Consider the following 144,179-nt stretch of genomic DNA (forward strand, 5'->3'; position numbering starts at 1 on the left):
TCATTACAAATAATTCAATTTCGTTTCTTTTTAAGGCTGAGTAATATTCCATTGTATATATGTGCCACATCTTCTTTATCCATTCATCTGATGATGGGCACTTAGGTTGTTTCCATCTCCGGGCTATTGTAAATAGAGCTGCAATGAACATTTTGGTACATGACTCTTTTTGAATTTTGGTTTTCTCAGGGTATATGCCCAGTAGTGGGATTGCTGGGTCATATGGTAATTCTATTTGTAGTTTTTTAAGGAACCTCCATACTGTTCTCCATAGTGGCTGAACCAATTCACATTCCCACCAGCAGTGCAAGAGTGTTCCCTTTTCTCCACACCCTCTCCAGCATTTATTGTTTCTAGATTTTTTGGTGATGGCCATTCTGACTGGTGTGAGATGATATCTCATTGTAGTTTTGATTTGCATTTCTCTAATGATTAATGATGTTGAGCATTCTTTCATGTGTTTGTTGGCATTCTGTATATCTTCTTTGGAGAAATGTCTATTTAGGTCTTCTGCCCATTTTTGGATTGGGTTGTTTGTTTTTTTGTTATTGAGCTGCATGAGCTGCTTGTAAATTTTGGAGATTAATCCTTTGTCAGTTGCTTCATTTGCAAATATTTTCTCCCATTCTGAGTGTTGTCTTTTGGTCTTGTTTATGGTTTCCTTTGCTGTGCAAAAGCTTTGAAGTTTCATTACGTCCCATTTGTTTATTTTTGTTTTTATTTCCATTACTCTAGGAGGTGGGTCAGAAAGGATCTTGCTGTGATTTATGTCATAGAATGTTCTGCCTATGTTTTCCTCTAAGAGTTTGATAGTTTCTGGCCTTACATTTAGGTCTTTAATCCATTTTGAGCTTATTTTTGTGTATGGTGTTAGGGAGTGATCTAATCTCATACTTTTACATGTACCTGTCCAGTTTTCCCAACACCATTTATTGAAGAGGCTGTCCTTTCTCCACTGTACATTCCTGCCACCTAGATGTAACCTTTAATGTTCACTGGATTTTAATCTTATCACCAGAGAAAGTAAGTTGAAAAAAAAAAATGGACTCATCGAATCTCTTAAGGGAAGTAAATTCTAATTAGAATGTTCTTGCTTGGACTTACCTGGTGGCTCAGTGGTTAAGAATCCACCTGCCAATGCAGGGGACACGGGTTCAAGCCCTAGTCCAGGAAGATCCTGCATGCCGCGGAGCAACTAATCCCGTGTGCCACAACTACTGAACCTGCGCTCTAGAGCCCGGGAGCCACAACTAATGAGTCGGCGTGCCACAGCTAGTGAAGCCCGTGCACCTAAAGCCCGTGCTCCACAACAAAGGGAAGCCACCGCAATGAGAAGCCCGCGCATCGCAAGGAAGAGTAGCCCCCCGCTCGCCACAACTAGAGAAAGCCCACGCTCAGCAATGAAGACCCAACGCAGCCAAAAATAAATAAATTAATTTACTAAAAAAAAAAAAAGAATGTTCTTGCCTGTGACAGGCCTCACATTGGTATTAACTTTCCAACTTAGTTCTGTGTGTTCTGTTTTCCATTTGACAGGAGGCAATGGCAAGAATGAGCAAAGTTGGGAAAGTTGTGTTTCCTAGACGTGAGGATAAAAGGTAAGTTTATATGTTTTCTATGCACAGTGCTGAGGAGTGAGGACAACAGACACATGCAACTTTAGAGCCGGAATAAACCACAGGGGTCAGCAAGCCAGGCCTTTCATTTAATAGTTGATAAAACTAAGTCTCAGAGATGTAAAGTCACTTTCAGTTCCCCAAGATCACGGAGCTAGATAGGGCCAGACCTGGAGCTCAAATACAAACCTTTGAACTCTCAAACCAATGTTTTTTTCCCTAGCTCATTAGCAGTAAATCTGGTCTCCTCTGTTCTCAAATGGGGATCTCTTATGTCTTCCACACGGTAGCATCTGTCTGTTCCTCCGCCCTTTGCATCATGTGACTTTGAGGGCTACAACATGACTTTTATTTTAAATTGAAGTATAGTTAATTTACAATATCCTGTTAGTTTCAGGTATACAGCACAGTGATTTTATATATATATATATATATATATATATATATATATAGAGAGAGAGAGAGAGAGAGAGAGAGAGAGAGATATTCTTCTTCAGATTCTCTTCCTTTATAGGTTATTATAAAATATTGAGTATAGTTCCCTATACTGTACAGTACGTCAGCATAACTTTGATTAACGTTTTAACCCCAATTCACAAACACTAATTTATTGAGTGCCTGCTATCTTCAAGGCATTATGCTCTTTGGCATCTAGGCAGGATTTAGAAGGGAATGAGACAATCTTATTTATGCAGTAGATCATTTCGAGCCAAAGGGATATGTTATGTAATAGAAGTATTACCAGGTGACAAAGTAACCCAAAACAGAAAAGAATTTGACCCTGTAGGAGTAAGGCGAAGCTTTTGAGAGGACGTTAAGTCTAGCTGACTTTAAATGCTTAAAAGAAGTTGTCAGGCCAAAACCGAAAAGCACTTTGTCAGTAGAGGAATAACACAGGCAAAGTTATAAAGGTGGCAACAGCATCGTATATTCAGGAAACTATCAACAACTCATAATTCTGAAATGCAAAGTATGAGATGGGAGATGGCAGGGAGTGAAATTGGGTGTTGGGGGGAACAGAGTGGGTCCTCTCATAATGAGCTTTGAGGCTGTGCTAAGGACCTCAGACTTCATCCTACTGGTGAAATGGAGATACTGAACTTTAGGCAGTGGTGGGACCTGGTCAGATGCAGATATTAGAAAAATCCTCTTAGAGGATGCGTTAGAGGGCCTAAGTGTAGGAGAGACCAGATGAAAAGTTTTTCAACAATCCAGCTGAGAGAGGAAAAGGACCTATATTGAGTCACTGGTAGTGAGTTTAGAGATGAAGGAACAATTGTGCAAGTGGCTTTTATCATTTTAGGAAAGTATTTGAGGTTAAGACATAAAAGCAAATTCCACCTTATACAATGGACAGGCAAAGGTGCTGATCCCACCAAAGCATAATTGACATTTAACAGAGTGGAAATGTCCATGGAAAAAGCCATCCAGTATCTTTTTATTTTCTTAAAGCAAGTCTCCAAATGGAGTTGGGCTGTTAATCCTCTGAATATAAACCCCTCTCTAAATACCAGGATGAGTGGAGCAGGCCCTTACATGGGGGAGCTCAATGCAGGAACATGGAGAGAACTGAGTTCCCCATGGCAGTGGGAGCCCTGGGCTAGCAGCATCTCTCTTTTGTTGAAGTTAGAAACAGATTATTCTTCTCCATCTCTTCACTGACCCTCTGAAGACTCTTGAGGGAAGTCTGTTTTTAAGTTCTTTGAGTAGATTCCACATGTTATTATTTTTTTTACATCTTTATTGGAGTATAATTGCTTTACAGTGGTGTGTTAGTTTCTGCTTTATAACAAAGTGAATCAGTTATACATATACATATGTTCCCATATCTCTTCCCTCTTGCGTCTCCCTCCCTCCCACCCTTCCTATCCCACCCCTCTAGGTGGTCACAGAGCACCGAGCTGATCTCCCCGTGCTATGCGGCTGCTTCCCACCAGCTATCTATTTTACTTCTGGTAGTGTATATATGTCCATGCCACTCTCTCGCTTTGTCACAGCTTACGTTCTTTTGAAAAGAATCCTTGGCGGCTTGCTGTCAGCCGCTGTGAGAGAGGCACACACGATGCTCTAGCACCATCTGCAGGCGGCCTGAAGATTTGAAAGTGGAAAGAGCCAGTTTCCTTCTGAGCGACACTCAACATCTCCTTGACTCAAATCACGTTCTTGTCTGTATAGAACACTTACTTAGGTCTGTGCCACACAGACCTAAGAATGGAAGGAAACATTTATATATCATATATCTGATAAAGTATTAATATCCATATACAGAGAACTCCTAAAGCTCAATAACCAAAAAGCCAACGACCTAAATCAAAAATGGGCAAAGGACTTGAATAGACATTTCTCCAAAAATGATATACAGATGGTCAATAAGCACATGAAAAGATGCTCAACACCATGAATCATTAGGGCAATACAAATCAAGACTACAGTGAGATACCAATTTATACCCATTAGTGTGGCTACTGTCCAAAAACCAGAAAATAACAAGTGTTGACAAGGATGTGGAAAAATTGGATCCCTTGCACACTGTTGGTAGGATGTAAAATGGTGCAGCCACTGTGGAAAATAGTATGGTGGTGCCTCAAAAGTGTAAGATAGAATTACCATGTAACCCAGAAATTCCACTTCTGGGTATGTGCCCAGAAGAACTGAAATCATGGTCTCAAAGAGATATTTATGCACCCATGTTCATAGCAGCATTATTCACAGTAGCTAAAACATGGAAGCAACCCAAGTGTCCACTGACAGATGAATGGATAAAGAAAAAGTGCTATATGCATACAATAGAATATTCTTCAACCTTAAAAAGGAAGGCAATTCTGAAATATGCTACAACACGGATGAACCTTGAGGATATTATGTTAGTGAAAAGAGCCAGTCACAAAATGACAAACATTGTATTATTCCCCTTATATGAGGTACCTGGCATAATCAAATTCATGGAGACAGAAAATAGAGTGTTGGTTGCCAGGGGCTAGGGAGAAGGGGAGAATGGAGGGTTATTATTTAATGGGTGGAGTTTTAGTTCTGCAAGGTGAAAAGAGTTCTACGGACGGATGGTGGCGACAGCTGCACAATAATAGGAAGGTACTTAATGCCACTGAACTGTGCGCTTAAAAGTGGCTAAAATGGTTAACTTTCATGTTATGCATATTTTACCACAATTTAAAAAATTGGAAAATAAAAAGCACAGGGAAAGAAGCACCTTGGACCTCAGCTTCCCATGTATAAAAAAGGAAAAATATAGTCTCTCCATCTTTTGACATTTCAGGATAATAGAAGGATGTAAGAACAACATTAGCTCACATCGTGTAAGCCCTTGACAGTCCACATCATGTTTCCTGTTCATGTTTAAAATTCAGTCACTCTGTGACGTAGGTACTGTTATCATCCCTCTTACAGCAGGGAAACTGAGGCTCAGATCATTTAAAGGAGTTGCCCCAAATCACCTAGGCTTCTCTGCCTGGAAAGCCGATGCTTTTCCCACTGTACGAAGAATAAGGCCAATGAACAAAGTTGCTGCAAAGTTGTCAGTATTAAAGTTAGAAATCTTCAAGTGTATGAGAAAGAGTACTGACCGAAGCTTCCTTCTAGAAGTTTCCCAAAGTCAGAAAATCCATCTCATATAGTGAGAAAATTGCTTGACGTTAGATTGTCAGAGGGTAGCGTTTGAAGAAGAAAATTGCTGTCCCCCAAATCATTCTATGATTAATAAATTTGGAGGCTCATAGAGTGGGTTTTAGTATAATCTACATATAGCGAGATTGATGGTAATATTGGAATGTTAATTTTTTAAGTGGTAACCATAAATAGCATTGATATCACTTGCTGTGAGTCAGGCACTGTTCTAAGTTCTTCTCAAATACTACCTCATTTAGTTCACATAACAGTTCCCATTACCTCTATTGAGGTAGGTCTTGTAATTTTTCTCATTTACAAATAGAGACATTTAGGAACAAAGAGATTAAGTAAAATATCCATGGTCACACAGCTAGTAATGGGGCCAAGCTGAGATTCAAACCCAGGCCTCAGAGTCCACCTCTTAACCCTGTGTGTGGCCCCATCACGGCTCTTAATTTACCAGAATTCTTAAGGTAGAAATGCCGGGCAGGGGTGTTCCTATTAATCTGTTTAGCTCTGCATGTTACAGGTAGAAGTCCCTGTGTGCATTCAGGGTTACTCTTACACTCTCTCTCTCCCCCAATTCCCAAGCTTGCACCAATGCTCCTTCACGAGGACTTCTTTTCAGAGCACCCCAGAACCTCCCAAGACATGCTAGACAGGGTTCATCAACCCTTTACCTCACGTCAGCTCCTCCCAGCCAAGAGGAATAAGGGCCAAGCTGCCGTCTCCAAGTATAATTTGTCTTAGGTACTATTGTCCTTTTCAAGATTGTGATGCCAAGGTAGCTTCAGCTGCTCTGCCTTCTAACTCATGGCCAACACCAGTTCTAACAGGTCTTATCTGAAGACTCAGCTGGATAGTACAGGAGAAAAGGGTCCTCTGTGGGATGCCTGGAAGGCAGGGCACAGCTCCAGGAAAGGTGTTAGTCACATTCTCATGGGGTTTTACTCCCAGATAAAGGAGTCTGCAAGGGAAATGTAGGTGTGGAATGTGCAAAGGGTGATTAAAATGTTCAGTCGCATCCCTGGTCAGGCTGTGACGTTAAACCAGTCACTAAACTGGTGGTGGTGGGGGGGCGGTGTCGGGTAATCAAATATGAAATACTTATTGAAGCTGAGAATGTGAAAGGCCCTGTGTCAAGCCTGGCACTTCCACTGTGTTATAGTGGAGGCTTTGAAGTCAGATAGCCCTGAGTTTGAATTCCAGCTCTGCCGAGTTTTAGCAATACTATTTTAGATTTGCCTCTTTGAGCAAATCTCAGCTCTAAAACCTTTACCTCTAAAATGGAGATGTAGGTTCACCCATGGAGGTTAAAGATAGTGAGTGTGAGACATGTGACTCAGGATGCTGTCAGCATCCAAAAAATGGGAAGTGTCTGCAAAACTGTAACAGATAACACTTCTGTTCTTCTAAATGTCAGGGGAAGCAGCATAACAGTCTTGCTTGAGATCATACAACATATTTATTTTTCTCCTGCAGATATTATGACAAGAAATATCAAGTATTCCTAAAGCTGGTTGAACACCAGAAGGAGTATGCATCCATCATGAAAGGGGACTGAACCGAGCTTGCACGGGTGGATGCCAGGTTTCATGTCATTGCATCAGGGGCCTCTGTCATTTCACCTTATATTTAAGGCCCTTAGGTATCATTTCATCATTTCTGTATTTTCTTTTTAATAAAGAAAACTGAGACGTGTGCAACCAGAACTAGAGTCTTCCATTTCACAATACCACCATTATTTACTTGGTAGTTTCCACAGGCACCATCATGGAGACAGAAACTTCACCAAGAGTCATAGGATCTCCTATGGGACTAGAACTTGGGGATCATTCAATCCAGGAGAAACTGTCCTTGGTAACTGATTCAATGTCAGCCACTAAAGACTTAACTTCAGGTAGGACATCTAATGTTTATTCTATAGGTGGCTAAAAACTTACTTTTTATTTGGAAACAATTTCAAACTTACAGAAAAACTGCAAGAATAGGAATAATACAGGGAACACCCATGTACCTAACTTTTACCTTTGAATGGTTATCCTATCTGCTTTCTCATTTATATGTTCTCTCTCTCTATGCGTGTGTGTGTGTGTGTGTATATATATATATATATATATATATATATATATATATATATATATATATATATGTATACATATGAATACACATATACACACCAATTTTTATGAATCACTTGAGAGTAAATTTCAGTAGACTTAATGTTTATATAGCACTTTTATTTAATCTATTCATATTCCAGTTTCTTAGGTTGCTTCCATGTCCTGGCTGTTGTAAATAGAGCTGCAATGAACATTGTGGTACATGAGTCTTTTTGAATTATGGTTTTCTCAGGGTATATGCCCAGTAATGGGATTGCTGGGCCATATGATAGTTCTATTTTTAATTTTTAAAGGAACCTCCATACTGTTCTCCAGGAGAAAATTTTGATGAGTAACAGGATATATGCATGGTCTTAAAATGTCTCCTCACAGATTGTTTATCAGTTACAAGAAGAAAAAGAAATTTAACCATACAGGGAAGAAATAGTACAGCATCTTGATTGGGTGATCAAAATTAACTTCAGATGGGTAAATAGACATCATGGGCCTCCAGATGTGATAGCCTGAAAAGGACATAACATCATTCTGGCTGGGAGTGCATAGCCTCGATCTAATCATAAGGAAACATAAGACAAAACCCAAATTGGGCAGCATTCTGTTTTTTAATGGACTATACTCTTTAAAAATATCTGTCATAAAGACAAAAGTGTATGGAAAAGAAACATGGTGGCTAAAAGCTTTTGATGCAGACAAGTATTTGAAAACACAACTACAGTTACCTTAGTTGATACCATAGCACACACATACAAACACAAACATACACACATGTACATACACACACACACATACCATTTTGGACCCAAGAGTAACTGCTAGTTTTGATTCTAGAGCTGTCATCATTCAGATGAGTTTGAATAGAGAACATATGGAACTTCAGCAACATAAGTCAGCAGGTAGAGAAGAAAAAGCCACTACAGCTCAGTCTTCAAACCTCTTTGAAGAGGTTTGAAGACTTATTCTGTGCCAGCTATTGTGCTATGCGCTGGAGTACGGGGATAAAGAAAACATGGTCCCTGCCTTCAGGGAGCTCCCAGTCTAAAGAGAAACAGAGACAAGTAAATTGATCACAGTACACTGGAAGAGGTGCCACATTAAAAGACGGCACCTGCTGCCATAGAGCACATCCAACAGCAAGAAAAGGGGGAAGCAGTGGAAGGTTAACAGATTGGATGGAAAGCATTATGATGTAATGGCTGTGAGCCCTGGCTTGGGATTCTAGGCCTGGCTCCACCTCTGACTTGATGTGTGACTTGGAGAAAGGCCCTCAATCTTCCTAAACTTCAGATTTTGAATGAGGATATTCACAGTACCCACTTTACCAGATCACAATGAGGATTAAGTGAAATAATACCTGTAACGCACCTAGCTCAATTGTCTGGATCATGCCTGGCTTTTTGCAGGACCTGGCATGTAGGAGATGCTCAGAACACCAACAATAAAACTTTTGAGTAGAATGACCACACCCAGTTGCAAAGGCCAGCTCTGTAATAACATTCTGCAGTATCCAAAGGATATAGCGATCTTGGGCAGGGACTAGAGTGTGAAGGTAGGTGTGGCTGTCCAATCCAGCAGGCTCTGGCAGCAGGAAGAAGCCCAGTTCATTCACCTAGACCCCAGCCAGAACTTGAGCTATGGCTGAGAAGGATTGAGGCGTCAGACTCAGCACCTCAGAGGAGAAGTCAGGTATAGCAGGACCTAAGGCAAGATGTCAGGACCACAGTCAGACAGACAGGCTTAGGCTGCTAATACTGATCAGCTCTGACTTAGAAACCAGGTCAGGCCTGGGCCCACTCAAGCAAAGCAGCGGTGAATGCAGAAGTTGTGCCTGGCCAGGAACACAGAGGTGGAAGAGTGAATAATTAGCAACTATTTGCCAAGTTCTTCCTGTATGTTCTCTGCAATTCTTACCATAGCATAACTTAACGGTAACATTAACTTCATGTTCCAGTTAAGAAAGCTTAAGACTCAGAAAACATAAACAACTCACCCAGAATCCCTCAGGTGGCAGTAGAGACAGGATTCGAATCCAGATCTGTCGCTTTGGGTGTTACCATCTTGTAACAGCTGCAGAGGAATCCAGCCCCACAGCCTGCTCTTTAGTTAAGACTACTCGTGTCGTGGGTGAACAGCGGGGCTGCTGGTCCTTCTCTCAGGCAACTCCTATCCAAACCAACCCTGGCTTCCCACTGCTTTATAGAGAAAGGAAAACACACACAGGTGAGGCAAGGAACATGGGAACCCTAGAAATCATTTGGCATCTTAACAGTGAGAAGCACTGTTAGAAGGGCTGAAAAACCTTGGGCAAGATGCTCAACCTCTAGGCCTCAGTCTCCCCCCTCTGTCAATGGTATAATCCTGCTACCTACCGCCTAATGTTGGTCATAAGGGTTCAGTGAAGAAACTCTTTAAAGGCCCAAGCACAGTGCTATGTGGATGATAGGCACTCTACAAATACTGTTTCCACAGTGTCCTCCGGTGCCACCTGGCCAGATGGTTAATCCCTAAGACAATAATTCTGGTTCCTACTATAAAGCCAGTGTTTTAGGAAAATGTAAATGTCTATATGGATTTCTTTAACCATGTGTAGCTGGAAAATAAAAACTTTAATGACTCCAATACTCACCTTCTTGCACTGGGAAGGGGGGCTTTATTTAACGCACACATGTAAAGTATAAGTGTATTTAGCTTTTATGAATACGAATTACAGTGTGGCCAGAGTGGTTTGTGGGACTTTGGTTTGGTTTGGTTGCCTACTGAAAGCTTTTCTCTCAAGTTGAAGCCAGCCTTGTTTCGCAAATCATTTTGCTAAGGAACACATTTTGGGTTTTTCATTTTGACCAAAAATACTTCCCATATGTGAAGAACATACATGTGGCTTTCCAAAGATCCTGAGAGAACAAAAGCTGGGAGAGGGAAGTGGAGAGGAAAAGACAAGGACAGCGGAATGGGTGACATGGTGCAGAGCGGCAGTAAATGACAGGACCCAATGCCAGAGTTTGCTGGAGTCCAAATGCAACAGCTAGAAGGGATACCCTCTCTCAGGGAGACCCCGACTGGGTGGTTGGTCTTTATATTCACACCACAGTCTATGTTGCTGCCAGTTGCACTGGAGAGCAGAGGGATAGAGAGTATATGTTCCAAGGGGAGTGGTGAAAATACTGTAGGGCATTCCTGGAAACACCCAGCTCTGAGGAGGCACCAGATCAGCAGGTAAGGGTAACAAGCTGAGCATTAGAGTCTTAATGTTAAGGTGACCCTCTGTTTCTCACAGGCCAGAGGATAATCAGGTTATTCAGGTTTAAGTTTGTTGCCCTGTCACTGACCTGGTTGCTCTTGTCGGAAACTAAGACTCTTAGGGCCCGTGTTCTCAGCACCTAAATTGTTCCAAACACATATGGGTGCTCAGTATATAAATAAATACACAAAGAGGAGACATTTTTCTGCACAAAGAAGGCAGGTAGAACTAAAAATATCTCAAAAATGTCTCACTTGCAGATCAAACAATCTAAGATATGTGTTAGCGAACCTTAATTTAAGCAACATTGAAAACTTTAAAATGTGACATGGTCATTAAGGGTTAAGAAAATCATGCCTTATACCTAACAACTTGCTTTTAGTTTTTTATTGTGCATGTGTGTATGAACACACACACAACACCACACACCTCATTTTGGGTTGTACTTCAAGCTCAGAAACGTTTTGCAAATTTTCAGTATCGGGCTTCCCTGGTGGCACAGTGGTTGAGAGTCCTCCTGCCGATGCAGGGGACACAGGTTCGTGCCCCAGTCCGGGAGGATCCCACATGCGGCGGAGCTGCTGGGCCTGTGAGCCATGGCCGCTGAGCCTGCGTGTCCGGAGCCTGTGCTCCGCAACGGGAGAGGCCACAACAGTGAGAGGCCCGCGTACCGCAAAAAAAAAAAAATTTTCAGTGTTGTTACAGACCATTCCCTGTATGATCTTTTATGGGAAACCAATTGCATCGTAGTCCAGAAATACCCATTGTTCACCAGGGCTGCAGTACACATGCTTTCAGAATTCAAGGGTGTAGTTACAAATAATTACCATCAAAGGGTTTAAAATGAAGGACATTGTCACTAAACAAAAACTAATGACCAAGCAGAGCTGTGTAATGTAATTATACTTAAGATGGGCCTTCTGATGAATTACAGAAGAATCTTTGTGCTGTCTCGTGTCTCCATAAATGCACTTAACTGTTATTGACAGTAATAGGAGGAAGTCTTGAACATAAAAATCTTTTTCTTCCTTTTCTAGTTTCCACAGAGAGAACTTAAAAAGCAGTACATTTTTAAAAAGGATGTTTCTCCCAGTACTTCTAAATATTTGACAATTATATAAAATTTATAAAACAAAAGTAACTTAAATAAAAACAAAGACCACTGCTAATAAATTAAGGTTTTCCAATTTATTACTAGCTCACCCATTAATCTTATGGTCAATTTCTATTTTGCACAGAAAATCATTTAAAATTACATATTAGAATAAATGCTTCTAAAGGCCTAATTTTATTTGCTTAAGTCATACCTGAAGTCTTGATTAGAAGTGTTTCCTTATTAAAATCTAGGGTGAGCCTGGCTCCCTATTCTACAATTTTAATACACTGGAGGTGGAAAATATTTTACTTATTATTGTCTGGTATTTAGGCAAAGTCAATAATGATGCCTTCCATTTGAATATTTCTTTGCAGTATCCACGTTGACTGCATGCATGTAATCTCAGCTGCTCCTCATAATAGATTGGTGAGGGGAGGCCTGACAAAGGGAGGGATCTCATTTTATAAAAACCGCGGCTCCAAGAGCTTAAGTTACTTGCCCAAGATTGGGTAGCTGGATCACAGAGGCAGGATCACTCCAATGCTTCTTCCTAAGTAAATTCAATTAGCTTATTTGTGCAACAGAGGATGATTCATTAGTTAGCTAATTGCTCTGTCCTCTGTGGTCCCCCTCTTTAGAAGATGTATGAATATCTAGGAGGCCCCTTCTGATGCTCATTGGTTGATCAAAGTACTGCGTTATTTCTATTGGCAGCAGAGTGGTGAAGTGATAAAGGCTTGAGCCACGGCGTCACTGAGTCCTGCCTTCGGATCACAGCTTCACTGCTTACTCACCCACACAGTGTATGAACTCATGCAAGCTAGTTAACCTGTGAGTCTCCGTTCCTTATCTATAAGGTAAAAGAAATGAAAATCTACCTCACGGCTGTTGTGATAAGTAAATGGGATGATGTTTTGAAGTCCTGGCCCAGTGCCTGACATAAAATAGAACTGCAACAAACACCAGTTTTTCTCCTCAACCCATCCATTTTTACATTATAAAGTAAATGCGTTGTTTCTAGAAGCATCTAGAAGCGTTGTTTCCAGTAACGTTGGATGACTTTATATTCATTTTCTATAGGTGAAAGTTCTGTGTTCTATCCATAACAACCAACCAGTACTGGGCCCTTACTATGTCAAGAGTGCTGGAATAGTTCCCGTCAGTGCATAAAGGGGCCAGCTGCAGGTTGCAGAGAAAGGGGACACACATAGAAAGAGATTTAACAAGCCCAGAAATGTCATACTAGATGCCCAATGCACACCACGGTTGATAGGTTCTACAAGAGGTCTAAGGATGTCAGTAATGCAGGCCTGTCTGGAAAGGCTCATCTGTAAGTGATGAAACATCCAGCCCTGCCTTTCTCAGCTCTGCTAAGCTCAGGTACTGAAGGTCTTTCACCCAAAGATTCAGCTCTGCTCCATCCCGAAGATAAGCCAGGCTGAGGCAGGCTGTGTACACCCAATTCAGACCAGCTGCAGCTCTTCCCCAGCCAGTGAGTCTGGAATTCGTCTTTCTGCCATTAGGCCCTAGGCACTGGGAACCTCACTAAATCATAGGCTTCTCCCCAAGGGACAAACATGTTTATCCAGTCTGGCATGACCCCTTGAAATTGCTCAATTCTTCTTATGCTAGGCACAAAGAAAGAAATGTTGAGTCCACTCACATGGTTCACTGCGTTATTCCTAAGCCATTTGTCAAAGTCCATGCCTCACATTTTACTGCATTCCGCATGTAATCCTCCTGAGCTTTGTTTACTTATTCTCTTATTTCTGGCCTCACTAATCCCTTCAAATTTGACCTTTGGAACTGTCTCCCTGGGTAGAACCTTGGCTCTCCTTCAACCATAAGTTAAATTCACCTTCCTGCTACTCTGACTTATAAATGGTCTCTCCCATCCCACCTGGCCCCAGAAATCCCTCTCAAATTAAACCATATGGAAGGCTTATCTACCTGAACTCAGCAAACAGAAACTAGAGGTAAGCATCTGGCCCTCCAGTTTCTCTCCTGGGGCCAGAGTCCTGCTTGGATTTTAAGCAGTTTGATAGAACCCTGATACATTATCTAGCACTTATGAGCTCTCTGCCCCAGGGCCAAATGCAGTTCCCTGTAATTCTCCAGCCACCAACCCAGGTCTTGCTTTTGCCCATACAGACCTCCCAGAGAGAATCCAAAGGCCTCAAGCATGCTTTCTGGCAAGAAACTTCTATTGCGATGCCAGCTCCGCTGACATGAGTGATAGCCAGTGAAGATGTTCTCCGAGGGCTTGCCATTCCTGATCTCTTATGGTTGAGTGGAATCTTGTAACCAGTTCTGTTTAATGATCTGTGAGAAATGATGGGTGTGATTTATGGACCACGTCTTTGTCAAGTGAGAATCCCCAGAACTTTCTTTTCTCCCGTACGACAGCCAGCACTGTTCCAGAAAAGGGTTCTCCCTCCTCCTGGGCTCCAGAGTAAAGATGAGTCAGAGCAGAGCCCCCAACCAACCCACAATGAACATGCAGCTTGAGTGAGACATAAGTTTAAGGTTGTTTCTTCCCTCAGCATAATCTTTTCTACCCTTACTGATGTACCTCACAATTGATATACCTCAAACTATTAGCACCACCCTGACCCATATGAAGCCAAGTTTGCCATGATCTGAACATCAGGCTCAGTCTTGTTAAATTAGTGCCCTTGGTCCCAGCCCTGAACAACGCTTCTTGCTTCCTTTTCCCACTAGTGTGTGTTGAGTGCTCAATCTCCCAGGAAATCATCAGGACACCCTCTTATTCTACTCCAGGGTTTCCCGAGAGAATGTTTGTCACTTGGGATGGTGCTGAGCTGCAAGTAATAATAACCCGAGAGTAGCTTATGTAAGATTTTTTTTTCCTTATTAAGAAATATGGAGACAGGCAGTCATCAAGTTGGCGTGTGGATTCAACAATTCCATCAAAGATCCAAGCCCATTTTATCCTTCTGTTCCTCCCACCTCAGCCAGCTGGCTTTTGACCTTAGGTTTGTTACTTCCTGATTGCCGAGATGCTGTCACTTTTAGAGGCATCTCATTTTTCACATAACAGCATCCAGGACCTTCTCGCAATGCCACCGTTTTTGATCAAGGAAGAGCCTCCCAGCAGACTTCTCCTTAGGTCTCGTTGGCCAGGTTCTGCATCACAGATCTGCCCCTAGGGATTCTTAAGACTGGCTTAGAGAACTCAAGATGCACTGGGACTGGGCATATTGCCGTTCCAATGAAATCATTGTTCTGTTAGAAAAGGGGAGGAAGGAAGAGCTGTTGTGTAGGCAGCCAACAGGGTTTGATCTACAGGGTTTGCCAGAATAATAGGTTTTCCTTGGAAAAGTGAGCCAGGGCCAACTAAGTTTGGGAAACGCTGAGTTAAACAGGCTTTTGTTATTATAGGATATCTTAGAATAGTCTAAATATGGTATGTGCATTGTGAATCTCCTAGAGAGAGATAAGTTGTGAGACATCTTCCAGACTTATTCCATTTTTGTATCGAGCATTTTATTGCACTCATGTGGAACCACTATAGTAATTTGAACCCAATGGACCAAGAATCCATAATGTTTTGACCTGAGTCATATGAATGTTTCTTTCATGTTATCTGTGAATAAGGTTTATTCAGCAAATTAATGGTTACTAAGTGCAATTTGGTTGTTTCACCTAATTATAGAAGCAAAATGCTATTTACTACATTACTGTATCAATTTACTATATTCACTACTTTACTATATCAAATATTGTCTTACAAATGAATATTCTTAATTATCAAGGTCTAAACTAGTCATTAAAAATAGGCTTAAAGAAGATTTTTATTTAGAAACACATTATAATAATTCTTTCAATTCAATTAAATTGCCCTTTCAGTTAAATTAAATTGTAGCTCTTGAAGCACCGTAGATCAAGCCATTGGGATAGCTAGTGTCAAATACTAGCTGAAAATTCAATCCTGCATTTCTTGGTGATCTTTTAAAATTTAGTATTTCTATTTATTCTAACTTTAAGCCTTCCTCCCCTCTATTATATATTCCAGGTAGGAACCTCTCTAGTCACACACAGCAGCCTGAGGACTTCTCACTCTTATCTCCCCTTCCTGTGCACACCCTAACCCTAAACACACATACATACCTACAACACGGACAACCTTAACATAGTGTTAGATCTTCGGCTAAAAAGGGCAGAAAGCTCTTTCCTTGAGACCAAGAAAATACCAATGGGAAATATATCTAACATTAGCTATTTTGTGACACATGGAGTTTCTAATACTAAATTTCATGAGTTGCATTAAAATTGAGCTGTTTACATTCCAATATTGTATAGAAATTTTAATATCATCCTTTTGACAATAGGTTTCTAAGACTTTTGGTTTATTATATGTTAATGATTTTAGAAGAAGTTTTGGCATATCCTAGAAGATTTTAAAAGTACTTGTCACAGTTAAGAAAGATTTGAAGAAACCATACAGTTGAGTTATGTTAATAACAAACTTTTTTTTTTACAAATGTGCATTTTCCTTTTTGACATCTACATAGTAACTTTTAAAGTATAATTTCTGAAACATATGGCTTAGCTGTTCTACACAGGTGTTATATTACGCTGGAGAATGTATTGTACTTCTGTATATTCAAGCATATGTTTCAAACCTACTTTTCTTAAAACAAACACTTTATAGACTTCCTGCTATTTATATCAGAAACATATACTTGACCTTGATATCACCTGCTCCTTTTAATACAGGGTCTTGCCAGGAAACTTCTGGGAGCTTATGAAATCTACAGGAAGTAAGTACAATGTTGACTTTATTCTAAAGGTGATTGAGTTGGTGAGGAAGTGGTTAAAAAAAAAACATCTTTATGACTGTAAATGTAGAATGAGATAATAATGTGTTACCCTTTTAAACCTTTCCTTATCATTTTCCTCTCCTCACAAACTTTTGCATTTGTACTTAATTCAGTGTTCTAAAAATTATTGTTTCTCATACTACACTTTAATCACAGCTCTCACTTTCAAATATATTATAGTTTATGTACCAATAAAAATAGCTAATAATGATAGTATCTTACACTGGATAAACTCGAAGAGTTTCCACTGGCCAAAACAGGGCAATTGTTGCATCAAAAAAAGAAACAACTGTAATGGATTAATAGGTATATACCAATATATAAGCATCCATGAGTGGTCCCTAAATATGAACATGACTTAATTTATATTTATCCACTGGATAACTCTGCAACATACTGCTCATCAAATCATACTTTTGCAAGTAGATTGAGTCAAATCCTTCCACCCTGGACCTGAAATACAGGGTGATATTAAACTGAAATTGTCTCTTTTAGGAAAATGAAGGTCCATGTTCCTCATAAGAGAGGAAGAATAACAGGTAGTCTTCTCAAATCTGGAGAGCACAAAGGATCATAAGAGTGTCATCTGTATTAGACTTCTCCAGAGAAACAGAACCAACAGTGTGTATATATGTATACACACACACACACACACACAGATATATATATATATATATATATATATATATATCTGTGTGTGTGTGTGTGTTTGTGTGTGTAGATAGATAGATAGATACTTGTTATAAGGAACTGTCTCACAAAATTATGGAGGCTAATATATCCCACAATCTGCTGTCTGTAAGCTGGAGACCCAGGAAATCCATTGGTATATAAGTTCCGAGTCCAAAAGCTCAGGAAGAGCCGATGATATAAATCCCAGTCCAAGGGCAGAAGACAATGTCCCACCTTAAGCAGTTAGGCAGAGAGAATTCTCCCTCCACCTTTTGGTTCTATTCAGGCCCTCAGAAGATTGGATGATGCGCCCCCACATTAGGGAGGGCAATCTGCCCTACTTAGTCTACAGATTCAACTGCTAATCTCATCCAGAAACACCCTCACAGACACACACAGAAATAATGTTTAACCAAATATTGGGATACCCCATGGCCCTGTCAAGTTGACACGAAATTAACCATCACACCATCCAACTTCAGATCTATGGTTCCTCTAACCTAGTGATTCTCACTCCCAGTTGCATATTAGAAGAACCTGTTTGGGTTCCACCTCCAGAGATTCTGACTGAATTGTTCTGAGATGTGGCCTGGCATTGGTGTATTTGAAAATCTCTGCCAAGTAATTCTAAAATGCAGCTGGCATTAAGAACCATTGCAATCTAACTATAGCGGTAACTTCACTTTTTCTCTGGGAGAGAATAAGAGAGACTATCCTTCAGGAAATACACTTAAAAACACCATCACCAGCAATAACAAGCCACTAAATGCCAGGCATGCCAGATCAGATAGTAATACTCATTTAATCCTTTAAATAGCACTATAAGGGGCATATTACTATCCTGATTTTTGTGATAGGAAAATAATAAATGCTAAGTGAACTGAAGCACAGGGAAGTTAAATAAATTACCAATAGTCACAGAGCCAGTAAATCGTGAAACCAAGGACTCAAACTAACTCTGAATGCATACAAAACCCATACTCTTCACAGTATCACACTTCAGATACATTTTCTCCCTGGATTCTTAGCTAAAAATAGGCTGCTGTCTGGGCTGAGTAGGTAACTCCTCAGTATCAGCCTGTGGTGACAAACACTTTCATTATTTTTCATCAAAGAGCCACCTCTGGGGAAGTGAACACTGCCGGGCTCACCTTTACAGGAGAGGGAAAGAAGGCATGCAGGAGCCTGGTTTGAATGAGAGTGCACGTGGTTGTTTAGAATCACTGCCTAATGGTATTGTTTTAAAATAAAGTATAGATTTTAAGTGCTGTGATCAATCTTTGATAGCAATAAACTACCTCTTTCTGTAGAGAACTGAGAATTTCTATATAGGAATTGCTCTGGGTACTCAATTTGGTGGAAAGTAGGAGCTACCAGACTTCACAAAACTGCTTTTGCAAAGCCCTTTCCATAAGAATGAGAAAACGTCAGCTGTCCAAGATCAAGGAATTAAAGGGGAAAACCAGTGGAAATTGTGGAGAAGCAAAAGCCCACTCACCCTAACAACCCTACTTGTCACTGCTGCTGTCTCTCAGACAGGCAAGGATGTTTATGGAACCATCTGACTGAGGCTAAAAGGAAGAGATTAGATACTCTGTGTCTTTATAATTAAATATTATTACTATTATTATCTTCCTTTAAAGAAATCTCTTGGATTTCCCATACATCTTCACCTCTTCCACTCTGAGAGTCTAGGTTCTAACTACATCTAAAAGCTTCCTAGCTAACTTCTTGCCTCTATCTCTCTTCCCTTTATTCTAGCCTGACTTGTTGCTGCCAATCTCAGCATCAACTCTCGCATGCTGTCTTTCATTTGGTTTCCTATTTTTAAGGATAAACTGAAATAAAAGGAAGACCCTGGTAAGGTCCTAAGTGGGGGTGTGGAAGGAGAATCTTCCATCACTGTGGTGGGGCTGTGAGGAGCTGGGAGACAAATGCCAGAATGACCTTCTGGAAGGGATACCAAGGTCAAGGTAGGGCAGCCGGCCAAGCCAGGTTGTTATTCCCAAGGGTGAGGTGAGGAATAAGTGTGAGAAATGGAGCCCAAATGAGGAAGAAGAGAGCAAGAACTCACGTGACAGGCAGTCTAAATGAATGCTGGAGACACAGTGCTGGTGATAGTAGCATCTTTTTGTTTGAAGTCCCAGCATGACTAAACCAGGTTTATTTAAAGGACCTGGAATGGTATGGATGCCCCTGCTCTGGCTCCAATACTCTGGCATACTTCTTTTTAAAAAAAGTATTATTTTTTAAATTAATTAATTTATTTTTGGCTGCGTTGGGTCTTCGCTGCTGCGAGCGGGCTTTCCCTAGTCGCGGCAAGAAGGGGCTACCCTTTGTTAAGGTGCGCGGGCTTCTCATTGCAGTGGCTTCTCCTGTTGTGGACCACGGGCTCTGGGTGTGCAGGCTCAGTACTTGTGGCTCACAGGCTCTAGAGCGCAGGCTCAGTAGTTGTGGCTCACAGGCTTAGTTGTTCCACAGCATGTGGGATCTTCCCGGACCAGGGCTCGTACCCATGTCTCCTGCATTGGCAGGTGGATTCTTAACCACTGCGCCACCAGGGAAGTCCCACTGTGGCATACTTCTGAGCAGGGGAGCTCTTTGGCCCGTATAACCCCTGATGGATCTATCATTGGGGCTGGCTGTTGTGTCACTGTGATTCTGAAACTTCCTCCTCCCATCAGATGTTTCCTATCTGTCTGGGACTGTCTGGAAAGCAGTGGTGCTTCAGTAATCCTAAACAGGCTCTCCGCAACACCTCCTTCTAAACGTCACGATAGCTGAAGCCCAGGATGGTTCACAGCACATTGACTATAATAGATACTTAGGAAAACAACCAGTGTAGCAATGGGAAACCTTGCCCCAGAGTTTCAGTCGGTCTGGAAAACAGGGAATTTCATCATGACCTTTGTTTTTGTCAGAATCTAATCAGGAAGTAGAAACCACCTGAGCATTCATAGTAGCGATTCCAAAACTGGTAAAGTTACACGGGTAACGGAGGAACTGAGAGCCAAAATGAGGACAGGGAGGCAACCCAAGAGTAGTTGACAGAAGGAGGCCATTAAGACCCTAGGTTACAGGGACAGAGGAAGAGGTGGTACCACTGGCCTCTGGGCAAAAGCTGAGACCATGGCAGGACTGTTCGTGGAGATGTAGCTGCTGCTGGAGTCATTGCCCCAGCCAGGGACTCCAATCTCCCACCCTCCAGTGTCTCACCGTTGCCTCCCATTTGGCCATATTCAGCTGGAAACCATCAGAAGTGAGAGGCTGAGAAATGTATGCTTCAGGGGTCAGCCCTCTGCAAATACAGAGCAGAGTGCGGTTCCAGTGAAGAACCTACCTAAGGCAGCATGCCCCAGAGAGGCTAATCGCTCTTCACTATTAATCAAAATATCGATACAAGGCCCTCAGACATACTTCCATACCAGTACTGCTCCTTGCTTCACTCTCCACAATTTATACTTCTGTCACCTCTACTGCCAACCTACCCACTGTGCCTCATGGAACCCCCATTTCATTCATACCACTCTGTGCCCCGAACCTTTTCTCCACTCTCTCTTTATGACTTTCATAGAATTGTGACTCTTTCTTAGCAAAAACCTTGTGTCATTCTTTCTGTCATTCAACAATGATACACTGAATGAGAGTTATGTCAGTGATAACTAACCTTGCACTGCTGTTTGTGTTTTATACATAGTAAGCCCTGCCGTTCTCTCAACCACCTTATCTTCCTCTTTATAGATGAGAACACTGAGACATGGAACACTTAAGAAACTTGCTCATAACGCAGCTCGTAAGTGGCCAAGACAGGAATTAAATGTACAGCCAGACTCTAGAACCAAAGTCTTATCCAGCATACAGCCCTGTTCTAGGAATGGACATATAGTAGTGATCACTACAGGATGATTCCTGCTAACAGAGTTCAGTGGGAGAAGATAGTTTTAACTTCTAGTTTTGAAATAATTTTAGTTTTACAGAACAATCGCAAACAGTATAGAGAGTTCCTATATGTGCTTCCTGCGTCTCCCCTAGTGTTAATGTGTAACACAACCAAAGCATATTTATCACTAAGCGTTAATGTTGGTACGATACTCCTAACTGAACTGCAGACTTTACCAGCTTTTCCACTCATGTTTTTGTCCCAGGATTCCATGCAGGACACCACGTTGCATTTAGTCAGCGGGTATCGCTACTCTCCTCCAAACTGTGCCAGCTTCTCAGACTTCCTTTGTTTTTTATGACCCTGACACTCTTGAAAATTACCAGTTAGGTAATTTGGGTTTGTCTGATGTTTTCTCACAATCAACTGGAGTTATGGATTTTTTGGATGAATAATCTAAAGGTGGAGTGTGCTTCTCATCATTGTGTCAAGGATACATGCTATAAACGTGACTTATCACTGGTGATGTTAACCTTAATCATTTAGTGAAGGTGGTGTTTGTCATATTTCTTTACTGTAGAATTACTACTTTTACAGTAACTGCTTTCATATTCTGTTAGTTAGAAGGGAGTTGACTCAGCCTAGCCTACACTCCAGGGGAGAGGAATTAAGCTCTACCTTCTGGAAGGGGGAGCAACTGCTCTTATTATTTGTAATTCTTCTGTAAGAAACATTTGTCTCTTCTCCTCCAATTATTTATTTATTTATTCTATCATGTATATCATTATGGATTCATAGATGTTTGTTTTATTCTTTAGGTTATAATCCAATACTATCATTATTTATTTTTTTGCTCAAACTGTCCCAGCTTTGGCCATTGGGGGCTCTTTCAGGTTGACTGCCGTGTGCTTTTCACATACCACCATTTTTTTTTTTTCGGCACGCGGGCCTCTCACTGTTGTGGCCTCTCCTGTTAAGGAGCACAGGCCCCGGACGCTCGGGCCCAGCTGCTCCGTGGCACGTGGGATCCTGCCGGACCGGGACACGAACCCGCGTCCCCTGCATCGGCAGGTGGACTCCCAACCACTGCGCCACCAGGGAAGCCCCATATCACCATTTTTTAAAGCACTTCCTTGTTTTCTGTCACTGCGAGATGCTCTAGGCTCATCTTGCATTCTCTCTGCCCCTAGAATCAGTCATTTCTCCAGGGAGCCCTAGCTCCTTTTATTGGAGAATGATGTTAGAAACCAAGATCTGGGTGCTAGATGTGCTTCTAGGCTGTCTCGGTGCTAGAAAATATCCGTATGTATGTATCCTACCCCATGTGTATACATATAAGAAGAATTTAAGTAAATAAAAGTCCAAATAGGTTGTTAAATAAATTAGCTATGAAGAAAACTGCCACATTCTGTGTAAAAGGATTATAGATGTGATTTCATACAAATGGGACGAGGCAGTGGTCAGTGTGGTCTTCTTTGTAGCAGGAATACTTATGCCAAAATCTTTTAAATAAGCAGGAATTAGCCAGGCTAAAGGGCAAGGAGAGAGCATTTCCGGCAGAAGGAGCAGCCTCTGAAGAAGCACTTAGTAGGACGAGCTCAATGCATTTGAAGAATTGGAAGGGATCCATCATGGTGAGAGCAGAGTTATCCAAGGGAAATGTGACTGCAAATGGGCAGAGGCGGGATCATGTAGGGCCTTGAAGGCCATGGTAAGAATCTCCTTTTATCATGAAAGCAATGGGTTGCCACTGAAAGGTGTTAAATAGGGGAGGGGGTACATCCTACTTCACATAGAAATGTGTTATGTGAAGGGTTATGTGAAGTGGGAACCTCCCCAACTGCCTCAGCTCTCCTTTCCCACCTATTAGCTTTTCTCCGCTGGTGCCCATCCCCAGGAAGCCATATCACTCTGGTCCACACCACAGTCTTATCTTTCCAGTTTGTTTTGGATTTCACCAAGGCCATATCTATAAAATGTACTCATGTGAGGGATACGTGTATACTTTTGTTGTAAAGTGTGCTTTCATTTACATTATTTATGTAAAGCCTTTTCTAAGAACAGATTCGAATCCAAAGCCTCACAGAACTCCAGGCTCTGCTAAATAGTAAGAATAATGTTTCCTTCTTTTCCTCAGTTGCTAAGAAGTTCATGACTACATATGATACACACTCAGTTGTATTTTCCTGTGAATTCCTGATAAAATTTTTCTCCTTTCCTCTTTTACTGATTGGTTGTTTTTAGTGACTGTTCGGATTGTTTATTTTATTATACCTGTACTTTTGTTGTAAATAAATTGAAGACCTTTGTTGAAATGAGGACAGTTACAATTTATTTTAAAAATTAACAAAGAAATAAGAAGCCCATCCTATAACTGGATGCTGGAATTTTCTCTTTGGTACCCCTACCAGCCTCAGCCTGAGGATTTCAGTAAAATGTGGAGCTCCTGAGTTGCTCTGTCTCTCTGAGCAGCTCTAATTACTGCAGAGTTATTGATGTTTATTCATTGTTGGGCCAAATGAATTAACAATGGTCTGTTGTTTTTGTTAAATAATGAGGCACTGGTTGTTTAAAAATGTTCATAGTGCCTTACATACAAACTAAAGCGTTACTAAACTTAAAATACCTTAAGAAAACATTTATTAAAATCATAGATTTAAAAATGCATGGATCAAATGTAACTATTAAAATGAAAATAGTAGGTTCTATATCATCTATAGAGTAGTGTTGCTGGAATGCAAAAAAGACAAACAATTATCCCCAGAGGAACACTATTACAATCATTGCTTAATTACGGTTTATTTTTCCTTTCCTCTTGTGATAATTACTCACTCCTTCAGACTAAGAGATACTGACGTTTCACTAACAGCATGATTGTTTTTCTTCCACATACCCCGTGGTTTCCTCTCGTTTTAGTCTTAAGACAATGTGTTCAATTATTTGCAGGTTCTAAATTTGTTTTAATGGTGTCTGTGTTTATTTAGATTAATGACTCTCTAATTTAAAAAATTAGAAAAATTTTATTTTGATATTTTATAACTATATTGAGTGCCACTTGACTTGTTAAGGAATTCTCAGTCCTCATACCATATATAAACTTAAGTTTGAAAGTCAAGCCAGAAAAGCGTCGGGACTTGGAGTTGCAAGACTTGGATTTGAATGACAACTCTATCACATACTAGCTGTATGTGAACTTAGATGAATCAATTAATCCCTCTGAGTTGTTCTTTTCTTATTTTTAAGATAGAGTTGGTAGTCATCCCTCTATCCAACCCACTAGGCTGTTATGAGTTTCCAATGGAATAATGTCTGGACAACTGTTCACTTTGTACACCATAAAGTTCTTGTCAAGGATCAGTCGTAGTAAGTGTATTCATTCAATTCAAAAACATTTGCTAAGTACACACTATGCTCCAGCCCCGGTGCTCGTGCCAGAAATGCAGAGATGTTTGAATAGATGATGATGATGATGATGACAAAGTTTCATAGAGTTAAATATGTACACAATATTTCTTATGTCTGTGAAACAACATCGGAACATTATAATGGAGTTAGGATGTTTCCTCCTGTTAAATCTTTTAAATTTATGTTCTACTCACTCTGGAAGCAATAATTTTATTGTAACTTTGTCATAGATATTATACACTGAGTGTTAACAATTAATATAGCTGAGAATCTGGATTTGCAAAGAATATAATTTATGATTCTATTTCTAGTACAAAAGTCAGAAACTGATTAATTTTTTATTAAACTGGTGAATTTTAACAGGCTTTATGCTTAGTTCTCAGTGTTGTCCCTGATCAACTCTTTCTATTTTGGACTGACAGTGGGCCCAGGTCAAGTTTCGAGACAAATTATCACAGAAAAAAGACTTTTGAGACCATCTGTATCACCTATTTTTCAGGAGTTTATTTCAGAGTGCAGAAATGGCATTAGGACTCCAAGAGCAAGAGAAATGTGAGCTGTAGTTACAACGGGGCAACAAGGAACTGAAATTCCTGCAGGGACAGCAAGAGACAAATTGATATGCCGAGTTCAAAAATCAGTCATCAAATACCGATGGACCATTTACCATGTACAGAGCACTAGTGACAGGGATACAGCAGTGAATACAGACCTGCTACCCTGCTCATGAAGTTTAGAGAAATGAGGAAGAGTCAAGAAGAGTTAGGCGGAAAAAACAGTACTTGGAAAGACTTGGAGGAAGAAAGAAGTATGACACCTGTAAGTTACTCTTGGGGCTTGGAGGGCATGTTCCTATTTGTTCTGTATATCTGTGTATCACTCCCAATGTCTGGTATTGTGTTGTACACACAAAAATGAACAGCAGATATTTTAAAATCAGCAATAAATGATGAACACTAATGACTATGGCATCACTGGATCAGCTGACCCTCCCAGAGCTAGTGTAGCTCTGAATGCCAGAGCATTAGTATCTCCACTGGTAAAGTATGAACCATGATGATATGGAATGATATGGATTGATACAGGATGATATGGAAAAATAATGAGGTGATATATGAGACAGTAATTTTTTAAATGTGAAAACATCATCAATGTGTTCATTGTTCATCTTTGAAACAAATAGAGGAGTAGTAAGAACATGCAAAAGAAGAACCTCCAGGAAGATTCTACATTGGAAGGGGTCAGAATCCTGAATACTTTCTTAGTTTTAGTTTCAAATATATCAAAGAACAGACTGTATCTGAATCAGAAATAGCCACATCTGTGTCAATCTGTGGACTTGGGGGAGAAAGAGAAAGTGCTCAGGCTGTCAGTGGAGTAAAAGAATAATCATTCCTTATGATCAAAGCTCACAGGCCAGTGAACCTGAGTTTCACACAGCAGAATAGAAGGTGAACAGTTTGATTAAAGAACATATTAATGATGGCAATCAGCAAGTTTGGGTAGATCCTCCACAGACTCAAACTCATTGTGTTTATATATTTATATACCTACAGACAAATATGTGCATTACTATGAAACTTGTTAAAGCTTTGTTTGGAGGTTATGAAATGATATACCTGAAAACACATTATAATATACCAATCCATATAGAACTCTAAGAAACTGCTATTATTGTAATTTGATTCCAGTGCCATTACGAACTTATGGGCAAGTCTTCTTAGTAATGGTCCTTTGGGAGCCACTAAATGGTCTTGAATGAAATCCAAGTCTCAAATTGCTTAAACAAATTCCACTGTCTTCTGAATGGTGCAGTCGTGCTGCTTCAGGATGTGAGATAATGTTATTGTGACCCGGCAGCTTTAGCAGAGCTAACTCTATTAATAAGGCCAAATAGGCCTTTATCTAGAATGATAAAAACCAATAGCAAGCAACTTTAAAAAATACCCATTGAGATATCTTGGAATAATGCCACACATTTGAGTCTGAAGAAGAAAAGTTAATTATCTGTAGAGGGAGTGCACTCCCATATCGCTCATCTTGCCTTTTACTAAAGTTTGGGAAGCAGTCAGACTATAATGACGCGCATCACATACAATGAGCTTAAGTAAAAGGCTCTCGGGATGTCTGCGATTAAGCATAAAAGCTCCTCTCTCCATGCTGTATAAATAAATTAATTAAATTAAATTTTTTAAAAAAGAAGCTACTCTCTCCATAGGGCATTTCCATATTATAGACCCTGTAGATTTATCGGTCAATTTACTGGTCGTATTATACCAGGCATAGCAAATAGGTTTCAACTCCCCTGCCAATATTAATTGATGGGTAGTGGCTGCTGGGGGTAGTTTGTTGAAAAAGACTGTGATGATAAAACCAACTCTGAAGCAGAGGTCATGGATGTGTGTGTGTTTGAGGGTGGAGGTGAGGGTTAGGGGTCCCTATACAGTGGTAGTCTGTATTAGGAGAAAGGCTGATCAAGCACAGGCCCAAGGTTACACAGATACTAGCTACTCATTTATTCATTTGCTTATCCTTCACCTCTTCAAAAAAGACATGGAAGAGAATATCTGTGATATAAAAAGATTTTAAAAATCAGGGCAAAAGGAAAGTAAGATCAAAACAGTAAGTTAAGGCCACTGAGAAATGCAAGCCCCCAAATCCTGCACACTTAGCAATGGGGGCTTAACATTTGACTCTGAATTTCCTAACAGCCAAATTAAATGTGGAAGTCATAATCATTTACAAGATTCACATTGTCAGAAATACAAGGTTGGTCATGTAATGTAAACTGTAAGACAGACATTCTGGTATAAAAGAATAGGTGTGGAACTAGAAGACGTGAATTTAAATCCAAAGGCTGCCACCTAGTAGCCACGTGACCTTCAGCAAGTTATTTAAACTTGACTGCCTCAGTGTCATCATTTGTAAAATTTGGATAATAATGCTGCTTCATGAATTGCTCTGAAGTTAAATTATGAAGTGAGCGTGCTCTTTATTTTCCATTTGGTCACCTAGATCCAGGCCCTTCACTTCTCTGCCCTGCAGACTGCATCAGCCAGGCTCCCTTTGCCCTCTGGCTTCCTGTTCAGTTCAGCCAACAAGGAATAACCTCTCCCCACCTCTTCAATGCCGAGAGTCTAATGGTAGCTGGTTCCTTTATGACTGTAGCCCTTATGGGCAGCAGCCTTTCTCAGAGCACCAGCTCTCACCAAGCTCCATGATACTGTGGCCTCCCCTTGCTTCTTTAGGCCTAAAGAGTAACAGCTACTTGACGTTGCTATCTCTGGGTGCCTCAGGATCACTTTTTGGTCTCCCCAACTCCATTCATACTTCTGTAAACTGTCTCTGCATTTAATGCTCATTAGAATCCAATGTGAACATGTTTTCTGTTTCTGGCCACGGCCCTGACTAAGACAATGAATATTTATAACAAATGGGAGGGAGATGGGAATAGAGTCGATTTTTGAGCCCCTACTACAGCCAAGCAGAGAACCAGTCACTATTTATAACAGATATTCAATAAATGCTGATAAATCTGAAGTAAGGGGTCTGAGACAGGATAAGGGAGAACAGATTTCACCAGAATTTGAGACACAGGACTCAGATCCTTTCCATCAGATGACCTCCCTTCTCCAATATGGAATGTCAACAGAAGAAAGAGAAAGAATCAGGAGTAATCGGCCCGTTTAGCCCGAGCAACAGCAACAAAGTGCTAGTATTTATGAAGGTGTAAAATCTGTTCTAGGTTTCAAAAAAATTCAGAGGGACATGGTGCATCAGAGAGGGAGAATGTGAATTTTCTTTGTGCCATTTTAGGTACCTGGGGGAAGAGTGGAGGTGAGTGGGCATAATATAATTAATGGAATGCCCACTGTGCTCTTGTGCCATTCCATTTTGGAACGATTTACGATTTTCCAAGGATGTGCTATCAGAAAGGAAGTATTTTGCCTCCTTTTCACACACAAAAAAGATACTTTAAGAATCACAAACAAAAGAGAAAGTAACAAGAACACATGAACTATGTTCCGGCCAGGGACAACCAAAGGTTTGTGGGCACCCAGCAAATTCTGCTGTTGTCCCTAGAAACCACTAAAGGCAGGTAATTTCAAGTGCTTCCCTGCTGAAGCATCCTACATGTTACTGCCGTCAGGAGAGGCTCACATCCTCAGATCCTCTTTATTGAGGGAAATCTATTTTTTTCTCTGTTGACACACATTTTTACAGGAAGGCAGAGATGTCTTAGATCTTATGTGCACAAGTTGTCCCCATAACCAAAAGGACAGACCTGGTACAAAATAACCACAGCACAGGGGAGAACTCACAAACAAAGAAAAAGAAGCATAAAGTGAAATGTTTTGCTTTTCTTTTCGCCATTTCATCCTGTTTTGATTTCCAACATGTGCAAGCCGTTCTGTTGCTATAAAACTTATTAAATGAAGTAAAAGAGCAAAGACCAAAAATGTAATAATGAAATGAAGTTTTAATCCCTTACAGTTTTTTGGCATCATCAGCTTGATTATATTTGATATACACTGAAGGGTTTTGAGTTTTAGATGGAACTTTTCTTAAGACTGTTCATGCGTCCCAGATGTGACCTAGTTTCTTTCTGGGAAATGGATGCTGAGTGTTGCACAGGCAAGTCAAGCAGGCATGGCTATTTTAGGAGCCATTAATGTAGTATATTTACAGGAACCAAATATGTGACTCCAGCTGGCCCATGAAAAACCTTCATTGAGCATGTACTATGTGCTGAGCACAGAACTGTAAACACAAAGAACCCGTCCTGATCTCGAGGAGCTCGGAAACCAGGTAACAAACATGTTATATGGTAAAAGAAAACACATGTAAAAATAAAGCCAAGGCATAACGTGTGCAAATGTCAGAAGCTGGAAGAAGGTAGAGAAGCGTTCCGTAATATGTAGGCAATTTTTTTTGTCTTAGGAGAGTTAAGGGAATGCTTCACAGAGGAGGTGGAAAAAGAACAAATTCTAAAGTTTTAATTCCAGCTGGGAAATTCTCTTCATTTAGGTCATGACTTACTTATGGACAAATGAATTTATGGTCCACTTGTATTGACAAGAAAACAGATGGAAACAGCCTAAGATAAGGCTGGGCATAAAATAAGAATCATTAAGTGCTTTCTCTCTTCTCCAGTATTGTTTCAACTGAGGTAAAATTCACATAACATAAAATTCATCCTTTTCATCATTTTAAACTGTCCAGTTCAGTGGTGTTTATAAATTCACAATGTTTTACAAGCATTACCGCTATCTAATCCTACAGTATCTTCATTAACCTACAAAGAAAGGCTGTGCCCAGTGAGCAGTCACTGGGCCTTCCCCTTCCCCTCCAGCACCTAGCAACCACTAATCTTTCTGTTCCCATGGATTTGTCTGTTCTGGACATTTCATATAAATACAGTCGTAGAATATGTGGCCTTTGTGTCTGGCTTCTTTCACTTAGCAAAGTATTTTCAAGGTTCATCTAAATAGTAACATGAATCAGTACTTCATTCCTTTTTATGGCTGAATAACATTCATGGTACACAAATACCACGTTTTGTTTATCCGTTTATCAGTTGGTGGACACTGAGTTGTTACTACCTTTTGGCTGTTGTGAATAGTGTTGCTATGAACATTCACATACAAGTTTTCATTTAAACACCTGTTTTAAATTTTTCTGGGTACATATCTATAAATGGAATTGCTGGGTCTTATGCTAACTCAATATTTAACTTTTTGAGGAACTACCAAGCTGCATTTCCATTGTGGATGCACCATTTTACATTATTACCAGCAATGTATAGGTGTTTTAATTTCTTCACACCTCACAGACACTTGTTATTTTGTTTGTTTGTTTGTTTGGTTTGGTTTGGTTTGGTTTTGCTTGTATCCATCCCAGTGGGGGTGAAGTGGTTTCTCATTGTGGTTTTCATTTGTATTTCCCTAGTGACTGATGATTTTGAGCATCTTTATATGTGCTTATTGACCATTAAAATACCTTCTTTGGAAAAAAGTCTATTCAGATCCTTGGCCCATTTTTAAATTGGATTGTTTGATCTTCTTGTTGTTGCATTGTAAGTTATTTATATATTCTGCAGACAAGTCTCTTAACAGATAGATGATATGCAAATATTTTCTCCCATTCTGTAGTTGTTTTTATTTAAATGACAGTGTCCTTTGATGAACAGAAGTGCTCTTTTAAATTTTTATAAAGACTAAGTTATCTATTTTTTTTTCTTTTGTTGCCTATGATTTTGATATCATGTTTAAGAAACCATTGCCTAATCCAAGGTCATGAAGATTTACACCTGTGTTTCCTTCCAAGAGTTGTAGAGTTTTAGCTCTTACATTTAGGTCTTTTGATTCATTTTGAATTAATTTTTGTGTATGGTTGAGGTAGATATCCAAATTCCTTCTTTTGTGTGTGGATATCCAGTTGTCCCAGTACCATTTGTTGAAAAGACTATTCTTTCCCCAATTGAATATTCTTGGTACCTTATAGATGTTTGGGTTTATTTCTGGATTCTGAATTATATTCCATTGATCTATATGTGTGTCCTCATGCCAGCACCACAGTGTTTTGATTACTGTAGCTTTGTAGTAAGTTTTGAAATAGAGAAGTATGAAGAATTTTGTTCTTTTTCAAGATTTTGGATATTTGGTATCCCTTGCAACTACATGAAAGGGATGTAATCAGCTTGTCCATTCTTCACAAAGGCAGTTAGAATTTTGATAGAGATTGCATTGAATCTGTAGATCAATTTGAGGAGTATTGTCTCTTAACAATATTAAGTCTTCCAATCTATGAACATGGAATGCCTTTCCATTTATTTAGGTCTTCTTTAATTTCTTTGAGCAATGTTTTGTTGTCTTCTGTGTACAAGTCTTACTCCTCCTTAGTTAAATTTATTAGTATTTTATTCATTTTGATTTTAAATGGAATTGTTCTGTTCTTTTCAGATTGTTCATTGCTGGTGTATAGAAATACTACTATAAGATTTTTATATGTTGGTCTTGTTTCCTGCAACTTTTCTGAATTCCTTTATTAGCTCTGTGAGATATATATATACACATATATACATATATATGTATATATATATGTGTATGTGTATGTATACACATATGTAGATTGTATATATATTCATATCATCTGTGAATACAGATAGTTTTGCCTGTTCCTTTTCAATTTGGAGGACTTTTCTTTCTTTTTCTGGACTTGTTGCCCTGGCTAGAGCTTCCAGTATCACGTTGAATAGAAGTGACAAAAGCAGACATTCTCATCTTATTTCTGATCTTGGGGGGAAAGCTTTCATTCTTTCACACTGAGTGGGGTTTTCACACATGGCTTTTATCATGTTGAGGAAGTTGCCTTTTACTCCTAGTTTTCTGAATAATTTTATCATGAAAGATTGTTGAATTTTTAACTTTGTCAAACGCCTTTTCTGCATGAATTGAAATGACTGTGAGGGTTTTTTTCTTTTTTTTCTATTAATATGATGTAATATACTGATTGCTTTTCATATGTTAAACCACCCTTGCATTCCTGGGATAAAAATCACACTTTGTTATGGGGTATAATCCTTTTAATATGCTCTTGGATTTGTTTTGATGAGGATTTTTGCATCTATATTCAAAAGGGATATTGGCCTATGGTTTTCTTTTCTTGTAATGTCTTTGTTTGGTTTTGATATCAGAATAATGCTGACCTCATAGAATGAGTTAGGAAGTGTTTCCTCCTCTTCTGTTTTTTGGAAGAGTTTGAGAAGGATTGGTGTTATTTCTTGAAACACTTGGTAGACTCTACCAGTGAAGCCACGCAGTCCTGAGTTGTTCTTTTCTGGAGGCTTTTGATTATTGATCAAAATAATTAGGTCTATTCAGATTTTCTATTTCTCCTTGATTCAGTTTTGGTAGTTTGTGTGTTTTGAGTAATTGTTCATTTCATCTAGATTATCTAATTTGTTGATACACAAATGTTTATGGCGTTCTCTTATAACCATTTTTATTTCTATAAGGTCAACAGTAAATCTTCATTTCATTTTTTATTTTAGTGACTTGAATACTTTTTCTTGATTAGTAGATCTAAAGGTTTGGTAATTTTGTTGATCTTTTCAAAGAACCAGCTTTTATTTCATTTATCCTACCATTTTTCTATTTTCTGTTTCATTTATCTCTACTCAAATCTTCGTTATTTCTTTCCTTCCACTTGCTTTGGATTTAGTTTGCTAGTTCGGATTTTTCTTTGCTAGTTTCTTAGGAAGTTTAGATTATTGATATAAGGTTTTTCTCTTTTTTTAATGTAGACATTTTAGAACCATAAATTTCTCTCCAAGAACTGCTTTAACTGCATCCCATAAGTTTTGGTGTGTTGTATTTTCTTTTTCATTAATCTCACAGTATCTTCTAATTTATTGTGATTTCTTTTTTGACCCATTGGTTGAGAGTGTGTTGTTTAATTTCCACATATTTGTGAATTTGGCAGTTTTCCTGTTTATCTTCCTCCTTGCCTCCTTCCCTCTCTTCTTTCCTCCCATTTCTTCTATCCTTCCTTCCTTCCTCCCTTCCTCCCTTCCTTCCTTCCTTCCGTCCCTTCTTTCTTTCTTTCTTCCTTCCTTTCTTTCTTTCTTTCTTTCTTTCTTTCTTTCTTCCTTCCTTCCTTCCTTCCTTCCTTTCTTTTTCTTTCTTTCTTTCTTTCTTTCTTTCTTTCTTTCTTTCTTTCTTTCTTTCTTTCTTTCTTTCTTTCTTTCTTTCTTTCTTTCTTCTGTCTTTAAAAAGGTTTTTTTCCTGTGTGTTGAAGAACACTAAACATGAGATCTACTCTGTTAACAAACTTTAAGTGTACAATACTGTATTATTATAGGTTAACTATAGGCAGGGTGTTGTACAGCAGATCTCTAGAAGTTTTTCATGTGACATAACTGAAACTTTATACCTGTTGAACAGCGCCACCCCATTTTCCCTCCCTCCAGCCCCTGGCAACCACCATTCTAGTCTCTGTTTCTATGAGATTGACAGTTTTAGATACCTCATACAGGTGAAATCAGGCAGCATTTATTCTTCCGTGACTGGGTTACTTCACTTAGCATAGTGTCCTGCAGGTTTATCCATGTTGTCACATATGGCAGGATTTCCTTCTTTTTTAAGGCTAAACAATATTCCATTGTATGTATATACCACATTTTATTTATTCGTTCATCTGTTAATGGATATTTAGGTTGTTTCTATATGTTGGTTATTGTCAATAATGCTGTAATCAACATGGGAATGCATATATCTTGTAGAGATCCTGATTCCAATTCTTTTGGCTATATACCTCAAAGTAGGATTGCTGGATCATATGGTAAGTCTAATTTTAATTGTTTGAAGAAACCCCATACTGTTCTCCATAGAGGCTTCACCCTTTTACATTTTACATCTACCAAGAGTGTACAAGGTTTCCAATTTCTCCACATCCTCACCAACACTTGTTACCTTTTAAATATATATATATAATAACTATCTTAGCAGGTGTGAGTGATATCTAATTGTGGTTTTGACTTGCATTTCCCTGGTGATTAGTGATGCTGAACATCTTTTCATATACCTATTGGCCACTTGTATGTCTTTAGAGAAATGTTAATTCAAGTTCTTTGCCCATTTTATAATCTTTTTTTTGTTTTTGTTTTTGTTTTTGGCTGTTGAGTTGTAGGAGTTCCTTATATACTTTGGATATTAATCTTTTATAAGATATATGGTTTTAAAATATTTTTTCCCACTCTTAGTTTGTCTGTTCATTCTGTTGTTTCCTTCACTGTGCAGATTTTTAGTGTAATTACATATGTAATTTTGCTGTTGTTGCTTGTGCTTTTTGGTGAGTTATGTAAGAATCATTGCCAAACCCAATGTCATGAGCATTTCTTCTATGTTTTCTTCTGGACTTTTATGATTTCTCATTTTATTTCATGGTGGTCAGAAAAAATGTTTTGTATGGTTTCAGTCTTTTTAAATATATTGAAATTTATTTTGTGGCCTAACATATGATCTTTCCTGGAGAATGTTCCATATGCGCTTGAGGAAAAAGTGTATTCTGCTGCCGTTGGGTGGTGTGTTCTATATGTGTCTCTTAGATCCTGTTGGCTTATAATGTTAAGTCTTCTGTTTTCTTGCTGATTTCTGTGTAGTTGTTCTATCCATTATTGAAAGTGGGGTGTGTGTGTGTATATATATATATATATATATATATATATATATATATATATATATATATATATAATATGTCCTACTGTTACTGTTCATCCCTTTGTTAGTTTTTGCTTCATATATTTTGGTGCTCTGTTTATGTGTCTATACTTAATATATCTTCTTGATGTATTATGCTTTCATCACTATGTAATAGCCTTTTATAACAATTTTCCTTAAACTCTATTTTGTCTGATATTAATATAGACAATCCAGCATGTTTTTTTGTTTGTTATTTTAAATTTTATTTATTTATTTATTTTTGGCTATATTGGGTCTTCGTTTCTGCGCGTGAACTTTCTCTAGGTGCGGCGAGCGGGGGCCACTCTTCATCGCGGTGCATGGGCCTCTCACTATCGCAGCCTGTCTTGTTGCGGAGCACAGACTCCAGACGCGCAGGCTCAGTAGTTGTGGCTCACGGGCCTCGTTGCTCCGCAGCATGTGGGATCTTCCCACACCAGGGCTCGAACCCGTGTCCCCTGCATTGGCAGGCAGATTCTCAACCACTGTGCCACCAGGGAAGCCCCCAGCATGTTTTGATTAGTGTCTGCATGGAATATTTTTTCACATCTCCTAATTTTCAACCTAGCTTACCTTTGAATCTAAAGTGAGTCTCTTGTAGAGATAGTATGGTTGAATCATGTTTTTTAATCCATTCTGCCATTTTTTTGCCTTTTGATTGAGGTTTTAATTTCATTTACCTGTAATGTAATTACAGATAAGGAAGGACTTCTATTTTGTATAGGCTGTCTATATGTCTTATATCTTTTCTTGTTCCTCAATTCCTCCATTACTGCCTTCTTTCGTGTTCAAAATGTATTTTTTAGTATTCCATTTGGATTCCTTTCTCATTTTTTCCCACACAGTTTTAAGTTATTTTCTTAGTGGTTGCCCTAGAGATTACAATTACAATTGCATTTTGATTCATAACAATTTAGTTTGAATTAGTATCATCTTAGCTTCAATTATGTATAAAATGTTTGTTCCTGTACAATTCCATCCCTCCCTTTATGTTATTGTCACAAATTACTTTTTATACTTTGTGTACCCATCAAAATAGACTTATTATTTTATGCCATTTTCTTTAAATCATATAGGGAAAGCAAGGAGTTACAAAGTAAAAATACATTAATACTGACTTTTTTATTTACCTATGTAGTTACCATTATTTCTCCTCTTGTGTTTTTTCCTTCCCCTTCTCCCTCTCTTCATTTGTTCCATTGTTTCTTTGCCCCTTCTTTCCTTGTTTCTTATTTTCATTTCTAAAACATTGGTAGAAAAAAGAGAAAGTTGTATTTTATTATTATTTTAAATTGAGAAGCTTATAATGTCCCTGGTAATTAATCGTTTCTCTTGTCTTTGACACTCACATGATGTGTTACAAAATTGATTTGCCTTTTTTTATATGCAAGTTCAGCATCCCCAATTAGATGGCAAGCAGAGTAAGGGTAGACACTCTGCCATATACTTCTGCACATTTCCAGTGTCAAAGGAAATGTTCTGTCTATAGAAGATACTTAATAGGTGGTTGTTGATGTCCTAGATATCCTGCCTCCTTCCTTCAGGTATGCAAGCTATTATTATCCCCATTTACAGTGAGAAAACTGAGAACCAAGAGAGTTCAGGAACTTGACCATGGGCTTTGTACATGACATTGTTTTTCAGGCAACTTGCCTCAGTTATCTCTGACAAGCCTACAACAAGCTTTCCCACCACTAGCACCAACTTCTGGCAACAGGCAGTACTTGTAATGAATAATCCAACTGAGACAGCATTCAGTTTGAGATGCCTATCTGTTCTTTTTGAATCAACACTGAAAGCAAATGAAACAGAATTATTTCCCACAGACTTCCTGAGCAGTAGAAATGTTTGAACCTTATTCTCAACTGAAGGACAATATTTGTGAGGGTAGCTCTGCATGCAAGTCACAATGAACAACTTCAAGTGGAGCAGGGAAAGCAGCATGACCATAGTTTGCTATTCTCGAGACTTGAAGTGGTTGGTACTTGTCCTTCTGGCTCACAGACCTCCTTGCTTAGCTTGGGGAACACAATGGGATAGTAGAAAGCACAGATGAGGCTTTTGGGGCCAAACAACATGGGTTTTAGCTCTGGGCTATCTGCCATACATATTGCAACTTTGAAGAAGTTACTTCCTCATTTGCAAAAATAAGGATTGTTGTAAGGATTAATTTAAATTGTGTACGTGATGGTGCCCGGAATAGAAGAAATTGATGTTAGCTTTCTTTCCATCCATGGACCCATCTCACTTCTCCACTTCCCCCACCCCCCCTTTCACATTGTCCAGAGTCCTCATTCTCTCTGCTTCCAACCCCTTATAAAATATATGAGCTGTTAAGTACTTTCACCCTGAAGTGTAAATGGCTACTAGGTTCAATATTTTAGTTTTTACAGGGATGTTATTATTTTAACACAGAACTAAAATCTAATGTCCAAGGAATGAAATTATAATTGGGAAATGTAACCTGCTTTGGTCATAGAAATTCAGCCTTACTAAACACCATTTCCCATAAAATGGAGCCAGGGCTTCTTTGAGAAATGACTGATGTCAAGATAGGGACAGGAAAGTACAATACAAGGGGAACCTGGAATGTCTTGTGTATGGAAGAGCTTAAAAAACAGTAGAAGTATGCAGAAATGACTCAGAAGCCAACTTGAAGGGGTTCCCATTGGCTGAACTTGGGACAGTTTGATGATTAAAAAGAAATAGTGGCAAGAATTTATTATATCATATTGAATAAAAACACGTTTATGCATCCATATTTATACTTTAAAAAGTAAAAGGTGGATATGGAGATAAGAGGAAAAGTCTTTTTTCTTTTAACAGAATAATGTCAGCTAATAGATGTAAAAAGAATAATGGAAGTAGAAAAGCACCATTTTGTGACCACCATTGTAATAGTTAATTCAGGCAATAATTAACAATGGAAGCTAAAAGCAAAAGCATTGGGTGACAAACTTTTGGGGAACCATATATTCACACAATCTCAAATTACTAAGTAATTACAATGGAAAAAATCTTTACAATGGAGAAATCTGGTGGACACTATCTGACTAAATTATAAAATCTAACATCTCCCATAATCAGACAATCCAATGTCATATTCCTGCCAAGGCGACACACTGAGCTCCTATATTATCTCTGCTAAAAATGGTAAAACCAAATCTGGTCATGAAGAGACAACCTGACAAATGTTACTGGACTGGACTATTCAAAAATGTTGCTGTCATGAAATCACACACACACATATACACAGGCTGGGGAACTGACCTAGATTAGAGGAGACTAAAGCAACTTGGCAATAAACACAACGCATGGTCCTTGATTTCTTGATTTTTGGATTCCAGAGCAGGGAATATAATTGGGGGCAATTAGGTAAATTTAAAGAAGGATTGCATATTTAATAATAATATTGTATCAATGTTAAATTTCCCAAGTGTGATAATTATATGTGGTTATATAAGAGAATGTCCTTATTCTTAGAAGATTTAAGGGTAAAGGGTAATTTTTTTTGTTCTATTGAAATATATATATATGGAGAGAGAGAGAGAATGTGGCAACTATAGCCTAAAAATCAATTTGAACATAAAAAAAATACACCCCCAAGAGTAGGCCAGTTATTCAGTCTAAATGGTCAACTTAATTATTCCTCAGAAAAATCATGTGAAGTTTATAAGAAAAATTATATTCGAAGTAACAGGTCCAGCTCATCTTCAGATAAAAAATGTCAAAATCTTAATCCATTCAAGGTCTCTCAGTCATGTATTTTAGTCACTAGGCTTCAGTCAGCAGATTCTCTAACAGCGACAATTAATTTCACTCATCTAGACATGATGGCTTCGCTTGCTTCACAGTGTTAAACAAAAAGAATCTTGACTGCCTGAAGAAATATTTCAGTAGCAAGGGAAAGTACAGAAACAATGACCGAAGAACTGTACATGCTCTATTTTATTTTGCAAAGATTGTCTTTTAAAAAGTCAGTTCTAACCACAAAACACACACACACACACACACACACACACACACACACACAAAAGAACACAATTTTTGGAGGTGATGGCTGAGTTTAGAACTTTGATTATGGTGATGGCATCATGAGTATACACAGATGTCCAAACTCATCAATATGCATATATTAAATGTGTGTAAATGTTTGTATATCAATTATACTTCAATAAAGCTTAAAAAAATGGTTCTGATCTCCCCTAGGAGAATTCTCCTCTTTACATTTGAAAAGAGATTTTCTGAAGTATGCAATTTATTCATTATATGATCAGTTTCTTCATCTATAAAATAAAGATTAAAAGTGTTACCTACCTTGTCAGTTTGTTGAGGATAATGAATTAGAAAAGATGAAGAACTTAGAATAGAGCTTAGCGCCTAATAAGTACTCCATACATTTTAGCTGTTATTATTGTTGCTGTTGTTGTCATAGGTTTTTATAGCCTCAGGACTGGATATCTTCGTGGTTACCAATCATGTTCATACAAAACACTGTTCCAGCGTGAAGTCCCATACGTTAATGAAATGTGCAGCTTCTCTCTTTTCTCTATAAGGCTAAGGCCTGATCAGTTTTTTAATTTATGTTTGTTTTGTTTTGTTTGGGGGATATCTGGAAAATATTTCCAAATCACATAACATAGTATTTATTTATTTGGTTAAATCATTTAAAAAATTTTATTAACCATAACTGGACTTCTAGGTATTTCCTACAACTGCTTCTATTAACAAACCCATCACACATCTTTCCTGGCATTTCTGTCTTTGTTTTTACAGCCCAACTTTTTATGGCTAGATAGCTCCCCCCTTCTTCTGTCCTTAAATGATCTGATACATTTCTTCCTTTTAGCATTTTGGTATTTTAAGATGTATTAAATTCTATATAAGTTATATTATCTAACACATGGAGAGTGAGGAAGATACATTTCCTCAGGCAAAAATCACTTCCTGTATTTTCAACTGATATATGTGTGGAGGTTTCAGAATACCGTGTTTAGCCACAATGGTTTCAAGTATAGTTTTCTCAAGCTATAATAAAATATAAGCAGTATCTCTAACACAGTGATCCCTGTCATTCTTAGAAATCATGCTCTTATTATTATTTCTGTGAACCTTGTCTCATGAATGTGATTTTATTCACTTTCCATTTATATAATGTAAATTAAAGAACTTCTTATTTTAAAATATTTATTTTCAATACCCTTGAAAACAATAGGAGGTACCTTGGGTAGTTATACTGTAAAGTTAGATTTTGCTTGCTTTTTAGAGACAAACATCTTTGGATTAAGTGATTAGCCACTATGTGTCAGTGTTTAGATTTTATTTTAAAAATCTGCTTACATGGATTAGAAGGATTTTTGTATAGAAGAAACAGGTCACCAACAGAATGAGGCATATGGATCATCTCTTCTAACAGAGTGTAAAATGATGACATGTCTTGTAATTCACTTAAATAAGCTGAGCTAGAAAGTACAGGATTTATATGTTTAAGTGATACTTTAGGTTGGTTACATCATCAGTACATTTTACTAAATGTTTATTTTTGTTACCTGTTGTTTTTATGTTTTTGAAAACATAGCTTTTAAGAACGTATACCTTGCTATTACATTTTTTTCTCATCTGAGTGCCTTAGGACAAGATAAAATAATCTGGTCCAATTTTATTTGACTTAGAGCTTTGGGGTGAGTTTAAATATGCTTAACAAAATGAAATAGTTATATTCATTTTCACTCAATAAATGGCAAACTAATGATTCCTTCCCATCAGTGTAAAATGCAATTGATAATATCACCCTATGCTGTGATTTATCTTTCCTAACTTTTGTTTCCCCAGGGACTCCAGTTTTAAATTCTCTAAGGCAGCATTTGTTTGGTGATTTGACACCAAGCCCCTACGTGAAATTATAACCGTGGCTACGATCCCTTTCCATTTTGGTGCCTTCTCAATGCAAGAACCAGGAATACCAACATGCTTCCTCTGTGACCATTTTAACTGTGTGGTTATGATACTATTGCCCCAGTTAAGGTTACCTGTCCATGCTTTTTTGAACCATGCTTTACCGTTCTGAGTGATGGTACCCCCACCTCTACCTAAATGACTGTGGACATTACTGCTGTCCAGATGATACTGTGATGTGATACCCAGATCCCAACATCTGGGAGTGCTGTTGGCAGACAGCCATCAGCCTCTGTGAATTGCCTAGGCTGTCATGCCACCTTTCCACAATAGTCCACATCCAAGGACTTATCAACATGGTGGCATAAGGATCAAGCCCCCTTCATCCAAACTCAGACATCTCAGAAGGGTCATTCCAGCTTCAGAGCTCCCCAGGGATTGGTTGGGACTTTCAGTAGGACTGCATCACAGCCTTCCTTCTTTCTTCCTCTGAGCACTTCTGCTTCCTTTCCTTCCCTTCCATGGCTGTTATTCCCAAGAGCACTTCTTAATAATCCTTTTGCATGCTAATCTCCATCTCAGAGTCACTTCTTGCAATTTTTTCTTATAGTATAAATTTGAAATCCCTTGCATTGTAGATGTACATTCATCAGTGACAGAGATGACTTCACCCTTAATTTGAACTTGCACTTGGCTTGAACTTCTTCATTGAAACCCTAGAATAATCTCTTTTTGGGCAACCCAACAGGTTAGTAATAACATCACTTGTAAATACTGAACTAAAATGCATTAAAAAGCAGCATCATTAAGTGATATAAAATCACTTAAGTCTATAAAAGCCCCAGAAGCAAAATTCTCAGTGTCATGCACAGTCTCCAAATGAACATTAATTTCATAACAGGAGTGAAATTATTCCCTTTTATACGCAGTGGAAAGTAGTCCACATCCTTGATCCCCTTTCTCCAGTTTCTTTCTCCATAGTCACCATGGCTGAAAATACCTGTGGGGATGAAGTTTGTCCTAATCCCATCACCTAAAAGTTCAGATCTACTGAGTGCCCAAGTCAATTCTGTCCAAGAGTGTCTCTTTATCAAAGCCCAAAACTCACCCGTGGTTAGTGTTTGGGATTGGTCTTGCTTCCCTAAACCCAGTACAGTATTTAACAGAGCTAGGCACTTGCACTGACTGTGATCACAGGTCTGAGAACTAGAAGCTGTTTTAAAATGTCAGTTTTTGTCATCATCTCTCTTCCCTACCTAGGGTTTGTAAATCCCCTTGCCCAGGGCCTGGGCATTCTTATTTCAAAATATCTCCCAGATTCTGAAAACTGTTACAATCTAGAGACGTCTCCTTTTGCATTTAACTGACTGTGGATCTCGATGCTGATCAGATGTTGGATCTTCTGTGTGGGGGAATGCTTCAGGAATGAATGCTTTGCCGGCAAGGTCCACTGGATTGTCTGCTGCTGATATGGTGACTCTGCTAGAATGGCTGCTCTTTTTGAATGTCTAGTTCCATGCCTGTCCAGGGCAGGGTTTTCTTCTAGCTGGTGAACACCCTCAGCCATTCAGGGTATCTACATATCAGCAGAGAAAACCTTAGACTTCTCCATTTTTTCACTCCATGGTTTGAGTGTGCAAGACATAGATTTCCTCTTTACAAGAGAGCCTACTACAATTCTTTTTAAGGTACTTAATCAGGGATTTTCTCCTTTTATCATGTATCCATCCACTTGGAGTCCAATTCAGAGCTTAAAATCTCATCCTGACCTCGTCTTTCTCTTAAATTTTTTTTGGTTTATTTTAAAAAGGTAATATTAGTTCATTTTGGTAAAATAGGAAAATGGAAAAAAATAATCACAGTGAATAACCTCTACAAACATTTTAATATATCTTCTTTCAGTTTTTTTAATGAGTGCAAACACACACACACACCTTAAGACATACACACAGTGTAAATAATAGTTAAAATAGATTGAGCAACTATTATGAGCTAGGAATTCTGTTAGGCATTTTATGTGCATTTGGTCTTCACAGCAACCATAAGAGAAAATGTGGAGAGAATTGCTGTTTTTGTTTTTGTCTGCAGGCATCCAGCTCCCCTACTCCATCCACATGGGGCAACCACCCCATGATTTCAACTTGGGTCTGCAGTCCTGGTGGGGCAGCCAGTCGAGGTCCTTTGTCCTCTTCTGGCAAAGGGTTGGATACATATCCCTGATAGACCCATCAGATGCCCTTCCTGCAACTTGAATCTTGAACAGAATGACTCAGAAAGACTTGCAACCATTTTATCATATTCATCTGGGTGGTACTCTCCTGAAAAGACTTCTTATAATTTTTTGCTACCTCGATCTGATGAGCTGCTCTGGGACCTGCCCTTTCCCATGCAGAGTTCTTCAAATTTTTCTCCGAATCTGTGAGATTTTCTACACTTGCAATAACATTGATTTCTTTATAGTTACCAGGTTTGATTTCACCCACTTACCACCAAAAAAATCCTCAAGCAATATACACATGTACAGAAATATACAAGTATTATTCGAGTTTACAGATGATAAGATCACTATAGAAATTTTCTAAATTATTGTAAAGTACAAAGAAGGTAAAACTTACCAATTATTCCAAAACCTAGATATTATCATTATTACTATTCACATTTTTATTTCCTTTAGTCTAGTCCCTCCTCTCTCTGTGTATATATACATACATATATACACACACATGCGTCCACAGATATGTGTCTATATATATACAGAGAGAGAAATCCATACTGTATGTACAGATTTGATCATCACTTTTTAATTTTAATATTATTTTGTAAGCATTTTCCTGAGTAATTAAACTTCTTTCAAAATATTTTAAGATCTACAATATATTTTATTGTATGGATATATCATAATGTAGTTAATCATTCCTCTTTCAGACATTTAATGGCTGTTTCTTTTTTTGCTTTGATAAATAGCACTGCAATCAACAACTTTGTTGGCATCTGATTATTTTCTTAGAATAGATTCTGGAAGTAAAATTGACTTAAAGGCTTTGAACATTTTAAAGATTCTTGATATCTATTCTCAAAAACTTCTCAGAAAGATTGTGCCAATTTATAATTCCATGGCTAGTGCTTAAAAATTAGTTTTATTCAATTCTCCAAATATGGATGCTGACTTTTAGGAATGAATGCCAGAAGTTGGAAAATAACAGCCTATATTGTATCAGGCATTTCTTTAATATCTTTTTTTCCTGGTATAATGTAATGCAAGCTAATTTTATAATTAAAAACTTAGAAAAATATTCTAAAATGCTTGTTCCAGTTGTATATGAAAGTGTACTTTACTCTTTTCAACATTGTTTTGTGTTGTTTTATTTCAATGATTCATGTTTTGCACTTTTCTAACTTTTCATATTTGTTTGAAATATTTGTATTTCTTCTTCTCTGAATTCACAATCATGTCCTTCACATATTTTCCCATTAGATCTAGTACCATGAGGACAACTGGGCATCCTTCCCTGAGGACCTATTCTCTGCTTGTATAAAGCCCAGAAGGATAACTCAGTTGCCCCTCACTTACTCTTCTTAAATACTTCAAGTAGTTTAATCACCTGTGGCTCTTAGGAGTAAGTGTTCTCATACACTTCTAAGCATATATGGTTGCAGTAATTCATATTTGCAAAGGAGTTTTTAATTCATAAAAATCTTCCACATCCGTTATTTTTGCCTCTGTGAGGTATGCAGGGCTGGTTAGCGTCATTAGCGTTATTTCAGGAATGTGGTGGTTGGGTTCCAGAGGAGAAAGCTGTCATCATTGCCAGCGAGAAGTAAAGTCAAGACTCAGACAAGGTCTTCAATTCTTAGATCTTTTACTTTTCATTAAGTCATATTACTAATGTTGCTAGTGTCCCGAAGTATAAAATACTTCACACAAGGTAAGAAAGTTCTGGAATAATGTTAAGGGACTCAATAGCAAATGCATGTACTGTATTTTTAGAATGAGATTGATTTATATTGGCGGGCTTTTAATTGCAGTCATCCATCGGTTTTAAACTTTCAGTGTCTAAGTATAAAGATGCAGTAATATAAAGGATCCAGCTGCATTTTTACACAGAGCATGAATTGATGAGTTTATGAATGAGTGAAGTGATGTAAACCAACCGCAAGACTAACAATATGCCAGCCCATTTCAATAGCCTAAGCTATACATCAGTACCTTGGAGAGTTTCCAATTTTACACCTCCCCCTCCCCCATGAACATTCTCAGAAAAGACAAGTTTTCAACCGTTAAAGAAAAATAAGAAGCATTGTACATTGATATCTTCCATGTTTTTTGAAAACTAAAAGATCATTTTTTTCATTTTCCTACCTTTTGCCCCATTTAAAATAAAATTGCCCATGGTTTGTAATCTCGTGAGAGCTTATTTGATTTAAGCAGCTTTATAGTATTTTTCCCCCATAGGAAACACATTTCTTTGCCTTATCTGCAAATTAAAATATCGTTTTCTAATGAGAGCCTAGAAGAAAATCAACTCTCCCTATCTGGAGTGGTTTTTATTCACGGGTAGGATCTATTTCTGCAGACGTTGTGGAAGCAGTGTGGGTCTCCATAGCTGTAGCCAGGAGCTTGTCCTACCGGCGAGGAAGGAGGCCGGAAGATGCCGGAGCCGGCCCTGCGTACCCTTAGGGCCCCGTGGCCGCTTCTGCCCTTGGGGCTGCGCCTCAGCAACCCCCAACCGCGCACGCGCACGCGCACTCGCTGCCCCCCACCCTAGCTGCACCTGCCAGGTCATAAACCCCTTCCCACCGTCTCGCTCGCTCTCTAGGAGGCACAGTCTTGTCTCACGTTGATTGGTCGAAGCCCAAGAGGGCGTGTCCAATCAGCAATCCCTCCTGCTCAACCTATTCCCGCTCTTCCCGCCCCCTCCCCGCCTCACCCGTCCCCCTCCGGCACCTATCTTCTTTGTGACTGGTGCGCGCCCAGGTCACTCAGTGCAGAGGGGAGAGGTGTGCCGGAGTGGGAAGGAGGGGTGGAAGGACGGCGGGGAGGGGAAGGGAGGGGAGGGGGCGGGGCTCAGGTGCCGAGCAGCGCGGCCTGTGCCAGACGGGGGAGGGGGCGAACTGCGGGGCGGGGCAGGGGCAGCGGCGAGGAGGGGGCTACGCCGGCGACGTCGGCAGCGCGAGGCTTCGCGCGTGAGCGGCGCGGTCGCTGGGCCTGGCTACCGAGCTTTCCTGACGGGCGAGCAGGTCCTCGACACCGGCGCCTGGCGGAGCGCGGGGAGGAGGGAGGTTTTGGTGTCAGCGGTGTAGTTGACGGCAGTCCCGGCCATGGAAGAGACGCAGCCGCTTCCGCAGTCCGAGCTGCCACTGTGCGACAGCCTCATCATCTGGGTGAGTACCAGGGGGCGAGGGGGGCCGGGAGACCGCGGAGAGGTCCTGGGGGCTGCCTGGTCACTGGCACCTCTCAGGTTAGCCTGCGGAGCAGCGGGGACCACCTGCGCCGTAGCGGGGGCCACCTGCGCCCCGGACTCCGCGCATTGCCCTCCGCGCCTCCCGTCGCCCTTGACCGCGAGAGTGCCACCTGCGGGTCGCGGGGCAGGTGTGCGTCCGTGAGTGAGTGTGCGTGTGTTTATGTCTTTGAGGGCGGGGGAAGGGTAAAGGGAGTTCTGGGGGGCGGGACGGAGGAGGCTTGTCTTACCGCCCTGGTCGTGCTCCGAACAGCTGTGGCGGGAGCCAAGCGTCCATCCCTTTACTCCCCGCTCTCCCATTTTTTGCCCCTGCCCTGCGCCCAAGCCCTAGACTTTCTGGGCCACCGACACCCTTGCCTTCCGTCTGCTGAACAGTCTTACCATAGTGACCTTTGTGCCACTTGGGAGTGAAGACCCCCGCTGAAACCTCCCTCCCACTGCAAGCACCTTCCTCTACTTGGACACAGGTGACCAAGAGGTGGTTTTAGTTAGTGGATCATTGCTTCTCCTTGGCCCCAGGACATCCATGTTTGTAGAAGCCGCTTGGAAGAGATGTTTCCACGTATTTCCTGCGTGGATCAGAAGATATGTTAGGGATGGGGGCTTGTATTCCCTTTTTCTCACTGGTTCCCCTCCCCTTCCAATGGACAAGCATTTTCCTTAAAGAAAAGAACATGGCATTTTCATTTGCACTTTATCCGCGTTTAGTATTTCTGTTAATTTGTTGGGTTTGGACGGGCAGGATCTGTCCGCACTATTTCCGCCAGCAAAACAATGTCTCTGTCACCTTTTGGAGGTGCTCAGCTATCAGAGAGCTGGCATTCAGGTGTGGCTTCTAACCCACATTGGGCAAGGTTGATGCTCGATGGTCCACAAGGTGCTGTCAGTGATGCTCATCCCTAAACCAGTTGTTTAGTTTTGTGTAGGGGACTGTGTGCAGAATGGAATGTAAACAGACTGGATTAGGAGGAGGTAATTGGTTGATGAGATTCCCTGTCTATCTCTCAATGCATGTAATTCAAAAGAATGAGAAATTAGGGAAGGTTTCTGACAATGTGTGAAGTTTATTGGAAATAACCATAATGTAAAGCAACCTTTACACTTTGAAGGTTAACAGCTTTTGCTTTAAGTAGAATGCAAGCATCTGGAGTTTCTGAGTTAAAAGCAATTAGCAAAGTGTTCATCTGTATTTTCACTTAAAAGAAGTATTGGGAGTGCTTCCCTGGTGGCGCAGTGGATGAGAGTCCGCCTGCCGATGCAGGGGACACGGGTTCGTGTCCCGGTCCGGGAAGATCCCACATGCCGCGGAAAGGCTGGGCCCGTGAGCCATGGCCGCTGAGCCTGCGCGTCCAGAGCCTGTGCTCCGCAACGGGAGGGGCCGCAACAGTGAGAGGCCCGCGTACCGCAAAAAAAAAAAAAAAAAAAAAAAAAAAAAAGAAGTATTGGGATTTAGATACCATGTTTAAGGCTGTCATGAAACAAGACAACATTACTTCTAATGATGTGTTCTATTAAACAAGTGACTAATTAAAGGGTGTATCCTAATCTGTTGCATTGTTGCTCTAAACATGACTTACCTAGTAAACTTAGTCTTTATGATGTCATTGACTTCCATGAGAGTTGGTGGTGAAGTATAGGATTTTCTTGAATTGTATTTCAAAATTTAAAATATTTTGTGACTGTATCCATTGTTTTAATCAGTATTAATAAATAGTGAAGTTCCTACTTTGTATAAGACACTGAGGAAGAGAGATATCAAGCATAATCAAAGAATTTTCAGTTTTAATTGATGTGGTAGGCAGAGCTGTGTATTTTTTATAATGGAAGGCAAAATTCCTTAAACACTGTAAAAATATTATTTATTTATATTTACTTTTATTTTTCTGGCTGCACCATGTGGCATGTTGAATCTTAGTTCCCCCGCACAAGGGATCGAACCCGTGCCCCCTGCATTGGGAGCACAGTCTTAAGCACTGGACCGCCAGGGAAGTCCCATGTAAAAATATTATTTATAATAATAAGGAAAGATAAGGAATCATAGGTGACAGAGTATAACTGGTTGTTTGCTTCTCCAGTTCTCTCTCAGGCTGCTGAAACACTATGGAGAAAATGGAATTAACGTGCAGACTGTTGCCTCTCAAATGCTGCTACAGCCAAATTCTCCTGTTCCCGTATACTGCCCAGCTTTATGATTAAGAAGAACCACACAGTTCCTCTCTTACTTCTCCTTGCAAACCTTTATCAGTACCCTGTTTGAGCCCCAAACCTTCTCCCCATCAGGAAAACGACCTCCTCCTTATCTTTGGCTCTGGCTCTAGATCCACCTCTTTCACCTCTTGTAAAACTTTGCTCTGTCATTTATCCCCTTTTGGTATTTATTTTTTTCCTTTCCATTAGCTCTTTCCTCTCTACATGTAAACTTGCTCAAATCTTCCCTCTCTTAAAAAGAAAAAGAGCCATCACTCCCTATTAAAGCTACACTGTATTCCCCCTCTTCCTTCACAGTCATATTTCTTGTATTTTTAAGTACTCATCCTTTATACTTCTTGAGCTTCTATTTACTCCTCAGCCCATTGCACTTGAGCTCTTTTCTCTAAGGCCTTCACGTACTGGGATTGGCAGACTGGGAACTATTATATTATCCTTATCTTAATTGATGGCTCCTTTGTGAAATTATCTTCTGCCTTAGTTTCTTAGGTTCCTGCCTCTAGGCTTTTCTTTACCTCTCTGGATGATTCCCAGTGAACTTTGCTGTTCGTCAGCTACTGCATAGTTGGTCTTACCTCACCTCCCCAACTTTCTGAAAACTGGTCTCATGCCACACTCCTCCGTGCCCACCATGCTGTGTTGACTTTCTGTTTCTTGAAGTCAAGCTCTTTTTTTTTTTTTTTTTAATGCATCAGGGCTTTTTAACTTCTCTTCCCTCTTCCTAAAATATCCTCCTTCTGGTTCTTCCAATGGCTGGCTGACTTCTCACCATTCAGTTCCTGGGTCTCTTGTCATCTTTCAGAGACAGTCTGTGACAGTGAGTGACCTACCTGTCTCCTACTCCTATCCCATTGTAACCTGTTAACCCCTTTTTGTTGTGTCTGTAACACTTAACATTTTCTGAAGTCATCTCGTTTGCACTTTGGGGTCAGAGCTCTTGTCTGACCTGTTTTCTGCTTTATTCCCAGAAACAAAAACTGACTAGGATCTGCAGTACAACATTGAATCAGAGTGATGATAGTAAATATCCTTGTCTTGGTCCTGACATCAGAGACTAGTATTTCACCGTTCGTTATTCACCACTAAGTATATAGGTTTTTGTAGATACCTAGGATAAATTTTTAACTATTTCCTAGAGGATTGATGAATTTCAACAAGTAGAAATCAAGAGAAATGAGTTTTCCAGACACAGGGAAGAACTTCTAGCAGTAATGTAATAGTCTTCTTTGAGGATAGATTGAAAGAAGGTAATGGAAGACACCTTTGTCATGATATCTCTGGACTCTTAATGAATGTGCTCCCTGCCAAGCTAAGTAATGTTACGTGTTGAGGGGAAGTTGTAGGAGATATAAGATTAAAAAAACGTTATGATGGGACTTCCCTGGTGGCGCAGTGGTTGAGAGTCCGCCTGCCAATGCAGGGGACGCGGGTTTGTGCCCCGGTCCGGGAAGATCCCACATGCCGGGGAGCAGCTGAGCCCGTTAGCCATGGCCGCTGAGCCTGCGCGTCCGGAGCCTGTGCTCTGCAACGGGAGAGGCCACAACAGTGAGAGGCCCGCGTACCGCAAAAAAAAAAAAAAAACCCGTTATAATGGAAGTGAGAAGATAGCTGGTAGTAAACTGTGTTCTTTCAGTACTGGACATTGTTCTAGGACAATAGAACCATCCTTAACAGAGAGGTCATCAAAAAAAGTTGGTTAGGTGAAGAGATGCCTGTTTTGGCAGTTCTTTAAAAGTTATATTTTATGATTTGGAGCTCACCTTAAAATAATTAGTTCTTAGAAATGTTATACTGCTACTCAGCAAAAAATTGAGGGCTGAAGGATAAATTTGGGCATCATTTACATGGTAGAGAGAGTTTGACGTACGTGTGTGAAGATAAATTTAATTCTGCCTTTTGGCTCTGTGACATTTGAAAATTTTAAATCTTTGGACTTTAATTTCTTCAATAAAATTAGAGTGCTGGACCAGGCTTTCCTTAATGGTTTACTTGGTTCTTTCATTCTTTGCCTTCAACATGCCGGTGAAGGAAAAACTAATACCGAATGTATGCCCAAGTTACAAAAAAGAAAAAAAAAGGCTGAATCATTTTTATGAAGATCTTAAAACTCAGAGCAGTGATTCTCTTTCTGAAATGAGCAGCTGACGGAAGAGAATTTGAGAATAATTTGAGAATAGAGTTGACCCAAAGTTGAGTTTTTGTTGGGTGTCAGTGGTGAAAACCCCTTTTCTTCCTTGATTTCTTTGACGTTTATATTGAAGCAGTTCAGGAACAGCATTTCCACATTTCTGATTGTTTGCTTTATTTAAAAATAAAGAAGAAAGTAAGATGCTATTTGCCAGAGCACTGTGTTTAGTGATGGAAGCCCTGTTTGTCCTTTTTGGGTCACTCACCAAAAGACTTTTGCATCTTCACCTCTATGAAGAGTAGTCTGAAAGGGTACATTTTCTTTTGTCCCACTGCTGTGGCTTCACTCCCCTCACTGAGCTTTATAATTTATTCACACTTCTTGGTTATAAAGTCTTTCAATTTAGCCAAATGAAGTGACGTTCTCTGTTATCTAATTTATTTTGCAACTAGTTTAAGAGCTTCCAAGAAATACTTTTCATGGCTGTAAAAAGAAGAAATTGATCTTAATCTGGGCGTGGTGGGCCATGAGGCACTCAGTGTATTTACTCCTTTTACATATTTCTTTACTATTTTGCCTAATATTCTGTGTCTCATGAAATTGCCTTCTTAAAATCACTAATCATATCCATTTTGTAGAAACTTAATGATGTAATGTGTAAGTAGGAAGGGTTGAGAAGTGGGAGCCACATTTTACCTGAACGTATATGATTATCTTCCTTTTAAAGATGCCCTAAACCCTGGGGTTTTTCTTCCTTGTACATCCACCCAACTGCAAAATCCTTCTTATTTTATAATTTAAATATTCCATGAATTCACGCTGTCCTGTTAGTCAGCATTACCCTAACTAATCTTAGCATTCCATGTTGTCAAAAAGACCATTGCAGGAGCCTTCTAACTGAGCAAGCATAAAGCTACTCTCTCCCATTCTCTGTGTCACTCTTGCTACTATCCAAAACATACTAAAGATGTCTCTTCCTTGTTACTCTTTTTTTTTTTTTTTTTTTTGCGGTACGTGGGCCTCTCACTGCTGTGGCCTCTCCCGCCGCGGAGCACAGGCTCCGGCCGCGCAGGCCCAGCGGCCATGGCTCACTGGCCCAGCCGCTCCGCGGCATGTGGGATCCTCCCGGACCGGGGCACAAACCCGCGTCCCCTGCATCGGCAGGCGGACTCCCAACCACTGCGCCACCAGGGAAGCCCCTTGTTACTCTTTAGTGATTCTTCATCACCCAGAGCAATGGTTCTAAAGAACTGATGTACATAAGAATCACTTGGGGATTTTCTGATTTAGTTTGTCTGGAGATTCTGTTACATATTGTTCTTAGATGCCACACTTTGAGAAACCCTGACTCATAGCTAATGTGCTAACAGCTGTTGAGTTTGTACCACGTGCCAGGCACTGATCTGAGTACACTGTGTTTGCTAATTTATTTAATTCTCACAACCAACTTGTGAGGTAGAAACTATTCTACTGTTTCCCCATGATATAGATAATACCATTAAGGATAATTCCAAGTTTCTTGCCATGACCCCGAGTTCTGACGCATGCCTGTTTTTTACCCCCTTGGTTGTCTCCCTTAACAACTGAACATGCAGAGAAATCCAGCAATACTGAACTGCATGTTACCTAAAAATACCATGTCTTTTCTTGTACTTGTGCTTTTATCATGTTGCTATTTCCTGAAGTTTCCTTCCCCTGGCCCTTTCTTTACTCAGGATCATCCATTGGAATCATCTCTAAGAAGTCTTTAATAAATAAGTCTTTAAGAAGTCTTTAATAAATACAAGCCCTAATTAGGTTAGTTTGGAACATTTTGTGCATACTGCAGTCATGAGACTAGAAGTGACATCTTCTGCAAATGATTTGTGTCTTTTTCTCCTCTCCTTAACTCTGGATTGAAGCTACTTGAGAGTGAAAACCTGGTGTTTTTCCCTTGTAACTCCTTCCTATACTACAGTGCCCTACGTAGAGTAGAAGCTCAGTAAAGTATCTTTATCTTTGTGCTTTGAAAGTAACTGTGGCTAGATTTACGTAGTTTGTGTCATTCTTCCACTTTGTATAAGGATAATGGAGACAGATTTGTAGAATCTCAAAATACAACAACCACTAAAGGTGTATTATGGTGGTAAACTAAGGAATTATAATTGAATAGTAAAGGAGATGAATATGTGAGGGAATAGAGAATCATAGTGTATTTAATTTAAGATATTTATGGATTGAGATTAGATTTCGAGAAAGTATATAATCCATTGAGCTCTGTTGCAATTTGCTTTAAAAAAATTCCTCTATCTTGTATTTGCTTATTAGGAAGAGTTGCCACTGTTTCACTTCTATTTTTAAAATGTACATGAATGTTTAATACACAGAGATTTGAAAAGTTAGTAGCATCTAAAGCCAAACTAGATAGATACAACTTGACGTGATTGGTGGGCCCTGGACTGTTCATGCTCTAAGGGTAACTGTTGGTAACAGGCAGAAGTCCTGCCTTATTTAGAGCTTATTGATTAACTAGGTAGTTTTAGACTTGACATTTCTAGCTTTTGTTTTCCTACCAAATGATATGAGTGAAATTTTAACTTGCAGATGTTAGGTTATCTTAAAATTCTTTTCCTGATGTTATTCTCCTAAAAATTGACAAAACACAGACTATTACTATCTTAAGAGTTCTACACGTGTTTTTCAGAAATTCTGAAGTACTTCATACATGACATCAATACGTTTGACTATTAGGTATGGTAATGATTTTATGAAATGTTAAGTATTCTTATAAAAATATAACAGTCATAGAAACATATGAGTATAATTTCATTTGTTTGGCAGGGTCTATTTAAACAAAACAGTTTTCTTTCTAGTGTTCATTCATGTATATAAATTGAGGGGGGAGGGGAGTAAAGCAGTTAAATAACTTGCTGTATGTCATTTTAGCTGCAGACATTCAATACTGCTGCACCTTGTCAGGATGTGAAACAGCTGACTAATGGAGTTGCCATGGCACAAGTTCTTCATCAAATGTAAGTAGTGTTCCACACTCTTCCTGAAATAATTGTAAACCCAATTTCAAGGAAGAAAATTTAGACTTGTATTCTAAAGGTTATTGAAACTTTATCCTTTCCAGTGATGACAGGTATATTTTGCCAAGGCATTCTTGCATGTAAGGAACAAAAAATTTTACCACCTGATTATTTCTTGCTTGTTCATAGAGATACATCTTAATTAAATGAGCAATCAGGGTTCTTATCTAGTCAAGAGATGTTAATTTTAAACTTGTTCTGGTCATGTTCACAAGTTATAGTTACTGAGAAAGAAATAGGTTAAATGAGTGATATAATTTCTTATACTGTAATGTTTCCTTCAGTTATTCTGTTGTCATCTTAAGATATCAATACATGGAGATTATTATTTTTGAGATAATTGAAGCAGGAAATACTGGATTTGGAAAAAATATTAATTTAAAATCTATATTGAATTAATAATCATAACTGTATGAATCCACCAATAATGAAATGTTGTGTAAATGACATTTTAAGTCACAAATGCTGGGTACCTTAACCAATAAAGTGATTCTGTTTGGGTTGGGCCCCTTTTATATAATTATACAATATCAAAAGTTCCTAAATCCATTATTTCGTAATTTTTGCCAAACATTGTATAAGGATTAGGGTTATAATATCTACAATATGAGTTGTACTCTTCTGTACAGGGCCTATTCTGTAGTCATAATTTTTTTTTAATTAATTAATTAATTAATTTTTTTTGGCTGTGTTGGCTCTTTGTTGCTGTGCCCGGGCTTTCTCTAGTTGCGGCAAGCAGGGGCTACTGTTTGTTGCGGTGCGCGGGCTTCTCATTGTCATGGCTTCTCTTGTTGCAGAACATGGGCTCTAGGCACACGGGCTTCAATAGTTGTGGCACATGGGCTCAGTAGTTGTGGCGCATGGGCTTAGTTACTCCACGGCATGTGGGATCTTCCCCAGCCAGGGCTCAAACCCGTGTCCCCTGCATTGCAGGTGGATTCTTAACCACTGTGCCACCTGGGAAGCCCTGTGGTCATAATTTATTAGTTAATAGTCATACCGATTTTGTATTAGCTTACTTTCATGGTAATATATCTTCAATGACACCAGACTCCTATTTCTGCTACATGGTTTTATATATCAGAAATTATTTAATTATTGCCATCATTTTGTAAAGGTTTTTTATGATTGACATTGAAAAACTCTGTAGATGGATTAGAAAAAATTCTTTACCACTCTTAGAAAAACAACTTCAAACAATATCATAATCTTAGTTACTTGGAATCTTCAAAATGTTCTAATTTGAATAGACAGATTTTATGGTTAACTCAAGATTAACACTTTAAAAGATAAATTTAGTATGTTAACATTTTTTTTTGGCAGTCATTCTAAAATATGCCTTACTCCCCTGCTTTCTTAAAAATGTTTCTTAATTATTTATTTATACCCTAATTGGTTTCAAAGTGATTTAATTGGTCAGAACTAAGAATTCTGAATATGGTCCTTTCTTGATGATTTGGGAAAGTCGTCATTATTTTTTGTCATTAGAACATACGACCTGGCCTTTTCTCATTCTTGTGCGTGTTGGTGTAGACGCAGCTACGTTGTTTTGGTATAGGTGTAAGGCCGGTGAGCATTCACTCACTTCAACAGTGCCATCCAAAGATGTCATTTATATGTACTGAAGTGTCTTTAATAGCTTTACACCACAACAGAGTAGATGAGACCTGTTTTTACTATTATATGGTGATACATATGGCTCTTTGACCTCCTGTATGCTAGCACTGTACCTGATGTTTAGAGTAGGGTCAGGTCAATTTTAGTTAAACCGTATCCTTTATCACCAACTCATTCTTACATAATGTGTTGGATTCTGTTTTTACTGCTGATCCTCTGTCTCTCTGATTTTTCTTTTTTTATTCTCTCTTTTGTCTCTTACTGTCTTCTAATAGCTTTTCTGCAGGAATAATAAAATAGCCAACCAATCAGAAAGCTCTCATTCTTCATAAAACAAATGACAGTGACCTAAAATTGGGCCTAAACCCCTTTTTTGTTTCATTTGTCTGTTTTTGCATGTACTTAGATGTCTACACCTCTTTATAGTATAAGAGCCAATTTAAATTTATTTTTCTTTTTGAACCCCCTTCCTCTTCTGTAAGCTTTTCAGAAGTCTGGATCCAGACAGTGAAACTTATAGCATACATTTTCCCCTAGTTGGGTCAGTTTATAATATTCCTGCTAAAAAAAGCAAATTTTACCTTATTTCTTTGAACACTTCAAAGCACTTTATATATGTTCCAATTTATTATGTATTGCGTTGATGGCTGTTGTGACTCACATCAAAGTTGTTACTGAAAATGAGAAGGAAAAATTTGCTTTTTAAGGAAGTAGCAAAATCTAATGAATAATTCTTTCATTAGTTACCTGAGGCAGGTATGCTTCTAAATAATAAAATCTTAAAAATCAATTCCCAGGGCTTCCCTGGTGGCGCAGTGGTTGAGAGTCTGCCTGCCACTGCAGGGGACACAGGTTCGTGCCCCGGTCTGGGAAGATCCCACATGCCACGGAGCGGCTGGGCCCATGAGCCATGGCCGCTGAGCCTGTGCGTCCGGAGCCTGTGCTCCGCAACGGGAGAGGCCACGACAGTGAGAGGCCTGCGTACCGCAAAAAAAAAAAAAAAAAAAGAATCAATTCCCAAAGTATATGACTTAGACATGGTGAGCCATGGAATTGTTGCTAGGATTCTACAGTTCTTTAATTGTTTTCTTAAGTCTTAATACATAATATATATCTCTTTTTTAAATGCAGAAACTGTTGTTATTTTAAAGACACGTGAGGGGAAAATTATAACTACAACTGTATTCATTTCCCATGGTTTCCATAACAGTGCCACAGATTAGGTGGCTTAAAACAACAAAAATTTGTTCTTTAAGAGTTCAGGAGGTTAGAAGTCCTATATCAAGGTATTGGATGAACCGTGCTCCCTTCAAAACCTCTAGGTCAGGATCCTGCCTTGCTGTTTCTAGTCCTTGGTAGCCCCAGGCATCCCTTAGTTTGAGGCATCATAACTTCAATCTTTGTTTCCGTCTTCACACAGCTGTCTTCCCTCTGTGTCTCTTCTCCTCTTAGAAGGACACCAGTCATAATGGATTAGGGTCCACCCTAATTTAGTGTGACCTCATCTTAACTTGATTACATCTGCAAAGACACTATTTCCGAATAAGGTTACATTCACAGGTAGCGGGGGTTAAGCCTTGAACACATCTTTTTTGGGGACATAATTCAACCCATAACAGCTATAAATAGTGTATGCTACTTTTTAGCTTTGTCACTTTAAGCACCAGATAATTTCTCTGTTTTTTTCTATTGTCTTTGACTAGACATTTTTATGAGAGGGAGAAGAATGAGACAGAATGTAGAATATCCAGAGACCTCAAGATCATGTACTTACTTGTTCATTCATTCAGCAGATATTTGAGCATTTAAAATAATAAATCATGAAAGCCAACATATGAGTATTTACTAAATGTAAGACATTGTTCTATACCCTATACATATGGTATTTCATTTAATATTTATTACTGTTTTGTGAGGTAGGCATTATTTTTATCCTCAGTTTATAGGTGAGGAAACAGAGGTTTATAAAGGTGAAATGACTTCAGTAAGTCAAATAATGAGTAAAATTGCAAAGCCCATATTTTTATCACTTTGGCCTGACTCAAGCCAGTGCCCTCAGTGAACTGTAATCATTTCAGCCTAGTATGTTGAACCCCTCCTGATAGACTTTTACTTTGGAGTCTTAATAAATGAGAGGCCAGATGTGCATGTCCAAAGTACAGATCACAATTTGATGTGCTAAGCACACAAGGCCTTTTGATTATTTACGAAGAATGGTGTCAGGGTGTCCACTGAAGCAACACAGCTATGTTGTGTCTAGTAACCAGTAGGTGTTAATTACTACCTATGTTTAGTTGGTAGAATTGTGAAGACAAATACCATGGGTGGAGTTAAAAAATAATCCTGTAGTGTTTCTTACTTAGTTTTATTAGAAAACAGTTAAGATCACATTTCACTTCCTTATTCTTGTGTTCCCTTCTTATTTGGTGTCTCTTAAGTTTCATTGAAGTTCTGGGAAATACTAGAAAAAAGGAGCTAATTGTTGGGGCCAAGAGTCTAGTTAAAGCATGTAGATGTGGCAGTGCAAAAACGTAAAAGAAGGATATGTCCTGAATGTTCTGAGATTGGATATAAAGTTTAATAGTGGGAAAGATTGGCTGCAATTATAATTGTTTGAGAAGGATGGATTTGTTTATAAGAGAACAAGAGTTAGATTTCTATGGAGAAGTTAGAAAGTATTTCTCAGTTAGGGTATTATGGACTGAATGTTTGTGTCCCTTTAAAATTCCTGTTGAAGCCCAAACCCCCAGTTTAACTATATTGGAGATGGGGTCTATACAGAAGTAATTAAAGTTAAATGAGGTCATAAAAGTGGGGAGACATGATCCAGTAGGATTGCACTCCTTATAAGAAGACAATTCAGAGAGCTCACTCTCTGTCTATAAACATACAAAAAAGAGGTCATGTGAGCACACAGCAAGACGGTAGCAACTAGAGATCTCAGAATGAAACCTACCTTGCTAGCATCTTGATTTTGGACTTCCGACCTCCAGAACTGTGAGGAATAAATTTCTGTTGTTTAAGCCATCTAGTGGTATTTTGCTGTAGCAGCCTGAGCATACTCTAAGACATAGGGCTAAAGCTGATTTGAGATGGGAAGGAAGACAAGTAGGAATGCAAGGCAAAAGGAGGAAACACTGGAAGAGGTTATCTCTAGATCCATTTTCTAAAGCTAATTACAATGGAATTATAGAATTATAGAATCATATATGAAGATTTTTTTTTAGGGTCAGAAGACAAGTGTAGTAGGTAGTCAGGGTTCTCCAAAGAAATAGAACCAATAAGATATGTATATATATGCATGTGTATATGCACACACACACACACACACACACACACACACACACACACAGGATGAGAGAGAAATTTAAGAATTGGCTCACGTGATTTTGCAGGCTGGCAACTCCAAAACCCACAGAGTAGGTAGACCAGCAGGCTGGAGATCTAGGGAGGAGTTGTTGCAGCTAGAGTTGACAGGCAGTCTACTGGCAGAATTTACTCTTTCTCAGGGGAGGTGAGTCATTTTCTTAAGGCCTTCAGCTGATTGGATGAGGCCCAACTACATTATGGAGGGTAATTAGCTTTACTCAGAGTCTACTGATTTACATGTTAATCTCATCTAAAATACATCTTCACTACAACATCCAAGCATGTTTGACCAAATATATGGGTACTGGGGCCCTGCCAAATTGACACATAAAATTAACCATTGCAACTGGCATACCTCTTCAACTTAAACTGATGTCAAAAGAAAGTAAATTTACTTTGAGAGTTTTGACTCATTAACTAAATAAATTTAGTCTTTTCAGGTAAATACCTGGTTAGAAATATACCATTTACACACTTAGCCAAGTTATTTTGGTAATTATAGCCTTAGCATCTGAGAAAAGTCGAAAATAATTAACATTAATTTGCTCAAAAGAAAATGGTTACAAATTCCAAAGAATGAATTGAAAATGGTGAAGCCATTTCTGGTTACTGTAGTCAGAAGTGACATCTGTTTTAGCACATCTGAGGCAGAATGATTGCTGAAAAACTAGGCACTGTTTTCAGCTTTGCATCTTTAAATTCAGGATACCGCCTTGGAAATAACCTCTTTAATTTCTACCCTCACTTTAGTTGGCTTATCTGTAAAGTAAAAATTTAGGTAAGACCTCTTCTAGTACTAACATTCTGTAATTTCTTGGTGTTTGTTTACTCCTTAAAGCATTTATCACATTCTCCTTTGAGTATAGTTATTTGTGCTCTTTACTTTCTCCCTTTATTAGATATTTCTCTAAGAGTCAGGATAATAAATTATTCATCTTCATTTTACTCTTACTCACAGCAAGCATCCAAGTATTTGTTTAGAATGTAATCTATTGGGCTTCCCTGGTGGCGCAGTGGTTGAGAGTCCACCTGCCGATGCAGGGGATACGTGTTCGTGCCCCGGTCCAGGAGGATCCCACATGCTGCGGAGTGGCTGGGCCCGTGAGCCATGGCCGCTGAGCCTGCGCCTCCGGAGCCTGTGCTCCGCAACGGGAGAGGCCACAACAGTGAGAGGCCAGCGTACCGCAAAAAAAAAAAAAAAAAGAATATAATCTATTATTGTAGTTCACTATTTATAATCGGGTGTTATTCTTCAAGGCCTTATTGAATACATAAAAATTTGATATAGCAGTTCTTTGTCTTGGCCTTCAATGTCAATATCGGACTTAATACTAAACTTTGCCATGTACTAGTGTCACTTGGGGAAAATTATTGTCTTATTCTCAGTTCACTGAGGAGTAAGATTGGGGATAATGGATGCTTTGCCAAGTTACTATGATATTTAAATGAAGTAATATGAAAAAACATCAAGCACAGTGCTTGATACATAGTAGACACGTTAAAATGTTTTCCTTTTTTTTCCCTTTAGGATTGGGACTTTTACATCTACCTACCAGGGTGCCTAGTATGAGATATTTAGTAAATGTTTGTTAAATTGAAGATGTTAATGACTTAATTAATTTACTATGAGAAATTCCAAAAGAAACCCTTAGGAATAACAAAAAGTTCAGTGGGTTCATTTTAAATAATATTTACTATTCTTATTAAGGACAGGCTTTAAGATGGAAAATAACTTTGAATCTGTTGATTAAATTTGGTATTTTTCATGAAATAAAATCATTTTAATGTTCAACATTTGTATTTTTGTTGTAGTGATGTAGCTTGGTTCAATGAATCTTGGTTAAGCCGAATTAAAGAGGATATCGGTGACAACTGGCGAATAAAGGTATGTAGAATGAATGCTAGAAGTACTTGATCCAAACAGTGGTCTGAAATTAGCACTAAGCTCAACTAAATCTTATTTTTTAAATTAACTGAAGGATACATTTTATTGTGTATAGTTTGAGTTTTGACACTTGTGTATGTTCTTATACCATCATAGTTAGATATAGAACGTTTCCATTAAGCAAAAACAGGAACATATGCCCCTTCCCAGTTAATCCTCACTCTTGACTTGGCCCTGGGTGGCCACAGGTCTGCTTTCAGTCAGTATAGGTTTAATTTCTGGAGCTCCATATAAATGGAATCAGATATTATGAACTCTTTGGTATTCTTTTACTCATGTATTGTTTTTGAGACTCATCCATGTTGCCTGTATTAGTAGTTATTTCTTTTTTTTTGCTGAGTAGTATTTCATTACACTGATTTACCACAATTTGCTTAGCCATTCACCTGTTGATGGATGTTGCATTGTTTCTGTTCTTCTCTAATATTGGTAATTTATGTCTTTTATATTTTCTTCCTTGATAAATCTGGCTTGATGTTTTTCAATTAAAAAAAATGTTTTTTGAAAAGAACTAGCTTTTGTTTTCTGGATTTCCTGTCTCTTCTTTGTTATTTCCTTTCTTCTTAACATCTGCTCTTTTTCTTGCTTCTTAAGGTGAAAGCTTAAGTCATCAGCTTTAAGCACTTTTCCCTAGTAGTAAGCATTGCCTTAGCCACATCCCACACATTTTAACATACTGTGTTCTTATTTTCATTTAGATCAAAATATTTGGTAATTTCCCTTGTGATTTTTCTTTTGACCCCTGGGTAGATTAGAAGTAGGTATTTCAAATTCTAAATATTTGAGGATTTTCTACATATCTTTCTTTTATTTATTAATTTCTAATTTAATTCCATTTTGTTTTGAGAACATACTCTGAATTCTTTTACATTTACTAAGACTTATTTTATGACCTAATATATGGTCTGTCTTGGTGAATATTCCATGTGCACTTGAAAACAACATGTATTTTACAGTCCTACAAATATGGATTATTACAGCTTTGTTGATAGTACTGTTTACTTTTATATCTTTATTGATTTTCTGTCTGATTATTCTATCAGTTAAGGGGGGAGGAGTCCTCAGATCTCTAATGATGATTGTGGATTTGTCAATTTCTCCTTTCAATTCTAATTTTTTAATCATGTAATTTGAATCTGTGTTATTTGGTTTATATACATTAATTTTTTATGTCTTCTTGTTGAATGAATCTACCTATCATTATAAAATGACTTATTTTTATCCCTGGTAATATTTCTTTTTTGGAAGTCTACTTTGTCTGATACTGATGTACCACTCCTGTTTTTTAAAGATTATTTTTGCCTATTATATCTTTTTCTCTTCTTTAGTCTCTCTGTGTATTTATATTGAAAGTGATGTAGTCACCTAATAGTTAGGTCTTGCTTTTTTATCCATTGACAATCTCTTTATTTTGTTCTTTTTTTAAAAAAAAAATATTTATTTTCTTATATTCCTCTTATTTAAATCCTTGAACTTTTTTTTTTTTTTTAATTTTTGGCTGTGCTGGGTCTTCATTGCTGCGCGTGGGCTTTCTCTAGTTGCGGCGAGCGGGGGCTACTCTTCGTTGCGGTGCACGGACTTCTCATTGCGGTGGCTTCTCTTGTTGCGGAGCACAGGCTCTAGGCACGCGGGCTCTAGAGCACAGGCTCAGTAGTTGTGGCGCACGGGCTTAGTTGCTCTGCGACATGTAGGATCTTCCCGGACCAGGGCTTGAACCTGTGTCCCTTGCATTGGTGGGCGGATTCTTAACCACTGTGCCACCAGGGAAGCCCCCCTTGAACATTTTTAAACAAACAGTTTTAACTTTTTTATCTTCTAATTCTTTCATCTCTCATTTTAGGCTTGTTTCTATTGACTGAGTTTTCTCCTAATTATAGTTCACATACTCCTGCTTCTTCACATGTGTAGTAATTTTTTATTGGACGCTAGACAGTGTGAATTTTATTATTGAGTGCTGGGTTTTTTGTATTCCTTTAAAGAGTGTTGGACTTTGTTCTTACAGGCAGTTAAGATACTTGTGAATCAGTTTGATCTTTTCAGGGTTTGGGGGGATGGAAGGCAGATCTAGAGTTATTTTCTCCTCTATGGCTAGGTTAGACTCACTACTAAGCTGTTACCTTTTGGGGGTTTTTAGTGAATGCTTGTCTGTATTAGCATAGTCATGATCTCTTCACTCTGACTGGTGGGAATTTCAGCAGTTTCCGGCCCTGTGCAATCTTCAAGGAATTGTTCAGTTTATAGTTCCCTAGATTGTTGTTTCCTTGGAAATTATTTTTGTTTAATCTCATTGAGTTTCACCCATGCACATGCAAATTAGTATTCAGCCAAAGAGTCAAAGGGACTACTATGGAGATTTCTTTCCAAAGCTCTCACCTCTTCATTTATCTGCCCTGCAAATCCCAACTACCTCGACCTTCCTGAACTTCTGATGTCTATCTTCTCAACTCCACAAGAACATCAGGCTTTGTTTTGTTTCCACCTCCCCGTGCCATGGTATGAAAATTGCCTCTAGAGAGAAATCTTAGACTAGTGTAGGGCTCATCTTTTTTGTTTTCCTTCTCTTAGAAATTAGAGTTCTATATTGTCTTTTGGCTAAAGCTTGAAAACAATACTCCTTGTATTTTATCCTGTTTTCTAGTTGTTTGTGGTGGAGAGTAAGTCTAGATCCAGTTACTCACTCATGACTGAAGGTGGACATGCTCATAGCTAAATCTTTTAAGTTGGTACTTGAGTTTGTTGTGGCTCACTCTAAATACAATCACTCTAGTTCAACTATCTAAGGAAGAAGACGTTTTTTCTATAATCAAACTCTGAATAAAGCTTTGATGTTTAAAAATCATGTATTTGTATTTATAGAACTCTAATATATGTTTTTGTTGTCATTTTTATCAGGAAGTTTTTATTGTATTTCACCCTGACATATATTTTATTTCATTGTTAATATTAAATAATTTATTTTTTTTCCTCCATTAGGCTAGTAATTTAAAGAAGGTACTTCAAGGAATTATGGGTTATTACAGTGAGGTATGAAAATCATTTGACTTTGTTTAAATATAAAATACTCTGATAATTATATTGACACTGAAAAATGACTTGGCTTTTTGTTTATAACATTTTACTGGTATATAATTCATAATTGAAATATATTATGATTTTTCCATTTTTAGAACACTCGAATTTTGTTAACGTAAAGGGGCTAAAAAGTAATATATTGATTTGTAAAATGTTTCTATATTGATACTCTTTAAGTTGATTTTTTCTCAAATAAAATTACTTTCATCTTTATATAATTTGATTTTATGCAGTGCTATAAAGTAGACCTTATAACTAAATTAAAGTACTTTTCTATTTAAAGCGTTGTTTTGATATTTCTTTCCAATGTAAATAACAGCAAAGACATACTATGAAATTATGCTTGTGCAAGTGAATTGGGAAAAAATGCAAAATAAAAGTAGTATTAAAGTCACATTAGATAATGCATTATTCAAGTGATTTGTTTTTCTTATTCAGCATCTTAAGAAGTTCTCTAGCAGGATTATTTGATATAAGAAAGTTTATTGCTTAATGTGTAAAAGTTTTTGGTTTGGTTTTGCCATTAAAGAATTTTGTTTTTACTTTTTAAAGTTTTCATACAATTGCACTTGTAGTTTCTTCTAAAATATTCTAGAACTAAAATTTTTCAATTCATTAATGCCTAAAACTCATTTTGAAGTTTTTTGGTTTTTTTTAATGGCAAGAATACTTTTTAGTTTCTTGTAAAAAACAATCTTGGGAATTCCCTGGCAGTCCAGTGGTTAGGACGTGGCACTTTCTCTCCCAGGGCCTGAGTTCAATCTCTGGTCAGGGAGTTAAGATCCTGCAAGCTGCATGGCACAGCCAAAGAAAAAAGAAAAAAGCAATCTTAAAAAAAAAGATAGAGCCAGGAAAGATTAATCCATTAGATTTGTTGTTCATTTGGTTTATTTTATGGTTCTCTATTCATTGAATATGTATCAAAATATTATGAATTTTCTTTGACTTAAGTCTGTTTATTTTTTTATGGAAAGGCATATGTTTTATCATAATAGATCAGGCCAGGGGCTTCTTAAACAATTCCTCTCTCTGACAGTGGGGTAAAGGATATTTGTTATAAAACCATTTTAGTTGCTTTTGGTTGGTTCTCAAAATTTTGGGAGGTTGCTTGAACTTTACTAACTGGTTTTAGTCAGTAATTGTGGGTTTATCATTTGTTAATTTATCTGAGTCTTTTCGTGAACCTATTTATAATTTATTTTCCTTGCAATAATTCAATGTAGTCAATTCTCTGTAGCCTACATAAATGAGTGATCTAATTTATTTTCAACACTGCAGTTTTTGGGACAACAGATTTCTGAAGAACTTATCCCTGATTTAAACCAAATAACTGAATGTTCAGATTCTGTGGAGCTTGGGAGGTTGCTCCAGCTTATTTTAGGTTGTGCTGTCAACTGTGAAAAGAAGCAAGGTAAGTGAATTTCAATCATTTGAGGATATCTACTTTCTAGAGACAACCTACATTGCTATAGGAAATTGCATAAAAATGTACTATTGTAGATCGGTGGAAAGCACACTGAAATGTAAGCCAGAAGATCTGAATTCGAGCACAGCTCTGCAATTAAAAAGCTATAAATCTTCAGTATCCTAACTGTACCTAGATTCTGAGATTCGTATTCAGTGGCTAACTAAAATGTACTTTAATTAGGTTAACTTAATCTATGCTTAGGACTTAGTGGATATTCAATAAAAATTGTACTTATTTATTTGATACATTATCTCTTTAACATGTGAGAGACAGAACCTTAGGTTGATTCAGATTTTCATAAATGATTATGCAGCTACTTCCAGGCTTCTTCAGATGATATTCTGCTCTTTTTAGAAGAATGCTTCCAAAGTATCCTCCAGATAAAGATAAGCAGTCTGACGATATAAATGGAATTGGTGTGCTATATTGGTATATATGAACACAGTGATCCATATCCTGCTGAGTACAAAAAGAACATTTTTGGTTGAATGTAATGAATAAAATGTGAACTGAACAGACCAAGGTCTACTTCCTTGAGGGGCTTGCATCAGTCTGGGTGATGACATTTTATTTTATTTTTTTGCGGTGTGCAGGCGTCTCACTGTTGTGGCCTCTCCCGTTGCGGAGCACAGGCTCCAGACGCGCAGGCTCAGCGGCCATGGCTTACGGGCCCAGCCGCTCCGCGGCATGTGGCATCTTCCTGGACCGGGACATGAACCTGTGTCCCCTGCAGTGGCAGGCAGACTCTCAACCACTGCACCACCAGGGAAGCCCTGGGTGATGACATTTTTGATGCTGATGTTTTTTGCATGCTCATCCAAAATTGGCCTTAGGACATCACCTTCATAAAAGAATGTTGGGTGCTGAAGTTGGTAAAACATTTTAAGTCAGAACCTTAGAAAACACATTCAGTGTTATCTAACTAATGAAGAGAACATATGAGACAAGATAAATTCAGTAAGAATCAATTCAGGAAGGAGAAAAATGAAACACATGAGATCAGCTATAGTTTATCATAAAAAAGGGTTTGGGTACCAGAAAACTTTCATATTAGTCCATCTCTATTATTAACTGGCTGTTTTTTTTCTAGGGCAAGTCAGTACTTCTCCATAGGCTTTTATTTCTCATAGATAATGTCAAAGGTCTCAATGTTTCTGTTGTTTTGTTTTGTTTTTTTTAATGAAAGTAAGAAATGTTTTCTTATGGAAAGTTAAAACTTCTATATATTTTTAACTACAAATTGACAAATAGTAATTCTTTTATGAATTAGCAAGTTTCTATTACCGTGATCCTTTTTATTTTTCTATTTAATGCTTTGTTTCTATTTCAGTTACTGGTTATTTATAACATCTTTTTGCTTAACCTTAGCATGTTTGTTGGTTTTAATAGTCTTTTTCAGAGAACCAACTTTGGGCTTTGATTCATTTTGTTTGTACTATTTAATATCTATTCTGTTATCTCATTGCTTCTATTGTGAATTAATCAGTTCTTTCTATTCGAAGCTATAATTGATGTTTTAAGCTATAATTTTCTCTTAAGTTTTGTTGCCTCCTATAAATATTGATATAATATGTAGTATTTTCATAATTTAGTTCTAAGCATTACTTAGCAATTTTGACCTCAGATTTTTAAAAGGAGGCTCAATTCCTGGGTATATAAATAAAAGTTTAGCAAGTAATAAATATAAAGAAATAGTTTAATTTTCATTATTTTGAAAGGATTATCTAATTGGGTTTATTTTTGGAGGTATGTGTCTGGGGTCTCAATTTTTAGGAGTGAGCAGATAAATGGAAAAAAAACTTGTAGTAATTTAATTAAAATGTAAAACCAAAACACATCCATAATATAAACCACCTTCCACATATTTATACTTTTCAGTGAGAATTGATTTTCAAAATGATTCAAAGGTATTGCAGCAGTCTTGAAAGGATTAACTAATTTGGTTAACAGTACCCTGTTTATCTTGGTGTGGAAAGAGAAAAATTTTATGATGCTTTCAGTAGACTTGAAACACTCCATTATCCAACAAATCCAGTTAAAAGAAATCATTCCATTGCTTGTGCCTCATCTAGTTAATTCTTCCCCCTCCAACACACACACACACCCATAGAATTTAGTGGTCGGGTGCATACCAGAATCTCTCAGAATTTTTTTCCAGTACTTGGCTTCACAAATAAAAGAGAGATTTAGAGAACTTTTAGAAGTTTTCCAGAGTATCATTAAAACAATAAAAGCATTAGAAAATAATAAATCCTTAAAACTTTTGGAAAATTGTTTTAGGTGGAGAACATACAGTTGCTGTCGATCTAAACCTGCAAATACAGGAAAAACTCTCATGATTCATCACTTCTAATTGTGACAGAATCAACTTATTGCGCTCCCACGTGTGTGTGTGTGTGTGTGTGTGTGTGTGTGTGTGTGTGTTAAGGTATAAGGATCTCCTTAAGGTGAAACTTGGTGAATGTCGAGCAGGTGTTTGCAGGAAGTCTCTTCATTGAAAACCTTCCTGAAATGAACTAAGTAGGTGATAAATGAAACTTTCTGAGCTTAGATCTTAAGAGTTCACTGAATACAGGCATACCTTGTTTTATTGAGCTCTGCTTTATTGTGTTTTTCAAAATTGAAGGTTTGTGGTAACCCTATGTCCAACAAATCTATTAGCACCACTTTTCCAACAGCATTTGCTCACTTCATGTCTCTGTGTCACATTTTTGTAATTCTCACAATATTTCACACTTTTTCATTATTATTATATTTGTTATGGTGATCTGTGATCAGTGCTTTTTGGTGTTACTATTGTAATTGTTTTTTTTTTAATTAATTTATTTATTTTTGGCTGTGTTGGGTCTTCGTTTCTGTGCGAGGGCTTTCTCTAGTTGTGGCGAACAGGGGCCACTCTTCATTGTGACGCGCAGGCCTCTCACTGTTGTGGCCTCTCTTGTTGCGGAGCACAGGCTCCAGACACGCAGGCTCAGTAGTTGTGGCTCACGGGCCCAGTTGCTTTGCGGCACGTGGGATCTCCCTGGACCAGGGCTCGTACCCATGTCCCCTGCATTGGCAGGCAGATTCTCAACAACTGCACCACCAAGGAAGTCCTATTGTAATTGTTTTGAGGCACGATGAACTGCACCCATAGTAACATGGTAAACTTAATCAGTAAATGTTATAAATGTTGTATGTGTTCTGACCACTCCACCAACCAGCCATTTCCCCATCTCTCTCCCTTCCTCAGGCCTCCCTACTCCCTGATACACAGCAATATTGAAAGTAGGCCAGTTAATAACCCTGCAGTGGCCTCTACGTGTTCAAGTGAAAGGAAGGCTCCCACATCTCTTACTTTAAATCAAAAGCTAGAAATGATTAAGCTTAGTGAGGAAGGTATGCTGAAAGACAAGAGGGGCCAAGATCTAGGCCTCTTCCACCAAACAACCAAATTGTGAGTATGAAGAAAAAGTTCTTGAAGGAGATTAAAAGTGCTGCTTCAGTGAACACACCGATGATATGAAAGCTTAAGTCTTATTGTTTATAGGGAGAACATTTTAGTGGTCTGGATGGAAGATCAAACCAGCCACAACATTCCCTTCAGCCAAAGCCTAATCTAGAGCAAGGCTCTAACTTCAATCTTGTGAAGCCTGAGAGAGATGAGGACACCGCAGAAGAAAAGTTTGAAGCTAGCAGAGGTTGGTTCATGAGGTTTAAGGAAAGCCATCTCCAGAACATAAAAGTACAAGGTGAAGCAGCAGGTACTGATGTAGAAGCTACAGCAAGTTATCTAGAAGATGTAGCTAAGATAATTAATGAAGGCCACTATATTAAACATATTTTCAGTATAGACAAAACAGCCTTTTATTGGAAGAAGATGCCATCTAGGACTTTCATAGGTAGCTAGGAAAAGTCAATGCCTGGCTTTGAAGGACAGGCTGACTCTCTTGCTAATGTAGATGGTGACAGAGTTGAAGCCCGTGCTCATTTGTCATTCTGGAAATCCTAGGACCTTAAGAACTATGCTAAATCTAATCTGCCTGTGTTATAAATGGAACAACAAAGGCTGGGTGACAGCACATCTGTTTACAACATGGTTTACTGACTATTTTAAGCCCACTGTTGAGACCTACTTCTCACAAAAAAAGACATTCCTTTCAAACATTACTGCTCATTGACAAAGTACCTGGTCACTCAAGAGCTTTGATGGAGATGTTTAACAAAATTAATGTTGTTTTCATGCCTGCTAACAAAACATCTATTCTGCAACCCATGGATCAAGAAGTAATTTTGACTTTTAAGTCTTGCTATTTAAGAAATACATTTTGTAAGGCTATAACTGCCATAAATAGTGATTCCTCTGATGGATCTGGTTTTCAAAGTACATTGAAAACTTTCTGGAAAAGATTTACTATTGTAGATACCATTAAGAACATAGGTGATAAGAGGGTTCCCTTTTCTCCACACCCTCTCCAGCATTTATTGTTTGTAGACTTTTTGATGATGGCCATTCTGGCTAGTGGGAGGTGATATTCATTGTGGTTTTGATTTGCATTTCTCTAATAATTAGTGATGTTGAGCATCTTTGCTTGTGCTTTTTGGCCATCTGTATGTCTTTTTTTTGAGAAATGTCTATTTAGATTTTCTGCCCATTTTTTGATTGACTTGTTTGGGGTTTTTTTGATATTGAGATGCATGAGCTGTGTGTATATTTTGGAGATTAATCCCTTGTTGGTTGCATTGTTGGCAAATATTTTCTCCCATTCTGTGGGTTGTCTTTTCATTTTGTTTATGGTTTCCTTTGATGTATAAAAGCTTTTAAGTTTAATTAGGTCCCATTTGTTTATTTTTGGTTTTATTTTCATTACTCTAGGAGGTGGATCCAAAAAGATCTTGCTGTGATTTATGTCAAAGATTGTCCTGCCTGTGTTTTCCTCTAAGAGTTTTTATAGTATCCAGTCTTACATTTAGGTCTTTAATCCATTTTGAGGGTTTTTTTTGTGTATGATGTTAGAGAATGTTCTTTCATTCTTTGACATGTGGCTGTCCAGTTTTCCCAGCACCACTTATTGAAGAGACTGTCTTTTCTTCATTGTATATTCTTGTCTCCTTTGTCATAGATTAATATACCATAGGTGTGTGGGTTTATCTCTGGGCTTTCTATCCTGTTCCATTGTTCTATATTTCTGTTTTTGTGCCAATACCAAACTATTTTGATTACTGTAGCTTTGTAGTATAGTCTGAAGTCAGGGAGCCTGATTCCTCCAGCTGTGTTCTTCTTTCTCAAGATCACTTTGGCTATTCGGGGTCTTTGTATTTCCATACAAATTTTAAGATTTTTTGTTCTAGATTTGCAAAAAATGCCATTGGTATTTTGATAGGGATTGCATTGAATCTGTAGATTACCTTGGGTAGTATAGTCATTTTGACAATATTGATTCTTCCAGTCTGAGAACATGGTATATCTTTCCATCTGTTTGTGTCATCCTACACTGTTGGTGGGAACGTAAATTGGTACAGCCACCATGAAGAACAGTATGGAGGTTCCTTTAAAGACTAAAAATAGATTTGATCCAGCAATCCCACTCCTGGGCATATATCCAGAGAAAACCATAATTTGAAAAGGTACATGCACCCCAGTGTTCATTGCAGCACTATTTACAATAGCCAAGACATGGAAGCAACCTAAATGTCCATCGACAAATGAATGGATAAAGAAGATGTGGTACATATATACAATGGAATATTACTCAGCCATAAAAAAGAATGCCATTTACAGCAACATGGATAGACCTAGAGATTATCATACTGAGTGAAGTAAATCAGACAGAGAAATACAAATACCATATGATATCACTTATATGTGGAATCTAAAAAATGAACTTTACAGAACAGAAACAGACTCACAGACTTAGGAAACAAACTTATGTTTACCAAAGGGGAAAGGTAGTGGGGAGGGATAAATTAGGAGGTTGGGATTAACATATGCACACTACCATATATGAAATGGATAATCAACAGAGACCTACTCTATAGCACAGGGAACTCTACTCAGTACTCTGTAATAACCTATATCAGAAAAGAATATGAAAAAGAATGGATATATATGTGTATGTATAACTGAATCACTTTGCTGTACACCTGAAATGAACACAACATTGTAACTCAACTATACTCCAATGTAAAATAAAAACTTTTTAAAAATAAAGGAATGTTTCCCTTGAGGGGAAAAAAAGAGCGTAAGTGATTGATGGGAAGAGGTCAAAATATCAACATTAACAGGAGTTTGGAAAAAACTGATTCCAACTCTCATACATGACTTTACGCAGTTCAAGACTTCAGTGGAGGAAGTAACTGGATATGTGGTAAAAATAGCAAGAGAACTAGAGTTAGAAGTGGAGCTTGAAGGTATGACAATTATTGCCATCTCATGAGAAAATGTTAACAGACGAGTCGCTTCTATGGATGAGCAAACAAAGTGGTTTCTGCGATGGAATCTACTCCTGGTGAACATGCTATGAAGACTGTTGAAATGACAATAAAGAATTTAGAAATTACATAAACTTAGTTGATGAAGCAGCAGCAGAATTTGAGAGGATGGACTCCAATTCTGAAAGAAGTTCTACTGTGGGTAAATGCTATCAAACAGCACTGCATGCTACAGAGAAATTGTTTGTGAAAGGAAAGGTCAATTGACATGGCAGACTTCACTGTTGTCTTATTTTAAAAAATTGCCACAGACACCCCAGCTTTCACCACCACCCTATTCAGTCAGCAGCCATCAACATCAAGATAAGATCCTCCACCAGTAAAAAGGATTACCACGTGCTAAAGTCTCACATGATGGTTAGCATTTTGTTAGCAATAAAGTACTTTTAAATTAAGATTTGTACGTTGTTTTTTTAGACATAATGCTATTGTCACTTAATAAACTACAGTATTGTATAAATATAACTTTTATATGTACTGGGAAACTAAAAAATTCATGTGACTCACTTTATTGCAATACTTGCTTTATTGGGGTGGTTTGGAACTGAACTGGTACTATTTCTGTGGTATACCTGTACATGTGAATTCATCTCATAATACTGAATATTTAACAAGAGGAAAGAAATTGTTATAATTGTTTCAACATTAATTGCAATTTATTCTCTTTTTCTTCCTTGTCAGAAAATTAGAGACTTTCTTTAAAAAATTTATAGATATTTTTATGATTATTTTCAGTTCTGCTTATTTGTTTACAATGGACATATTTTTTGTGATAAAATAATATACTTGCATAAAGAATTATGTGTAGTGAATGAATTTTTATGCTGTTAATTGAATGACTAAATTTCTATGGGTGAAGAGTAGGGTTTTTTCAGATCTGATTTTTTTTTTTAATCATAGAACATATTCAAAATATAATGACACTGGAAGAGTCTGTTCAACATGTGGTCATGACTGCCATTCAAGAGGTAAGCTATATATCATGATCACATATGTATGAAAATCCTAAACCAAATTATATAAAACTGTTCACATAGATTTTATGGATGTATATTTCACTGCTGTATAAACGAGCCCTTTGTAGTAGGTTTACTTATCTTTGGCTGTTGTGTTTTCCCCAAAAATTTCTTATAAGGACTTGAAGCCCAATGGTAGTACCTCTGCATTTTAAAAGTTAAATTAACATTGTCAGTTTCCTTTAAATAACTTCAACTAAGCAGGATAAACATCCTCTTCCCAGTTAGGAGTTTTTATAACTTCTCTTTGTTTCTGCCAGGTAGAGTAATCTTTTCTGAAATTTTAAAGTGTGTGTGTATGTATCTCATATGCATTTTCAGAATGTTAGAACTGTGAGCAAATATAGTGAAAATTAGGTTTCGGAGCCAGATAACCTGGATTCAAGCCAGTCTAGTTATCTAAGTTGTACCATAGAGATTCAGAATTCACTCAGTGCATGTTCGTTCTTAAAATCAGAACAAAAGGCTGAGATGAAGTCAAGTGAAGAGGAGGCCTGAGGGAAAGTTGAGTGAAGGGTTAGTGAGGAAAACATAGTTTAGAAGAGGCATGACTTAGAGGGAGACAGCATCTAGGACTTTAGAAGTGTGTATACTCTGAGTTTGCATTGCTGGTTTGAATTCAAAACATCACTATGCATAAATCTGCCTTTCATATGCAGAAAAGTTATTTTACAGGATCCTTTTTTTTTCATATAATTGTAACTCCTTTTAAAATGACTTCTCAAATTAGGAATTTTGCCACATCACTCATTTAAAGCTCTATTTTTAAAGTGTCAATTCATGTTACGGAAAAATAATTTTTTTTTATTATGTGATGTGTTCAGTTTTATTTAGTAATTCATCGTTTAGAACTTGGATTATAATTTTTCAGTACGTTAGTATTTTAAATATATCTAAATATTTCAAGCACATTTTACTTATGTCCTCACTAATGTAATGCTTGAACATTGTGCTATTTAGCTTAAACCTTTATTCATTTTTTATTTGAATAATATAAGGATCATCAAATTAAGGCAAGGAAAAATTAAACATAAAGCATTTTACTTTCCTTTCAAGTAAACATTTTTTACTGTGTAAATCTTACTTTATTGTACTTAATTTTACTATTTTAATTCTAGTTGATGAGTAAAGAAATAGTGAGCTCTCCTACAAATGATGCTGTTGGAGAATTAGAGCAACAGGTGAGTATTTTAGTATGTGAGGAAAATGTTGCACAGTGATAGAGTTCCTTTGTCAATTACTATCTTAAAGGCTTACATAGGAGACCACATACAAGATTATTTTCTTCCATGAAATTTAGTTTATTCTCCTATAAGATCTTTAATTGACTATTATGCATTCCTTCATGAATGCAAGTAGTGTTCATCTCCAGAGTTTTTAATGATCATGTTTGAAGAGATGAGTGGTATTAAACTTTCCTGACATTTGTTAATACACATGTGGCCCATTCTGTATAGTTACATAATTAAATAGTACTTAAAAATTCTGCTGAATTCTAATTTACCTAATAAGGAAATATGATTTTTGTCACAGTTGCTTTCCTCTAATATTGAAGAATTAACTCAAGGCTCCTGTACTCAGGGCTTCTTTCCCTGGTTGTTTTACACAGTTGTTTTACATGGAGGAAAAGGCACACTCCTCCTCTGTATAACCCAATCTGGGTTATAAGGGGAAGGGTAAGAGGAGAGGTAAATGCATCAAATACTTTTCCTGTTATATGTTTGGACATCTGACTTTCATGAGTGTCACCAGCCATCTCAAGAAGTATTTCAAATTAAAAAAAATTTTTTCTATAAAAATTTTATTTAAATATAAACATGCTGTGCTCTAAATTTTTTTTCTGTGATAAAAATAAACAGTTCACTAGGGATAAGACAGGAATAGAGGCGCAGACCTACTGGAGAACGGACTTGAGGATATGGGGAGGGGGAAGGGTGAGTTTTGACAGGGCGAGAGAGAGTCATGGACATATACACACTAACAAACGTAGTAAGGTAGATAGCTAGGGGGAAGCAGCCGCAAGGCACAGGGATATTAGCTCGGGGCTTTGGGACAGCCTGGAGGGGTGGGATGGGGAGAGTGGGAGGGAGAGAGACGCAAGAGGGAAGACACATGGGAGCATATGTATATGTATAGCTGATTCACTTTGTTATAAAGCAGAAACTAACACACCATTGTAAAGCAATTATACCCCAATAAAGATGTTAAAAAAAAATAAATAAAAAATAAACAGTTCATCCTCTAATACTCTGTTTTAAATATTTCACAAAGATTTACATAAAATTTTATTTCTGTGGGACCTTAGCCTTAAATGTTAATGAGACTCTGTTGATATTATTTACAGAAAAACAACATATTACTACTTATTTGTTAATAGGTAAATTTTAAAAGCATTTCCAACATCAGTGTATATATGTGTTTTGATAAAAGTATATTTTTCAATTTGTTTCAAAATGTGATTTACTAAGAGGACATTTTCTATTTCAGCTTAAAAGGGCCCTGGAAGAACTTCAGGAAGCACTAGCAGAAAAAGAAGAACTGAGGCAAAGATGCCAAGAACTAGATATGCAGGTATGGATCGAAGAATAATTTCCTCTTTAAATTTACAAGAGTCTTATTTTAATTAATTAATTAGTAAAGTGTTTTGGAGGTTGGGTTTCATTTCATGGAAGGACCATTGAAAGAGTCTGTTATAGGCCTGACTCTTCAAACATGAACTTTATAATTTTTCTTTTAGAGTGGAAAATTGCTTGCTTAACTACTTCATTGAGAGGGTCATTCTAATTGCAGAATTTCAACTGCTTAGATGATGCCTTGGTTTGTTGTTTTGTAAAAAGGGGAAACTAAAGTATCTACTTTATAGGGTATGAATATTAAGTGGGGTCCTTTATGGAAATATTTAGAAGGGCTTGACCCCCAATAAATTTGAGATCCAAGTTTGTTTTGCTAACATGTATGTGTATATGAACACATGTATGTAACTCTTGGGTTCATATGCACATAAGTGTTAGCAAAATAAACTTGGCATGAGAGACAGTAGTTAACAGTTAAAGGAGTAGATTGTCAAACCAGGCTGCCTATATTCAGAACCTGGTTATGTTACTAGCTGGTTGTATATGCTCAGGCAAATTGCTTAATTTCTCTATACTTCATATTTCTCTTTTGAGAAATGATGTTTTAATAGTATATATCTCCCAGAGTGATAATTACATTTAAATGAATTAATATACATAAAGCACTTAAAGCAGGGCCTGGTGCATAGGGCTGTGTATATGTTTGCATGTATTGTTATTATTGTTATGTGAAGATTATGCAATAAGTCTCGAAAAATTATACAAAGATTTAAATGTACCATCATATTATGCTGTATGTCAATTGCACTTTTCATTCAAATAATAAGCTACATAAATAATTGACTGAAAAGTGTGAGGACAAGGAACAAGGTTGTGGTAGCATTATCCTTGCTTGATGAGATAAATATCTAAAGTGATAGGGCTGGGTAATATTTCTAACATTCAAGGGTCTGCAAATAAGGAAACGAGAAGTGACTTGGTCAGGGTGACTCAGCTACGTAGGGCAGTGACAGCACTAGAATCCAGATCTTCTAACGTCATCTTTAAACATCACTCCTCTATGTTTGAACAAAGCCAGTGTTTATATTTGAACGAAGCTAGTGTCTCAAAATTATGAGAACGTCTACCTTTTCTCCTTTTCCTTTCCAAACCACACTCACCTTGCATATATATCATCACATATACGCACAGACGTGCACAGCATCAGAGATGTTTTATTTTCAAGTAAGATTATATCCTCTCTCCAGAATACCTCATATAAAGAATAGAGGATTGAATCATTCAGGTATTACCAGTCTCATGTAGAATCTCTATACAGTTTTCTGAGAAATTCTTATTCAAAAAAGAACACAAAATTCTGTGTTAAAACATTTCAGTGTTTGTAACACATGATGGAGAGTATGTGATGATGTGATTTTAGTTGAAAAGTGTAGACATCCCAAGTTTGCTCATTTTTAATTCCAGTATCAAAATAGAGTCAACCCTCAACTATCTGCTACACATGTGAAATGAATATAATCAAAACTGCATATAATCAAAACAAAAATAATTAATTTAACAATATGAATTTCACACAGGTGTATATGATACATACCCCAATTTTATAAGGAAAATTATTTTTGAAAAATGTTTACTTTTAATCATATGTCACTTGAGAGTGATTCTAAAATTTGGGGGGAATTCATTTTTAATACCCAACCAAATGAACCAAAAAAGAAAAATAAGCTGCAAAGAAATTCACCAAGGGCAGGTGAATAAACAAAAGGGCATAACCTAATGAAGTTAAATTAAAAGCTGGTAATCAAGGAAAGAAGTAGGCATATGATGTTGACAGAAGTGCTGCATGGCAGGAACCTGCTGTTCTTCCTTCATCCCCAGCCCATGCAGGGGAATAAACAAAAATCTTGAGACTTCTCACAGTAATCTACCCAATCAGAAGGAAGTTCCCGCTATGAGTCCTTCATTTTCTTTGGACTGGGGAAGAGTGGAAATGATGGCTAAGGAGAAGCTAAGGACTCTTTCTGATAGGAACAAAGGCTGTAGGGCCACACACTGAATTGGGGAAACAGTCTGATGCCCAGAGGAATTTCTCCATGGGAATGGAATATACTTCTCACCACCCTGGTATGAAGTACTTAAACCTCAGAAGTGAGAGTCTAGCCCAGGTGTTGTAAAAAGATTGCCCGTTGTCTCAGCTGCCCCCATGCTGCCCACCCCCCCGCCACTATCTTCCCTGGCCATTCACAAGGCTATATAGAGAGGTGTAGAGAAAACAGTCCCAACTATTACCCAGAGGGGAGAACATACTGGGCCATGGGTTACAGTGGAAAGGGTGTCCAAGAAGTCTTCAACACTATGCCAGAACAAACAGGGTATCTTAACTGCCCACAAAACATGAACTAGATGAAAAGAATCAGAGCATGACATCTCTGTGAACATTACAGACTAAAACCAAAAACAGACAAGAGCATGTAAAAGACAACAGCCAAGCTTAGAAAATAACTTTCACTTCATTTAGTATTACAATTCCATAAGAACACATCAATAGAATAGACTAGGTGGTAGGACAACAAAGTGAAGATTTAAAAGGAAATTGCAGCTAGATAGAAACAAATCAGTGTATAATGTTTAACACCAAGCCTTACCCTAGTTAAGCTATCAGATTTCAAGAATACAGGAAAAACAACTCAGTCAAGTAGAAAAGGTACATCACCCACAAAGATAAGAAAATCAGGCTCCCCTACAACTTCCATGCTGGAATATAGAGGAGCAATATCCACAAAATGTTGAGGCAGGGAAACGGCATTAACTGAGGAGCGCAAGTGCAAACTCCCTTTCTTGAAAAAAAAAAACTACTCATTGACACAATCCAGGTAGCAAACATGTTTTAATCAGAATAAAGAATGCAAGAACAGAGGAGATTCTGTAGTGAAAGATCTGGTGATGAAGCTCAATCCATTTAAATAAAGATCTGTGTGAGTTCCGTGTAAATTATGTTTATAGATACTGGGACAAATGAAATTATGACTCACTAAGTCAGGAGTAAGGCCTGATTATGCGTACTTTAAAAAAAGAAACAAAAAAAAAATCCACATGAGAATTTGATGTAAAGTTTTGAGAAACTTTCACAAAGTTTTGGTCCAAGATGATTATGGGGCTTTGGGGCAAGTTAGGACAGGTTTATCAACCACTCTTTACCTGCCTTTCCCAGTCATTATTCATACCACCTGGCAGCAGTAGGTAACACTACTTCACTTACTGCAGTAACAGAGGCTAGTTATTCTTGCTTCTAGTATGTTAGAGAAAAGCATACTTTTACCCAGCATTGTATAAGATTCAATGAGGCAGTTATTTTCAAACTTAAGGTGTCTACAGAGTATGTGTGACTGGGCACAATGTGATAAAGAGGACTCCAGCTATAGAAGTTTACTTTATATTTTAATTTTTAAAATAAGCAATTATAAAAATATTAAGTCTGAGTGATGTGAGAATATGAGTATTATTTTTGAGCTTTTTTTTTTTCTTTTTTAGCTTTTTGAACTTTCTGTCTCTTTTAAATAGCTCAGAGAGAGACAGAGACAGAGAGAAACAGAAAGGGACAGAGGCAGGTACAGAGTGAACCTAAACAAAATATCACTATGGCATCTTGTTAGAAGAGATGCCTAGAACCACCACTGGACACTCTTAAGTCACCCATCTGGGATGGGTCCAAGGAATTCTCATGTTTAATACCCACCTCCTTCATATCTGTGATAAAGGTGGCTCTAGAACCACAATGTAAATTGCATGGATAGGAACAAGGTTGGTTACCCACTAGGTATTGAAAACTAAGTTTGCCCGTGCTGCTCTCCCTTCTTCAGGGGATTCTTAGCCAGTTTGAAGACAGGGTATTGTTTCTCCTCTACCAGTCTTTTTACAACAGCCCCTACCTTCAAGCTAGAACGAGATCTTGTTTTCTTTGTGGGCCCCCAACCCCCCATAGTATACTTCCACCAAAGCACCACATTTTCTGTCCTGTAATTGTTTACATTTCTGCTGTAGCGATCTTAAAAGGGCACAACCTCTCATTCTTTTTCGTATCCCAAACACTTAGGATTGTACATGACAGGTCACTAGACTGCTTGCATGACAAGAATGGATGCATGCACTGAATTTAGGAAGAGAAACTGTTTCCTCCTAGTCTGTCTGGGAACAGTTTCCCAGCCTTTGTTTGTGTTCCTCATTTGGAGGACAGTGTTTGTAACATGCCTACTTTGTATTTAAGACTATAATTTGATTTTAATTTCCTCTTATTAGCTTGGTGTGTCAATATGTAGCCCCATTCCCATGACTGGACTGAATTGATTATCTTTTGAAAATATAAATAGCAAACTTGTGCAATATTATATTGTAAGTTATGGGAGGTCAACCTTTTTTCAAACTAATCTTAAAATCACACATAAACTTCTAGTCTTATAAAAGGTCACAGCCTTAGCTGTAAATTTTTAAAGATGTTTTTAAATGAAAAAGAAATAAAACTGAGAGAGCAAATCATGCTTAACATAAATATGTAAGTAAAATTAAAAATGTATCAAGTGCTGATGTTGATGTGATTCTGAAGTTACATGTTTGTATCCATTTTAAATAGTTTCAGTGTACAGTTGCATTCAATTCAGGTTTTTGTTACTGATTCATTAACCAAATAATGTGCCTATTGCCTGAAGACGTGATGTGTAACTGATAATTTCCTACCAGGAACCTAAAATGGTAACTTTGTATATATGTGTGTATATTTTGGCTTACTAGGTAACAGCATCCTAAAAATTTATACCTAAAAGGGAAACAAATTAATTTTTTGAAGTTCATTGGTATTTAGAGATTTTAGAGACTTAGAAACATTTTCTTCTCAGAACTAAAGCGAACATAACATTTGAAAGATATTCTCTTATATGTATTAACTCTGTTTTCTCTGTATTAAGAAAGTTGATTTCTTCTGACCCAAGTCTCCCAGACCCAGAACTCCAGAGTTCTAAGGATCCTTAGAAATTATCTAGTCTGCTTGACCAAGCTATTTAATGGCTTGGTCAGATTTATTCTAAGCTTTTTTGCTATTGATGCTTTTGTTTGTGTATTTGTTCTTTAGGTGACAGCACTTCAAGATGAAAAGAATTCACTAGTTTCTGAGAATGAGATGATGAATGAAAAACTTGACCAGTTGGATGGCTCTTTTGATGATCCAAATACAATGGTTGCAAAAAAGTATTTTCATGCACAGTTGCAACTAGAACAATTACAGGAAGAAAACTTCAGGTAACATTTGTAGTGGAAATCATTTTATGTAGTTTTATTAAAATAGTAGCTAAAAAATCATAATATCAACAACTAATGTTTAAGCATTACAAAGCATGTTTAGGATTAGTATCCTAAAAATACTGTTGAAAATACTGAATGGTGTAAGTGGTTCCTGCCCTCATAGGGCTAACAGTCCAGTTTGGCAAGTAGGATACATATGTAAAAAATAAAAGAATTCAAAATAATGTGTGATAAGGACCAAATGAAGGCCATAGGCAAGTCCAAGAGTAGTTTAAAGGAGTGATTGCTGAAGCCTGGGGAGAAGGGGGAGTTTCTTACATAGGAGAAGGAACTTGATAATAAATGGAAAAAATGTAAATCTTAAGCTAAAGAAGATGCTTTTCATATCAGCTTTTATATTTCTTCTTTAAAAAAAAAGTGTACATCTAACCTTTAATAAAAATTGAGTGTCTCTTATGTGCTTACCACTGAGCCTTGCACTATAAGGCCTTGAGAGTAGGTGCTCCAGTTGTACTGTATGTATTTTTGTTGTTGTTACTTTATTATTTTTATTATTATTATTATTATTTTTTTTTTTTTTCTGTGGTACGCTGGCCTCTCACTGTTGTGGCCTCTCCCGTTGCGGAGCACAGGCTCCGGAGGCACAGGCTCAGCGGCCATGGCTAACGGGCCCAGCCGCTCCGCGGCATGTGGGATCTTCCCGGACCGGGACACAAACTCACGTCCCCTTCATCGGCAGGCAGACTCTGAACCACTGCGCCACCAGGGAAGCCCCGTTGTTACTTTATTTTGATATGATTTCAAACTTACCAAAAAAGTTGCAAGAATAGTATAAGGAGCTCCTTTATACCTTTCATTCAGATTTGACAGTTGTTTTACAGTTTTCTTCATTTGCTTTAGCAGTCTCTTTACATAACCATATATATATATATATACACACGTGTTAGTTTTTGGAACCATTTGAGAGTAAATTGGAGACATGCCCCTTTACCCCTATATACTTTAGTATGTATTTCCTAAGAACAAAGATATTCTCTTATAAATCACAGGATAGTGATCAAAATAGTGAATTGGTCATTGATACAATATCATTATCTAATCCACAGATCATATTCAAATTCCAGCAGCTATTTCAGTGTCCTATATAGGTAATTTTTTTCTTGGTTCAGAATCTAATCCAGGATCATGCATTGCATTTAGTAAATGGATCCATTTATTGATAGTAATGGATATTCAATGGACAGTAGTTCCATTACTGTCATCATTTGTCTTGATGTTTAAATTGTCCCAGATTTGACCACTGAGAAACCTTTCAATTTCAACATGTTGCTATCCTTCTTTGAGTATTTTCTTACTTACTGGCACAACAAAATGTTCCAGACTCTTCGTATTCTTCCTCAACTTTAGAATCAGCCATTTCTCCAAGGAGCCCTGATTGCTTTTAGTGGAGAATGTTATTTAGAAAGAAAGAACTATGCTCCAGTTGAAATTTTCTGTCATTACTTCTGAGCCACCTTGGTGTACAGAGCTAGGAAATACTCTTGCACAGGTTCATACCAGTCCATGTTCGCACACATGCATATATCTGCATTTATTTTCATACGTACAATTATGAACAATGAGTTCATCTTATCATCTTCCATTTTAGTCCAGTGACTTCAGGGTTCATTCTGATTTTCTCCATTTCCATATTGTAACTCCCTTCTCCAACAGTGAGAAACCTGGCTTCCACTTTCCTCAGTACATTTTCTCATTTACTCAATCCCAAAATACATAGGAAGTAAGAATTGCTAACCCATACCTCTGTAAAAAGCAAAGTAATACTAGACTTCAGTACGTTTACAGTTCTTTTTTTTTTTTAAGATGACATTTGCATATTGTGAAATGAATAAATACTGAGTACAATTTGGCATGTTTTAACCAATGCATACATTTTTGCAACTCACACTTTTATTGTTTGATAGATCATTTCTATCACTACAGAAAGTTCCCCTATGCCCCTTCCCAGTCAATCCCTATCTCCCAGAGAGGAATTACTCTTCTGATTATTTTCCACCATAGATATGTTTTTGCTCATCTAGAAGTACTTATAAATTGAATTGCAATATGAATTCTTTGGTGACTGGCTTCTTATGCTCAGCATATTTGTGAAATTTACAGATGTTGCTGAATATATCAGTAGTTCATTCTTTTTTATTGCTGAGTAGTATTCCATTATATGGAATTATTTCTCATTATGACACATTTTGCTTATTCATTTTCCTTTAGATGGGCATTTGGGTTTCCAGATTTTGGCTAATATAAATAAAGCTGGTATGAACGTTGGAGTATAAGACTTTTTGTGAACATATTTTTTCATTTCTCGTTGGCAAATACATGAATGAACTGGTATTGCTGAGTTACACATTATGTCTGTGTTTAGTGTTAAAAGATACTGGCAAACCATTTCCCAAAGTGTTCATATTGTTTTACATTCCCACCAGCAGTGTTTGCTGCTGGTTGCTCTAGTTACTCTGCCTGTATAACATAACTTGGCTTTATCAAGCTTTTTAATTTTAGTTATCCCAGGGGATGTGTTAAGGGTGTTGAATTGTGGCTTTAATTTGTATTTTCCTGATAACTAATGATATGGTAAGCCCCTTTTCTTGTGCTTATTGGCAATATATCTTACATTGTGAATCGTCTCTTCACACTGTTAGCCTATTTTTAAATTGGGTTGTTTCTCTTTATTACTGAGTTGTAGGAGTTTTAAAAATATATATTCTGGATACAAAATCTTTGTCAGATATACAGGTAGTAATATTTCATCCATTCTTGGCTTGCCTTTTCATTTTTCAAATGGTATCTGAAAGAGTTAAAGTTCTTAACTTAGGTGAAGTCTGATTTATCAGTATTTTTAAGATTAGTGCTTTTTGTGCACTGTCTGAGAAATCTTTGCTCCCTTGTCATGAAAATACACTCTACTGTTTTCTTCTAGAATCTTTATAGTTTTAGCTTTCACATTTAGGTCTGTGATCCATCTTGAACTGATTTTTTGAAACTAGTGTGAGGTGTGGATGTGAAGCTTTATTTTTATTTTCCTTATGAATATTTAGTTGTTCCAGTATCATGAGCTGAAAAGAAATTTATTTTACTCTGTCAAATTGCTTTGGCACCTTTGTGAAAAATGATACAACCATAAAATTTGGGTCATTTTCTGGACTCAGTTCTTTCCCATTGATCAATTTTTCTATCTTTATGCCTATAAGACACGATTTTGATCACTATGGCTCTAGAGTAAGTCATTTAAAATCAGGTAGTGTGAATATTCCAACTTTGTTCTTTCTTAAAATTTGTTTTAGCTATTCTATCCTTTGCTTTTTTAGTCAGTTTCTGTAAAAAAAACAACCTTTTGTGATTACGATTTGGATTGTATGTGATTGATACCTTGACCATATTGAGAATTTCTGTCTATGAATGTAGTATCTTCGTCTATTTAAGTCTAATTTCTCTAGCAATTTTCTGTTGTTTCCATCATAGTTTTATGTGTGTCTTCTGTTAATTTTATTTCCCAATATTTAATTTTTTTGCTGTTACAAACACAATTAAAACATTATTCTGAAAAGTTACTGCTAATATATAGATACACAATTGATCTTTGTACATTGAAACTTTTATCTTGTATCTTGAAACTTGTGTGTTGTATTTTGAAACCTTTCTGTCTTGCAAAGTTTCTTAATTCCCTTACTGATTCTTCTAGTTGTTTATTGAAGTAGAAAATCCTAAGGAATCTACAGTCACCTTGTCTATTAATAGAGCTTTACCTCTTCCTTGTATTATTTCTGCCTTGTATTTATCTTCTTTGTTTTGAGCAAGAGCAAACATCTTGGTTTGTTCTGGGTCTTAGGAGAAAATGTTCAATTAAGTACTGTCAATTATGAAGCTAGCTGTAGAGTTTTTAAATTTGCTTTTTATCAGATTGAAGGAGTTCCCCCTTTATTTCTGCCTTGCTACAAGTTTTATCATTAATTGGTGTTGATTTTTTGTCAAATGACTTTTCTGCATCTTGAGAAGATGGTTTGGTTTTTCTTTTTCACTCTTTTAATATGATTAATTTTTGAATGTTAAAAAATCTTGTATTCTAGGGAAAACCAATCGGTCATATTTTATTGTCTTATATACATATGACTGGATTTGGTTTGCTAATATGTTGAAAGTGTTTTTGTGTCTGTCTTTATAATAGATATTGGTCTGTAACTTTTTTCTCTTGTAATGTCTTTCAGGTGTTGTTATCAGAGTTTTGCTAGTCTCATAGAATAATTAGGAAGTATTCTCTCCTCCTCTATTTTCTGAAAGAGTTTATGTAAGAATGATACTATTTTTTCCTTCAGTATTTGATAGAATTTATCAGTAAAACAATTGGATCTGTGGTTTTCTTTGTGAAAGGGCTTTTAATGGCACATATAATTTCAGTAATGGTCATAGGGCTTTTCAGATTTTCTGTTTCATCTTATGTCAGTTTGCTAAATTGTTTTTTTCAAGGTACATGCTTATTTGATTTAAGTTGTTGAATTTATTGGCATAAAGTTGTTCATAATATTCTATTTATTGTCCCTTTAGTGACTGTAGGATCTGTAGTGGTATTTCCTTTTTCATTCCTGATACTGGTAATTTGTGCTTTCTCTCATTTTTCTTGGTCACTCTTGCTAGAGGTTCATCAATTTTATTAATCTTTTCAAACATCCTTTATTAACTTTCCATATTGTAAGTTTTAGATCTCTGTTCTTTATTTATTTTACTTCCTTTGGATTTAATTTGCCCTTCTTTTTTTAGCCTCTTCAAGTTAGATGGTTGATTTTAAGGCTTTCTTCATTTCTAAAATTAGCCTTTAAAGCTGTAAATTTTCCTCTAAGCACTGATTTAGCTGGGTCCCCAAAATTTGATTGATTGTGTTTCTATTATTATTCAGTTTGAAATATTTTCTACTTTCCCTCGTGATTTCTTCTTTGACTTGGGGATTATTTAGAAATGTGTTGTTTAATTTCTAAATATTTAAGGCTTTTCTACAGACTTCGTATTGTGACTGATTTCTAATTTAATTTCCTTGTGATTAGAGAACATATTCCATGAGACTTCAATCTTTTAATATTTATAATACTTATTTTATTGCTCATCATATGTTGTATTGTGGTGAGTGTTCCATGTGTACCTGCAAAGAATGTGTGTTCTGTTTTTTTGACTGACTTGTATCATAAATATTAATTATATCAAACTGGTTAATAGTGTTATTCAGATCTTTTCTGTATTTTTACTGACATTTTTGTTTAGTTCTATCATTTATTGGGAGACTGATGTTAAAATTTTCGACAGTAATTATCGATTTGTGGATCTCTGATTCTGTCAGTTTTTGCTTTATCTATTTTAAAATTCTGTTTTTACTTATATATACCTTTATGATATGTCTTTCTGATAAATTGACCCTTTTATTATTATGAACTGTCTCTCTTTATCTTTGGTAATACTTTTTGTCTTAAAAATTTTTTTAATGTTAATATAACCACCCCAGCTTTCTTTGCTTACTGTTTGCATGGTACTTTTTTTCATCTTTTTACTTTTAATATATTGTGTCTTTATATTTAAAATATTTCTTGTAACTAAAATATATTTGAGCCTTGCTTTTTTTTATCCAGTCTGATAGTCTCTGCCTTTTTAATTGGTATGTTCAGTCCATTTGACTTTTATGTAATTTTTGACATGGCTGTATTTAGGTCTGTCGATTTTCTATTTTTCATTTGTTATATCTAGTCTTGGGTTTATTTTTTTTTCCTTTTTTGCATTATTTTCAGTTGATCAAATAATTTTTTAATATTTTAATTACTGTATTGTCATTTTAGTTTTTGTTGTTGCTCTAGGCTTTGAAGTATTTATTCTTTATCATAGTCTATACTTAGAGTTAATATTTTACTAATTTACACACTATGTATATTTTTGGATAACTTTAATATATACATTTTCTCGTCATCTTTTGAAATTAAAATTCCTGTTTGAACTAGAAAACCAAGCTCAGTGTTTTAGACGTAAAAATGAAAATTCTGAACATCTTTTGCTTCTCAGGTCTGTTTTAAAACCAAGAGCTGAAAAGTACCTTATTCCTTTAGTTTTTCTTCTTTTGAATGCAGAATCCAAAAAAAAATTTAGAAGTAAGTTTTGCTAAGCTCATATCTCAGTAAGAAAAGAAATAATGGAAATTACATTATAAATACTTGTTTTCTTTATGCAAGGCTCGAAGCTGCAAAAGATGATTACCGTGTTCACTGTGAAGAACTTGAAAAGCAATTAATTGAATTTCAACATAGGAATGATGAGTTGACTAGTCTTGCTGAGGAAACAAGAGCCCTGAAAGATGAAATAGATGTTCTTAGGTACGGCATGTCTAAATATAATTATGTCACTTCTAAGTTATTACTTAGTCATTTCAGTATTCCTTATCTTAATCAGGGATTCTTAGAGTTTTCCGTATATATCAAGTATTGATCAGTTTTTATCCAGCCTCCTAGTCTTTACTTCTTTTATGCTTGTTGATAGTTATGGACCGTTTAAGGATAACATTTGATTCGTGTTAGGACAGTTTCATAAACCTTTTTCTTATTTCTTGTTTAAGAAAATGATACCTTTTTCTTAAAAATTTGTAAGCTGAGTTACTTTTAGATACATTTGGCTTGACTTTCTTGTGCTTACTAGTATATCTTGTGAAATTTTTGTGTAAGGAAATGCAGTCACAAACCACATTTTGACATTTGATAAAATATAGATAAGAATCCTAGCATTTATTTCAAGGTTATCTCAGGTTTGTCTTATAGTCTTTGACAATATAAAATTTATATTTAGTTTTTGCCTGTAAAATGTTACCGAAGCAAGTAGTCTATCCACATGATTTTTATATTTTCTGTTAAATTTTCTTAATCAGCCATTTTCTTGCAGTTTTTAATGTCGTTATTTTAAACGAAATCTTTATAACCATTAATTTGAACTTGCATGTGATATTGAAGTGGTTTGGTTTATTTATTTATTTTTGCTCTAGCCCAGTTGTCAGGTAAGCACAACTCCAAAGGGAAGTGCTTTGCTAAACAAATTATAAGTTGAGTCAACTTCCTTAGTATATCAAATACTTAGAGCAAAACTACGTTAAATATTATGCACAAAGCACAATTGGCCTGTAAGCTACAGAGCAGCTCAGAATTGTTCAATTATATTTAGAAAACCATTATTTTTTTATACATTTTTCTGATATATAAAATAGTTTGATAATTCAGTTTGTCAAATTTGAAGCATTTTTATTTTGATGACTTTATAACCGAAGGGTTGAACTTTAGAAAGTTTTAGTCCTGAGTCTGTCTCCAAAGTTCTCACAAAGTTTATGATTTCTTTTCTCTGTCCCTCTCATTTTTTTTTTAACCAATTGATAGTTCATTGGGAAGACTCATTTTACAGCCAGAATAACATTGTTATGTGTACCTACTAGTCTTTACACAGTAATGTTTAGTCTTTGTTATTATAGGGCTACCTCTGATAAAGCAAATAAACTGGAGTCAACAGTTGAGATATATCGTCAGAAGCTCCAAGATCTGAATGACCTTCGCAAGCAGGTGAAAACTTTACAGGAAACAAACATGATGTATATGCATAATACAGTCAGCCTAGAAGAAGAATTAAAGAAGGCAAATGCAGCACGTACACAATTAGAAACATACAAGAGACAGGTAAGAAAATATCTTGATTTTTTAAATCAGTAAAATTGGAAAGAGTTTAACTTTGAGTTATCTAAGTCTTTTACATTTTTGTTGGCTTCTGAGCTTGTATATTTTTTGGACATTTTTATTGTTTTATTAGTATTTCTGGTAACCAGTGATAAATGCCTAGAGAATGGAGTTATAACCTAAAATATTCTCTTCTGCTGTTTATAAAACAACCTAGATAAACAGGGTAGAAGGCTGATATTTTTTTTTTTGCTAAGTTATTATTTGTATATTTTAAAACTTATGTTTATTCTTATCTACATGCCATTTCCACAAATTTTTTTTTTGTTATATAAATTAACCAATTTTTATAGGCTAGCAACATTTCAAATGGTGGTGCTTTACTGGGCCTTCAGTTCCTTCAGTCCTCTGATGGCAGACTTTACTGTGACAGCAGAAGTGGTATTGTAGGTCCAGGCACCACCAGCTACCGTTTTCATGCAGGAACCACAGTGCCAAATGCCCACAGCTCATCTCTTCATCTTGGTTTTGCCACAGAAGGAGCAAGTGTATTTGGCATGCTGGCTCATTTCAGTTTTCTTCACCATTTTCCTGAGGGAGGCACCATAATGGGTCCCGTATTTACCCACAATTCCAACCTTCTTGATGCATTTAGCCACATCGCTGCAACCTAGGACCAAGCCCAGAGAGTCCACAAATATTTAGAATTAGACTATAATCTTAGTATAAATTTTATTTCCAGTTTCTCATTTATTGAACTCTGAAAAGCTATCAATATTATATACTCTCATTTTTTACTTTTGTTTCTGATAAAAGGTTCAGGATCTTCACGTTAAACTTTCCTCTGAAACCAAAAGGGCGGACACACTAGCATTTGAAATGAAGCGGCTTGAAGAAAAACACGAAGCTTTACTTAAGGAAAAAGAGGTAAACATAAATATAATTGATATGTAATATGTATATCTTGTTTTAGTTTTTAATACTGTCTTTGCTGTTTTAAGAATGGAAGTGATGTAATCAGTTCTGTCTTTCTCCAAATTGAAATTGGTGATATAAAAGAAAGTCTTGTAGACATTCTTTATGGGGTTTTGTAAGTTTCCTTCATATGGGAAGATGAAGTCACAGAGCCTAGGTCATGTCTCAGTGCATGTTTTCCAGCTCTAGACTGTCAGCTCCTTGAGAGCAAGGACCATAGATGCAATTTTTTAACAGCTTTATTAGGATATAATTTATATACCATAAATTTCAGCCATTTAAAAGGTATAGTTTAATGGTGTTTAGTGTATTCACAGCGTTGTGAAACCATTATCACAATCAAATTTTAGAATACTGTCATCACTCCAAAAAGACACCGTGTGCCCATTAGCAGTTACCCTGCATTCTGGCCCCCCTCCCCTCAGCCTTAGCAATCATTAATCTACTTGCTGTCTCTATAAATTATATGAATATAATATATAATATATATATAATATATTATACAAATTATATATATGAATATATAATCATACACTTTGTGGTTTTTGTGACTGGATTCCTTCATTTAGCATAATGCTTTCAAGGTTCAACCATGTTGTAGTGTGTGTCAGTACTTCATTTTTATTGCTGAATAATAATCCATTGTATGGATATACCACATTTTATTTATCTGTTCATCAGTTTATGGACATTGGGTTGTTTCCACTTTTTGCCCATTAAATGAATAATGTGGTTATAAACATTTATGTACAAGTCTTTATGTGGACGTATGTTTTCTTTTTTTTTTAATATTTATTTTTTGGCTGCGTTGGGTCTTAGTTGCAGCACGTGGGATCTTTCCTTGCAGCATGCGGGATCTTCATTGTAGTGCGCGGGCTTCTCTCTAGTTGCAGTGTGTGGGCTTCTCTCTAGTTGTGGTGCGCAGGCTCCAAAGCACACAGGCTCTCTAGTTGTGGCACGTGGGCTTAGTTGTTGTGCGGCATGTGGGATCTTAGTTCCCCGACCAGGGTTTGAACTGGTGTCCCTTACATTGCAAGACAGATTTTCAAGCACTGGACCACCAGGGAAGTCCCTTCATTTCTGGAGTATATACCTAGGAATGGTATTGCTGGGTCATATGGTAACTATGTTTAACTTTTTTAAGAACTACCAGACTTTTCTAAAGTGGATGAACCATTTTTCATTATCACCAGATATTTGTAGATTCTAATTTCTCCACATCCTTGACTAAGTATATTAAATTTTAATTTTGGGTATCCTAGTGGGTATGAAGTAGTATAGCATTATGGTTTTGATTTGTATTTCCCTAATGACTAATGATATTGAACATCTTTGATGTACTTATTGGCCATTTCTAATTATCTTTGAGAAATATCTCTTCAAATTATTTGCCCATGTTTTGTCATTTGCCTTTTTTTAAGTTCTAAGAGTTCTTTATATATTCTGGATATAAGTCCCTTGTCAGATACATGATTTGCAAATATTTCCTCCCATTTTGTGGGTTGTCTTCTCACTTTTTTTTTGATGGTATTTTTTTTGCAGCAGAGTAGTTTTTTTATTTGATGAGGTCAAGGTTATCTATTTTTTCTTTTGTTGGTTTTATGGTGGTGTTTCTATGAAACCATTGAATAACCTTAAGGTTGTAAAGATTTATTACTATGTTTTCTTTTAAGAGTTTTATAGTTTTAGCTCTCATATTTACTCTGTGATCAATTTTGAATTAATATTTTAATGTGGTGTGAGATAGGTTTCTAACTCTATTCTTTTGTATGTGTATATTCAGTTGTCCCAGCACCATTTGTTGACAAGACTTGCCCCATTGAATTGTCTTGGTACCCTTGTTAAAAATCAATTGACCATGATACTGTAATGATGGATATACCTTTGTCAAAACTCATAAAAGTGAAACAGAAAGAATGAACCCTAATGTAAGCTATGTCCTTTAGTTAATAATAATGTTATTATTATTATATTGGCTCATCATTTCTTACAGGTAACCACAATAATGAAATATGTTAATAATAGGGAAAATTGGGGAATGGGGGGAGATGAGGGGATATATGGGAACTTTGTACTTTCTGTTCAGTTTTTCTGCAAAAAAGTGTATTATTTTTTTTAAGTAAAAAAAAAATCATTTGGCCATAAATATATGACTTTATTTCTGGACTTTTCTTTGTCATTGATGTGTATGTCTAGCTTTATGCTAGTACCACACTGTCATGATTACTGGAGCTTTGTAGTAAGTTTTGAAATTGGAAAGTATGAGTTCTCCAACTTTGTTCTTCTTTTTAAAGCTATTGTTTTGGTTATTCTGGGTCCCTAGCATTTCATATGAATCTTAGGATCAGATTATTAATTCCTGCAAAATAGCCAGACTGAGATATTGATAGGGATTGCCTAAATTTGTTGATCAGTTTGGAAATCTGGCCACCTTAATAGCATTAACTTTCTGATCCATGACTGTAGGATAACATTCCATTTATTTAGGTCTTGAGCTTCTTTCAACAATGTTTTGTAGTTTTCCTTGTACAAGACTGCACCTTTTAAAGCTTTATTCATGAGTGTTTTATTCTTTTTGTTACCATTATAAATGAAATTATTTTTTCAGTTTCATGTTTGGATTTTTCAATGCTAATGTATAGAAATACAATTGATTTTTGAACACTGATCTTGTATTTTGCATCCTTGTTGGATTCACTTAGTATTTCTAATAGTTTTTAGTAGATTCTTTAGGATTTTCTATATAGAAGATCAGGACATCTGCAAATACAAGTAGTTTTACTTGTTCCTTTGCAATCTGGATGCCTTTTATTTCTTTTCCTTGTCAAATTGTCCTGGCTAGAACCTCCAGTACTTTGTTGAATAGAAATGGCAAGGGTGGATATCCTTCTCTTGTTTCTGATATTAGGGAGAAAGCATTCACTGTTTCATCATTATATATGTTACTAGCTGTGGGTTTTGTTTGTAGATGCCCTCTATCAGGTTGAAGAAGTTTCATTTTATTCCTAGTTTGTTGCATGTTTTTATCCTGAAAAGTTTTTGGATTTTGTCATCTGCTTTTTCTGGGTCAGTGAGATGATGTGTGGTTTTTGTCTTTTATTGTATTAATGTGGTATATTACACTGATTTTTGATATTAAATCAGTTTGCATCCTTGAGGTAAATTCCACTTGGTCATAGGGTATAATCCTTTTTACATATTGCTAGATTCAATTTGCTAGTATTTTGTTGAGTGTTTTCCCATCTATATTATAAGAGATATTGGTTGGTAGTTCTCTTTTGATGTCATTGCCTGGTTTTGGTATCAAGATGATACCACATAGAATGAGCTGAAAAATTTTTCCTGCTTTTTAGGTTTTAGCTCACTTGAAGTCTTTACCTAGTGTGTCCACCCACTAGGGTCATCTCATTGACTTTTTCTGTTAACTGTTTGTCTTTTTTTTTCCTGCATTGGGACTGTCCTGTTTCTTTGCATGTTTCATACTTTTTTTGAAAATATGACCTTTAAAATAATATAATATTTCAACTCTGGAAATCCAGATTTTCCTTCAACCTCAGAGTTTGTTATTATTGCTGGTTTTTTTAGTGACTCTTTTGGACTAATTCTATAAAATCTTCTTTCTTTGTAATGTTCAACCACTGAATTCTCTTGCTCAGTTACCATTGAGATCAGTTGATGATTAGTCAGATATTTCCATAGATGCCTTGAGCCAATAACTCTCCCAACCTTTGCCAAAGGACTCTGTATATTTTGGAAAACGTCTTCAATTCTTAGGCAATTTAAAACTCTGCCTTTGCCTTTACTTCCTGTTTGCACAGGGCCTCAAGTTTATCCAGAGCTGAGACATTGGGGCCCTCTCAGGTCTTTTCTGGGCATGCACACAACTCTATATATAGCTGGCCTCCTGGATCTCCAGGGATATGTCAGAACTTTTCTAAGTCCTCTGTGGATTTCTTGTTTCTCAGCTCTTCCTTGTAAGGTTTTGGCAAGGCTCTTGTTTGCCCTAACTGGCATCACAGCCTCCAGCAGCTATAGTGAAAACAATTGCTGATGATTGTTTTTGACAAATCAATCAATGAAAAGTATGACTGGGGCTTCTCCAGGGTGCTTCTAGACAGACCAGATAGTGACAGTTCTCTAAGCATGGGGCTATTTTAGGAGGAGTTTCATATCCAGTCTGCCCATTCTGGTGGTGGCTAAGCTGCTGTTTTTCAAAGCCATAGAAATTGAGAGGGAATTCCCTGGTGGTACAGTGGTTAAGACTCAGTACTTTCGCTGCCGTGGGCCTGAGTTCAGTCCCTAGTTGGGGAACTAAGCCGTGTGGTGCGGCCAAAACAAAAAACAGGAACAAAGCTACAAAGATTGAAAATCTGCTGGTTTTAAAGGCTACTCCAGAGTTGGGGAGAGGGTGATAGTAGTAAGAATAGTTAAAAGAACAAAAAGCTCCCTGTTCTGAGATTTAGCAGAGTTTCTTTAACAAGTGCTCCTCAGATCATGGCCGACCCTTGGTTAATTTTCAGAGTTCTGGAAAAGTTGATTTTGACAAATTAGCTAGTGTTTGCATTGCATTTATGAAGGAACAGATTTATAGGGGTCCTCATGCCTGACTGTAGTTATAGTTTATAGTGTTCATGTTCAGAGATTCCTACGGCATCTGTGCACTCTGGCCTAAGGACCCTTGGAGTCAGGACCCTTGGACCGTAACCAATTTACTGTTAGGTTGATTTGAACCACATAATGGACTAAGTAGAGTTTTGTTTACTGATTTGAAATATAACATTTAAAATATGATTTTATGTTAAAGTACTTTTCAAGTTCCGGGAAAATCATTTAAACATGAGTCTTTTGTACAGAGTGTAGAAATTTGTCATTGGCTGTCAGCTGTAAAATAAAATAGCCAATGATATGAAGTCCTAGCATGCTATCCCTAGGAAATAATGTTTTTCCACAAATTCATACTTCCAGTATGCTACTTAGAGTAATAGAAGGAAATAACAAGTCTCCAGCATCTCTTACACACCAGACTATAGTCTAGATATTAGACAAACTTTATCTCATTCGCTACTCAGAACACCTTTGCAGGGGCTTATGAATCAGTATTCTCATTTTGATGATAAAGATCTCAAGCCAAAAAATCAATAACTTGCCTTAGATAGTATAGCTGGAAATAGTGAAACTGAATTCAGGGCACGATCTATTTGCCTCCAAAGTCCATGTACTTTTATTACTCTACAGTTGCATATTTGTGCTCTGTTGCATAATTACATTCATTTGATTCAAAGATAAACTATCTAATGGAGAAAATCACAAGCTTTGTGTTGTATAAAGTCTATTATTTATGTGATTTATACAAGAGAAATTACCCCTTAGCACTATAACTAAAACATTGTCATTTTTAATTAAGGAACAATTATCAAATTAAATTAAGATAAATTATTCTAAGCATAAATTAAATTGCCTGTGGGCAGAATTAAATATTTTACTTATATAAACAATTCTTTTTTTAGAGACTAATAGAACAGCTTGATACTCTGAAAGAAACAAATGAAGAGCTTCGATGTTCACAAGTACAACAGGATCACCTAAACCAAACAGGTGAATTTTGTTGCATTTAGAAAAGATTTTTGTAATGGTAGATATACTGAAATGTTAATCTATTTTTTTGTTGCTGATGTTGTTTAGATGCATCTGCTACAAAAAGCTATGAGAATCTTGCTGCTGAGATTATGCCAGTGGAGTATAGGTAAACTTGTTTTTATTAATTGATAACCCATACTTAATATTAGAAAAGTGATTTCTTCTTCCTTTTGTAAATTTCTAAGCCTTTAACATTTTCCATTTTATGAGTCATAGGGCTTGAAAATTACTTTGTCTCATGCTTATGCTTTCTAAATCAGATTGTTATTGCTACTATGGAAGCTTAAAAATTTACCAGAAATAAAATTTCACTTACTAGCTGAATAACATATTCTAGATTTTATAATACAGCCTTTATTGTGTTTAACTTATTTTTTTATCCTTAGTCTCTTTGGTAATACTTTAAAATGACAGCTATTGAGTGGACAGGAATTTCCTCTTTTAAACACTATGGAAAACCTTTTTAATACTTGGCATTCAGATCCACACTGGTGAAAAAAATAGGAGAGGAGCTGTCAATTGCAGGAGGATTAAGCTGGAGTTAAATAAAATACAAATTTTAGAGGTTCCTCTTGACCTAACTTTTATTTTGGTATTTTACCACTATGTTTACTTCTAGGCATTTGACTAATCTGGTATAAAGTTTTCTTTTCCTTTTTTGTGACAACAGTTTTATTTGTTAATTACTTCTAATTCTACTCTTTATTTAAACAGCTTTATTGAGATAAAATTCACCCGTTTACACATATACAGTTCAGTGGTTTTTAGTGTAATCACAGAGTTGTATAACCATCATCACTGTCTAGTTTTAGAACATTTTCATCCTCCACAAAAGATTCCCTGTACCTATTAGCAGTCATTCCCCATTCCTGCCTCCCCTCCATCGCCAGCTCCAGGCAACCAGTAATCTACTCTGTCTCTATGGATTTGCTTATTGTGGACATTTCATATACATGGAATCATACAATATGCGTCCTTTTGTGAGTGACTTCTTTCACTTTGCATAATGTTTATCAAGTTGTTGATTTTCAATTTGTTCAGGTTTTTGCTGTTAAGATAGAGCTCCTTACATGCTGGGCTAGAAACTAACTTGCACTTTTTAGTTAGTAATATCCAGTGATATTAATCATTTAAAAATAGCCATTTTTTAAAGTGATGGTGCTGGCATTCAGAAGAACAAATATTGTGATTAATTGAAATTAGTTGCTCTTGGGGAATGGAATTTAGGAGGGCAGCAGGTAGGAAGCATTACTTTTTAATTTAATACCATTCCTATCATTTGCATTTTTAAGAACATGTATGTAAACCTTTAATAAAATTTTTTTCTAAAAATAAAAAGTCTAGAGACACTCATGACTGTCATTATCATAAAAGTATACTTAAAAATTTAAAGCAAACTGTAGTTTCTTAAATCTACTGCTTTTTATTTATATGTTTTCTAAGGATGTGCTATATATTACCTTTAGTGTGAATAGTTTCTAAATTATCAAAGTAAAATAATTCATATCATCTCTTAGGGATTTACATAATAAACATTTATTGACATATAATCTTTACCCGTACCTTTAAAAACTTACCATTTGTTTTTTTGAGACATAGTCCTACAATGCACAGTTTTTTCTTAAGAACTTTCAGAAGCTTTGGTAACGTTTCAAAATGACAGCTAGCGAGTGGACAGGAATTTTCTTTTTTAAAAAGCAAAGAATTTAAAAAACTCTTATACTTTAAAAAATTGTTTTTAATTGCTTTTTAACATCAGGGAGGTGTTTATTCGACTGCAACATGAAAATAAGATGCTTCGGTTACAGCAGGAAGGTACTGAGAATGAACGTATTGAAGAACTTCAGGAACAGCTGGAACAGAAGCACCGCAAGATGAATGAATTGGAAACTGAGCAGAGGTGACTGACACACTCCTTCATAATTGATAGTCATAGCGATTTAATTACCTAACCACAGAATCTTGATTCGCAGAAGTGGAAGATATCATTGTAGTTCAAATAATTAGGATTTGCACAAGTTTCGATTTTTGTTTTTTCATCTCTCACTACCCATTATTTTTAGCAGACTTTGTTAAAGCAAGTTGCTTATTCTTGAATTTCATTTAGATGTCTTCACAAATGACAAAAAATTAACCGATGAATAAATGACAATCTGGTTTTCAGCTGGAGTCTTGTGCACAGATGGTACATAGCTTGTGGAGTCAAATTTGAATTCCACCTCTACTTAAACTGGGCAAGTTACTTAAATTCACACTTAGTGTCCTCAGCTATAAATTGGAGATGACACCTATTTGCAGGTTCTTATGAAGATTACAGATAATGTGTTTAAAGCAAATGGTGTACTTATCTGATATCAATGAGGTGTTCAAAAATTATAATGTTTTAAAAAAATAACGTTTATATGGTGCTTACTAGTGCCAGGCACTTTTCTAAGCACTTTTTTATATTAGCTCAGTAAATTCTCACAATAACTCTATGAAGTAGTAACTATAATTATCTCTCTCTTTATGGACAAGGAAGTTGAGGTGCAAGGTGTAACTTGCCCAAAGTTACACAGCTAGTAAGTTCTGGATCCTGCGTTTGAACCCTCTGTCAATCTGACTTCAGAGTCTGTGCTCTTTAACCACTTTGCTAACCTGCCTCTTATAATAGCATACCGACAAGGTATTTGGATTTATCTGACCTACCTTTATTGGATCTTAGAGACCACCAGGAATTTTAAAGACACTTAAACCTTGTCTCTCAACCTGTATGTATACTATTACATCAACTGCAGTTAAAAGAAAAAGAACGTTTTAGCTTTCTGAAGAGACCATTAAATATTGCTGTTTTATATGGTTCAATATCAGCACTGGAGATCCTAAGTTTCAGCTGTTAATATAGGAAGATAGACATGTGAATAGATAATTATTATGTGATAACTGTAATATTGGAAAAATGGAGTGTCATGATGGGCAGGTGTGTTGTGTCATATATATATGAAGAGAGAAAGTCAGACAGATAGTAACTCTCTCTCTCTTGCTGGTAACTTCAGTGGCAGTAATGATTAAGCAGCGTTTTTTGTTTTTTTGTTTTTTTGACTGGAGTATCATTGCTTTACAGCGTTGTGTTAGTTTCTGCTGTACAGCAGAGTGAATCAGCTATACGTATACATACATCCCCTCCCTCTTAGACCTCCCTTCCACCCCACCCCCATCCCATCCATCTTTAATGAGATTTTGACAAGTTAAAAAGCTGCAGTAGTTGCTAGTGCCAATCTCTTTAGTTGAAATAAGAGTCACGAAGAAATGGTTGGAAAATGGTGGCCTTCCTCTTCTCCCAACACCCTGTGAAATCTGAAACAAGAAATGGAAACCTAATTTCCATTCATTAAAAATACAACTGGAGGAAAACTGAGCTAGTTTTCTGATTTTTATACCAGTGAGTAGAGTGCAGAAACGTTATGCTTTGCTGCTGACTCATTAAGAACCTTAAATTTTTAAATGTGGGCATATATGCTTTCAGGATAAAAATGTCTTTTTTTAAAGAATATTTCCTTGAAAGTAGGCTACTATACCATATATTATACCTAGCCACAGATAATTGTCCAGCTTTGGTTATTGCTATTAAATGTATACTTTATGAGTTAAATTGTATAAATGCACCTTTATAGATCCTTAACTACTTTGACTTTCAGTACAAATAAACACGTGTGATTCATCTTTTAATAGGCTGAGCAAAGAACAAATTCGAGAATTGCAGCAGCAGATTGAGGACCTCCAGAAGTCTTTGCAAGAACAAGGCTCCAAGTCTGAAGGAGAAAGTGTAAGTAACTTAAAAGTTATGATAATTCTGTTGTGTATGGACTCTCTGTAATAGATCCTGATATCCAAATTAATCTTGTATTTGAAAGTGCTACCCTTATCATTGGGGGTGCCCTTAAATATCGTATATATATGCATAACAGATGCAGTGATTTTGCCAACTTGGAGCCTATAAATTGATCATATGGATTGGAAGGTGATTTCTATCTGTCCTACTTCAACAGCTACCCTTAAGTTCATGGTAATTCCTGATTGGGAGCATGCTACAATTGAGGCCTTCACAGTTTTGCTGGGATCCCAACAGGACTGGCCTGAGAAAACCCTAGTGAGAGTAATCTGCAGTCAGAATAGAGGAAAAGAGAGAATGAGAAAGTGATTTCTACCAAAAGAACATTCGAGAAGTAGGTCACATCAACCTCCAAAGGACAGAAACCTTAAAGCAGTCTTGAAGTACATCACCCCTTATTTCTTCCCTCGTTGATTCATACAGACTCATGGCCTTGCCATTTCTCATGGTTTTTGATGGCAAATAATTGTGAGGGCAGAGGTAAGAGGACTTAAAAAAGATCAAACAGCCTAAATCTGAATAGACCTGGCGATGTTTATTTAGTTCAATGTCTATATACAGAGAGGTGAAGAAGTAATAATTGAGGGAGGAATGTATTTAACTAAAACAACAACAAAAAGATAGGACTGCTGTCATACTTGACACATTGGACCTGTCTTCAGGACCACACAAGTATTACAGCAAATATTTTCCTCTGTTTCCATTGGGAAGTGTGACAGAAACTGAATATCTGCCCTTGATCCTTTTGCACTTGCCATCCTATTTTCATGCTTTTCAGTATAGACTAAATCCTTCCTTAATCTAGTGTCCCTTGTACTTCTTTTATAGCCTAGCATTTAAGCTAAAATTAGGACTCAGGGCCATATTCTTGTTAATATCCCTTGTAAGAAGGTGTGTTTCTGTTGTGTTAGCAACCTGTGTAGCTCATTCTCAGTCTGGACTTACAACTAGCAAACTTACAGAATGAGAGCAAAGCACAGGTGGGCTGGCCCACAGACCATTCTTTCCTCTTCTTTTCTGCAACAGCTTGCATCTCAAACAGTCCCCCAAGAGAATTATTTGATGAAAGTTTGGCATTTGGAAAATATAAATAGACTTTGTAAAGTAGTATGGATGAGCAGAGATTTTTTTGAACTAATATATGAGAGAGAAAATGAACAACATTGAAATGGGAGTTGGATCCATAAACTCAAATTGAAGAACTGCTTTCTTTCTCCACAAAGACTTCAAAATACTAAATAGGCTTTGTGCCAATAGCTCCTCAGTGGGCTATGCTATTGGGAGTCTAGGAAGCAAAATGAAGGACAAAATGTTCATTTCAACAAAAAGCCCTTTTTGTTGACTATAACATACATACAAAAAAGTATGTGCATTGTGTATGTGTGTGTGTGCATATTTCCTAGCTCTGCTCATGGAAAAGGCTTAGAAACAATGATCCCAATAAGCATGCTTGAAACTGAGCGGGACGCTGTAGGGCCCTCCCAGGTACAAAAGTCTTTCTCTGTCTCCCATTTCATGTTTTAAGGAAAAAGGCTTTGGCCTCCTAGACCTTACCTGAGTTCTAAAGGGCAGATTCAAACAGTTACCAATTAGGGAAGGGAGGGAATGCAGAAACAGAGGAGGAGCGGTCAAGAAACAACAGTGCAGTTGAAGCATGGTCCTGGTTCCTCCTCAAAGGATATACATAACAATATATCTCGGAGTTCTTCTACAGGAACTAAGATCCCCACCCAGGTGGAGGATGGTGACTTCAGGCTGAGCACATGATTTCTAGAGCACTGCCCTGTTACCTCACCACCAACCAATCAGAGAAAGGTCATGCACCCTGCAGCCCTCCCTCAAAATTCTGCCTATAAAAACTCTTCCCTGAAAACCATCAGGGAGTTTAGGCTTTTTGAGCATAAGCTGCCCATTCTTCTTGCTTGGCCCTTCCATAAAACTTTTTCTGTTCCAAAAAAAAAAGATAGGGCTAGATGTGTGTTAGATATTGATTGGATAGAATGTTAGGTAACTATACTTGTATTGATGAGGGAGAGTAAATAAAGAGATGAAAAGGAAGATTGAAAGGGTTGAGTTTTCTTTCTGTCTTTTATACGCTTTATATGATTTTCTCTTTTTTCCCTGGGGGCTTGGAAAATAGAAATCATCTCATGCATGGCAGCATCTCATATGTGCATATATACAGTATTGTAACCTCTCTAATACAAATTTTTTTAAGCCACATTAAAATATATTTTTAAATGGGATCATTTTGGGGTAGTACATTTTGGATTGCAGTGTTTTAAGGATTTTAAATTTATCTTTTTAAAAAAATTTATTGGTGTCCAAATTACATTTTAGATTATATATTTTAAACTCTTCAAACTATTTGGTAGATGATACAGAACTAGTATTGCAATCTAAATTCCTTTTTACAGTCTAATTCCTAAATTCCTAAGTTCTTTTAAAAAGGAAATTTTGTGTTTTAAATTTTATTTTTTAACAAAATCCAATTGCTTCATTTTGATGTTAATATTGAAAGTGCTTGCATTTATAATGATAAAGTTTTATTATAGAGATAATTTTTGTTCATTAAGTCTATTCTTTAGTGAAGGTCTAAAATCCTAAAATTTGTGTTTTAGATGGATGATTCTTTAGGAGTTTAAATGTTTGATACTCCTCAATATATCACATTCAGCTTGCATTTGCTATTTTCCTTTGAGTTCAAATTTTATTTTCATTGTATTCAAAAATATGAAGTATTTTTCTTTCTGCTATTATACTTACTCTTCCTAATTTAATTTCCTATTTTCTTTCTCTTTCTTCTTTGAAGTAAGAATATACCTAAAATTTTCTGTTTTTAAAAGTATATTAGAAATACAAATTTTTAAAACATTTATAATTTTATATAGTATCCCTTCAAAAGGAGGTAAAGAGATTTCAATGTCTGGAAAACTTACCTTTGGCACAATAGTTATCTTACAGCAACTTTTTCTAATTTTTATAGTCCAGCAAACTAAAGCAGAAGTTGGAAGCTCATATGTAAGTAAAACTGATACTCATTTCAAATATGAGAGGGGAAGGGTTTTAAAAGCTTCTGAAGTTATTAATATCCTTTTCTGATTTTGTTTATTAAAAGTAAAAACGCTGATGCCAATTCAGTGTTCACCACTGCTACCAAAAGTGAAAAGAAGAAGATGGTAAAAGGGTCAGCCTACCTGCTCATGATCCCAAACTCCTACATTTTTTTATCGCTAGTGTCGTTTGAAGAGTTTATAAAGCAGACAACTGTCAGAACTAGATTATGTGGAAGTGTGGGCTGTTTAACCTATAAAATATTTAACTTTCTTAGGAAGCAAGGGTGGCCAGGGGAAAACTGTAAAATTTTTGGCACCCACCATGTGTTAGGCAGTTTACATCCTCATAACCAACCCCTAGAATATTTGGCAGGTATTATTCCCATTTCACAGATGAAGAAACTGAGGATCAGAAAGTGACTTTCCCACAGTCCACAAATGTTATGTGGCAGAAACCAGTTTTCATTCTTAGGTCTGTTTGGCTCCAAAGCTCCATGCTCTTTCCACTACTTAGGGAAAAACTAACGGAGGTCCATGAAGAATTACAGAAGAAACAAGAGCTCATTGAAGACCTCCAGCCAGATGTAAACCAGAATGGTAGGTATTTGTAAAAATCTGGATCAGACTTTATGTAAAGACTTGACTTTTTTAGTTGAAGGATGCAAGAACTGTGTATATAAGTCTTCAGGCAATGCAGATACGTACATTGCAAATAAGAATCATAATAATTTTTAGTGATTTAAGTAATTAATAAATGATCATATCCTAAAGCAAAAAAAAGGTAAATCTAATAAAATGACCTGATATATAGGAGTATCAAACATTGTAAAATATAATAAAATTAATACTATGGAAGTGTAAATAAAATAATTTATAATCAGATTAAAATGAACTTCAAACATGTAGAAAGAATGCTTTATTTTGTGCTTACATTGTAAGGTGTATTTGCTCAATGAAATACTTGATAGAAGGGAGAAAAATAACTCAGTAAAGCAGATTAGAGATATTTTTTAAGAAAAAATAATACAAAATGATCAGGGATGTATTGGGTGTAGTTCAAAAGTTTTAGATAAGAATTGACTACAAAGAAGAAATAAAATGTTTCTCTTCTAAGTTCTCATTATCAGTCTTTAGAAAATATAATTTTTTTTTGTGAGGAGGGAGTACTTTAAATTGCTTGTTTCATTTTCTTTTCAATAACAGTACAAAAGATCAACGAACTTGAAGCTGCTCTTCAGAAGAAAGATGAAGATATGAAAGCAATGGAGGAAAGATACAAAATGTACTTAGAGAAAGCAAGAAATGTGAGTGGCTTATCTTTCAGGGTTTTAGTCTTTGTGAGTTGGGTTCTAATTGGGCCTATCCCACCTCTTCTTGGATCTATGTCACATCCCTTTGCTCCCCACTACCCTGCCTTGCCAGTCAGGTTCTTAGTGCATCTCCACCTCAGTCCTCATGTTCTTTCCCTCTCACTCATCAGCATCAGAAAATACTACGCATGGCTTCATAGGGACAGTTAAATATTGATTGTAGTGACCTCATATAGAGAAAATGACTACTGTAAGGTATGTAATCTTTAGCTCTTACAGTGAACATTTGCCTTTGTGAAAATTGAGCTTTGCAAACTTGTTTAAATTGTTTTAGCATTAAGTCTGTATTAGACAGTTAATATTCTAAATGTTCACCAAACTTGTTTAAATTATTTTAGCATTAAGTCTGTATTAGACAGTTAATGTCTAAATGTTCACCAGACTAATTATTCTTTTCCTTATTTCATACTTTTTCTTAAATATCTGTAAGTACTGTTCTCATAAAATCTTTTATTTCCATGAATATATTTTCCTAATTAACTGTAAGTATTCTCAAAGAATGTTAATGTGCCCTTTTCTAGTTACTGAATAAAAGAAGAGAATTTTATGACAGAGCCTTAGAATACTGCTAACATGTCTTCCCTTGTTATGTTTAAGTTTTTTATTTATTAAGGTGTAAATAGTACCTGCAGCAACAGGTACGCCCCAAGATCTCAAGGCTTAGCAAGATAGAAGTTCCCTTCTTTCTTTCTTTTTTTTTTTTTTTTTTTGCGGCACGTGGGCCTCTCACTGCTGTGGCCTCTCCCGTTGTGGACGGAGCACAGGCTCAGCGGCCATGGCTCACGGGCCCAGCCGCTCTGCGCCATGTGGGATCTTCCCGGACCGGGGCACGAGCCCATGTCCCCTGCATCGGCACGCAGACTCTCAACCACTGTGCCACCAGGGAAGCCCAGAAGTTCCCTTCTTGATCACACGAAGTTCAGTCGTCAGTGTGGGAGGGGCCGTACTCTATGCAGTCATTCAGAGCCCCCAGCTGACGAAGGGGTTCTCAGATTCACTCGACATTGTCCAGCTACAGAGGAGGGAAGACAAGCCAAGATCGTATGGGACATATGTAATGGATCAGGCGTAAATCTCTTCCCTCGCACTTCATTGGGCAGAACTCAGGCAGGTGGCTGCACCCAACTTCAGGAGGCCGACTTACTAAACATCCGGGCAGTCTGCCACACTTCAGTGTCTCTGTTACAAATGTGTAAATGCTTTCAGTAGAAAATTTATTGAAAGGTTCCCAGAGACAACTGCTGTTAACAGTGCATTTTTTTCAGTGCCTATTATTTCCGTGATTGTTTACCGTAACACACCCACACACCCAATTTGTATGATCGTCTCACGTATGATTTGGATCGTGCGATTTGTATTTTTAAACTTAATGTCCTCATGTTATATACATATAGCTTCATATTTATCGAGCACCTGTTATGGTAAGCACTGGGAATACAGCAGCAAACAATACACTTGTGTATGGAGCAGACTGCAAAATTAAAGAGTTAGCTACATAATCTTTCAGTTGAGTAGATATATCATTGTTTACTTAGTCAACATCCTATTGTTGGAAATAGTTTGTTTCCATGTCTTTTTCGCTCCTAGAAATAAGGCTACGGGAAACATATTTACACAGAAAGTTTCCCCTTATTTTGGTTTATTATGTTAACCTTGTTCCTAGGTTAATGCATCAAACAAAGTTATTGGGTCAAAGGATAAGAACATTTTTAAGATGCTTAAAATGTATTTCTACATGATATTCTAAAAGTATTATAGCTAGTTGGACAAAGCAATGACAATGAATACTGTATTCTTACCATCATCAAATATTATCATTTAAAAAATAGTTGCTTTTTCGGTAAACATGATTTCATTTTTTACCCTTAAACTATTTCAGGGGAGAGGTTAAAATAGTAACATATGTACATGATAGAAAGCTCAGAAAATATAGAAAAGTCACAACCATACTTTCTATCACTTAGAGGCAACCAATTTTTGTGTTCTTTGTAATTATGATTTAAAAACTAATGTGTCTGCTTTTACAATGTGTACTTCATAAGGGGAGGTACTTCATAAGGGGAGGTACTTCATAAGAGTCAGTTGCCCTGACTCTGGCAAACTGCTGCAGCCCCATCTGCCACAGTGCCTGCCACGTTTAGCAGTGAATCGTTTTGAATGAACCACAGTAATGTTTAGGGATATTACTTTCTAGTCTTTTTTCTTTACCTCTATAAACATAGATGAAATTTTCTTGTCATTAAATTTTAAATCTTTTAAGATAGATTTGTAATTAGGTGATACAGATGACCTTATTATTGGAAACTTGTTTTGCTTGTAATTTATACCTAATATTTCTGAGTTGATTTGCTACCATACTGATGACTACATAGTTTAGTTCAGTCTCTGAACGACATTCTGATCAAATTTTGTTTTTGCTCACATTTGGTAATTTACATGGATATGATTGAATACTCTAGAATTTGCAGACAAAATCATCAATGTCTATTTATCTTATATATTGAATTACATCTAACTAGATAATGGTAGTAAAAGATTGTTGCTAAGAATTTTTTTGTGTGTTAGTTACTCCTACTTTGTACAGCTAGCAAGTTCCCATATAACTATTGAATTCATTTTAATTAATTTTAAAAAATGTTTTAATTTATCTGATTCAATTTAAAGGTAGAAAAGGGTTATTTCAAGACCTCAGTGCTCAAAGCTTATAAGGCTAAGTAACTATTTCTGAGTACTGAGCCTGGAGAAGGATATTTGATTTGGGAATGGGTATCTTCCCATTTTTGTACTGAATTTTTATACCATTTCTAGTCTGTAGAATGTTATTTTTGTTACTCAAATTAGAATGTGAAACAAGTTATAGTTAGCTCCTGGATCACTTTCTGGATAATGTTCCACTTTACGCAGATTTTACACACTGTGTTCTTATTTCAGTATTTGACGAGATAAAGTGAATGTAAGAGATTTGTTTTTTTCCTTTAAACAGGTAATAAAAACTTTAGACCCCAAGTTAAATCCAGCATCAGCTGAAATAATGCTACTTAGAAAGCAGTTGGCAGAGAAAGAGAGAAGAATTGAAATTCTGGAGGTAAAACTTCCATATTCATATATCTCCTCTTAATTATTCTGTCAATGTATAATTAACTGCTGTCAGTATTTGCCATTAATGATCAAATTTCACAAGAATTTAGAATTTAGGAGTGTCATGTTTTAGCACTCAGTATGCTTATTACAAAGCATCTCACAAGCCCACAAGATGGGCCTCTACAAGTTTATGTATCTTGCTCCATTGTATGTCTCTCCCTCTGTATCAGCCAATCATATAGATAGCCCTTCTTTCTAGTAGAGTCCTGCCATCATGCTCCTTTTAACATTATGTGGATGAGAGTTCATTTAAAAAAAAAAACACACAAAGCTCACCTTTTTAAAAAGGTACTACACTCAGTTAACCAGATTCTTCTTTTACTTTTCTTCTCCCAATAAATCAACTAGGAAGGTTATGTTTCAGGGAAATACACTATATTCATTTACAATTTTCTTCATATTATTTCAGGGAAATACACTATATTCATTTACTCATATTATTTCTGAGCCAGTAGATAGAGACTGTGGTGGAAATAATTTATTTAAAGCTTTAAAGGCCTTAATATACAGAGTACACACCAGCCTGTGGTGCACTTGCTGCAAGTGCTTGTCCAGGCCATGTCAAGTGTTGTAAAAAATCACTGGATACAAGTGTCTCTCTGAAGAAATACTATTCATTCTTCAGGATCCAGCTCCAGTATCTCCCATTTATAAAGCTCTCCTTGTATATCTTAGGCAAAGTGAGTTGTCTCTTTATAGTGACTCCATGTACTTTGAACTCATGAATTCATCCCACAATAGCATTTTTCTTTATGGCATGTGTCAGAGTGTCTTGAGGGCAGAGGCTGTATCATATCTCTGTACCCCCATGGCATTAAATATCACATCAATCAGAAGCCAAGGTTACAGCTTTACTGTTAACTTGTCTTAAAGTTGTCACTCCTGTCTGGTCCTCAGTCTCCTCATCTGTAAAATAATGGGACTTGAACTGAATAATCTGTGAACTCTAAGTTGCTTTGAATAGTCACTTTCCAGTGAAAGCCAATGAGAATGTGCACCAGTGTTGATACTTGAAATGTAGCTCCTTTACAAGTGTGATGACAAAATGGTGCCTCTAATATAGGGCTGTGAGGAAAATATTCAGTTAAGCCACAGCATATGGGCCTTTGATTTATGTGTAGTTATCTGTACACACACTGCAAACAGTAAAAAGGAGAAAACTAATGTTTATAGCAGAGGTTATTCTGTCTGCATCCTTCTCGGGCAGTCTGTCTGGAGTGGATGTGAGCGAGAAGATGGGCATCTTACCTCCTTTGTTTCCTGTATGCTTTTCGCACCATGAGCATCTTGCTGTAGGAACATTCATATGTTTTAGATGCCAGCTATATCTGGCGCTCCACAACATGTACAAAATCAGCTGTATTAGAGTAATTAAGAAATGAACGTCAGTCTCTAGGGTGGCACGCAGATAGGGCCCTGGGCAGTGTAGCATACAGTCACCAAGGACTGAGACAGAACAATTCTTGCTAAGCTTTACAGGAAATTTTAAAGGATTTTCTGGGGTATTTTTCCTTACATCCTTTTTCTCCTTAGTTTCGACTCTCCGCAGGTGCAGCTTTGTTTTGTCACCTAAGCCAGTTGTTACTTTTTTCTCTAGATATAGGGGACAGTAGCATAAGAATCACTCGTTTCTTGTTTGTTATTGTTTAATATCTGTTCTACCAGTACAATTCCTAAAATAAAGATTTATTAGTCACAATCTTATTCTTTCCTAAAGGTGCTGGGCATGCATTTCCCATGATTCAGCTTTACAATTTGTATACTTTCTGTGGCTCACAGTGCACTCTTCACATTCTCTTGATCATGGGCATAGTGAAAAAAATATTCCATTTTCAGTAATTTGGGTTTGTTTCTGGGATTTTAATAGTCCTCATATCTTTTTCCAGAGTGAATGTAAAGTAGCAAAATTCCGTGATTATGAAGAAAAACTCATTGTTTCTGCCTGGTATAATAAGGTGAGTTGAAATTTAGCCAGTGAGTCGTTGTTTAGAACAGTGTTTATCAAACAATTTGACCATGAACCACAGAAGGAAATATACTTTATACTACAAATTAGTATGTGTTCATGTTTATGTATAACTGAACAAAGTTACCTTGACTGTGTGTTGCACTCAGGTGTTTTCTATTATATTCTCTCGTTTTTTTTAAATGTTGATCATAATCCAAATTTACTTTATATTTTAATATTTTTAGTTGATTTTGACTTAGAAAACCACTAAATTGATTTCATGACTCACCAACCTTTAAGTTAATGCACATGAAGCACTCATACAGTTCTTAAACATTTTTAAGATCACCTTATTTGAGCTAAAACATTTAATATGTGCTTCATAAAGTGTTTCTGTAGAAATACGAATATCTGTATAATACAAAATTAATTGCTTCTAGTACTCAGCATGTATTTTAACATCCCTAAAGCCTCTCAGTGTATCCTTTGTTGTATTTTCTTTTTTTTATCCAGAGACTGCTCTTTAAGAATTGTCTATCTGTCCTAACAGAGAAAATAGTATAAAATTATTTGGTATATTTTATTTTGTCATCCTTAGTATGGTGGGATGTTTTCAAGAGTAGCATTTCCTGATGTATATGGTTCTTTTGAGTATTCTAATCAGCTAGCATAGATAATAACACAGCCATTATCTACCTTAGCTGCCATTTATTTAGTATGAGAGAATATCAGTTTATAGACTCTCCACATGTGAAGCCTGTGCTTCACCATGAAGAACTGGTTCTCCATCCTCAAACATGCCTTTTTCTTTCATGTCATCATACTTTTTGTCTGTGTTTTCTCTCTCCCTTCTCTATTTGGTGAAATCTGGCTTAATTTAGCAAGACCTTGAAGGAGATTGTGTGAGGTGTCCCCAGAACCTTCCTTCATGAGTTAGCCATCCTGGTTAAGATTAGGGACAATGTATTATTTTCCTTGTTGTTCTGTGGCCTCTTGATACATAAATCATCAAAGATATTAGAGCCAAATAATACATTATTTAATCATTTTTCAACCCATATTTTTTGAGCATTTACAATATTGTTGTCTATTGTACTAGTTACCAGTGAAGCTAAGTTCAGTAAAATCGCTTTATGTGATCTAGTGAGAGAGGAGTAGTGACTTCTTCCCTTAGTAAGAAACCCAGTAGCCACAACTACAGTAATTTGTCATGTACTGATATATAGCTAGACCATAGTAAATTTGAACTATTCTGTGATTCTCAAACTTTAGCATTCAACAGAAGACTTGTTAAAACACAAACTATTGGACTTACCTGCAGAGCTTTTTATTCAGTAGGTCTGGGTAGAATCCACAGGTATAATTTGCACTTTTAAATTCCCAGTTGTGCAAACGTTAATCCAGGGACCACACTTCAAGAACCATTGATCCTAAGCTTTTCTCTTGTTCTGTGTCTGCTCATAATGGCTGGAGTAATGGCCCCAACACAAAAATTTGCCTTGGGACTTTTTTCTATTGTTATAATTAAGCTTAATTCTGGAGCATTATTTTAAGCTACTGTTTTTAACAATTTCAAATTTAATGGGTCAAAATAGAGAAACAGGGATTTATGCCTTTATTTTCCCCTTTCTTACTGGCATTATCACGTGGAGTGTAGCTCCTGAACCCTTAATTTTTCTATAACAATGAGGAAGACACCAGCTATATAGAATTGTTTTGAGGATTAAATGACTTTGTATATGTGGAAAGAACTTTGCAAACTCTACATAGTCATGTTATTTGTTTATTTTTGTTCAGAGTCTAGCATTCCAGAAATTAGGGATGGAATCTAGACTCGTGAGCGGCAGTGGTGCTTACAGAGACACGGGGGCTTGTGCTCCTGCCCGGTCTTTCCTAGCACAGCAGCGGCACATCACCAGCACCAGAAGAAATCTCTCTGTTAAAGTTCCTGCTACGACATCTGATTAAACTGCAAAAGAACACGTAAACAGAAGTGCCCTTAAAATATTTTGTATCTTTCAACTAACTACCAGGTTGGAAAAGTAGTGTATGATTCTGGATATCAGCTATTTTAAAATCAAAATGCATAAAATTAGTCTTGCCAGCTGATTTTGAAAACAGAATGTGAAATTAGCTATCTGGGGAAGCATGTGTGAATAAATGGAAGATATAATAAGGCAAAAATCTCAAACATTTGTCTTTTGAGAGTATTATATTATTTCAAATTGACTTTGTATATTTTAGTTTAATGTTTTCGGTTGGACCAGTAACTAATTTGCAATGTGTAATCGGTAATATGTAATCTAAAAATACATCTATTTTAGTGTTTTGGTATAAAAATAGTTGTGAAAAGAAACAGTTGTGAGGTAGGCACGTGGAGAACTATACAAGAGTTATATTTTTTGACTTGACCTACACAAGGCATTACCTCTGTCCTCTAATTCTGTTGCTGAATGGGTATATTTTATCATGTAATGGAAGATATAACATTTGGAAGATTGGACTATTAAAATGACTTCTCCATAGAAGTGACTACTTGGCAATTTTGCAGATTTAGAAGAGGTCACAGTTCTCATATGTACCTACTATAAACTAAGGCTTCTGTACAGAATGGTTGAAACGTTAAGGGTATAGAAATGAACTGACTTTAAGAGATGACTTTCTGATGGGAAGCAAGCTAAAAAATATACTTCGTGTGAAATGCCCACACTATTTTAATATAATTAATGAAGATTACAATTAATTATTATTACTTTTAAGCATAAAATTATCAAGGTTTCTGCTAAAAAAAAAAAGATGCATTAGTAGTTTTGCCTCTTCACTGAAAAGAGATAGTGAAGTAGAGGAACAATTTGGAATCACTTTTTTTTTTTTTTTTGCGGTACGCGAGCCTCTCACTGTTGTTGTGGCCTTTCCCGTTGCGGAGCACAGGCTCCGGAAGCGCAGGCTCATGGGCCCAGCCGCTCCGCGGCATGTGGGATCTTCCCGGACCGGGGTGCACGAACCCGTGTCCCCTGCATCGGCAGGCAGACTCTCAACCACTGCGCCACCAGGGAAGCCCTGGAATCACTTTTATCTTGCTTACTAATTAAGGAATTTGTCTTGGGTTGAGTTTATGGCATTCAGTTCATTTCTGCCCAAAGCTCCTTTTTTCAAAGGCATTACTCTATTATTTTTGGTCATTTTTAAGAGTCACACTTTGGAATTTTAATTTAGTCGAGTTAAATCTGTGCTGTCCAATAATGTAGCCAAAAGTCACATTGGCAATTTAATTAAAATTAAAAATTCAGTTCTTTGGTTGCACTAGCCACATTTCAGATGCTCAATAGCCATATGTGGCTAGTGGCTACAGTATTGGACAGTGCAGATATAAAATACTTTCATCATTGCAGAAACTTCTTGGACAGTGTAGTACTAAATCTTTTTATAATAACTTGGAAACACTCATTGATGTTAGACCACAAAAATGAAAAAAAGAAAAATGTTAGGACAATTTCAGATATGAAAAGTAATTGAATTATGATGTAACTAGTATCTTACATTCCTTATGGTTGAATACCTTATGTTGTGACATAATCTTTCCAGTGCTATTCAGAACTACATACCTATCAGCATATGTCTAGACCACAGGTCAGCAAACTTTCTGTAAAGGGACAGATGGTCAATGTTTTAGTAAGTAAGTATTTTAGGTTTTGTGGGCCATATGATCTATCGCAAGTACTCAACTCAGCTGTAAGTATAAAATCAGGAGCCATATACAATATGTAAATTAAATGGGTGTAGTTATATTTCAGTAAAACTTTGTTTGCAGAAACTGGCAGTAGGCCAGATTTGGCCTGCAAGCTGTAGACATCTGTTCTAGATTTTATTCTTAGCTTTTTTTTTTGCAAATATGAGTATTGTTCCATTTACAGTATTATTCATTTAGATACTTGGTTTTTATATTCTATACCAATAAATGTTTTCTAATCACTGAAAATATAAGAATTTCATACTATATTTGGGTCTCTGAGATTAAGGAGCATCTGTCAGGATATTTTATCAGGGTTACTTCTTTTGACTACCTCTTAGATTTTGGTGTTCTTTACTGGTACAATTATATTGTTGAATTTCATTTTCCTGTATTATTGTAGTCTCTGCTTGCCTGTGACTTTTAGTGAAATGAAATAAGCTTTTGAAAATATTTTAGCATGCTAATTAAAATTTTCTAAATATTATAGCATTTTGGTACATTTTGGTCAATGTAAGATATCTGCTCCTTTGGTGTTTACTACTTGCTTATAATTGAGATTTCACAAGCTCTTGAAGCTCCCTTTTAATGAAATTTATTGTAAAACATCAATTTCAATAAATTAGTATTTTCACAGTTCAATTGCTTATAAATTTTCAATCATTATATTTGGAATTTCTGAAAAATTCATGCAATTTCTGAATAAGGATGTAAGGCTAGATTCTTTTTCCTAAATAGAGAAAAAGCAAATTTTGTGATTTAGCACTTTTCTAGTTGGTAGAATTTAAAATGCTCAATATGTATTTATACTAATAAATTACTAATGTAATTTAAAGTTCTGTATTATTGTGATTAATCATATGGAAATTCAGGAACTGATCAGAAGTGAGAGTCTTTTCCACATCTGGTTAGTGTAGTGAGATTGACACCCTGTGGGTGGTAAAGCATTATAAATATTCATCTTGAACCATGATTTATACATGTCTGTGCTGTGAGGCTTGAGTGCATATACCGGGGAAGAGAAATTCAGCATTTATCTCTCTGATTGATAAGGAATTGAATGTCCCAGTGATTATAAAGTAAAACCACAGACCAATTTGGGAATGATCTTTAATTTTGAGTATTTGCTCTAAGATTAATAAGTATTCCTTTACCTTTTTAAAATAAAAGTGTGTATACATATGACAATGATGTTTATCCTCAGCTTAACTTAATGTATTGTGGAATATTTGAAGTTCACTCTATTTTTTTTAATGAATAAGGCTGTTGAACTAATGATTTAATATAGATTAAGAACTAATGTCTTGTCTAGAAACATTAAACTGAGTAGCCCTTACTCAGATGTCATCGTCTTTGATAACTGGAGCGCTCATTTGAATGTCAAATAATGCTTCTGCATCTACACCTGTTGCTGTATAGTGGCACATGTGGCCCAGTGGGTTGGCTTTTAGGCCACAGTACTATCTGTTTTAGGTTCTCTATATGTATATTTAATGAGAAACATTCCTATGTAAAAATGTGTGTATATGGTTGTATGCATACATTCTTGTTGTGAACCTGTACCTTGCAAAGAAGTAGTTTGGAAATTTGTAAAGCACAAACATAAAAGGAAATCGTGTGCAGTTATTAAACTTGATGGAGCTTAAATGTAATTTTTAGTTTATAAAAGGTTCTTTCTATTTTCTATGGCAAAGACTTTGACACTTGAAAAATAGAAGCAATACTTGATTTATTTTTGTATTTAGTATATTATTTTAAATAAATGATTGTCCAATAACAATACTTGTCAAATGTTTTAAAGTAAAACTTTCTGATTCTGTGTCTGATATGATGAATTTTTAGTGGGTACAAGTGCACATTTGTTGCTTTAAATAAAGGACTTAAATATTTAGATTGGTAAAGAAAAAATCATTCTAATTTTTTCATTTGTGTGTGTGTGTGTGTGTGTGTGGTGAACGATGTGTAAAAATGATTTTTTTGGTGTGCTCTTTTATATCTCCAATTTGCATTATCATGGAATCCAGAATATTTCTGGGTTTTTTTTTTGTGTTTTTTTGGCAAAGACTACGACTATATCCATTCTTTCTCCCCTTCTTCCTTTAGCAATAGAACCCCATACTTCAGCTTGTTATATTTACCATGGGGTGGGGGAGTTAGTTAGATTAACTACTTGCCAGATTCCCTTGTAACTAGGTGGGGCCATTTAACCAAGTTCTGGCCAAAGAGATGTGAATAGTGATGTATGCCTGTTAAAAGAATGGGCTGCTTTCCCTAGCTCTTCTCCCTCCCCATCTGGAATGCCATGTGCCTGAGGGCAACCCTAGTGGAACAATAAGGAAGAAGGCACTTGTATCCTGAAATCATCATTTAGTCGTATCAGCTGTGGACTTCCAACCCAGATTTCTCTTAGTTAAGCAATTTTTAAAGCTGCTTTATTTGGAGGTTTCTTTCTTCCAGTACCCCATTTCCGAATCTTACAAAGGTTTTTCAAAATGAGTTGTGAAGTTTTTAGAAAAGTGCAGGTGTTTGATGTTCTTGGAACATATCTTGGAAAGGTTTTATTCTGTTCATGTTAATGGATGCTCAATAAATATTTGTTTAATCACATGAAGTTAGTTAATGTGTCAGTTATGGAAAGATGATGGAGACAGAAGTGAAGTCCTATCTCACTCTAGGTAGATCAACATGATCCCAAAAGACCATGATTCTACTAATTTGACTTTCTGAACTATACAATAAATGCCGGCCATACATTATTTTGTGACTAGTTCACTAAGAACAGCCCAAAGTTCTAGACCTGCACTGACCAATGTGATGGCTGTTAGCCACACTGGTTATTAAAACAAATTTAGATTTTATTTCCTCCTTCTAGCCACATATGGCTAGTGGCTCTGATATTGGACAGTGCAGGTTAAGAACATTTCTATCATCACAGAAAATTCTATTGGACGGCTCTACTCTAGATGTCTAAATTAAATGTACACATTCTACAGCTCTCTGAAGTTCCATATTATAGGGGATAACAAATGTAAAGTGAAACTTTCACGCATCACCCTGCACACAGTGACATGCTCAGGGATACAGCTACAGTTGGATCCTTAATCTGGCTATGGTTTTGATGGTGACGTGCTCCATTCCCTTGCCCACCTGGGCTGCAGCAACTTGCTATCAGTAAGTGGTTAAAAGTTGCAAGTTAGACCTCTTGCCTCTTGCTTCAACTCAAACATTCCCCTCTTCCGAATAAATTCTTTGGGGATTTCTCAAAAAAGATGAGAAACATTTTTCTAAAACTTTCAAAGTCTTTGTCTTAGCGACCTTAATGTGATCTACCTTTGTTTTTTTTAATGTGTCTGTCTTGCTACACGGTTTCTTGAGGTCACCGGCCTTACTTGGTTCATCTCTGCTTCCCTCACAACACTCAGCACAGTATCTTCTACATAGTTAGTAAATATGTACTAGCTGCATTAGAATTGCTGATGGACACAATGTTTTCTTTAGAAATCCAGTCTCAAGATGCTCTGAAGAGATCAGGGTGTGCATTGGAAGGAATATCTGAATAGGCAAATGATCTTCCACCCATAGATTCAATAAACTGCTTCACATGTATCAGTACTTCTGAGAAAAATCCAGAAGCTAGAAAGACTCCTACACACTGGGTGACTAAGAAAATACCCACATTGAAAAAGGTAGGAAATGCTGATACCCTCTCACCATAAACCCCACTCCAGCAATGTGCCATGCAATTGGCAAATGGGAGGAAACCCTCAACTACCTTCTTCAACCTGAGGAGTGAAGGCTTTGGGCCAAACAAACATCTAACATCACAATTTTTATGGCTGCTACCTGAAGGACTAGCTTCTAACTCACCCATCTCTGGAAGCTGATAGGTCCTGGCATTTGCTAGTTCCCTGGGACCTCAAGGAACTATGAGGCAGTTTTGAACTTGTACAAGCACTTGCCCAGCTCGTTCCCCTTGGCTAGGAGCTGAGTGAGCAGGCAATAAAGTTCAGCTGGCTAGGAGCTGAGTGAGCAGGCAATAAAGTTCAGCTCCCAGCTGCTCCCTGGAAAGAGTTTGACTGCACATCTGGCAGTGACTTTTCCAGCTGCTGTCTGAGGATTTGCCTTCTAACTAGCCTGCATCTGGTAGATAATGGGGTAGGCAACTAGTCCTCTCAGAGCTTAAGTGGGCATGTGGGCACTTCCTGTGGCTTTTCCCCTTAGCTCACTCCAGTGAAAAAAGCCTCCAGCTTCTCCCTGGAAGGAGTTGAACTACACAACAAGTGTCGTGATTTTTCCAGCTGCTATCGGAGGGTCTAACTTGCCTGTCTCTGGGAGGTGATGGGGCCCAGCCTGTACTTCTCCCCCAGGGTCTACAGAGAAAGCAACAATTTTTAATGTCCCTGCATGCTCTCCCCATGACTCCTCCCCCTCCTCTCAGCTCACTCCAATAACACCCAGCTCTCAGCATCTCTTTAGAAAGGGTTAGACTGCAAACTAGTGCTCTGACTTTTCCAGCTGCTGCCTGAGGGTCTGGCATCTAACTTGCCTGTCTCTGGGAGCTGACAAGACAGGCAATGACTAGTCTCTTGGGAGTTTGAACAGGTGTGCAGACACTTCCTGCAGCTCCTACCCTCAGCCTGCTACAGTGATAAAATCAAGTCCTCAGCTTCTCTCTAGAAGGAGGTGGACTTCACATCAAGCCCCCCACTTTCCAGCTGCTACCCAAGCGACTGGCTTCTAACCCACATGTCTATGAGACCTAACATGACCCAACATTTGCTAAGACCCTGGGGGCAACAGAGAGCAAAGCAGGCCATTCAAAAGGGTGGTTGGTCTGAATGAGGGTGTGGAGATTTGCCACAGTTCCTCTCCCAAGTTCATTGCAGAGCTAGTGAGTGATAAACTCCAGCTTCCAAATTCTCACTAAGGAGAGAAGGAATTGGTTTACTCATCTAGCGCCCCAACTTTTCTAGCTGTTATTTGAGCTACTGGCTGCTTTCTTGCCTTCTTGAGGCACTGAGGACTTGGCATACTTTATTCTCCTGGGGGACACTAAGAACAAAGATGGCAGTTTGGACAAGCACAGAGGTTTGAGAGGCACCCAGAATCTCTGACCAGGATGATTGGTGAGGTTTATTTCCTATACTATGAGGCCAGTCCAAGAAGACAGAGAGAGGTGGGTGTTTTATCTAATGTGCAGACACCAACATAGAGAGTCAAGGGAAATGAAGAAAGAAGGAAATATGTTCTGAATAAAAGAATAAGATAAGTCTCCAGAAACTGACCCTAATAAAATGGAGATCTGTGATTTTCCTGACAGGGAATTCAGAATAATGGTCATAAAGATCCTCACCTAGGTCAGGAGAGCAAAGCATGAACAAAGTGAGAATGTCAACAAAGAGGAAATTTTTAAAAGTACCAAGCAGAAATCACAGAGCTGAAGAATACAATAACTGAACTGAAAAAAATTTAAATGGGCTTCAGAACAGAATAGATCAAGCAGAAGAAAGCACTGACAAACTAAAAGGCCACTGGCAATCAGAGGGGCAAAAAAGAAAGAAAGAAAGAAAGAGAGAACATATAGAATATTCATTATGAGAGTCCCAGGAGGAGAGGAGAGAAAGGAGAAGAAAGTTTATACAAAGAAATAATAGCTGAAAACTTCCCAAACCTAGGGAAAGAAATAGCCACCAAGGTCCCTGAAGCACAAAAGACACCAAATAAAATGAAAGAGACACATTATAATCAAATTGTCAAAAGTTAAAGACAGAATTTTGAAACAGCAAGAGAAAGGTGACGTTACATACAAGGGAAGCCCTGTAAGACTATAAGCAGATTTTTCATCAGAAATCTTGCTGTCTAGAAGGGAGTTGCATGATATATTCAAAATGCTGAAAAACAAGCAAACAAACAAACCCTGCTAACCATGAATACTATACCTGATAAACCTATCCTTCAAAAATGAAAGGGAGAAAAATACTTTCTCAGCTAAACAAAAGTTGAAGGATATTAAACAGCCACATAAGAGCTTAAGAAGTTATGAAACTCATTAGTAAAGGTAAATATACAGACAAAAAAGAATTCCCTATTACTATTTCAGTGGTGGATAAATCATTTTTCATTCTAGTAAAAAGTTGAAAGACAAAAGTATTAAAAATAACTAAAACTAAATCATGTTATTGGATACACAATATAAATAGAAGTATATTGTGACATGACCATATAATGGGGAAGGAGAGATGAAAGTGTAGATTTGTTTGTAAGTGGAGTTGTTATCACCTCAAATAGACTGTTACAACTATATTTTATATAAGCCCCAAGTTATCCACACAGAGAATACTTAGAGAAGTTACACAAAAGAAAAGGAGAAAGGAATCAATACAAATAATAGCAACAACAAAACACAAAGACAGTTGGAGAGAAAAAAAAGGACAAGAGAACTATAAGACAAATAAATCAGTTAACAAAATGGTAATAGGAAGTCCTTTTCTATAAATAATTATTTTAAATGTAAGTTGATTAAGCTTCCCAGTCAAAAGATATAGAGTGGATGAATGGATGAAAAACCAAGACTATGTGCTATCTACAAGAAAGAAGTGGACAGGCTGGAAAATGAAGGGATGTTAGAAATGTAATATATCCCTTTCTTACAGCAATTCAAAGAAAGCAGAAGTGGCTATAAACATATCAAACAAAATGCACTTTAACTCAAAAAGTGTCTCTAGAGACAAAGAATGTCATCATGTAATGATAAAGAGTCAATTCAACAAGAAGACAGAGCAATTGTTGGGTGCAATATATATATGCACCCAACAGGGCACCTAAGTACATAAAGGAAATACTGACAGATATGAAAGGGGAAATTGATAAAAATACAATAATAATAGGAGATTTTAATAAGTCTCACTTTCAATAATGCATAGAACATCCAGAAAGAAAATCAATAAAGAATCAGCTGACTTGAACAATACTATAGACAAAATGGACCTAACTGATACACACAGAACTTTCCACCCAACAGCAAGCACACATGGAACATTCTCCAAGATAGATCACATGTTAGTTAACAAAACAAGTCTTAGTAAATTTAAGATCTAAGTCATATCAGCTATTTTTTTTTACCACAATAGAATGAAACTAGAAATCAATAACATCAAGAAAATGGGAAAATTGGCCGGCCGGCGGCGAGGGATGCGGGGGGAGAACTTTCTAGAGACAGCGGCCAGTTCGGGCTCTGGAGCTCCTTTCTGCGAAAGGTGGTCTCTGAACCCCTTTGCTCTCTGTGAAGTTGACTCTGCTGGAATTTGGTGCTTATTTTCCTACTTACAGGATTTTTGCTCATAAGAGAAATCAAATCTCCATGTCATGGCAAAACTGGGACTTTCTGGAATAATGCAAGGGGTTCAGAGAATTGAAGAGAGCCTGACAGATGGAATCAAAGCTGCAGGACTTCCCTGGTAGATCAGTGGTTAAGAATCCGCCTGCCAATGCAGGGGACATGGGTTTGAGCCCTGATCCGGGAAGATCCCACATGCCGTGGAGCAGCTAAGCCTGTGCGCCACAACTACTGAGACTGTGCTATAGAGCCCATGAGCCACAACTACTGAGTCCGCCTGTCAGAACTACTGAAGCTCACTTGCATAGAGTCCGTGCTCCACAACAAGAGAAGCCACTACAATGAGAAGCCCGCGCAGCGCAACCAAGAGTAGGCCCCACTTGCTGCAACTAGACAAAGCCCATGCAGAGCAATGAAGACCCAATGCAACCAAAAATAATTAATAAATAAATAGATTTAAAAAATATATATTGCATTATAATATTAGAATATTTTACTACTGAGTAAATTTATGTATTATATTAGCTCTAGAGGAAATCTGAGAAACCATGTTGTTTAACTGCATCTACAATATTACAAGGAAGAAAAACTTAAAGGCACATAACAGGCTTGCTGAAGGTAAGAGGTAGAAAGCAGTTCTATTCTTTCCTTAGAGCCATGGCACTATTTTTGTAATATAATTTAGTGTTTTTATGGAATATTCATTCCTAATTCCATAAGAGTGGCCTGTGGTTCTTTCATTTGACTTTTAGAGCCCTATTCCTTTACTTCACACTCTTCCATTTTTAAGAAATTTTCTCCAAAGAGGAAGAAAACCTTACTTGGTTCTGAATGGCTTCCTGGAAGATGAGAAGTTGAGTGGACCTCAGGGGTGACTGGGGAAGGACAGAAACCTGGCTTGTTCCACAGAAAGAGAAGACTCCTGAGGAACTAGCTTTAGAATGAGATATCTTCTCATTGTTGGTCAGCTCAAGTGGACAATCAAGGGCTCTTGGGAAGTGACCCAAGGCATTTTCACCTGGGAACAAACTTCAAGCAAGAATAGCTAAAGGACCATCTTAGCCTCAAGAATTTTTAATAAAATACTCCAAGATTGTCTAACCTAGGCCATTATCATTTCAAACGAACTTCTCTAGATAATTATTGTAAAATATTTTTCCAACTAACTGCATGATGGGACTTTCCCTGTGGTTAACCATAAACCAGTAAGAATTTGAGGATTTTTATCAAGTATTATGTTCTGGTTGTAAAAGTATTGGTCTGAAACCAGGCTTTCTGAAGCTATGCAGAAAGTGGGGCCAGCCTACAGTTTGAGAGATATGAAGCTACCTCATGTTGATGGTACTTCAGGCTCTCCATTTCTCCTAGTTCAGGCTGGTTTGGTGACAGTAGCAGAGTTGCTTTCCTTAACAAAGCTCAATGTAAACGCCATGGCAAGTTTACGCAGAAGAACATAAAATAGAGTGTCTAGATGTGAAGACACCAAGGTGGGGAATTTGGAGAGATGATAACACAAAAGAGATCTCCTGAGAAATCCCTCATTTAAGAATCAAAATGATTGAGTAAAGCCTGTGAGGGAGACCTAGGAATACCATTCAGGCAGAGTAAAACTAGGGCAGTGAAGTAGCTTGGAACCAAGCCATTAGGGAAGAATTTACTTGAGATTCAAGAGATACCTTATAAATAAGGAGGGAGAAGAGGCAGGTGAAAATGGGGTTGTTAGGACAGGTGAAGGGATTAGTTTTGAAAATGGGAGCAGGGTATTTCTTTGTGATAAAATTGAAGAAGTGTATAGGAGGAAATAAGGTAAACTTTTCAGATTAGAAAAGAGAGGAAGTCAATCAAGCTTATTAATGACTTAAACCTTTTCAGTGAAATAGCCTCTGGGTTTTGATGTAGAAGACATACTAGGAATTTGAGGAATGTGAAAATTATTTACAATAGACTCTAGGGAAAATAATGAAGAAAAGATTACTAACTAATTTAAGCCTGGTTGAATTTAGTTAGCATGATTTTAAATGAGTACAATCAACCATCATGGGTATGAGAACGATGGAAACCATAGGATTAACCCAAAACAGGGGATTATCATTGCTGGTATAACAAAAATGCCAGGGGAACAAAGGATTCTACATTGATTTTTGGACACCTCTGAAACGACTTACCATGAAGGCTAGGCTGGGACAATAAAAAATGGGGCAGAGATAAAAAAGGACTGTGGAAGGAAAATAAAAATGGAATTGGTGTTGCTAAAAGGATCTCTAAAATGGAGCCAGGAGGGCATTAATAATGTGTGACTTATATATGTCTCAGCCTGGATGGATCTGACCTTTTGACCACTTACTGTCCTGATGATGTCATCCAAAACATCTGCCAGAAACTCAAGATACTTATTGGACCCTTACTCTAAAATACCTTGGAACAGCCTAAATACTTCTCAGACCCCTACCCTAAAATAACTTGTGATTCTTAAGGACAAATATTTCCTGACTCACATGGGAGACAAACACAATTCTCACCAGGCAACTTTTAACAACCTCGTGGCTTTTTGTTTTTATAAGCCCCTGATTTTTTCTCTTCCCCAGAACATCTTTCAGGGTTACCTGAATCTGTGCCTTCTGAATTGAAATTATTTATACCCCAAATAAATTCTTTTCTTATTAAAAAAAAAAAAGAAAAGAAAATGGGAAAATTTACAAATACTTAGAAATTAAACAACATACTCTTGAACAACCACTGGATCAAATGGGAAATAAAAAGAGAATTTAAAAAATATCTCAAGATAAATTAAAATGAAAACACAATGAACTATGGGATTCAGCAAAGCAGTATTAAGAGGGAAATTTATTGGAATAAATGCCTACATTAAAAAAAAAAAAGATATCAGGGAGAGCAGCCATGATGGCAGAGTAGAAGGACCCTGAGCTCACCTCCTCTCACGGACACACCAAAATCACAGCTAACTGCAGAACAACCACTGATGAAAAAGACTGGAACCTACCAGAAAAGATCTTCTACAACTAAAGACATAAAGAAGCAAACACAATGAGATGGGTAGGAGGGGTGGACTCATGATATAATCAAATATCATACCCCCAGGTGGGCAACCTACAAACTGAAGAATAATTATATATAATAATTATATTACAATAATTATTATAGGGAATTCCCTGGTGGCACAGTGGTTGAGAATCCATCTGCCAATGCAAGGGACACAGGTTCAATCCCTGGTCCAGGAAGACACCATGTGTCGCGGAGCAACTAAGCCCATGTGCCACAACTATTGAGCCTGTGCTCTACAGCCCACCAGCCACAGGTACTGAGCCCACATGCCACAACTACTGAAGTCTGCCTGCCTAGAGCCCGTGCTCCACAGCAAGAGACGCCACTGCAGTGAGTAGCCAACACACTGCAATGAAGAGTAGCCCCTGCTCACTGCAACTAGAGAAAGTCTGCACACAGCAACGAAGACACAACACAGCCAAAAATAAATAAAATTAAATTTAATAATAATAATTATTATAATACACAGGGTCTTGTGCACACTAGGACCCAGGGAAAAAAGTGGTGATTCCATAAAAGACTAGGCCAGACTTACCTGCTAGTATTGGAGGATCTTCTGGGGAGGCAGGGGGTAGCTGGGGCTCATTGCAGGGACAAGAACACTGGCAGCAATAGCTTTGGGGTGTACTCATTGGTGTGAGCCCTCTTGGAGGCTGCCATTTTCTCACCAACACCTGGCCTCACCCAACAGCCTGTAGACTCTAGTGCTGGGACTCCTCAGTCAAAAAAACCAACAGGGCAGGAACACAACCCCACCCATCAGCAGACAGGCTGCTTAAAGTCTTCCTGAACACAGAGCTGCCTGATAAACATACCCCATGATACGGCCCTGCCCACTAGAGGGACAAAACCCAGTTCCACTCACCAGTGGGCAGGTACCAGACCCTCCCATGAGGAAGCTTGCACAAGCCTCTTAGACAGCATCATCCACCAGGGGACAGACAGCAGAAGCAAGAACTACAATCCTGCAGCCTGTGGAAGTGAAGCCACAATCTCAGAAAGTTAGACAAAATGAGATGGCAGAGGAATATGTCACATATGAAGGAAAAAGATAAAACCCCAGAAGAACACCTAAGTGAAGTGGAGGTAGGCAATCTACCTGAAAAAGAATTCAGAGTAATGACAGTAAAGAGTATCCAAGATCTTGGAAAAATAATGGAGGCACAGAGCGAGAAGATACAGGAAATGTTTAAGAAAAAGCTAGAAGAACTAAAGAACAAAATAACAGAGATGAACAATGCATTAGCTGAAATGGAAAATACACTAGAAGGAATTAATAGCAGAATAACTGAGGCAGAAGATTGGATAAGTGACCAGGAAGACAGAATGGTGGAAATCACTGACACCGAACAGGATAAATAAAAAAGAATGAAAAGAAATGAAGACAGAAGAGACAGCTGGGACAACATTAAATGCAACAACATTTGCATTATAGGGGTCCCAGAAGGAGAAGAGACAGAAAAAGGACCTGAGAAAATATTGGAAGAGATAATAGATGAAAACTTACCTAACATGGGAAAGGAAACAGTCCCCCAAGCCCAGGGAGCGCAGAGAGTACCAGACAGGATATACCCAAGGAGGAAAGCACAAAGACACATAGTAATCAAATTGAAAAAAATTAAGGACAAAGAAAAAATATTAAAAGCAACAAGGGGAAAGCAACAAATAACATACAAGGGAACTCCCATAAAGTTATCAGCTGATTTCTCAGCAGACACTCTGCAGGCCAGAAGGGAGTGGCATGATATATTTAAACTGATGAAAATGAAAATACTACAACCAAGAATACTCTACCCAGCAAGGCTCTCACTCAGATTCAACAGAGAAATCAAAAGCCTTAAGGTCAAGCAAAAGCTAACAGAATTCAGCGCCACCAGACCAGCTATATAACAAATGCTAAAGGAACTTCTCTAGGTGGAAAAGAAAAGTCCATAACTAGTAACAGGAAAATTATGAATGGAAAAGCTCACTGGTAAAAGCAAACATACAATAAATGTAGGAAGTAATCTGCACACAAATATGATATCAAAACCAGCAATTGTGAGAACAGGAGAGCACAAATGCAGGATATTGGAAATGCATTTGAAAGAACAAATTAAAAGAACAGCAAATTAAAACAATCTTGTTTATCTATATACTGCTATACCAAAACCATATAGTAACCACAAACCGGAAATCTACAATAGATATACATAGAAAAAAGAAAAAGGAATCCAACGCAACACTAAAGTTAGTCGTCAAATTGCAAGAGAAGAAAACAAAAGAGGAAAGGAAGAAAAAAGACTTAGAAAAACAAACCTCAAAAAATTAACAAAATGGCGATGAGAACATACATATAGATAATTACCTTAAACATAAATGGATCACATGCTCCAACCAAAAGACACAGACTGACTGAAAGGAGACAAAAACAAGACCTGTATATATGCTGTCCATAAGAGACCCAATTCAGATCTAGGGACACATATAGACTGAAACTGAGGGGATGAAAAAAGGTGTTCCATGAAAATGGAAATCAAAAGAAAGCGGTAGTAGCGATACTCATATCAGACAAAATTAGACTTTAAAATAAAGACTGTTATAAGAGACAAAGAAGGACACTATGTAATGATCAAGGGACTGATCCAAGAAGAAGATATAACAATTGCAAATATATATGCACCCAACACAGGAGTACCTCACATCCATAAAAGGAGAAACTGACAGTAACACAATAATAGTGGGGGACTTTAACACCCCACTTCCATCAATTGACAGATCATCCAGACAGAAAATCAATAAGGAAACACAGGCCTTAAATTACACATTAGACCAGATGCACTTAATTGATATTTATAGAGCAGTCCATCCAAAATCAGCAGAATACACATTCTTCAAGTGCACATGGAACATTCTTCAGAATGGATCACATTGTGGGCCCCAGAGCAGGCCTCAGTAATTTAAGAACATTGAAATCATATCAAGCATATGTCCTGACCACAATGCTATGAGATTAGAAATGAACTACAAGAAAAAAAAAAATGTAAAAGAAAAAGAACACAAACACGTGGAGGCCAAGCAATATGCTACTAAACAACCAATGGATCACTGAAGAAATCAAAGACATCATCACAAAATACCTAGAGACAAATGAAAATGAAGGGATAATGATCCAAAACCTGTGGGATGCAGCAAACACAGTTCTAAGAGGGAAGTTTATAGCAATGCAATCTTACCTCAAGAAACAAGAAAAATCTCAAATAAACAACCTAGACTTATACCCTAAATCAACTAGAGAAAGAAGAACAAACAAAACCCAAAGTTAATAGAAGGAAAGAAATCATTAAGATCAGAGCAGAAATAAATGAAATAGAGACTAAGACAACAATAGAAAAGTTAGTTCTTTGAAAAGATAAACAAAATTGATAAATCTTTAGCCAGACTCAAGAAAAAAAAGAAGAGGACTCAAATCAATAACATTAGAAATGAAAAAGGGGAAGTTACAATGGACACCACAGAAATACAAATGATCATAAGAGACTACTATGAAAAACTATATGCCAATAAAATGAACAACTTAGAAGTGGACAAGTTCTTAGAAAGGTGTAATCTCCCAAGAATGGACAAGGAAGAAATAGAAAATATGAACAGACCAATTACCAGTACTGAAATTGAATGAGTAATTTAAATCCTTCCAACAAATGAAAGTCCAGGACCACATGGTTTCACAGGTGAATTCTACTAAACATTTAGAGAAGAGTAAACATCTATCCTTCTGAAACTATTCCAAAAAATTGCAGAGGAAGGAAGGAACACTCCCAAACTCATTCTATGATGCCACCATCACCCTGATACCGAAACCAGACAAAGATAACAAAAAAAATAGAAAATTATATGCCAATAGCATTGATGAATAGAAACAAAATCCTCAACAAAATGCTAGCAAACAAAATCCAACAATATATTAAAAGGATCATACACCATGATCAAGTGGGATTTATCCCAGGGATACAAGGATTTTTCAATATCTCTAAATCAAACAGCGTGATACACCACATTAACAAATTAAAGAATAAAAACTATCATCTCAATAGATGCAGAAAAAGCTTTCAATAACATTCAACATCCATTTATAATAAAAGCTCTACAGATAGTGGGCATAGAGGGTACATACATCAACATAATAAAGGCCACATATGACAAACCCACAGCTAACATCATACTCAATGGTGGAAAGCTGAAAACATTTCCTCTATGATCAGGAACAAAACAAGGATGCCCACTCTCACCACTTTTATTCAACATAGTTTTGGAATTTTTTTTTTTTTTTTTTTTTTTTTTTTGCTGTACGTGGGCCTCTCACTGTTGTGGCCTCTTCCGTTGTGGAGCACAGGCTCCGGATGCTCAGGCTCAGTGTCCATGGCTCACGGGCCCAGCCGCTCCACGGCATGTGGGATCTTCCCAGACCGGGGCACAAACCCATGTCCCCTGCATTGGCAGGCGGACTCTCAACCACTGCGCCACCAGGGAAGCCCTAGTTTTGGAATTTTTAGCCACGACAATCAGAGAAGAACAAGAAATAAAAGGAATAAAAATTGGAAAAGAAGTAAAGCTGTCACTGCAGATGACACAATACTATACACAGAATATCCTAAAGATGCTATCAGAACACTACTAGAGCTCAACAATGAATTTGATAAAGTTGCAGGATACAAAGTTAATACACAGAAGTCTGTTGCATTTTTATACACTAACAACAAAATAGAAGAAAAAGAAATTAAGGAAACCATCCCATTTACCATCACATCAAAAAGAATAAAATACCTAGAAATAAACCTACCTAAGAAGACAAAAGACCTATACTGTGAAAACTATGACACTGATGAAAGAAACTGAAGATGACAAAAACAGATTTAAAGATATACCATGTCCTTGAATTCAAAAGAATCAATATTGTTAAAAAGAACATACTAAACAAGGTGATCTACAGATTCAATGCAATCCCTATCAAAATAAAACTGGCATTTTTCACAGGTCCAGAATAAAACAAAACTTTTAATTCATTTGAGACCCAAAAGACCCTGAATAGCCAAAATAAACTTGAGAAAGAAAAATGAAGCTGGAGGAATCAGCCTGCCTGACTTCAGACTATAAAGTTACAGAAATCGAAACAGTATGGTACTGGCACAAAACCAGACATACAGATCAATGGAATAGGGTAGAATGCCCAGAAATAAACCCTCACACTTATGGTCTATTAATCTATGACAAAGGAGGCACGAATACACAATGGAGAAAAGACAGCCGCTTCAATAAGTGGTTCTGGGAACATTCTCTAACACCATATACAAAAATGAACTCCAAATGCTATAAAGGCCTAAATATAAGAGTGGGTACTATAAAACTCCTGGAGGAAAACATAGGCAGGACACCCTTTGACATAAATTACAGCAATATTTTTTTAGATCCATCTCCTAGCGTAATAGAAATTTAAAAAAAACAAATGAGACTTAATTAAACATAAAAGCTTCTAAACAGCAAAGTAAACCATAAACAAAATGAAAAGTTAACCTACAGAATGGGAGAAAATATTCGCAAACAATGCAATGGACAAAGGCTTAATTTCCAAAATATACAAACAACTCACACAGCTTAATATCACAAAAACAAAAATCTCAATCAAACAATTGGCATAGGCCTTAAATAGTCATTTCTCTAAAGAAGACATAGAGATGGCCAACAGGGACCTGAAAAGATGCTCAATATCACTATTAGAGAAATGGAAATCAAAAACTTCAACGAGGTATCAACTCATACAGGTCAGAATGGCTATCATCAAAAAGGAATGAAATTAGGTCATTTGTAGAGATGTGGATGGACCTAGAGTCTGTCATACAGAGTGAAGTAAGTCAGAAAGGGAAAAAAAATATATTGTATATTAATGCATATATGTGGAATCTAGAAAAATGATCCAGATGAACCTCTTTGCAGGGCAGGAATATAGATGCAGATGTAGAGAACAAACATGTAGACACAGGGGAGGAAGGGGAGGATGGGACGAACTGAGATTAGGATTGACATATATACACTAACATGTGTAAAACAGATAGCTAGTGGGAACCTGCTGTATAGCACAGGGAGCTCAGCTCAGTGCTCTGTGATGACCTAGATGGGGGTGGGAGGGAGGTCCAAGAGAGAGGGAATATATGTATACACATAGCTGATTCACTTTGTTGTACAGCAGAAACTAACACAACATTGTAAAGCAACTATACTCCAACAAAAAAAATAAAGTATAAAAAAGTCTATAAATAATAAGTGTTGGAGAAGGTGTGGAGAAAAAGGAATCCTCCTATACTGTTGCTGGGAATGTAAATTGGTGCATCCACTATGGGGAACAGTATGGAGCTTTGCAAAAAACCTAAAAATACAATTACCATATGATCCAGCAATCCCACTCCTGGGTATATATTCAGACAAAACAATAAGTTGAAAAGATATATGCACCCCAGTGTTCATAGCAGCTCTACTTACAATAGCCAAGACATGGAAGCAACCTAAATGTCCACTGACAGATGAATGCACAAAGAAGATGTGAGATATATATATATAATAGAACATTACTCAGCCATAAAAAGAATGAAATAATGCCATTTGCAGCAATACAGATGGAACTAGTGATTATCATATTGTGAAGTCAGAAAACAAATACCATATTATATCACTTATATGTGGAATCTAAAATATGATACAAATGAACTTATTTACAAAACAGAAATTGACTCACAGACATAAAAAACAAACTTGTGGTTACCATAGGGGAAAGGGGGGAGGTATACATTAGGAATTGGGGATTAACATATACACAGTACTATATATAAGATAGATAAACTAGCATAATACAAAAGAAAATCATCAAACCATAAAAGGCAAAAGAAAAAGGATCAAATAAAAATTACAAAAACAACAGGAAAACAAGGTTTAAAATGGAAATAAATACATATCAATCAATAATTACCTTAAATATCAATGAATTAAATACTCCAATCAAAAGATATAGAGTAGCAGATTGGATTAAAAAAACCCAAGAGCTTACAATATGCTGCCTAAAAGAAACCCAATCTAGGGCAAAGGACACACATAGATTGAAAGTGATGGGATGGAAAAAGATATTTCATGCAAACAGAAATGACAAGAAAGCAGGGGTTGCAATACTCATATCAATCAAAATAGACTTTAAAGCAAAGGCTATATGGGGGTCCAAGAGAGAGGGGATATATATATACATATAGCTGATTCACTTCACTGTACAGCAGAAACTAACACAACATTGTAAAGCAATTATACTCCAATAAAAAAAAGGCTATAAAGAAGGACACTAAACAATAATAAAAGGATCAATAATCGGAGAGGATATTACACTCATCAATATTATGCACCCAGTAAAGGGGCACCCAAATACTAACAGACATAAAGGGAGAAATTGACAGGAATACAATAATAGTAGGATATTTTAACACCCCACTCACATCAATGGACAGATCTTTGAGACAGAAAATCAATAAGGAAACAGAGATCCTAAATGACATAATAGAACAGTTAGACTTAATTGATATTTTCAGAAAATTACATTTAAAAAAAGTCAGACTGTACATTCTTATCAAGTGCACATGGAACATTCTCTAGGATGGACCACGTACTAGAGCACAAATCAAGCCTCAACAAATTTAAGACTATAGAAATTATTTCAAGCATCTTTTCTGAGCACAATGGAATGACATTAGAAATCAACCATAGAAAAAAGAAACGAGAATAAACAATTACATAGAGACTAAACAACACGCTACTAAAAAACAAATGGGTCAATGATGAAATCAGAGAAGAAATTAGAAAATAGCTTGAAGCAACTGATGATGAAAAAAGAACCACACAAAATCTATGGTATGAAACAAAAGCAGTTCCTAGAGAGAAGTTCATAGTGATACAGGCCTTCTTTAAGAAAAAAGTAAAATCTCAATTAAACAACCTAACTCACCACTTAAAAGAATTAGAAAAAAAAGAACAAACAAAAACTAAGGTCAGCAGAAGGAAGGAAATAATAAAGTCAGAGAGGAAATAAATGAGATTTTAAAAAATAAATAAATAAATAAAACCAAGAGCTGGCCTTTGAAAGGGTAAACAAAATTTACAAACCTCTGGCCAGGCTCACCAAGGAGAAAAGGGAGAGGACCCACATAAACAAAACTAGAAATGAAAAAGAGACATGACAATTGATACTGCAGAAATACAAAAAACCATAAGAGAATACAATGAACAATTATATGCCAACAAATTGGACAACCTAGAAGAAATGGACAACTTTCTAGAAACAGAGCCCACCAAAACTGAATCAAGAAGAAATAGATCACTTGAGCAGACCAATAACTAGAAATGAAATAGAATCTGTAAAAAAAACAAAAATAAAAAAACTCCCTACAAACAAAAGTCCAGGACCAGATGGCTTCACTGGGGAATTCTACCTAACATACAAAGAAGAACTTATACTGATCCTTCTCCAACTCTACCAAAAGACTGAAGAGGAAGGAACACTCCCCAACACATTCTATGAAGCCATCATCACCCTGATACCAAAACCAGACAAAGACACTACCAAACAATAAAATTGCAGGCCAATACCTTTGATGAAGATAGCTGCAAAAATTCTCAGCAAAATATTAGCAAACCGAATACAACAACATATAAAAAACATCATACACTATGACCAAGTTGGATTCATCCCAGTGTCACAAGGATGGCTCAACATATGCAAGTCAATTGATGTGATACACCACATCAATAAAAGAAAGGACAAAAACCACATGATCATCTCAACAGACTCAGAAAAAAACATTTGATAAAATTCAACATAGATTCATGATAAAAAACCTTTAGGAAAATGAGTATAACGTGAACATATCTCAACATAATAAACGCTATTTATGACAAACCTGGAACCAATATAATACTCAACAGTGAAAAGCTGAACGCCTTCCTGCAAAAATCTGGAACAAGACAAGGATGCCCACTCTCACTACTTCTATTCAATACAGTATTGGAATTCCTAGCCACAGCAATCAGACAAGAAAAAGAAATAAAAGGTATCCAAAGTGGAAGGGAAGAGGTACAATTGTCATTATATGCAGATGACAAACTATTTTTAGAAAACCCTAAAAAAATCCACACAAAAACTACTAGAACTGATAAAGGAATTCAAATGTGCAGCAGGATAAAAGATTAACATATAGAAATTGGTTGCATTTCTTTACACTAACAATGCAGTATCAGAAAGGGGATGTAAACAAACAATCTCTTTCAAAATTGCATCCAAAGGACTTCCCTGGTGGTGCAGTGGTTGAGAGTCTGCCTGCCAATGCAGGGGACATGGGTTCATGCCCCAGTCCGGGAAGATCCCACATGTCATGGAGCGGCTGGGCCCACGAGCCATGGCCGCTGAGCCTGTGCATCTGGAGCCTGTGCTCCACAGTGGGAGAGGCCACAACAGAGAGAGGCCTGCGTACCGCAAAAAAAAAAAAAAAAAAAAAAAATTGCATCCATAAAAAACAAAAGACTGAGGAATAAACCTCACCAAGGAAGTGAAAGACATATGCTGAGAACTACAAAACATTAAAAAAGGAAATTGAAGATGATTCAAAAAAATGGAAAGATATACCATGCTCTTGGATTGAAAGAATTAATATTGTTAAAATTACCATACTACCCAAAACAATCTACAGATTTAATGAGATCTTTATCAAATTACCCATGACATTCTTCACAGAACCAGAACAAATAATACTAAAATTTATATGGAACCATGAAAGACCCAGTATTGCCAAAGAAATCCTGAGGAAAATGAACAAAGCAGGAGGTATAACCCTCCCAGACTTCAGATAATATTTACTACAAAGCTACAGTGATGCAAACTGTGGTATTGGCACAAAAACAGACATTCAGATCAATGGAACAGAACAGAAAGCCCAGAAAAAACCCCACATAGCTATGGCCAATTAATCTTTGACAAAGGAAGCCAGAGTATACAATGGGAAAAAGTCTCTTCAGCAACTGGTGCTGAGAAAGTTGAACAGCTGCATGTAAATCAATGAAGTTAGAACACACCCTCACACCGTATACAAAAATAACCTCAAAATGGCTTAAAGACTTTAACATAAGATATGACACCATAAAATTCCTAGAAGAGAACATAGGCAAAACATTCTTTGACATAAATCATACCAATGTTTTCTTAGCTCAGTCTCCCAAGGCAATAGAAATAAAAACAAAACTAAACAAATGGGACCTAATCAAACTTACAAGCTTTTGCACAGCAAAGGAAACCATAAACAAAACAAACAACCTACTGAATGGGAGAAAATATTTGCAAAATGATACCACTGACAAGGGCTTAATTTCCAAAATACACAAACATCTTATACAACTCAACAACAAAAAACAAAGCACCCATTCAAAAAATGGTCAGAGGACCTAAATAGACATTTCTCCAAAGAAGACATACAGATGGCCAAGAGGCACATAAAGAGATGCTCAACATCACTAATTATTAGAGAAATGCAAATCAAAACTACAATGAGGTGTCACCTCACACCGGTCAGAATGGCCATCATCAAAAAGTCTACAAACAATAAATGCTGGAGAGGGTGTGGAGAAAAGGACGCCCTCCTACAGCATTAGTGGGAATGTAGATTGGTATAGCCACTATGGAGAATAGCATGGAGGCTCCTTATAAAACTAAATATAGAGCTACCATATGATCCAGCAGTCCCACACCTGGGCATATATCCAGAGAAAATTATACTTCATAAAGATACATTATCCCAGTGTTGATTGCAGCACTATTTACAATAGCCAAGACATGAAGCAACCTAAATGTCCATCAACAGATGAATGGATAAAGAAGATGTGGTACGTATATACAATGGAACTCAGCCATCAAAAAGAATGAAATAGTGCCATATGCAGCTACATGGATGGACCTAGAGATTATCATAGTAAGTGAAGTAAATCAGACAGAGAAAGACAAATATGATATCACTTATATGTGGAATCTAAAAAGTGATAGACATGAACTGATTTACAAAACGCAAACAGATTCACAGACTTAGAAAACAAATTTCTGTTTACCAAAGGGGAAAGGTGGAGGGGGAGGCAGGATAAATTAGGAGGTTGGGATTAACATACACACACTACTATATATAAAATAGATAACCAACAAGGACCTACTGTATAGCACAGGGAACTTTACTTAATATAATAACCTATATGGGAAAAGAATCTGGAAAAGAATAGATATATGTATATGTATAACTAAATCACTTTGCTGTACACCTAAAACTAACATAACATTGTAAATCAACTATACTTTAATAATTTGTTTAAAAGTTAAAAAACTAAAGGTCTCAAACAACATACTCTTAACCTTCAAGGAACTAGAAAAAAAAGTAAGCCCAAAGTTAGCTAAATGTTAGAGCGAAAATATACCAAATAAAGGAGAATGATAGAAAAACAACAACAAACCTAAGGGTTGGGTTTCTGTTTTCGTTTTGCTTTTTGTCAAAGATAAGCAAAATCAGGAAAACAGACTAAGAATAAAGAAAACTCAAAATCATAAATTAAAGAGAAGACATTATAATGGATGCCTCAGAAATAAAAAGGATCATAAGAAACTATTATGAATAATTAAATTGTATAAAATTGGATAATCAATAATGTATAAATTCCTAGAAGCATTCAACCTACCAAGAACAAATCAAGAGAGAATAGAAAGCCTGAACAGATCAGTAACAAATAAGGAGATTGAAACAGTAATCATAAACCTGCCCACAAAGAAAATCCCAGGGCCAGATGGCTTCATGAGTGAATTCTACAAAACATTCAAAAAGAATTAATACTAATCCTTCTAAAATTCTATCAAAAAATAAAAGCAGGAACTCTTCCAAACTCATTTAATGAGGCCAAAATAACTTTGATACCAAAGTTAGACAAAGACTTCACAAGAAAGGAAAACTACAGGCCAATATCTCTAATAAATACAGATGCAAACATGTTTAATAAAATACTAGTAAATCAAATTTCAGCAGCATATTAAAAGGATATACACCATGACCAAGTGGGTCTTATCCCTGAGATAAAAGGATGCTTCAATATACACAAATCAATCAATGTGATTCACCACATCAATAGAATGAAAGATAAAAATCACGATTATCTCAGTAGATGCAGAAAAAGCATTTGACTAAATTCAACATCTATTCATGATAAAAAAGTAAACTCAACAATATAGGTATAGAAGAAACGTACATCAATACAATAAAGACCATATATGAAAACGCCATATCTAACATCATAATCAATTGTGTGTGTCTATGGCAGGGGGAGACTAGAAACTTTTCCCTTAAGAACTGGTACAAGAGAAAGATGTCCACCCTCACCACTTGTACTCAACATATTATTGGATGTCCATACCAGATCAATTAGACAAGAAAAAACAAATGAGGCATTTAAAATGGGAAGGAAGAAGTAACATTATCCCTCTTTGCAGATTTCATAAACATATATGTAGAAAACACTAAAGACTCAACCAAAAACAAACAACTGTTAGACCAATTTTTAAAATTCAGTAAAGTTGCAGGATAAAAATTGACATACAAAAATTGGTAATTCTATAATACACTAACAATGAACTATTCAAAAAGGAAATTAGGAGAGCAATCTTATTTACAATAGCAACAAAAAGATTAAAAATACTTAGGAGTAAACAATCAAAGAGGTGAAATATTTGTACACTGAAAAATATAAAACACAAGGAAATTTAAGAAGACACAGTTTTAACAACATCCCATGTCCATGGATTGGAAGAATTAATATTGTAAAAATGTCCATACTACCCCGAGTGATCTAGAGATTCAATGTTATCCCTATCAAAATGCCAATGGCATTCTTTACAGAAATAGAAAAAAATATCCTAAAATTCATATGGAAACACAGAAGACCCTGAATAGTCAAAGCAATCTTGAGCAAGAACAAAGCTGGAGGCATTACACTGCCTGATTTCAAACTATATTACAAAGTTATTATAATCAAAACAGACATATAGCTCTTCCACCACGTGAGGTAAAAAGAAAACTCTGTGACCAGATGTGGGGTCTCAGCTGACCATGATGACACCTTGAACACAGACTTCCAGTCCCCAGAACTGTATTTTCGAGTCAGGACAAGATGGCAGAGTAGAAGCACCTGACTTCACCTCCTCTCATGAAAACACCAAAATCACAACTAACTGCTGAACAACGATTGACAAAGAAGACTGGAACCAAAAAAGATATTCTACTTCCAAAGACAAAGAAGAAGTCACAGTGAGACGGTAGGAGGGGAGCATTCATGATACAACCAAATGCCATACCCACTGGGTGGGCGACCCACAGACTGGAAAATAATTATATTGCAGAGGTTCTCCCACCAGAGTGAAAGTTCTGAGCCTCACCTCAGGCTCCCCAGTCTGGGGGTCTGGCATTGGTAGGAGGAGCCCCCAGATCACTTGGCTTTGAAGACCAGCTGGGCTTGACTACAGGAAATCCACAGGACTGGGAAAAACAGAAACTCCACTCCTGGAGGGTGCATACAAGTTTTTGTGTACCCAGGGAAAAAAGCACTGACCTCAAAGGAGCCTGGGCCAGACCTACCTGCTGGACCCACAGGGTCTCCATGGGAGGCAGGTGGCAGCTGTGGCTAACTGGGGGACGATGACACTGGTGGAAGAGTTACTGGGAAGTACTCATTGGTGTGAGCTGTCCTGGAGGCTGCCATTTTGACACTGAGATTTGGCCCCATCCAACAGCCCTTACGCTCCAGTGCCGGGACATCTTAGGACAAACAATCAATAGGGAGGGAACACAGCCCTACCTATCAGCACATGGTCTGCTTAAAGTCGTCCTGAGCCCATGACTGCCTCTAAACACACCCTTTGACACAGCCCTGCCCACCAGACGGACAAGACCCAGCACCACTCACCAGAGGGCAGGAACTAGTCCCTCCCACTAGGAAGCCTTCACAAGACTTTTAGACCAGACTCACCCACTAGAGGGCAAACACCTGTGGGACCACAAACACAGAAAGTTAGACAAAATGAAATGGCAGAGGAATATATTCCAGAGGAAGGAACTACATAGAATCCTAAAAGAACTAAGTGAAGCAGAGATAGGCAATCTCCCTGAAAAAGAATTGAGAGTAATGATAGTAAAGATGATCCAAGATCTTGGGAAAAGAATGGAGGAACAGACTGAGACGATACAATAAATGTTTAACAAAAAGCTAGAAGATATAAAGAACAAAAACAACAACAACAAAACATAGATGAATGATACAATAACTGAAATGAGAAATACACTACAAGGAATCAATAGCAGAACAACTGAGGCAGAAGAACACATAAGTGAGCTGGAAAACAGAATGGTGGAAATCACTGCCACAGAACAGAATAAAGAGAAAAGAATGAAAAGAAATGAGTACCTGAGGTCTCTTAAACTCATTTCAGAGTTTAAGAGAACTTTGAGTCTCTCAAATGAGTTTAAGAGACCTCTGGGACAATATTAAACACAACAACATTTGCATTATAGGGGTCCAAGAAGGAGAAGAGAGAGAGAAAGGGTCTGAGAAAATACTGGAAGAGATAATAGCTGAAAACTTCCCTAACCTGGGAAAAGAAACAGTCCCCCAAGTCAGGGAAGCTCAGAGAGTCCCATACAGGATAAACCCAAGGAGGAACATGCTGAGTCACATTGATAAAAACTGACAAAAATTAAAGACAAAGAAAAAATATTAAAAGCCCCAAGGGAAAAGCAACAAACTACATACAAGGGAATATCCATAAACTTATCAGCTGATTTTTCAGCAGAAACTCTACAGGCCAGAAGAGAGTGGCATGATATATTTAAAGTGATAAAAATGAAAATCCTACAACCAAGAATACTCTACCCAGCAGGGCTCTCTTTCAGATTTGACAGAGAAATCAAAAACTTTACAGACAAACAAAAGCTAAGAGAATTTAGCACCACCAAGCCAGTTTTACAACAAATGCTAAAGAAACTTCTCTAGGCAGAAAAAGAAAGGCCAAAAATAGAAACAAGAAAGTTACAAATGGGGAAGTTCACCAGTAAAGGCAAACATACAGTAAAGTTAGGAAATCATCTGTACACAAATATGATATCAAAACCAGCAATGATGAGAAGAAGAGAGTACAAATGCAGGATACAGGAAATGCATTTGAAATTAAGAGACCAGAAACTGAAAACAACCTTGTATATATATAGACTGCTATATTAAAATCTCATGGGAACTGCAAACCAAAAATCTACAATATACACACAAAAAAGAAAAAGAAATCCAAAGCCAACACTAAAGATAGTCATGAAATCATAAGAGAAGAAAACAAAAGAGGAAGGGAAGAAGAAAAGACCTACAAAAACAAATCCAAAACAATTAACAAAATGGCAATAAGAATACACATATCAATAATTACCTTAAGTGTAAATAGACTAAATGTTCCAACCCAAAGCCATACACTGGCTAAATGGATATAGAAACAGGACCCATATAGATGCTGTCTATAAGAGACTCACTTCAGATTTAGGGACATGTACAGACTGAAAGTGAGGGTATGGAAAAAGGTATCCCATGCAAATGGAAATCAAAAGAAAGCTGGAGTAGCAATACTCACATCAGACAAAATAAACTTTAAAATAAAGTCTGCTACAAGAAACAAAGAAAGACACTATATAATGATCAAGGGATCAATCCAAGAAGAAGATATAACAATTGTAAATATATATGCCCAGAACACAGGAGGACCTCACTATATCAGGCAAGTGCTAACAGCCATAAAGGGAGAAATCGACAGTAACACAATAATATTGGGGGACTTTAACACCCCACTTACATCAATGGACAGATTGAGACAGAAAATCAGTAAGGAAATACAGGCCTTATATGACATATTAGACCAGATGAACTTAATTGAAATTTAGAGGGCATTCCATCCAAAAGCAGCAGAATGCACATTCTTCTCAAGTGCACACAGAACATTCTCCAGGACAGATCACATCTTGGGCCACAAAGCAAGCCTTGGTAAATTTAAGAACATTGAAATGATATCAAGTATCTTTTCTGACCACAATGCTATGAGATTAGAAATCAACTACAAGAATAATACTGCAAAGAACATAAATATGTGCAGGTTAGACAATATGCTACTAAAAAACCAATGGATCACTGAAGAAATCAAAGAGAAAAAATACCTAAGAGACAAATGAAAATGAAAACATGACAGTCCAAAAGCTATGGGATGCAGCAAATCAAGTTCTAAGAGTAAAGTTTATAGCAATACAATCTTACCTCAGGAAACAAGAAAAATCCCAAATAAACAACCTAACCTTACACCTAAATCAACTAGAGAAAAAACAAAAAAACCCAAAATTACTAGAAAGAAAGAAATCATGAAGATCAGAGCAGAAATAAATGAAATAGAGACAAAGAAAACAACAGAAGAGATTAATGAAACTAAAAGTTGGTTCTTTGAAAAGATAAACAAAACTGATAAACCTCTAGCCAGATTCATCAAGAAAAAAAGGAAGAGGACTCAAATCAATAAAATTAGAAATGAAAAAGGAGAAGTTATAACAGATACCACAGAAGTACAAAGGATCATAAGAGACTACTACAAGCAAACATATGCCAATAAAATTGACAACCTAGAAGAAATAGACAAATTTTTAGAAAGGTACAATCTCCCAAAACTGAACCAGGAAGAAACAGAAAATATGAACAGACCAATCACAAGCATAGAAATTGAAACTGTGATTTTAAAACTCCCAACAAACCAAGTCCTGGACCAGATGGCTTCACAGGTAAATTCTACCAAACATTTAGAGAAAAGTTAACATCTATCCTTCTAAAACTATTCCAAAAAATTACAGAGAAAGGAACACTCCCAAACGCATTCTATGAGGTCACCATCACCTTGGTACCAACACCAGTCAAAGATATCACATAAAAAGAAAATTACAGGCCAATATCACTGATGAACATATATACAAAAATCCTCAACAAAATACTAGCAAACTGAACCCAACAGTACATTAAAAGGGTCATACACCATAATCAACTGGGATTTATTGCAGGGATGCAAGAATTTTTCAATATCTGCAAATCAATCCATGTGATACACCACATTAACAAACTGAAGAATAACAACCATATGATTGTCAATAGATACAGAAAAAGGTTTTGACAAAATTCAACACTGATTTATGATTAAAAACTCTCCAGAAAGTGGGCATAGAGGAAACCTTCCTCAACATAATAAAGGCCACATATGACATAGCTAACATCACACTCAACAGTGAAAAGCTGAAAGCATCTCCTCTAAGAACAGGAAGACAAGGGTGTCCACTCTCACCACTTTTATTCAACATAGTTTTGGAAGTCCTAGCCATGGCAATTAGAGAAGAAAAAGTAAACAAAAAGAATCCAAATTGGAAAAGAAGTAAAACTGTCGCTGTTTGCAGATGACATGATACTATACATAGAAAATCCTAAAGATGCTACCAAAAAATTACTTGGGTTCATCAATAAATTTGGTAAATTTGCATCTATAGATTCCATGCAACCCCTATCAAATTACCAATGGTATTTTTTTGCAGATCTAGAACAAACAGATCTTAAAATTCCTATGGAAACACAGAACATCCTGAATAGCCAAAGAAATCTTCAGAAAGAAGAATGGAGCTGGAGGAATCAGGCTCCCTGACTTCAAGCTACAGTATAAAACTACAGTAATCAAAACAGTATGGTACTGGCACAAAGAAGACTTATAGATCATTGGAACATGATAGAAGGCCCAGAAATAAACCCACCCACTTATGGTCAATTAATCTACAACAAAGGAGGCAAGAATATACAGTGGAGAAAAGAAAGTCTCTTCAATAAGTAATGCTGAGAAAACTGGACTGCTACATGTAAAAGAATGAAATTAGAACATTCTCTAACACCATATACAAAAATAAACTCAAAATGGATTAAAGACCTAAAAAAAGTATATATGTGTATAACTGAGTCACTCTGCTGTGACTCACACAGCAGAGATTGGCACATTATAAATCAACCATACTGCAACAAAAAAAAGAAAAAGAAAAAAAATGGAGTAAAGACCTAAATGTAAGCCTGGATACTATAAAACTCTTACAATATAGCATCGGCAGAACACTCACTGACATACATGACAGGAATATCTTTTTGGACCCACCTCCTAGAGCAATGAAATTTTTTAAAAAAATAGATGAATGAGACTTAATTAAACCTAAAAGCTTCTGCACAGCAATGGATAAAATAAACAAAAAGACAATCCATAGAATGGGAGAAAGTATTTGCGAAGGATGCAACAGGCAAGGGATTAATTTCCAAAATCTAAAAAGAGCTCATGCAGTTTAATTTCAAAAAACAAACAACCCAATTGAAAAAGGGGTAGAAGACCTAAATAGACATTTCTCCAAAGAAGACATACAGATGGTCAATAAGCACATTAAAAGATGCTGAATATTGCTAATTATTAGAGAAATGCAAATCAAAAGTACAATGAGGTGTCACCTCACACCAATCAGAATGGCCATCATCAAAAAGTCTACAAACAATAAATGCTGGAGAGGGTGTGGAGAAAAGGGAACCCTCCTACAGTGTTAGTGGGAATGTAAATTGGTACAGCCACTATGGAGAATAGTATGGAGGTTCCTTATAAAACTAAACATAGAGCTACCATATGATCCAGCAATCCCACTCCTGGGCATATATCCAGAGAAAACCATGATTTGCAAAGATACAGGCACTCCAATGTTGACTGCAGCACTATTTACAATAGACAAGACATGGAAGCAACCTAAGTGTCCATCAATAGATGAATGGATAAAGAAGATGTGGTACATATATACAATGGAATATTACTCAGCCATAAAAAAGAATGAAATAATGCCATCTGTAGCAACATGGATAGACCTAGAGATTGTCATACTGAGTGAAGTCAGACAGAGAAGGACAAATATATGATATCACTTATATGTGGAATCTAAAAAAGGGGTATAAATGAACTTATCTACAAAACAGAAATAGAATTACAGATATAGAAAACAAACTTATGGCTACCAGGGGGTAAGGGGGGGATGGATAAATTGGGAGATTGGGATTGACATATACACATTACCATATATATAAAAAAGATAACTAATAAGGGCCTACTGTATAGGACAGGGAGCTCAATTCAATACTCATAATGGCCTATATAGGAAAAGAATCTAAAAAAGAGTGGATATATATACAACTGATTCACTTTGCTGTGCACCTGAAACTAACAAACATTGAAAATCAACTATACTTCAATAAAAATTTTTTAAAAAGGAACTTAAAGACAGGGCAATAGGAGCAAGAATCAAGATGGCAGAATAGAAGGACATAGAGCTCAACTCCTCCCACAAATACATAAAAAAATACATCTACAGGTGGAACAATACTCACAGAATACCTACTGAACACTGATAGAAAATCTCAGATGCCCAGAAATGCAAGAAAGATCTCCCTCATAACTGGGTAGGATGAAAGGGGAAAAAGTAAAAGACAGAAGCAGGACAGGACCTGTGCCCCTGGGATGGAGCTGTGAAAGAGGAAAGGTTCCCACACCCTGGGAAACTCCCTTACCAGAGGGGAGATCAGCCAGGACAGAAAGGGAAATTCAGAGGCTTGGAGAGTTCAAGCAGCCTGTTTGTCTCAGGTTGAACAGAGAGAGAACAGCACAGAGGATCCATGCTACTTTGCTGCAGTCCCCAGACTAAGATGTGTGCCTGCTAGTACATGCAGGGGCTGAGTGCTGAAACAAGCTTCAGAGGACAGACCCAGGGAGAGGACTGGGGTTAGCTGTGTGGAGACAGCCTGAAGGGGCTGAAGTGTGGCATGGGCTGCAACCAGGGGTGTCTGCAGAAGAAGCCCAGACCACCATAGAAGCAAAGCACCATTAAGAGGCATATGAAGGGAAGGGTGGGGTCCACCATAGAAGCCTCACTCTTGGTGTGCTCACAGCCACCATGCACTGCCACTGACACCCCATTGTTAATGCGTGAGTGAAGGGAGAGGTGGGGCCTGCCATAGCAGCCCCTTTCTCGGAGCTGCCTCTACAAGATCTGGGAGCATGCAAGCACCAGTGTCAGAGGGCTGTCCACGTGTGGATGTGGGGCTGAAAGTAGAGCTCTTTCCCCACAGCTGTGTGATCCACACCACCATGACTGACTTTGTAAACTCAGCACCTGCAGGACATCAGAGTGGACAATGGGTACTCCTGTGGCTGGGACTGGTCCAGCCTTAGCAGCTATAGTCTTTGTGGGCACATGCACATGAAAGCGGGACCAAGGTTTGGGCTGCTTCCATAGCTCCCATGGTAGGACCAGGCATGCAACTACAGCAGTCCTGGTACCTGATTTCAGTGGATGGGTGCCTATGGATCTACTCTGGTGGCTCTGTGAACACAGAGCCTGAAGGACACCAGGGATGATTGCCTGCATTCCCACAGTGGAGGCAGGGCCAAGGGTAGTGCGAACAACAGTATACTTTGTGAACCCACACAATGGGTGACAGATGACACCATAGAGTGCACTCCCTGGTGGACAGCTCCAGCAAAGGAATAATCAGTGGCTCCTCTTCCAGAGGGAGTGCTCCAATCCTGCCTACTTAATACTGCAGCTTAGAAATGGATCTAGGGCTTCTACTATAACAACTAGGGAGCAGACCCTGACAATCACAGAGCAAAGAGGAGGCCTCATTCAACATCCAGTGCAGGCTCTGGTCACCACACCAGTCATACCCCCATCAAGGGGATAATGGCCAGCACACACTGAGGAAAGAGGTGGCAGGCAAAAATACTAAAACAGCCCTTGCACCAAAAATATTAAACCCATGCAAGCTACACAGGGGTCCTTCCACAAAAAAATAGCCCTCCAAGACTACAATAGATAATTGTTTCTCCTAACTTCATAAAGTAAGAGAAATATAAGTAAAATGAAGAAGCAGAGGAACCACTCCCAATTTAAAAAATCAAGAGAATTCCCTTGAAAGAACAAACAATGAAAGAGACCTCTTCAGTCTAATAGACATCGAGTTCAAAAAGGAGATAATGAGAATATTGAAGGAATTAAGAAGGGCTACTGGGCTTCCCTGGTGGCTCAGTTGTTGAGAGTCCACCTGCCGATGCAGGGGACACGGTTTCGTGCCCTGGTCCAGGAAGATCCCACATGCTATGGAGTGGCTAGGCCTGTGAGCCATGGCCACTGAGCCTGTGCATCCAGAGCCTGTGCTCTGCAACGGGAGAGGCCACAACAGTGAGAAGCCCATGTACCGCAAAAAAAAAAAAAAAAAAAAAAAAGGGCTACTGATAGAAATTCAGATTACTGTAAAATGAACTAGAAACAATAAAGAGGAACCAAGAAAAATTAGAAAATTCATTTGCCAAGATGAAAGCTGAGCTTAAGGGAATAAATAGCAGATTGAACAATGCAGAAGAATGAATAAGTGATCTGGAAGATAGGATAATCAAAATCACCCAATCAGAACAGAAGAAAAAAAGCCAAATTGAAAAAAAAAATGAAAGCAATAAAAGGGACCCATGGGATAATAGGAACCCTTGCATAATAGGGATTCCAGAAGGAGAAGAAAGAGAAAAGGAGATCAAAAATATATTTGAAGAAATTATGGTTGAAAACTTCTCAAACCTAAAGAAGGAAACAGATATCCAGGTACAGGAAGCACAGAGGGCCCCAAACAAGATGAACCCAAACAGAACTACACCAAGACATATCATAATTACGATGGCAAAAATTAAAGATAAAGAGAAGATTCTAAAGGCAGCAAGAAAAGAGTTGATTACAAGGGAACCCC

At 37.1% G+C, this 144,179-nt stretch overlaps 2 protein-coding genes and 1 pseudogene across 4 annotated transcripts in view; 2 read left to right on the plus strand and 1 right to left on the minus strand.

The window, feature by feature from the left end:
* Nucleotides 1–6,949, plus strand: part of FGGY (FGGY carbohydrate kinase domain containing) — a 399,164-nt gene extending 392,215 nt beyond the window's left edge. For 2 of the 3 annotated variants that reach the window (XM_065876468.1, XM_065876483.1), the window contains 2 exons: nucleotides 1,537–1,598; nucleotides 6,723–6,949. In XM_065876468.1, the coding sequence (XP_065732540.1) occupies nucleotides 1,537–1,598; nucleotides 6,723–6,804 (144 nt within the window). In that variant the 3' untranslated portion in view covers nucleotides 6,805–6,949. The remainder of the gene's footprint in view (nucleotides 1–1,536; nucleotides 1,599–6,722) is intronic. The other variant, XM_065876476.1, reaches the window with a different exon arrangement.
* Nucleotides 6,950–45,840: 38,891 nt separating this feature from the next.
* On the plus strand, nucleotides 45,841–110,766 carry HOOK1 (hook microtubule tethering protein 1). The gene is made up of 22 exons (XM_065875832.1): nucleotides 45,841–46,013; nucleotides 53,352–53,437; nucleotides 60,296–60,368; nucleotides 63,402–63,452; nucleotides 64,779–64,911; nucleotides 72,340–72,407; nucleotides 73,574–73,636; nucleotides 74,943–75,026; nucleotides 80,151–80,317; nucleotides 86,581–86,721; nucleotides 87,858–88,059; nucleotides 88,873–88,983; nucleotides 94,539–94,626; nucleotides 94,714–94,774; nucleotides 96,428–96,568; nucleotides 98,380–98,473; nucleotides 101,526–101,560; nucleotides 102,110–102,192; nucleotides 102,799–102,899; nucleotides 105,949–106,050; nucleotides 107,993–108,061; nucleotides 109,852–110,766. The coding sequence occupies exons 1-22, from the start codon at nucleotides 45,951–45,953 to the stop codon at nucleotides 110,020–110,022; spliced, it is 2,187 nt and encodes a 728-aa protein (XP_065731904.1). The 5' UTR covers nucleotides 45,841–45,950; the 3' UTR covers nucleotides 110,023–110,766.
* Nucleotides 88,437–88,847, minus strand: LOC136130669 (large ribosomal subunit protein eL43-like; annotated as a pseudogene).
* Nucleotides 110,767–144,179: the final 33,413 nt, after the last annotated feature.

The sequence above is a fragment of the Phocoena phocoena genome, chromosome 1 (genome assembly GCF_963924675.1).
Source record: "Phocoena phocoena chromosome 1, mPhoPho1.1, whole genome shotgun sequence".
Classification (NCBI taxonomy): Eukaryota; Metazoa; Chordata; class Mammalia; order Artiodactyla; family Phocoenidae; genus Phocoena; species Phocoena phocoena.

Excerpts from the sequence above, each read along its gene's own strand:
- HOOK1 (XM_065875832.1), top strand. The coding sequence starts at position 45,951 with ATGGAAGAGACGCAGCCGCTTCCGCAGTCCGAGCTGCCACTGTGCGAC. Across the intron at positions 73,637-74,942 it reads TTGGAGAATTAGAGCAACAG|CTTAAAAGGGCCCTGGAAGA; the intron begins GTGAGTATTTTA and ends TTTCTATTTCAG. Across the intron at positions 86,722-87,857 it reads GATGAAATAGATGTTCTTAG|GGCTACCTCTGATAAAGCAA; the intron begins GTACGGCATGTC and ends TTGTTATTATAG.